The sequence below is a fragment of the Bubalus kerabau genome, chromosome 3 (assembly GCF_029407905.1).
Source record: "Bubalus kerabau isolate K-KA32 ecotype Philippines breed swamp buffalo chromosome 3, PCC_UOA_SB_1v2, whole genome shotgun sequence".
NCBI lineage: Eukaryota > Metazoa > Chordata > Mammalia > Artiodactyla > Bovidae > Bubalus > Bubalus kerabau.
This window is the reverse complement of record NC_073626.1, coordinates 40,855,710-40,999,102: the sequence shown is the minus strand read 5'-3', so window position 1 is coordinate 40,999,102 and position 143,393 is coordinate 40,855,710. Positions and strand designations below refer to the sequence as shown.

Here is a 143,393-nt window from a genome sequence, read left to right as displayed (position 1 = left end):
TGAATCTGGGCAAGTATAGGCTTTGCAGGCCTTTGGGGTGCAGCCCAACAATTGCCCAAGTAGCCAAGAGACCAAGGAAACGCCTGTGAGCCCGAGACGCTGGTAAATAAGGACGGGGAATGGAAAGTTCTGGAGACCATCCAGCAGTGTGTGGAACCCCAGAGTTACAGGTGGAATCCCGGGGTGGCTGTCCACTAGTGTGTGGGGCCCTGTGGTGGTGCCCTTGATGAATGAGGGCTGCCAAGAGAGCACAGAGAACTCGGATACCTCTAAGGCTATTGCAGAGATACTGACCGCCATTAAAGTGGGAAAAAAGAAGTGAAACAATAAGCTAGTGGCCACAGCTGTGGGCTGGCTGTTGCTTTTTATGTTAAGGAAGGCTGCAGGTGCTGAGCTAACAAGTGAGGTAAAGGTGGACTGCACTGCTGATTCTTGTTCCTCTGAAAATGAGGCCTGTGAAATGTGATCGAATGATAATATATATTATTGTCTATTACTGTTATTTGTTTAAACTGAATTGTCTATTTAGAAACTGAAAGAAAAAATATCCCTGAAAATAGCCAAAATGGGAATCTTTTGCTGTTCTAAAACTAGTTTTTGAATATGCCATTAGAGAAAGTTAGCTTTCTAGAAGGAACTGGCATTTCTCTTTCTGTGCCTTTGAGATGTGAACTGTGCTCTCAGAAACTTTAATCATATTCGCTCTCTAACAGTGAAGGGAAAAAAAAAAAAAAGGCCTTTTTACACTCTAGCAGGAAAACTGAGATGCCTGGGTCATTTCAGATAGGAAATGGAACATTTAATAATGGAACATTAATTGCTGATTTGGTCTTTGCCTTTTTACAGGAGGAAAACTAAAGCATACGTTTTCCACTCAGGAAATGCTAGTATGACAGAGTTCACAAAAACTTGTCTGTTGATTTTTGCGAGATTAAGGTTTTTAAGAGTTAAGATTATTATCAGCCATTATTCTAGTTACTATAACCAAGTTCTTCACTGATTACACTGTAAGCAGGTGTTTGTGCCTTTTTAAGCCTTTTGTCATTTATAGACATTTACTGTACTCTGATGACGTTGCAAAGTGCTTAACCTTTTTTAAAATTTAATTATTGTTGAAGTATACTTGATTTACAATCTTATGTCAATTTCTGCTGTACTGCAGTGATTCAGTTATACATATATATGCACACATTCTTTTTTAAATATTCTTTTCCATTATGGTTTATAATAGGATATTGAATATAGTTCTCTGTGCTATACAGTAGGATTTTGTTGTTTATCCATTCCATATATAATAGCTTACATCGGCTAACCCCAACTTTTCACTCCATCCCTCTCCCAACCCTTTCCCCATTGGCCACCACAAGTCTGTTCCCTATGTCTGTGAGTCTGTTTCTGCTTTGTAGTTAGGTTTGTTTGTGTCATATTTTAGATTCTACATATAAGTGGTATCATATGGTATTTGTCTTTCTCTTTCTGACTTCACTAATATGATCATCTCTAGCTGCATTCCTGTTGCTATATATTATTATTTCGATCTTTTTCATGGCCGAGTAGTATTCATTTGTGCCTGGGAAATCCCATGGACGGAGGAGCCTGGTAGGCTACAGTCCATGGGGTTGCAAAGAGTCGGACACGACTGAGCGACTTCACTTTTACTTTTCACTTTCATGCACTGGAGAAGGAAATGGCAACCCACTCCAGTGTTCTTGCCTGGAGAATCCCAGGGACAGGAGCCTGGTGGGCTGCCGTCTACAGGGTCGCACAGAGTCAGACACGACTGACATGACTTAGCAGCAGCAGTATTCCATTGTGTATATGTACCACAATCTGTGAATGGACATTTAGGTTTTTTCCAAGTCTTGGCTATTGCTAATAGCGCTGCTATAAACACAGGAATGTATGCATCTTTTCAAAGTATGCTCTTCTCTGGATATATGCCCAGGAGTGAGATTGCTGGTCATATGGTAATTCTGTTTACAGTTCTCTGAGGAACTTCTGCACTCTTTTCCACAGTGGCTGTACCAACTTACATCCCCACCAACAGTGTAGGAGGGTTCCCTTTCCTCCACATCCTCTCCAGGATTTGTTATTTGTAGAGTTTCTGATGTGCTTCCCTGATGGTTCAGATGGCAAAGAATCTGCCTGCCGTGCAGGAGACCCAGGTTCAATCCCTGGGTCAGGAAGATCCCCTGGAGAAGGGGATGGAGAGTTTTTAATGATGGCCATTCTGACCAGTGTGAGTTGGTACCTCATTCTAGTTTTTGATTTGAAAAGTGCTTCACCTTTAAGAAGATTTATAGGAAAGACCTTTTTACAAGTACAGGTCTCAGATAAATTTCAGATCATTCTGCTGAACTGGGTAAGAAATTAAAGAATCCTGATGGAAGAGCTGAATGCTTCATAAAAAATTACCAAAAAGATTGGTCAGTGAGTGAACTGGTGGATATGGTTATAATTTTTATGGTTTTTATCTGGAATGTTATTGGCTTTTGTTTTGGGGTTTTTATTTTTTGGCTGTGCCAGGTCTTAGTTGTGGCATATGGGATCTTATTTATTTATTTTTCTTTTAAATTATTTTTCTTGGGATTTTTTTTTTTTTAAGTTGTGGCATGGGGGATCTATTTCCCTGACTAGATATTGAATCTGTTGTCGTTCAGTCACTCAGTCGTGTCCAACTGTGACCCCATGGACTGCAGCATGCCAGGCTTCCCTGTCCTTCACCTCCTGGAGCTTGCTCAAACTCATGTCCATTGAGTTGGTGATGCCATCCAATCATCTCATCCTCTGTTGTCCCCTTCTCCTCCCGCCCTCAATCTTTCCCAGCATCAGGGTTTTCCAATGAGTTGGCTCTTTGCATCAGGTGGCCAAAGTATTGGAGCTTCAGCTTCAGCATCAGTCCTTCCAAAGAATATTCGGGGTTGATTTCCTTTAGGATTGACTGGTTGGATCTCCTTGATTGAACCTGGGCCCCCTGCATTGAGATCTCAGAGTCTTAGCCACTGGACCACCAGGGAAGTCTCATGAAATCTTACTGGTTTTGATCTATGTTTCCCAGATATAGGGAAGCCCTTTCCCTCAAGTTAGTTATGACTTAACAGCAATTTTGTAAACTATACTTATGGGTAAAATTGAAACATTTTTATCTTCTCTCTGCCTGGTCCCCCCAGAAATTGGAGACTCTTGGATTCTGAGCAGCCTTGTCAAGCAACTGGGAAAGACTCTTCAGGCAGGTGCAGGAATCTTGATATTCTGAAGACCTCTAGAAGATAGAATGGAGAAGGCAATGGCAACCCACTCCAGTACTCTTGCCTGGGAAATCCCATGGATGGAGGATCCTGGTAGGCTACAGTCCATGGGGTCGCGAAGAGTCGGACACGACTGAGTGACTTCCCTTTCACTTTTCACTTTCATTCACTGGAGAAGGAAATGGCAACCCAGTCTAGTGTTCTTGCCTGGAGAATTCCAGGGACGGGGGAGCCTGGTGGGCTGCCGTCTATGGGGTCACACAGGGTCGGACACGACTGACATGACTTAGCAGCAGCAGCAGAAGATAGAAATCTACCACAGCAATGCCTTATGGCAGGTTTCTGGCCTGATGTGATCATTATTATTAATATTTATTTTCTTTTATTAACTTTGGGTGTTATTTGCTCTTCTTTTTCTAGTTCCTTTAAGTGTGAGATTAGATTGTGTTTGGTTTTTGTTTGGGGTGTGCTTTTTTTTTTTTTTTGAGGTTTATCTTGTTTCCTGAGGTGGACTTGTATTACTATAAACTTCCTTCTTAGAACGGGTTTTGCTGCATCCCATAGGTTTTGGATCATTGTGATTCCATTTTCACTTATCTCTAGGTATTTTTTTGATGTCCTCTTTGATTTCTTCAGTCACCCATTGGTTATTTAGTAACATACTGTTAGCCTCCACATTTGTGTTTTTCAATTTTTTTCTTGTAGTTGATTTCTAGTCTCACATTATTGTGATGGGGAAAGATGCTTGATATGATTTAAATCTTTTTACATTTATTGTGACTTGTTTTGTGGCCCACTGTGTATCAATTCTGTATAGAAGATATATCTATTGATGTAAGTGGGGTGCTAAAGTCCCCTACAATTACCTTACTGTCAATTACCATGTAGCTGTCAATTTCTCCTTTTGTTTATTAATATTTGCTTTACATATTTAGGTATTCCTATGTTTGGTTCATGTATATTTATAATTGTTACATCTTTTTTTGGATTGATCTCTGTCATTATGTAATGTCTTTCTCTGTCTCTTGCTATAGTCTTTTTTTTTAAGTCAACTTTTTCTGATATAAGTATCGCAACCCCAGCTTTCTCTTCATTTCCTTTTGAAAGGAATACCTTTTTCCATGCTCTCACTTTTTTGTTTGCTTGTTTATAATTTATTTGTTTTGTTTTTGTTTGTGCTGGGTCTTCATTGCAGCAGGTGGGCTTTCTCTAGTTGCAGCGAGCAGGACCTACTCTTCGTTGCGGTGCGTGGGCTTCTGAGCGTTGTGCTGGCTTCTCATTGGTTGCAGAGCACAGACTCCAGGCACACAGGCTTCAGGAGTTGCGGCATGTGAGCCCTAGAGCTTGGGCTCAACAGCTGTGGACCACGGGCTTAGTTGTTCCTCGACATGTGGAGTCCTCCCAGACCAAGGATCAACACATGTCCCCGGCCTTGGCAGGCAGGTTCTTATTCATTGTACCACCAGGGAAGTCCCATCCTCTCACTTTTGGCCTGAGTGTCATTAGATCTGAAGTGAGTCTCTTGTAGGCAGCGCATGTATGGGTCTTTTTCTTTTAATCCATTCAGCCACTTTATGTCTTTTGATTGGAGCATTTAGTTGATTTATATTTAAAGTAATTATCGATATGTCTGTGCTTACTGCCATTTTGTGTTTTCTGGTTGTTTTTGTAACTCTTTTTGGTTCCTTTCTTCTTGTTTTGTTCTCTTCCCTTGTGATTTGATGGCTATCTTTAGTGATATGTTTGGTTCCTTTTCTCTTTTTCTATGTGTGTATCTATTCTGGTTTGTGGTTACCACAAGGTTTGTATACAACAACATATATATATATATAAAATATGATTATTTAAAGTTTATGATCTCATAAGTTCAAATGCATTCTAACAATGCTGTATTTTTACTCCTCCTCACTCACTTTTAAACTTTTTGACCTCATATTTTATATCATTTTGTTTCATGTGTTCCTTAACTACTTATTGTGGATAAAGATGATTTTACTACTTTGGTCATTGAGCCTTTCTAGTGCCTTCATAAGTGGTTGATCTACTGCCTTTACTGTATGTTTGCCTTTACCAATAAAACTTTTCCTCCTGTAATTTTCATATTTCTGGTTGTGGTCTTTTCTGCTTAGAGAAGTCTTTTTAACATTTTTTATAAAGTTGGTTTAGTGGTGCTGAACTCTTTTAGCTTTAGCTTGTCTGTAAAACTCTTTTCTCCTTCAAATCCAAATGACAGCCTTGCTGGGTAGAGTATTTTTGGTGGTAGATTTTTTTCCTCTCATTACTTTGAATATATTGTGCCACTTCTTTCTGGCCTGCAAAGTTTCTGCTGAAAAGTTAGCTGATAGTTTTATGAGAGTTCCATTTTATGTAGCTAATTGTTTTTTTCCTTATTGCTGTTAAGGTTCTCTCTTTAATTTTTGCCATTTTATTTTATTTTGCCATTTTAATTACAGTGTGTCTTGGCATGCACATCCTTGGGTTCATCTTGTTTAGGACTCTGTTTGCTGGAATAGGATGCCTGTCTCCTTCCCCAGATTAGGACAGTTTTAGCTATTATCTCTTCAGATTTCTTAGTCCCTCGAACTGAGAGAGTAGCATGGAAACATACACATTACCATATGTGAAATAGACAGCCAGTGGGGATTTGCTGTGTGATACAGGGAGCTCAAACCCATGCTCTGTGATAACCTAGAGGGTGGGATGGAGTGGGAGGTGGGAGGGAGTTTCCTGAGGGAGGGGACATATGTGTACTTATGGCTGATTCATGTTAATATATGGCAGAAACCAATACAATATTGTAAAGCAATTATCCTCCAATCAAAAATAAGTAATCAAAAAAGAAGTTCTCAGTCCCTTTCTCGCTCTCTTTTTCCTCCTGGGATCCCTGTAATTTGAATTTTAGTACGCTTGCTGTTGTCTCAGAAGTCTCTTAAGCAATCTTTGCTCTTTAATTATTATCTTTTTTATTCAGTTTGGGTGATTTCTACTTTGCTGTCTCCCACTTTGCTGATCTATTTCTCTGTATCATCTAATCTACTGTTGATTCCTCCCAGTGTTTGTTTAATTTCAGTTATTGTATTCTTCAGCTCTCTTTGGTTCTTCTTTGTATTTCTAACTCTTTGTTAAAATCCTCACTGTGTTTATCCATTCTTCTTCTAAGTTCGTTGTGCATCTTTATGGTCGTTACTTTGAACTCTGGATCAGGTAGATTGCTTATCTCCACTTTTTTCAGTTCTTTTTTTCCTGAGATTTTTTGTCTTGTTTGAAACATATTTCCTCTGTCTCCTCATTTTGCCTGATTCTCTGTGCCTAATTTCTATGTGTTGGGGCCATTAACATTTCCTGATCTTGGAGAAGTGGCCTTATGTGGGAGATGTCCTGTGGGTCCTGGCTGCACACTCCCCTCTGGTCATCAAATCTATATGCTCTGGGGGTGCCCCTTATGTGGGCGGCATGTGTCCCTCTGCTGTGGTGGGGCTGAGCATTGCTGGCATGCTGGTAGTTGGGGCTGGCTCCTGGCCTGCTTGGCTGCCAGGCCCTGGCTCATGCGGTGGCTGCTGGGCTGCTGGTTGTGGGGGAGGGGGTTGGATCCCAGGGCAGCTGAGTGCATGGCTTGGAGGGTCTCAGAGCTGGTGCTGCCCACCCTCCGCCCCACCGCCTAGTACTAGTAGACTAGAGAGGGGCAAGATGGTGTTTGCCAAGCACGTGTGCTTGTGGTAGAACAATCTCCCCAAAATGACTTCCACCAGGCTCTGTATACCCAAGGGGAGTCCCAGGTGCCTCCCACCTCTCTCAGGGTCTCTCAAGGTCAGCAGGTGGGTCTGACCCAGGCTCCTTTCATATTACTGCCTGTGCCCTGGAATGCACAGTGAGATGTCACACACGACCTGTAAGAGCAGAGGCTCCGTTTCCTACATCCCTCTGGCTCTCCTGAAAGTCAGCCTGGCTATCCTTTAAAGTCACATGTTCTGAAAACAAATACAAATAAATAAATAAAAAGTCAGACATTCTGGTGGCTCCTCTCCCCAGTGCAGGAACTCTGGAGTGGGAACCTCATATGAGGCTTGGACCCTCACCTCTTGGGAAGAACTGCTGTTGCTGTGATTGTCCTCCTGTTTGCGGCTTGCCTACCCGGGGTGCAGGTCCTAACCACGCAGCATCTCTGCCTCCTCTACCCATCTCACCGTGTTTACTGCTCTATGTCTTTATTTGTAAACGATCTTTTCTGTTAGTCTTCAGGTTGTTCTCACACTCTACAGATAATCGCTCTGTAAATAGTTGTGATTTTGGGGTGTGTGTGGGAGGAGGTAAGCTCAGGGTCTTCCTACTCTGTCATCGTGGCCAGATCTACTCACAATTAATGTTCTTAGCTGTTGGCTTCTCCTCCCACCTTGCGAGCCCTCAAGGGCAGGAAAGCAGGTCTCCTTCATCTTTATATCACCAGCACCTTTCTCAAGACCCAGCACAAAGTCCAGGTCCAATGTATGTTTGCTGAACTTGACCATAAATGGGAGATTTCTTTTCAGGGGTGACGAAACCTGCCTGGGTTCCCTTAGACTGAATTATTTTGAACTCTGCTTTCCTCCCCTCCCCTGATGCTTTCCCTGAGCTTCACACAGTAGTTGGAATTAACTGCGGCTGTCTGGAGCCAGGTTAAACTCCCAGCGGTGCCGCTTTGTGTGTGATTCTAGGAGAGTGACATAACCTTCCTGGGCCTCAGTTTCCTCATCTGTAAAATGGGGAAAACAGTACGCTCAGTCCACAGCATTGTTGAGAGTTAAACCAGCATGAGTTATTATGGTCTATCTTATTTCTCTCTGCTAGACTGTCAGCACGTGAAGGGAAGCTCTTTTTCTAAATTTTTATGTCATTTATTTTATTTTTTGGTTGTGCTGGGTCTTTGTTGCTACGCGTGGGCTTTCTCTACTTGCGGTGAGTGGGGGGTGCTCTACGTTGAGGTGCCTGGGCTTCTCATTGCAGTGGCCTCTCCTGTTGTGGAGCACAACTCTAGGGCTCAGGCTTCAGCAGCTGTGGCCTGCTGGGTTCAGTAGTTGCAGCTCAATGGCTCTAGAGCGCAGGGCTCAGTAGTTGTGGCACATGGGCTTAGCTGCTCTGTGGCATGTGGAAGCTTCCCAGGTCAGGAACCGAATGCGTGTCCCCTGCGTTGGCAGGCGAATTCTTAACCCCTGGCCTACCAGGGAAGTCCTAAAGGGAAGCTTCACATCTCCCCTGGTACTTTTTGTATAACACTTGCACAAAGTAGCACTCTGTAAATGTTGACTTTAATTGGCAAGTCACCTGGAAATCCATACCAGTGTCATTTCCATATCTGGCTAACCCGTGGGAACTGTAATAAAGGGCAGGTCAGTGAACACCTAGTCAAGTGTAACCTATTCAGGGAGACAGAACCAAAGGAAACCAAGCCTGCCATGTGTATTTAAATTCTCTGAGCAATTCATCAAGCATGGCAGACAAAGGGAAATTGGTGGAGTTGTTTATTAAGACTGCCAACAATTGTTTGACCAAGTTTAAACTACCCTGAGGTAGTGAGGAAAAATATTTTGTTATGAATATGAAGTTGAATGTGCCCTGGGAAACGGAAAGTAGAGTTCAGTGGGTACTTCTCTGTTTAAATGTGGGGTGAGACTTGCAAAGAGTCGGGCACAGCTGAGTGACTGGACTGAACTGAACTGATCCCAAAGTGGGCTTCCCTGGTGGCTTAGATGGTAAAGAATCTGCCTGCAGTGTGAGAGAACTGGGTTTGATCCCTGGACGAGAAGATCCCGTGGAGAACCCCCTCCAGTATTCTTGCCTAGAGAATTCCACAGACAGAGGAGCCTGGAGGGCTACCATCCATGGGGTCATGAAGAGTTAGACAGGACTGAGTGACTAACACACACACACATCCCAAAGCGGAGAGCCGGGTTTCCTAAACCCCCGTGTATCTCAGGACCAAATGCAGGAAAGCAGAGACCTTTCCAGGTATTTGAGGCAAAAGGGGATTGAATAAGGAACTGGTTTCTTCTAAATCTTTGGAAGAGGACAAGAGGCTCTGTGCTAGGTCTCTGGGATGACCTCTGGAATAGCGTTGCTGAACCTGTCTGCCAGGAGAGCTGCTCCACCACCCTGCTCTGGAAGGTGGCAATCAGGAGGCCACTTTTGGAATTACTGATTTCCAAAAAACTCCACCACAATAGTAATCCAGGGATCTGGAGGTTACAGCTGCCCACAAGCTAGTGACAGATCACTGGAATGTGGCTGCAGAGAAACAGGGTGACTCATGATCTTGTTTGTCAGATGCAAAAGTGGCAAGAAGATGGCCTCTACCTCACTTCTGCCTTCCCAAGTTCACGATCCACATCCAGCCTTCAGGATCACAGCCACAAGGGAGGCACTTAATTATGGCTTTCCCCTCTGATACTCAGGAAGGTACAATGGAGGGCTTGGGAGCAAAGCTGGACCAGTTGATCCATATATCCCCATCCCCTCACTCACTGAGCTCCGGTTACTGGCTTTCTGGCTGTTCCTAAAACATGCTAAGCAGCCATGAAATTAAAAGATGTTTGCTCCTTGGAAGAAAAACCCATGATGAACCTAGACAGCATATTCAAAAGCAAAGACATCACTTTGCCAACAAAGGTCTGTATAGTCAAAGCTATGGTTTTTCTGGTAGTCGTGTACCCATGTGAGAGTTGGGCCGTAAAGAAGGTAGAAAGTGGAAGAATTGATGCTTTTGAACTGTGGTGTTGGAGAAGACTGGGAGTCCCTTGGACTGCAAGGAGATCAAACCAGTCCATCCTAAAGGAAATCAGCCCTGAATATTCACTGGAAGGACTGATGCTGAAGCTGAAGCTCCAATACTTTGGTCACCTGATGGGAAGAGCCAACTCTTCATTGGAAAAGACCCTGATGCTGGGAAAGATTGAGGGCAGGAGGAGAAGGGGACGACAGAGGATGAGATGGTTAGGTGGCATCACCAACTCAATGGACATGAGTTTGACAACAAAACTTGTTCCCTGTGCTTGGATCTTTGCATTTGTCTTCTCTCTGCTTGGAAAGCCCTTCTCATAGATCTTCCCCATCCTGTAAAGCACCACCTCCCCAGAGAGACATTCATCAAAGACCTTCTAGATGCCCCTCTCTACTGGGTCTTGGGCCTGTTTCTAAAACAGTCAATCATAAGAGGATAGAATTACTAAGAATGGCTAAATCTCACTATCTGGGATAAAACTCTATTATATCACCTTGCTTAATTTTATTCCTAGTAGCTATTACTAGCTGAAATTATTATTTATATATATATATTTTTGGCCAGGCCATGTGTAACGTGGGATCCTGGTTCCCCAACCAGGAGTCAGATCCATAGCCCCCACATTGGAAACTTGGAGTCTTAACCACTGAGCCACCAGGGAAGTCCCATGAATTTAATATATATACACTTACCTGTTCACCAGCTTATCACTTGTCTTCCCTCCTCAGAATGCAAGTTTCATGAGAGTAGGAACTTCGTTTTCTTCATTCCTGTACCAACATCTAACATACCTGTGCTCAATAAACATTTGTTGAACTAACCACTGAGAAATAGAGAGGACATAGCACTTTGGACTTACCTCTGTTACTTGATTTATCATATATTGTAATTACTCTGGGCACCCTTCTTGGTTCAGAGCCAAGACTGTATCTTGTTTTTTATTTTTGTTTCACTTCTTAGCACAAAGCCCAGCACATAGTTGACAAGCCCTGCATTTTGATGAATGGATAAATGAGAAAGAAGGCGTGAATGAACATGTTTAGGAAGCAAAAGTATGTTCCGAGTTGTCAGAATGTGGAGAAGGAGGGTGGCTATTGCACAAAAGTGATCCAATGCTAAATAAAATCATCTCAATCAGGCCAGAAAATGCCAGTGATTGTTGGATCAGAGTGAGGGGCAGGTGGGGTCAGGTTGAGTCAAGGTAGCCAGTAGGAGGCTCAGCCTGGGCAGAGGAAAATGCCAGAAGCTGGGAATCCTTGAAAAGAAGCTGCTGAGTGTCTACTAGTGGACTCCATAGGCCCTCTAGTTGCTTGGATACTTTTTACAACTGCTTTCTCCCAATTCTTTTGAATGGGATCCTTTTGTTCCCAATTGTTTGAGAAGCAAGACAGATGGAAGTTCCATTCTCCATATCATTCATAAAATACACGTGAGTCATGCTGTCGGGGTAAGAGGAAAAACAAACATCCCCTTTCATATATTTTATTTTTATTTTGGTTTTGCCACATAGCATGTCAGATCTTAGTTCCCCAACCAGGGATCAAACCTATGCCCCCTGCATTCGAAGCATGGAGTCTTAACCACTGAATCACCAGGGAAATCCCCCTTTTATTTTTTATTTGGCCACACTGCATGACTTGTGGGATCTTAGTTCCCCAACTAGGGACTGAACCCAGGCCATGGCAGTGAAAGCTTGGAGTCCTAACCACTGGACCTTCAGGGAAGTCCCCAGACATCCTCTTTTAAATAGGATGCAACCAGTGTTTCCCCTTGTAGGATGTATTTTGGAAAGGAAAGGAAGCATTGGTAGGAGGCAGAAGATTTTAGAAAAATATAAAGCCTTAATGATTTTTTAAACCTTTTTGTATCTTGAATATGTAAGTTATTTCTGACAATCACCAAATAATTGTTTACCTCAGCCTTTTTGTTTTTTAGTCGCTCAATTGTGTCCGACTCTTTGCCACCCCATGGACTGTAGCCCGCCAGGCTCTTCTGTCCATGGGATTTCCCAGGCAAGAATACTGGAGTGGTTGCCATTTCCTTCTCCATACATAACTGGGCAAACACGCAACATACACAAACACATGCCTTCACAAACACGGATACACAGACACAATCATATACACAAATAGGCACACCTAAGCAAAGCCCTTGTTTATGAAACAAAATTAACACAGTCAGAAGCTTTTTGTAAAACCTGTTTGCCAGGGAAGAAAATCCTAATTTATTTATTTTTAATTTAAACACTTCAATGGTTAAAAAAAAAAATCAGTTTTACTAACAAGTGGTGAGGGGCAGAGAGAAGAGGAAGGAAGCTGAGGAGCGTTTCTCGGGGCAGCTCGCTCAGTGAAAGGCTGTCCCAAGGGTCGGGGGCTCAGCCTTCGTCACCAGGGCAGGCTCACCTGGCGGCTGGCTCTCAGGGGCCCTCGTTAACCACTTGCCGGGGGGCAGGGTAATTGGAACAAGGAAAGTATAGCATCAGCCTGTGCGTCAAGACCCGTGATAGCCAGAAGAGACTGAAGAAAGGGAAAGATGAGGGCTTTAAAGGCCAAGAACAGCAATGCTCAATGTGGGGACTTCTGGGGCGAAAGAAAGCAGGGGAAATGGAGACCAGGGCTGGGAGGAAAAAAGAAGTAAGACCTATGGAAACATTTACACATCTTGAAACCGGTGGGGAGAAGTCAACACAGAATGAAGTCTGTCCTCCTTTGGACATTGGACTTACAGGTGACAGCGGTGAGGTGGGAAAGATGCTCAGAAATATTCCGTGGTTGTTATGCTCAAGAGCAGGCGCCCCTGGGACCGGCCAGCAGAGGCCGTGGGAAAAGGGGAGACCCCCTTTTCTCTGGGGAACTTCCGACCTGCTGGCTTCCTCTTGACACCGTTGTTCCCCTGTGCAGAGCCTTCACCCTGATGTGGAAACCGCGTAAGAGGACACAGCTCTACTGTCCCCGGGGGATTTGCACCTTCTCAGGCTCCCACCTTTCCATTTCCTCCCCTCCCCTCTCAGAGCTAAATCAGACTTTCTTCCAGGGCTCAGCTTAAATGTCTTCTCCTGCAGGAAGACTTCCCTGACTCTCCCACCTCTAAGAGTTTGGACTCCTCTTGTGGCCCCCAGTGCTCTCCCCTCAGTACCGATCATACTGGGGGTCCAAATGGCCCCTCAAGGACCCCCACCACTCAGTAGGTTGGGAGTCCTTTGGAATGTGTCCATAGTCCTTTGGGCTGTGACTTACTTTTTAGGGCATCCCCTGTTCTAGCCTTCTATGCAGTAAATACTCAGCAAACGTGGTGAAGAAAGCGAAGATGGAAAGTCAGAGGTTGTCACTGGGGTGAGGGGCAGAGCTCAGGGCACCTCCCTTCCCAGGGACTCCTGCGTTGTTCGAAAGGCTGGGAGATGAGGGGGTATTTCTAGTGTCAGCAGCTGGTACAGAGAGAGGATTAGGGGAGGAGGAAAGGGACAAGGAAGCTGACCTTCTTGTATCCTTTGTGGGTATTTCCCCACATGTAACTCTGTGACTATCCACAGTCTTCACCATCGTCTCCAGATGTGAGAAGAGAAAAAAAGGAGTAGGAAGAGGAGGTCAAAGGAGCGATCGTAACCCACCCCTCGCCAGCCCAGCTACCATAAGCATCATTTGAAAATCAAGGAACACCCTCTTCTGCTGAGGGGGTGGGTCCATTGACCCCACAGATATTTACCAAGCACCTGCTGTGTGCTGGGTGTTGTTCTAGGTGCTGGGAAAATAGCAATGAAGAAAATATGGCACTTACATTTTGGGGGGAACATAACTATTGGCCTGGCCAAAAAGTTCATTTGGGTTTTTCAGTTACATCGTATGGAAAAACCTGAAAGAACCTTTTGACGAAACCCAATATATACAGTAAGGCAGGTGATAGTATGTGTGAAGGAAAAAGTGAAGCAGGGTAGGGAATTCCCTGGTGGTCCAGTGATAACGACTCTGCGCTTTCACTGCTGAGGGCAAGGGTTCAATCCCTGGTCGGGGAACTAAGATCCATAAGTCATGAGGCAAACAAACAAAAACAATAAAGCAATCTTTTTTTTAAAAAGTAAAGCAGCGTAAGTGGGTTGGAGGGGGTGGGGGAAGGGCTGCTTCACAAGGGTTGGCAGGGAAGACCTTTGTGATGGCTTTTGAGCAGACTCCCGACAGAAACAAGAAAGAAAGCCAGTGGACACCTGGAGTAAGGAAGAGACAGGTGCAAAGGCCCTGGGGCTGGAGTGTGCTGGGTGTTTAAGGGGGACTGCAAGGCAGCCCGGGCAGCCGGAGCAGAGGGAGGGAGAGAAGGGCAGTGAGGAAGGAGGTCAGACAGATGACAGGGAAATGGATCACTCAGCTCTCAACACTCTATGACGATGGCTTAGTTTTCCTTGAGTGTGGCAGGGGGCCCCGGCGGGATATGAATAGCAGAGTAGAGGAGGAACGTGATCTTCCTTGGGTTTCAACAGGATCCCTCTGCCTGCTGGGTGGAGAACTGACTGCAGAGGGAGCAAGAGCTGTGTCAGGGAGACCGGATGCTGCTACTGCAATAACCTGGGCAAAAGATGGTGCCAGCCTGGGCCGGGACGGTGCCAGCGGAGGTGAGGAGCAGCGGTGGGATCTGAGTACACATTGAAGGTGGGGCTGGGAGGGTTTGCTGAGGGGTTGGATAAAGGCTGAGAGAGAGAGAGAGAGAGCCCAAGGATGATTCCTGGGTCCTTGACCTGAGCAACTAGAAGGGTGGAGGTGACAAAGACTGGGAGTTAAGGCAGCTTTCTGGGGGAAAACCACAGTATGGATTGTGACACCTTTTTATTTATTTTTGATTATGCTGGGTCTTCACTGCTGCGTGGGCTTTTCTCTAGTTGTGGTGACTGGGGGCTACTCCCTAGTTGCAGTGCGTGGGCTTCTTGTTGAGTTGGCTTCTCTTGTTGCAGAGCATGGACTCTAGGGTGCAAAGGCTTCATAGTTGCAGCACATGGGCTCAGAGGTTGCAGCTCCCAGGCTCTAGACATAGGCTCAATGGTTAGCTGCTCTGAGGCATGTAGGATCTCCCCACATCAGTGATGGAACCCATGTCTTCCGCATTGGCAGGCAGATTCTTTACCACTGAGATACCAGGGAAGCCCTCAACACGTTTTGAGATATGTGTGCGTGTGTGCTAAGTCACTTTAGTCGTGTCCAACTCTGTATGACTCTATGGATGTAGCCCACCAGGCTCCTCTGTTTTGGGATTCTCCAGGCAAGAATACTGGAGTGGGTCACCATGCCGTCCTCCAGGAAATCTTCCTGACCCAGAGATCGAACCCAAGTCTCTAACGCCCCCTGCATTGGCAGCAGGTTCTTTACCACTAGTGCCACCTGGACGCACGTATTAGTAATCAATTGCTTGGTAACAAATTACCCCCAAATGTAGCAGCTTAAGAGAACACACATTTATGTTACAGTTTCTGTGGATCAGAAACCCAGGGGCAGCTGGCACAGGTCTTCTGACTTGGGGGCTTTCACCTGCAGTGGAGGTGTCTGGCCAGGGCCATGGCCCCCTCAAAACTCAACTAAGGGAGGGTCTGCTGCCAAGCTCACTTAGGAGGTTGTTGCTTGGATTCAGGTCCCTGGGGGCTGTTGGTTAGTGACGTCCTTCCTGACCATGCTGGCCTCTCCAGATGCTCCCAGTGCGGCAGCTGGCTTCCTTCGGAGAGAGTGAACAACCCTGAGGTCATCGCGGTTTTGTAACCTAATCCTAGAGATGACACCCTATCACTTCTGCTGTGTTTGATTGGTTAGAAGAGGGTTGCTAGTCCAGCTCGCACTCAAGGGGAAGTGATGAGTGTGAATATCAGTTGGCAGGGACCTTTGGGAACCACGTAGAGGCACCTGCCACAGCACGGAGGCAGCGGGACCAATGAGTACATGTTTCAGGGAGAGGTCAGACCAGAGATGTCTGTATGGAGGCTACTTATGAGGGGCCTGGACAAGGAGAGCCGGGAATGACTGAGATGGAGGAGAGAAAGGGACCAAGGGCTGAGCCCGGGAGCTTGCCAATGCTTGCAGGTCGGGGAGGTTCAGAGGGGCCAGCAAAGGAGACGGAGAAGAAGGGCCAGTGACGTGGGTGGTGAACAGAGAGGGGTGACCCTGGTGTCTCAAAGGGCAAGAGAGAGATCTGTTTGCAGGTCAGAGAGGGATCAGCTGGTCAAAAGCCATGGAGAGGCCTGGCAAGAGAAGGCTCAGCTCAGGACTGGGTAGTGTGGAGGTCACCTTCACAGGAGTGGTCTCGGAACTTCCCTGGTGGGCCACTGGCTGAGAATCCCTGCAGGGGGCCTGGTCAGGGAACTAGATCCACATGCCTCAACTGAGAGCCCGCATGCCGCAGTGAAGATCGAAGATCCCGCGTGCCGCAACTAAGACCCGGCTCGGGCAAATCAACAGATATAGATTGAAAAACAAGAGCGAGAGTGGTCACGGTGGAGTGGAAGGGATTCAGGAGAGAACAGGAGGCTGGGAAGTGGAGGTCCACTTTCCAAGGACCCTTGGTGTCAAGCAGGAGCACAGCCTTGTAGCTGAGGCAGCAAGTGACTCTTAGTTGAGCTGATTCTTAGAACTCTGCTTCTTGCTCCACCACTTCTACACACACACACATACACACACATCTTGTAGACTAGAGCGTAGACACACACTATGAATCCTTAGTCATCAGCTTGAGGTTCCCTAAGTCCCAGATTAGCCACCCCTAGAGGATCTGGTTTAGAAGGCAAACAGCACTAAGCAAAAGCTTGTTGCTGACTGCCATCTGGTGGTCATTTTGGGACCTGCATGCTAAGTCGCTTCAGTTCAGTTCAGTTCAGTCGCTCAGTCGTGTCTGACTCTTTGCGGCCCAATAAATCGCAGCACGCCGGGCCTCCCTGTCCATCACCAACTCCCGGACTTCACTCAGACTCACGTCCATCGAGTCAGTGATGCCATCCAACCATCTCATCCTCTGTCGTACCCTTTTCCTCCTGCCCCCAATCCCTCCCAGCATCACAGTCTTTTCCAATGAGTCAACTCTTCACATGAGGTGGCCAAAGTACTGGAGTTTCAGCTTTAGGGTCATTCCTTTCAAAGAACACCCAGGACTGATCTCCTTCAGAATGGACTGGTTGGATCTCCTTGCTGTCCAAGGGACTCTCAAGAGTCTTCTCCAACACCACAGTTCAAAAGCATCAATTCTTCGGCACTCAGCTTTCTTCACAGTCCAAATCTCGCATCCATACATGACCACTGGAAAAACCATAACCTTGACTAGACGGACCTTTGTTGGCAAAGTAATGTCTCTGCTTTTGAATATGCTATCTAGGTTGGTCATAACTTTCCTTCCAAGGAGTAAGCGTCTTTTAATTTCATGGCTGCAGTCACCATCTGCAGTGATTTTGGAGCCCCCCAAAATAAACTTGCTTCAGTCATGTCCTATTCTTTGCAACCCCATGGGACTGTAGCCTGCCAAGCTTCTCTGTTCATGGGATTCTCCAGGCAAGAATACTAGAGTGGGTTGCTGTGCCCTCCTGCAGGGGATCTTCCCAACCCAGGGATTGAACCCACATCTCTTGCATCTTCCGCATTAGCAGGTGAGTTCTTTACCACTAATGCCACCTGGGAAACCCTTCTGGGACCTGGCCTAGATCTAAATCTGTGCACAGGGTGGTGGGAAGAGCTGAGCGAATTGTTCAAATACTACCAGGCACAAATTGTGTTCAGTAAAAGTGGGCTGCCATCTGTTTGGAGGAGTGTGGTCAAAACAGTGTCCCCAACTTCACTTCTACCATTTTTGGAAGGAAAAGGAATTATTCTAAAAGGAGAGCCCCCTTCTTAGCTTGGTAAGAAAGAAGAAACAGTTAGAACTGACATGGAACAACATGTTTCCAAACAGCGAAAGGAGTATGTCAAGGCTGTATATTGTCACCCTGCTTATTTAACTTATATGCAGAGTACATCATGAGAAATGCCGGGCTGGATGAAGCACAAGCTGGAATCAAGATTGCCAGGAGAAATATCAATAACCTCAGCTATGCAGATGACACCACCCTTATGGCAGAAAGTAAAGAAGAGCTAAAAAGCCTCTTGATGAAAGCGAAAGAGGAGAGTGAAAAAGTTGGCTTAAAACTCAACATTCAGAAAAGATCATGGCATCTGGTCCCATCACTTCATGGCAAATAGATGGGGAAACAGTGGAAACAGTGACAGACTTTATTTTTCTGGGCTCCAAAATCACTGCAGATGGTGACTGCAGCCATGAAATTAAAAGACACTTGCTCCTTGGAAGAAAAGTTATGACCAACCTAGATAGCATATTCAAAAGCAGAGACATTACTTTGCCAACAAAGGTCCATCTAGTCAAAGCTATGGTTTTTCCAGTAGTCATGTATGGATGTGAGAGATAAAGAAAGCTGAGCACCGAAGAATTGATGCTTTTGAACTGTGGTGTTGGAGAAGACTCTTGAGAGTCCCTTGGACAGCAAGGAGATCCAACCAGTCCATCCAAAAGGAGATCAATCCTGGGTGTTCATTGGAAGGAGTGATGCTGAAGCTGAAACTCCAATACTTTGGCCACCTGATGTGAAGAACTGACTCATTTGAAAAGACCCTGATGCTGGGAAAGATTGAAGGCAGGAGGAGAAGGGGATGACAGAGGATGAGATAGTTGAATGGCATCACCAACTGAATGGACATGAGTTTGGGTAAACTCCAGGAGCTAGTGATGAACAGGGAGGCCTGGCATGCTGCAGTCCATGAGGTCACAAAGAGTCAGACATGACTGAGCGACTGAACTGAAATTGAAGAGTACTTCAGGGAACCAAGTAGGACATTCACGTGAGAAGTTACAAGATCTAGATTCAAATGTTGTTTTTTGATACTGTATGATTTTGATCATATCAGTTAAGTGCTGAGTCTCAAATCTCATCAAGTCATAAAATGGGAACATTGGGGTTAAAATTATACACGGTGGTGAACGTAAAAAGCTCTCAGTAAAAGATGGTCTCCATTAGGGTAGTGGCATAAGCTCTCAGTGGGCTTGGGGTACATTTGTTGAAAACAGTTGTTGTCAACTGGGGGCAGTTTTGCCCCCACCAGAGAATGTTTGGGATTGCCTGGTGATGTTTCTGTTTGCCACAAGGCTGGGGGATGCTTCTGGCATCTAGTGGATGGAGGCTAGGGAGGCTGCTAGACATCCTATGATGCACAGGACAGCCCTTATGAGACAGAATGATCCAGTCCAAGATGTCAAGAGTGCTTAAGTTGAGAAATCATGGAACTTTCTTAAATGGGGATTCTTCTTGCCGTGTTAGGAACCAACATGAGGAACTGCTTTTTGAACACCATGAGGAAAGCAGAGTGATGCATGAAGCTGGAAGGGGGTTTACAGTTATACTCAGGAGTAAAATGAGGCTGAAGATTACTGCAAATGTCTGATATGGTGGCCACAAGCCTGCCACCTGTGGCTCTTGCAATGGAACCCAACTGAAGTGGAATAAAATTTTAAATTTGATTCCTGGATCTTAATAGCCACATCCCAAGTGCTCAACAGCCACATGTGACCAGTGGACAGCACTAACATCCAACAGTCACATCAGCACAGATTTTTCTATCGAGCAGCACTGCTCATAGAGGACTCAGCAGAACTAGGTGTCGGTGGGGCACTCCATCAGAGAAAAGTTAGAAACTGAGGCTGTGCAGAGAGCAGGGTACTAAGAGAGACCACAGCATACACCAAAGAGATGATTAAACAAGCACAGAGGCGGTCTTCAACTAAAGGCTAAAACAAGTCACAAACACACACATGTACAATAATTGATCCACTCAATCCTCCCTTCCCCCACCCGCATCCCCAAGAGCCATTCTTAAGCACTTAAAACTCAAGCACCCTGAAAAGGCAAGCAGAATCGACCCCAGGCAGGCAGGGCAGTAGGAGGCATCGCTGGGGAGTGCTGTTGCCCTCGCTTCCTTCTTCCTGGCACGGTTCAGTTCAGCTTGCAGTACAAGCTTCCCATCCCGACAGGTGGCCACGACTCGACTGTGCTGATGCTAGAGCGTCTGCGTTGGCCAATCTTGCTTACAGCCCTGGGGTCCTTGAAGATGGAGTATCCGTACTTGGTGACGAAGGGCAGGCAGAACAAGTGCAGGAGCATCCGCGAGATCTGGAAGATCAAGTGCAGGTACCTCAGCTCCTTGAACTGCTCTTTGATGGCCGTGTTGGTGAGCAGGATGATGGAGAGGCTGAGCAGCTCATAGATGATAATCCACACGCTGTAGCAGAGCATGCCCATGTAGTTGCTGGTGTGGATGCAGTAGAGGAACAAGGAGCAGACCAGAAGGGTGACGCTGGACAGGCTGATGCCGATGTTCTTCTTGTGGGTCACAACCCAAGAGACCAGCTCAGACTTGGTCTTCTGGTAGACGCTGAACCTCTCTTCATAGCCAAAGAAGGCAAACTCATTCACTTCAAAGATGAGGAACTGGACGGTGTTGAGGAAACAGAAGGTGCCTATCATGATGGAGTACTTCCTGTCATTCATTTTACACTTGTTTTACCAGAGACATTGGCTGCAGGGAAAAAAAAAAATGTGGAGGTACCCGATGAGAGGGCAGAGCTGGCCTGGGGCAAAGCCTCAAGCCACTAGATGTAAATGGAAGAGCTAACAGCAACAGTGATGGATGAACAAGCAACAGGCTGGAAGTCGAGGCACGTGGGCTCTGGCCTCGTTAGCTAAAGGGGAGCACATCCTTGGGAAGTGGGGGTGTCATTGACCTGGGATACTTCTCAGGAAGCTCTGCTGTTCCAGTAGCAGCTGTGCTTTAAGGTGGCATAGAGGGTACTCCTTTTGGTGTCAGGCTTGTGGGAATTAGGAAGCTCCTCTGTGGCTCAGATTGTGAACTCCTTATGGCCAAATCCAGACTTAAATTGAAGGAAGTAGGGAAAACCACTAGACCATTCAGGTGTGACCTAAATCAAATCCCTTATGATTATACAGTGGAAGTGAGAAATAGATTCAAGGGATTAGATCTGATAGAGTGCCTGAAGAACTATGGCTGGAGGTTCATGACATTGTACAGGAGGCAGTGATCAAGACCATCCCCAAGAAAAAGAGATGCAAAGAGGCAAAATGGTTATCTGAGGAGGCCTTACAAATAGCTATGAAAAGAAGAGAAGCAAAAGGAAAAGGAGAAAAGGAAAGAAATACCCATTTGAATGCAAAGTTCCAAAGAATAGCAGAGAGAGATAAGAAAGCCTTTCTCAGTGATTAATGCAAAGAAACAGAGGAAAACAATAGAATGGGAAAGACTAGAGATCTCATCAAGAAAATTAGAAATACCAAGGAAACTTTTCATGCAAAGATGGGCTTGATAAAGGATAGAAATGGTATGGACCTAATAGAAGCAGAAGATACTAAGAAGAGGTGGCAAGAATACACAAAACTGTACAAAAAAGAGCTTCACGACCCAGATTATCATGATGGTGTGATCACTCACCTAGAGCCAGACATCCTGGAATGCAAAGTCAAGTGGGCCTTAGGAAGCATCACTATGAACAAAGCTAGTGGAGGTGATGGAATTCCAGTTGAGCTATTTCATATCCTAAAAGAAGATACTGTGAAAGTGCTGCACTCAATATGCCAGCAAATTTGGAAAATTCAGCAGTGGCCACAGGACTGGAAAAGGTCAGTTTTCATTCCAATCCCAAAGAAAGGCAATGCCAAAGAATGCTCAAACTACCGCACAATTGCACTCATCTCACATGCTAGCAAAGTAAGGCTCAAAATTCTCCAAGCCAGGCTTGGAACCGTGAACCGTGAACTTCCAGATGTTCAAGCTGGATTTAGAAAAGGTAGAGGAACCAGAGATCATATTGCCAACATCCACTGGATCATGGAAAAAGCAAGAGAGTTCCAGAAAAACATCTGCTGCTGCTGCTGCTAAGTCGCTTCAGTTGTGTCTGACTCTGTGCGATCCCATAGACGGCAGCCCACCAGGCTCCCCCGTCCCTGGGATTCTCCAGGCAAGAACCCTGGAGTGGGTTGCCATTTCTTTCTCCAATGCATGAAAGTGAAAAGTGAAAGTGAAGTCACTCAGTCGTGTCCGACTCCTAGCGACTCCATGGACTGCAGCCTACCAGGCCCCTCCGTCCATGGGATTTTCCAGGCAAGAGTACTGGAATGGGTTGCCATTGCCTTCTCCGAGAAAAACATCTACTTCTGCTTTATTGACTATGCCAAAGCCTTTGACTGTGTGGATCACAACTTTGACTGTGGAAAATTCTGAAAAATATGGGAATACCAGACCATCTGACCTGCCTCCTGAGAAATCTGTATGCAAGTCAAGAAGAAACAGTTAGAACTGGACATGGAACAACAGACTGGTTCCAAATCAGGAAAGGAGTACGTCAAGACTGTATACTGTCACCCTGCTTATTTAACTTATATGCAGAGTACATCATGAGAAATGCTGGACTGGATGAAGCACAAGCTGGAATCAAGATTGCCGGGAGAAGTATCAATAACCTCAGATATGCAGATGACATCACCCTTATGGCAGAAAGTGAAGAAGAACTAAAGAGTCTCTTGATGAAAGTGAGAGTGGAAAAGTTGGCTTAAAACTCAACTTTCAGAACACTAAGATCATAGCAGCTAGTCCCATCACTTCATGACAAATAAATTGGGAAACAGTGGAAACAGTGACAGACTTTATTTTTATGAGCTCCAAAATCACTGCAGATGGTGATTGCAGCCATGAAATTAAAAGACACTTGCTCCTTGGAAGAAAAGTTATAACCAACCTAGATAGCATATTCAAAAGCGGAGACATTACTTTGCTGACAAAGGTCCGTCTAGTCAAGGCTATGGTTTTTCCAGTGGTCATGTATGGATGTGAGACTTGGACTGTAAAAAAGCTGAGCACCAAAGAATTGATGCTTTTGAACTGTGGTGTTGGAGAAGACTCTCAAGAGTCCCTTGGACGGCAAGGAGATCCAACCAGTCCATCCTAAAGGAAATCAGTCCTGAATATTCATTGGAAGGAGTGATGCTGAAGCTGAAACTCCAATACTTTGGCCACCTGATGTGAAGAACTGACTAATTTGAAAAGACCCTGATGCTGGGAAAGATTGAAGGCAGGAGCAGAATGGGACGACAGAGGATGAGATGGCTGGATGGCATCACCGACTCGATGGACATGAGTTTGAGTGAACTCCAGGTGTTGGTGATGGACAGGGAGGCCTGCCATGCTGCAGTCCATGAGGTCGCAAAGAGTTGGACACAACTGAGAGACTGAACTGAAGTATCTAGAATAAAGATAGATGGATTTCCCTGCTGGTACAATAGTTAAGAATCTGCCTGCCAATGCAGGGGACACAGGTTCCATCCCTGGTCCAGGAAGGTTCTACATGCTGCAGGGCCACTAAGTCCTCGAGCCACAACTACTGAGCCCACATGCAGCAACTATTGAAGCCCATGCACTCTAGAGCCCATACTCCCCAACAAGAGAAGCCCCTGTAATGAGAAGCCTGTATATCACACCTAGAGGGTAGCCCCTGGTTGCACAGCTAGAGAAAACCCGTGTGCAGCAGCAAAGACGAGGGCAGTCAAAAGTAAATAAATACATAAATTTTAAAAATGGAATATTGGAAGAGTCAGTTCTGGGCTTCTCTCTGGGATATTTGTTTCTCTGAAAATAAATAAAATTTTCTCAGGATGGAACTTCCCTGGTGGTCCAGTGGTTAAGAATCTGCCTGCCAATGCAGGGGATACAGGTTCGATCCTTGGTTCAGGAGGATTCCACATGGTGCAGGGTAACTAAACCCATGCATCCAGAGCCCCATCCTCTGCAACAGGAGAAGCCACGGGCAGCACAGAGAAGAGGAGCCTCTGCTCACCGCAGCTAGAGAAAAGCCCACGTGGAGTTCATGAAGACCCACTGCAGCCAAAAATAAATAGATTAAAAATTTTTTTTTCTCAGGAAACCAGCCTGGCTCTTCAAGAGCCTAGAATCACCCCCTGACCTTCCCCTGGGCGTCCATTTCTTTTTGTCCAAGCCCTTAGAAATGGAATTTCCCAGCTTTACTCCTTGGGTCTGACCCAGAATCGTCCCAAGTCACAGGATTCCTCCAGCAGTGAGTGGAATGGGGAGATGGTTGACGGGTGCAAGGCTGACTCTCTTGTCTGCCCGGGTGGAAGGTGCCACAGCAGTAAGCCAGGCAATGTAAGCAGGCAGACCCCCCGGCCTGTTAGACCTGAACTCTAGGGGCTGCCCCCAGCCAGGGTGGAGGTGACCAGCACCCACACAGACCTGCTGAGGGTGTTTATGGCGGAGGACCCTGGAGCAAACACCCCTCCCTGCTTGAATTGCCTTCTTAGCAGCTTCCAGTTTGGAGAACTCGAGAGCAAAGTTGCCTCTCTTCACTCACCACACTGGTCAGCTACCACTGTGAGGGTAGAAGTCACGGGGATGAGTCACACGTGAGAGGAACACGGGCAGGCCTCTGACTGGTGTGTTGCCAGTGAGGGACAGCCAGGTGGAAGGCGGCAGGGCTTCTTTATAAGATGATTGGACAGGGCTCCTCCTCAGTTCTGTCAGAGCAGAGATGTGCTGCCAGTCACCTCCCTCCAGCCTTCTGCTCCTCACTCACTGCATCAATCCCAAATATTCTTTTTTTGGGTCAGTTCAATTGCTTTATTGCTATGGTAAAATATATATAGGGCTTCCCAGGCGGTGCAGTGGTAAAGACTTCACCTGCCAAGCAGGAGATGTGGGTTTGATCCCTGGGTCAGGAAGATCCCCTGGAGAAGGAAATGGCAACCCACTCCAGGATTCTTGCCTGGAGAATCCCATGGACAGAACAGCCTAGTGGGCTACAGTCCATGGGGTCGCAGAAGAGTTAGGCCTGACTTAGCTGCTAATCAACAACAGCAAAATATACATAACATAAACCCAATGGCATTAAGCCCATTCACACTGCTGTGCAGAGGTCACCACCACCCGCCTCGACCTTTTCATATTCTCCAAGAAAAAACCCTGTACTCATCGAACACTAGTTTTTCCTCCCTCCTCGCTCCCCAGCCCATTAATTCTACTTTCTGTCTCTATAAATTTGACTACCTCCAAGGTCCCTGTATAAATGGAATCATACAGTATTTGTCCTTTGGGGTCTGGCTTACTTCACAGCATAGCATTTTCTTCTTCATTATTATCTTTTTAATTTATTGGAGTATAATGGATAAGAACCTACCTTCCAATGCAGGAGACTTAATAAGAGATGCAGGTTTGATCCCTGGGTTGGGAAGATCCCCTGGAGGAGGGCATGGCAACCTACTCCAGTATTCCTGCCTGAAGAATCCCATGGATAGAGGAGCCTGGCGGGCTACAGTTCATAGGGTCACAAAGAGTCGGACACGAGTGAAGCGACTTAGCACATAGTTGATTTATGATGTTGTGCTAGTTTCTGCTATACAGCAAAGCAAATCAGTATATATATATACATACATCCACTGCTTTTTAACTTCTTTTCCATATAGGTCATTTTGGGTATTGAGTAGAGTTCCCTGTGCTATACAGTAGATTCTTATTAGTTATTTATTTTATATATAGTAGTCTATATAAGTCAATCCTAACTTCTCAATTTATCCCTTCCCTGACCCAGCATAGTATTTTCAAGGTTTAGTCCAAATATTTTTACACCTTATTCCCCCTTAACCTCCCAACTGCTTGTGATTCCATAGTTTAGGTCTTGAAACACAAACTTCTCACTGTACCCCAGGCCCTGAAGGGCTTCAGGTAGGGCGGGGGAGGCAGTATGCTGGGCAGTGGATAGATGCACGGATATTTCCCTATCCCCATCAACCAAGCCTCACCTCGTCCCCACTCACAGAGCACCTTCCAGAGCATTTAAGACAAATCTTTCTTGCTATTATGGGGACCATGAGTCAGAAAGGGGGCACGAATGGATGGAAGCAGAGCAGTTGAGAGGCTGTTGAAAGAAATGGGGTGAAGCAAGGCAACAGAGGGGTGTGGGGCTGCGTGTTTGGGACCTGGGGCTGTGGGAGGAGTCTGGAATGAGCACCAGCTGGAGGGTGGCCCCTGCACTAAGGTGGAGAGCGCCGAGGTGGAGGCAAGGCACGCTGAGTGCAGGGGTGGAGAAGATGAGGAGGAGAACAGCTTGGAAAATGGTGGGTTTCAATCCCCTTGTTTAATCACTAAGTCGTGTCTGACTCTCTGCCACCCCATCAACTACAGCACTCCAGGCTTCCCTGTCCTTCACCATCTCCCAAAGTTTGCTCAAACTCATGTCCATTGAGTCGGTGATACCATCCAACCATCTCATCCTCTGTCGCCCCCTTCTCCTCCTGCCTACAATCTTTCCCAGCATCAGGGTCTTTTTCCAGTGAGTTGCCTCTTCACATCAGGTGGCCAAAGTATTGGAGTTTCAGCTTCAGCATCAGTCCTTCCAATGAATATACAGGGTTGATTTTCTTTAGGATTGACTGGTTTGATCTCCTTGCTGTCCAAGGGACTCCCAAGAGTCTTCTCCAACACCACAGTTCAAAACCATCAATTCTTCAGTGCTCAGCCTTTTTTATGGTCCAGCTCACATCCATACATGACTACTGGAAAAACCATAGCTTTGACTGCCCGGACTTTTGTCAACAAAGTGATATCTCTGCTTTTGAATATGCTGTCTAGATTTGTCATAGCTTTTCTTCCAAGAAGCAAGTGTCTTTTAATTTCATGGCTGCAGTCACTGTCTGCAGTGATTTTGGAGCCCCCCAAAATAAAATCTACCACTGTTTCCATTTTTTTCTCCAGCTCTTTGCCATGAGGTGGTAGGACTGGATGCCATGATCTTAGTTTTTTGAATGTTGAGTTTTAAGCCAGCTTTTTCACTCTCCTCTTTCACCATTATCAAAAGGTTCTTTAGTTTCTCTTCATTTTCTGCCATTAAGAGTGGTGTCATCTGCATATCTGAGGTTGTTGATATTTCTCCCATTAATCTTGATTCCAGCTTGTGCTTCATCCAAACCAGCATTTTACATGATGTACTCTGCATAGAAGTTAAATAAGCCGGGTGATAATATACAGCCTTGACATACTTCTTTCCAAATTTTGGACCAGTCTGTTGTTCCATATCCAGTTCTAACTGTTGCTTCTTGACCTGGACAGGTCTATACAATAGCATCAAAAAGAATAAAACACTTAGGGATAAATTTAACCAAGGATGTGAAAGACTACACTGAAAACTAGAGAACATTGCTGGTAGTTTTTAAAGAAAATACAAAAATAGATGGGAAAACATACTCCTTAATACTGTTAAGATGACAATACTACCTAAAGATATATACAGATTCAATGTAATTCCTGTTAAAGTCCCAACAGACTTTCTTTTAGGAAATAGAAAAATCCTTTCTAAAATTCATATACAATCTCAAGGGACTCCAAATAACCAAAACATCTCAAAAAAGATGAACAAAGTTGAGGGTGCCACACTTCCTGCTTTCAAAGTATATTATTACAAAGCTAAATACACTAATCAAATAGTGTGAATTTCTGGCATAAAGGCAGACATATATACCAATACGACAGTATAGAGAGCCCAGAAATAAATTCTTGCGTATATGGTGTTATGGACAAAATTGTGTCTCCTCCCCTAAATTCACGTGTTTAAGCCCTGACCCCCAATGTGATTGTATTTGAAGACAGGGCCTTCAGGGAGGCTGTAAAACTTAAATGTAGCCATGAGAGTAGGGTTCTAACCCAGTAGGATTGGTGTCCTTATGAAAAGAGGAAGAGACACCAGCCAATGTGCAGAAGGAAAACCATATGATGACAGAGAGCAGGAGGCTGTCTTCAAGCTGGGAAGAGAACTCGCACCAGAAACTGAATTTGCTGGCATCTTGATCACGAATTTCTAGCCTCCAGAATTGTGAGAGTAAAGCTCAGTAAATTGTGAGAGTAAAAGTAAATGTCTGTTGTTTAACCCGTGCAGTCTGTAGTATTCTGTTATGGCAGCTTGAGCAGACTAATACATATGGTCAAATGATTTTCAACAGCATTGCAGGATTATTCAGTGGGGGAAAGGACAGTCCTTTCAACAAATGGTATTGGAAAAATCAGATATCCACACAAAAAAGAAGGAAACTAGACCCTTGCCTTTACTCCATACATAAAAATTAACTCAAAATCAGTCAAAGGCTTAAATGTAAGAGTTAAAACTATGAAACTTGAAAAGCATTAAGGGAAGCTTCATAACATTGGGTATGGCAATAATTTCTTGAATATAATGCCAAAAGTATAGGGGAAAAAAGGAAAAAAAATATGTATATATATTAATGGGACCACACCAAATGAAAAACTTCTATGCATGAAAGAACACATCAATAGAGTGAAAAGGCAACACAAAGAACAGGAGAAAATATTTGCAAATCAAATATATGATAAATAAGAATATATAAAGAACTTCTATAAGCCAACAATGATGTAAATAATAACTAAAAATAGGCAAAGGACTTGAATAGACATTTCTACAAAGATATACAAGGACCAATAAACACATGAAAAAAAATGCTCAACATCCCTAAACATTAGGGAAATGCAAATTAAAAAATACAATGAGACACCACCTCATACCCATTAGAGTAGTTACTATCAAAAACTCAAAATAATAAGTGCTGGGGAAGATTAGGAGAAATTAGAACCTTTGTGCACTATTGGGGGGGGATGCACCACTGTGGTGGAAAACAGGATGGTGGTTCCTCTAAAAATGAAACATAGAATTATCATATGCACTTCTGAGGATATTCCCACCAAAAGCAGAGATTCTAACTGATATTTGTACACCAACATTCATAGAAGCACTAGTCACAATAGCCAAAATGTGGAAACAACCCCAATACCCATCAATGAATGAATGGATAAATAAAATGTGGTGTATACATATAATAATATTGTTGTTTAGTTGCTGCTGCTGCTGCTGCTGCTGCTAAGTCGCTTCAGTCGTGTCCGACTCTGTGTGACCCCATAGATGGCAGCCCACCAGGCTCCCCCGTCCCTGGGATTCTCCAGGCAAGAGTACTGGAGTGGGGTGCCATTGCCTTCTCCGGTTTAGTTGCTAAGTCACGTCTAACTCTTTGCAATCCCATAAACTTTAGCCAGCCAGGCTCCTCTGTCCATGGGATTTCCCAGACAAGAATACTGGAGTGGGTTTCCATTTCCTTCTCCAGGGTATCTTCCCAACCCAGGATCAAACTTGCATCTTCTGCATTGACAAGCGGAATCTTTACCACTGAGCCACCAGGGAAGCCCAATGGAATATTCAGTTCAGTTCAGTTGCTCAGTCGTGTCCGACTCTTTGCGACCCCATGAATCGCAGCACGCCAGGCCTCCCTGTCCATCACCAACTCCCGGAGGTCACTCAGACTCATGTCCATCTAGTCAGTGATGCCATCTAGCCATCTCATCCTCTGTCGTCCCCTTCTCCTCCTGCTCCCAATCCCTCCCAGCATCAGAGTCTCTTTCAAGGAGTCAACTCTTCGCATGAGGTGGCCAAAGTACTGGAGTTTCAGCTTCAGCATCATTCCCTCCAAAGAAATCCCAGGGCTGATCTCCTTCAGAATGGACTGGTTGGATCTCCTTGCAGTCCAAGGGACTCTCAAGAGTCTTCTCCAACACCACAGTTCAAAAGCATCAATTCTTTGGCGCTCAGCCTTCTTCACAGTCCAACTCTCACATCCATACATGACCACAGGAAAAACCATAGCCTTGACTAGATGGACCTTTGTTGGCAAAGTAATGTCTCTGCTTTTGAATATGCTATCTAGGTTGGTCCTAACTTTTCTTCCAAGGAGTAAGTGTCTTTTAATTTCATGGCTGCAATCACCATCTGCAGTGATTTTGGAGCCCAGAAAAATAAAGTCTGACACTGTTTCCATTGTTTCCCCATCTATTTCCCATGAAGTGATGGGACCAGATGCCATGATCTTCGTTTTCTGAATGTTGAGCTTTAAGTCAATTTTTTCACTCTCTACTTTCACTTTCATCAAGAGGCTTTTTAGTTCCTCTTCACTTTCTGCCATAAGGGTGGTGTCATCTGCCTATCTGAGGTTATTGATATTTCTCCTGACAATCTTGATTCCAGCTTGTGTTTCTTCCAGTCCAGCATTTCTCATGATGTACTCTGCATATAAGTTAAATAAGCAGGGTGACAATATACAGCCTTGATGTACTCCTTTCCTGATTTGGAACCAGTCTGTTGTTCCATGTCTAGTTCTAACTGTTGCTTCTTGACCTGCATACAGATTTCTCAGGAGGCAGGCCAGGTAGTCTGATATTCCCATCTTTTTCAGAATTTTCCACAGTCAAAGTTGTGATCCACACAGTCAAAGGCTTTGGCATAGTCAATAAAGCAGAAATAGATGTTTTTCTGGAACTCTCTTGCTTTTTCCATGATCCAGCGGATGTTGGCAATTTGATCTCTGGTTCCTCTGCCTTTTCTAAAACCAGCTTGAACATCAGGAAGTTCATGGTTCACGTATTGCTGAAGCCTGGCTTAGAGAATTTTGAGCATTACTTTACTAGTGTGTGAGATGAGAAGGCAATTCTGACCCTGCTACAACAATGGATGGAATTTGAGGACAACCATAGTCAGAGAAGCACTTTTCACAATAGTCAAAGAGTAGAAGCAATATAAATGTCCATCAACAGAGACATGGATAAAGATGTGGAATATATATAATAATATATACAATAATAATATATATAATAGTATTCCTATATATAGGAATATTATTATGCTCAGCCATTAAAAAATAATGAAATTTTGTCATTTGCAACAACATGGATAGATCTGGAGGGTATTATGCTTAGTGAAATCAGAGAGAGAAAAATACTCCATGTTATCATTTATATGTGGAAAATAAAAAATAAACTAGTGAACATAATTTTAAAAATGAGCAAAAATTTGAACAGACCCTCACCAAAATAGATATAAGGATGTTAAATAAGCACATGAAAAGATGTTCAACATTATTTGTTATTAGAGAGATGCAAGTTAAAACCACAATGAAATTCCTATTAGAATGGCTAAAATGAAAATCTTACTGTCTGTATCAAGTACTGGCAAGGATGTGGAGAAACTGGAATTCTCATACACAACCAATGGAAATTTATTAGTAAAACGGTACAGCCCCTCTGAAAAAAGAGTGCTAGTTTCTTAAAAAGTTAAAATGATATTTGTATGCATGCTAAAAAAAGATGTCCTTTTCAATATACAGGAGTGGAATGCAAAAATAGAAAGTCAAGAAATACCTGGAGTAACAGGCAAATTTGGCCTTGGAGTACAGAATGAAGCAGGGCAAAGGCTAACAGAGTTTTGCCAAGAGAACACACTGGTCATAGCAAACACCCTCTTCCAACAACACAAAAGACTCTACACATGGACATCACCAGATGGTTGACACCGAAATCAGATTGATTATATTCTTTGCACCCAAAGATGGAGAAGTTCTATACAGTCAGCCAAAACAAGACCCGGAGCTGACTGTGGCTCAGATCATGAACTCCTTATTGCCAAATTCAGACTTAAATTGAAGAAAGTGGGGAAACCACTAGACCATTCAGGTATGACCTAAATCAAATCCCTTACGATTATACAGTGGAAGTGAGAAATAGATTCAAGGGATTAGATCTGATAGACAAAGTGCCTGAAGAACTATGGATGGAGGTTTGTGATATTGTACAGGAGGCAATGATCAAGACCATCCCCAAGAAAAAGAAATGCAAAGAGGCAAAATGGTTATCTGAGGAGGCCTTACAAATAGCTGTGAAAAGAAGAGAAGCAAAAGGAAAAGGAGAAAAGGAAAGATATACCTATTTGAATGCAGAGTTCCAAAGAATAGCAAGGAGAGATAAGAAAGCCTTCCTCAGTGATCAATGCAAAGAAATAGAGGAAAACAATAGACTGGGAAGGACTAGAGATCTCCTCAAGAAAATTAGAGACACCAAGGAAACTTTTCATGCAAAAATGGGCACAATAAAGGACAGAAATGGTATGGACCTAACAGAAGCAGAAGACATTAAGAATAGGTGGCAAGAATACACAGAACTATACAAAAAAGATCTTCATGAGCCAGATTATCAGGATGGTGTGATCACTCACCTAGAGCCAGACATCCTGGAATGCAAAGTCAAGTGGGCCTTAGGAAGCATCACTATGAACAAAGCTAGTGGAGGTGATGGAATTCCAGTTGAGCTATTTCATATCCTGAAAGATGATGCTGTGAAAGTGCTGCACTCAATATGCCAGCAAATTTGGAAAATTTAGCAGTGGCCACAGGACTGGAAAAGGTCAGTTTTCATTTGATTCCCAAAGAAAGGCAATGCCAAAGAATGCTCAAACTACCGCACAATTCCACTCATCTCACACGCTAACAGAGTAATGCTCAAAATTCTCCAAGCCAGGCTTCAACAGTACATGAACCGTGAACTTCCAGATGTTCAAGCTGGAGTTAGAAAAGGCAGAGGAACCAGAGATCATATTGCCAACATCCACTGGATCATCGAAAAAGCAAGAGAGTTCCAGAAAAACATCTACTTCTGCTTTATTGACTATGCCAAAGCCTTTGACTGTGTGGATCACAACTTTGACTGTGGAAAATTCTGAAAAAGATGGAATATCAGACTACCTGGCCTGCCTCCTGAGAAATCTATGCAGGTCAAGAAGCAACAGTTAGAACTAGACATGGAACAACAGACTGGTTCCAAATCAGGAAAGGAGTACATCAAGGCTGTATATTGTCACCCTGCTTATTTAACTTATATGCAGAGTACATCATGAGAAATGCTGGACTGGATGAAGCACAGCTGGAATCAAGATTGCCAGGAGAAATATCAATAACCTCAGAGATGCAGATGACACCATCCTTATGGCAGAAAGTGAAGAAGAACTAAAGAGCCTCTTGATGAAAGTGAAAAAGGAGAGTGAAAAAGTTGGCTTAAAGCTCAAAATTCAGAAAACGAAGATCATAGCAGCTGGTCCGATCACTTCATGACAAATAAATGGGGAAACAGTGGAAACAGTGACAGACTTTATTTTTATGAGCTCCAAAATCACTGCAGATGGTGATTGCAGCCATGAAATTAAAAGACACTTGCTTCTTGGAAGAAAAGTTATGACCAACCTAGACAGCATATTAAAAAGCAGAGACATTACTTTGGCGACAAAAGTCCGTCTAGTCAAGGCTATGGTTTTTCCAGCGGTCATGTATGGATGTGACAGTTGGACTGTAAAGAAAGATGAGCACCGAAAATTGATGCTTTTGAACTGTGGTGTTGGAGAAGACTCTTGAGAGTCCCTTGGACTGCAAGGAAATCCAACCAGTCCATCCTAAAGAAGATCAGTCATGAGTGTTCATTGGAAGGACTGATGTTGAAGCTGAAACTCCAATACTTTGGCCACCTGATGGAAAGAACTGGCTCATTTGAAAAGACCCTGATGCTGGGAAAGATTAAAGGTGGGAGAAAGGGGATGACAGAGGATGAGATGGTTGGATGGCATCACCAACTCAATGGACATGAGTCTGAGTAAGCTCTGGGAGTTGGTGATGGATAGGGAGGCCTGGCGTGCTGCAGTCCATGGGGTTGCAAAGAGTCAGACTTGACTGAGCCACTGAACTGAAGTTGCTTCAGTCACATCTGACTCTTTGCTACCCTATGGACTGTAACCTGCCAGGCTCCTCTGTCCATGGGATTCTCCAGGCAAGAATACTGGAGTGAGTTGCCATGCCCTCCTCCAGGGGATCTTTTGGACCCAGGGATTGAACCCTCGTCTCTAATATCTACTGCACTGCCAGAGGGTTCTTTACCACTAGCACCACCTTTACTCAAGATGAACGAAATTTTTAAGTCCACACAAAGTTTTATACACAAGTGTTTATACTGTTCTTATTCTTAATTGCCCCAAATTACAAACCATTCTATGTCCTCCAGTGAGCAAATGGATTAACTGTGGTACATTCTTGGCATGGCACACTTTTCAGCAATAAAGAAAGAGCTATAGGGACTTCTCCAGTGGTGCAGGGGCTAAGACTCCAAGCTCCCAATGCCGGGGGCCTGGGTTCCATCCCTGGTCAGGGAATTAGATCTCATATACAGCATCTAAGAGTTCACATGACATAATTAAAGATCCCACATGCCACAACCAAGACTCAGGGCAGCCAAATAAATATTTAAAAAAATAATGAACTAGCAATACACATAATGACATGAACGAATCTTCAAGGGTTTAGGCTGAGCAAAAGAAGTCAGGCAAAAACGATTATATACTCTATGATTCCATTTATGTAAAGTTCTAGAAAATACAAACTAACATATACAGAAAATCAGCAAATCAGTGCTTTGTGGTGGCAGGGTGGGGGGTGGTAGTACAAGAAGGGACAGGAGATAAGGATAAAGAGGAAACTTTTGGGGGTGATACACATGTTCATGTATTCAATTATGGTGATGGTTTCACTGGGATATACTTATGCCTAAACTTATTAAATTGCATTCTTTAAACATGTATTTGTTGTGGTTGTGGTTTAGTCACTCAGTCGCGTCTGACTCTTTGCGACCCCATGGATTGCAGCCCTCCACGCTCCTCTGTCCATGGGGATTCTCCAGGCAAGAATACTGGAATGGGTTACCACTTCCTTTTCCAGGGGATCTTCCCAAATCAGGGACTGAACCCAGGTCTCCTGCCCTGCAGGCAGATTCTTTAACATCTAAGCCACCAGGGAAGCCTGTGCTATATATTGTATATCAATTATACCTCAAGAAAGCTATTCAGTTCAGTTCAGTTCAGTTGCTCAGTTGTGTCCAACTCTTTGAGACCCCATGAACTGCAGCACGCCAGGCCTCCCTGTCCATCACCAACTCCCAGAGTCTACCCAAACCCATGTCCATTGAGTCGGTGATGCCATCCAACCATCTCATCCTCTGTCGTCCCCTTCTCCTCCTGCTTTCAATCTTTCCCAGCATCAGGGTCTTTTCCAGTGAGTCAGCTCTTTGAATCAGGTGGCCAAAGTATTGGAGTTTCAGCTTCAACATCAGTCCTTCCAAGAAAGCTATTAGTAAACCTCTAACATAATGTCAGAGAAGGCGATGGCACCCCACTCCAGTCCTCTTGCCTGAAAAATCCCATGGACGGAGGAGCCTGGTAGGCTGCAGTCCATGGGGTCGCTAAGAGTCGGACATGACTGAGTGACTTCCCTTTCACTTTTAACTTTCACGCATTGGAGAAGGCAATGGCAACCCACTCCAGTGTTCTTGCGTGGAGAATCCCAGGGATGGGGGAGCCTGGTGGACTGCCGTCTTCGGGGTCGCACAGAGTCAGACATGACTGAAGCGACTTAGCAGCAGCAGCAACATAATGTCTATAATGTTTGAAGTAGAAGTTTCCTCAGTGCGTCTTCCGTTCTGGCTTAAACTGCTTCTGACATTTCCTGACCCCTGAGCTCAAAGTGAAGTTTGTTGATATGTGATCATGTGTAATCTTGTACCATCTTATGTGGTTGGCTAATCAATTCATAAACATAAACATGATTTAATCTCTCCCACTAAACTGAAAAATCCTCAAGGTCAGGAATTATATCCTATACTTTTTTGTATCCTCCTGCAGTGAAGATATACACAGTGTGTCCTGCACAGTTATCCACAGAAGAGTTTAACAAATAGCCTTTGATTAATCACAAGTGCATTTGTGCTCCTTGACAGTTTTTATTGGGGGAGAGGATGGAAGGGTCAAGACAGAAAATGAAGTATGATTTCTCTCTATTTTTATTCTTTTACTTATCTGGAATATAGTATAGATGACACAGGGAGAAAAAGCAGCAAAAAACCACCTCAAGACCCCAATGATATATTTTTTGCTACAACAATCTGAGATATAAATACAGGTTTGCCTATTCTAGGGTTACATCAGAGAGCTGTGAGTTGAAGGCTGATGAAGACACAATAAGATGAAAGGATTGCCAGACAGCAATTCAGCTTCATTTCATCCCTGCCTGTCTTCATTTTGACCAATAAGGTGGTACTGACAAGAAAAGGAAAGAGGAAGTCAAGGAGAGCTTGATAAATAACAATGTCCTCTAATTAAACATCCTCTACGAGCAAGGTGTTCCAGCTGCGATGGTAATCTGTTTTCTCACCGTATCTCTCCCAAAAGGGTGACAGTAGAGTCTCTGCTTGCTGAAAAGTGAATGAGACGGAAAATGAACTACCATGAGACCCTATTGTGGAACAGGGCCGTGTTACTCACTGTAGCGGCGGGAAAAGTTGATTATCTTGGATTTCCGCGGCAGGAAGTCTCCATTGCTGGTAGAAATACGTCTGTTGTAGGAGATGATATTGCCCTGGCTTTTATTTTTGTAGATCATGTAGGCGTAAGTGATGACAAAGAACATCCAGAAAGAGTGCATGCATATACGGGACACCAGACCAAACCAGCGCATGACTCTGACCTCTGCAACGGAAGAATTGTCATTGGTGAGGCATTGTACCACAACGTTTACAGCTTCGTAGAAAAGGATCCAGACGATGTAGATTACCAGGCCCCTGTGCATGTGGGCGTACACTGAGTATAGGAGCAAGCAGCTGATGAGGATGGTGATGAAAGATAGGAGGAAGACGATAGTCAGGCTCCAGCAGATGATGAACACTTTTATCAGGATACTTGTGTTCTTGATCTGTGACATTTGCTCAGTGCAATTGCTTCTCCTTAAGTACTTCTGTTCGAAGATGAGGTACAAGTCCACGGCCGTGATGGTAAAGACCCCTGACAACAGGGAGCCCATTTTGGCGGTCATGCCACACCAGTGCTGCTGTTTCATGCTGAGACTTCCTGTGAAGACAGACAATAGTGGGGCCGGGGATAATTCTGATTCCTGCCAATGTGGTAAATTACCCTGGGCTTCTGCCTCCTTCCCCCAATTCACCTGGAGAAACAATAGGGAGAAATGTGGGCAACCAGGCAGTAACAGCTTAGAGAAGACAGAAGGCTGTTTAAAACTGTTTGGGAGTTTGAGTGGGGAGGAAGGAAGAGGCAGTCCCAGGCTGGTTGAGCAGATAAGTTGGAGGAGTGGTCCTCAACCCCGGCTTCCCATTATAATCATTGACAGTCCCCACGCCACACCAGCTAGAACATTCTCTGGGTATGACCCAGATATCAGTATTTTTAAAAACTTCCTAGTGATTTTCATCTGTAGCCAGAATTGGAAAACACTGAATAAGAAAGAAAGAAAGAGTCAGTCATGTCCAACTCTTTGCAACCCCATGGACTGTACCTGACCAGGCTCCATCCATGGGATTTTCCAGACAAGAATACTGGAGTGGGTTGCCATTTCCTTCTCCAGGGGATCTTCCCGATCCTGGGATCAAACCCGGGTCTCCCGCACTGCAGGCAAACTCTTTACCGTCTGAGCCACCAGGGAAGCCTAAAATACTGAATAAAGAAAGTTAAATTGTGCTCTTTCTCTCTTCCGGTTTTGCCCTGGGTTATCATCGCTGCCCCTGAAGGGGAAAATCGGCTGCATTGTCCAGACCTTCTGTGCAGGTATCTCAGGAGAAAAGTCAGGGTAGCAGCACAATAGCCTTGCTGGGTGAGTGGATGAAAACATTAGGTTTTGAGTAATCACTCCTCCACTATGTATCAAAACTTGAGGAATACAATGAAAGGTGTACTTTAAGGGAAATTTAAAACCTTAAAATAGAATAGCCTTATCATGGAAAAAGAAAAGACAATAATGAGCTAAGCATTCAACTCAGGGAGTTAGGGGGAAAAAAATCCAACCAATGATAAGAATAAAAAAAGATAGGAGGAAGAAAACAAATAAAGGAACAGAAATCAATAAAAAGAAAGAAAAGATAAAGTAGAAGGACTTCTGATTGCTAAGGTTAGTGGAGCCAACTTGCTGATTAAAAAAAAAAAACAACCCTAAAAATTGCTGGATAAAATAGTTTTTAAATATTCTTGAAAGTACAGAAGTGCTGACAAGATAGGAAGTAGGAGGCAAAAGACTATAGGACTTCAGGAACTGGGACAGGTAAGTAAGCATGAAAGTCAAATTTGCTCTGAGGGTATTTGTCAATCTGTGAGTGCGTGCTTAGTCGCCTCAGTCCTGTCTGACTCTTTGTGATCTCAGGCTTCTCTGTCCATGGAATTCTCCAGACAAGAATACTGAAGTGGGTTTTTATGCCCTCCTCCAGGGATCTTCCCCACCCAGGCATCAAACCCACATCTCTTAAGTCTCATGCATTGGCAGGCAGGTTCTTAACCACTTAGCGCCACTTGGGAAGCCCCTTTGCCAATCTGGGCAAACTTGAATTTCATTAGGAGAACTCTGCACGGTAACGTGGAATGAAATTCAAGCTCAGGGTCCACCAAGGTGGGAAGTCTATTAGAAGGCCTTCCCTATATTAGTCATGGCCCCAAAGGGTTATGATTACAATAAAGGGGAATCAGAAGTAAACTTGCCCCCATCTTCTCCCAGGAGACTCCAAGGAAAGTTAACTTAGTACTAACTGAACATTTCAGGAGAAAATGCTCCTTGAGACACTGTCACTATAGCTAACTTTTTACAGATTTGGAGCCCAAATTACATGAAGTACTTAAAAAAATCTTTTAAGTAATAAATCTAGTTTAAAGTAGTCCTAGGACTTCACTGGTGGTCCAGTGGTTAAGAATTTGCCTGCCAATGCAGGGCATACAGTTTCAATCCCTGGTCTGGTAAGATCCACATGCGGCAGGGCAACTAAGCCCTGCACCACGACTACTGAGCCAGGGCTCTATGAACCACAAGCACTGAAGCCTGCGTGTCCCAGAGCCCGTGCTCTGCAACAAGAGAAGCCACCGCAATGAGAAGGCCCCTCTCGCCACAACTAGAGAAAGCCCGTTCACAGCAGCGAAGACCCAGCACAGCCAAAAATAAAATAAAAAATAAAGCAGTCCTAAACTGGAAGTGTCTCTAAGTGCCTGGGAGAAACGAGCTCACATCCTCAATGGAGGGATACATCTTTGTGCTGGTCCTTAAAGAACTACCTTAGTAATTCTCCAGGGACAATGACTAGTACATAGTGAAAAATACCTGAGCATATAAGGAACGAGGCACTGGGAGAACAGGAGGAGCAACAGAACTACAAAAATACCACATTATGAAACAAGCATGGTTATGACATTTTCTGGAATTATTTAATTATTTAAATGTTTAAATTTTATCTGTGGTAAAATACACATAACATAAAACTCACCACCTTAACCATTTTAAAGTATAAGCTGTTGTTTAGTCGCCAAATCCTGTCTGACTCTTTTGACTCCGTGGACTGTAGCCTGCCAGTCTTCTCTGTCTATGGGATTTCCCAGCCAAGAATACTGTTATTTCTGCTTAGCTTCTCCATTTACTGTGTACTTATCCTTGCCAGGCCTCGGCTTCCACATCTATTTTTTTTTTTTTTTTTTGGACTTGCTGCACAACTTGTGGGATCTTAGTTCCCCAACTACAGGGATGGAACCTGTACTCCCTGCAATAGAAGCATGGAGTCCTAACCACTGGACCACCAGGGAATTCCCTCCACATTTTCTTTTTCTTCAGCTGTGGCACACAGCCTGTAGGATCCTAGTTCCCTAACCAGGGATTGAACCCATGCCCCCTGCAGTGGGAGCTCACTTCCCTTGGATCACCAAGGGAAGTCCCCACATCTTTAAAATTGGGTATACTGGTTACTTTTTTCTCTTTCTGTAATTTTACTAGTTATTATAACAAATTATGGTCTGCCCTGGTGGCTCAGCAGTAGAGAACCTGCCTGCCAATGCAGGAGACGAGGGTTGGACCCCTAGATTGGAAAGATCCCCTGGAGAAGGAAATGGCAACCCACTCTAGTATCATTGCTTGGGAAATACCATGGACAGAGGAGTCTTGTGGGCTACAGTCCATGGGGTTGCCAAAGCATCGGACACGACTCAGCAACCAAACAACAACAACATAACAAATTACTCCAAAACTTAGTAGCATAAGACAAATAAGACAACTATTTATTATGCACGTGGATTCTGTGCATGGAGGACTCTGGAGGTTAGCTTAACACTGTACATGATGAGGAATTTGGATGGGACACATCCAGGAGATCTTGTCACCACTCATAATTTGGGGGACCTCTCCTTGAAGACCCATTCACGTACATGTCTGGCAATTGCTGCCAGCTGTCAGTTGGGGGTCTCTCTGTGTGGATTCATTTGGGTTTCTTCACCTCTTGCTGACTGGCTTCTCCACAGTGCATGTCCCCAGAAGAGTGAAGTAGGGGCAGCTGTACCACCTTGTTTCAACTTGGCCTTGGAAGTTGCACAGGGCTGCTTCTATTGGACTCTGTTCTGTTCTCTTTTTTTGAAGTATAGTTAATTTACAATGTTGTGTTAGTTTTTGGTATACAGCAAAGTGATTCAGTTATGTGTGTGTGTGTGTGTGTGTATATACATTCTCTTTCATATTCTTTTCCATTTTGGTTTATTACAGGATATTGAATAGAGTTCCCTGTGCTATACAGTAGGACCTTGTTTATCCATCCTATATAGAATAGTTTATATCTGCTCATCCCAAACTCTCAATCCCACTCTCCTCCTCGGCAACCCTCAAATTCTCTATGTTCGTGAGTTTGTTTCTGTTTTGTGCTGGTTTTGTGTCATATTTTAGATTCCACACGTAAGTGATATCATATGGTATTGTCTTTCTCTGTCTGATAATCTCTAGGTCTATTCATGTAGCTGCAAATGGCATCATTTCATTCTTTTTGATGGCTGAATAGTATTCCATTATATATGCTATATATGCATATATCATATATATATATATATATATATATATATATATATCACATTTTCCTTAGTCAACTGTTGATGGGCATTTAGGTTGTTTCCATGTCTTGGCTATTGTAAATAATGCTGTACTTTATTCTTGTGAATCACCAAGGCTGGGCCATTTTCAGAGGGAGGGGAAATGGATTCTACCTTTTGCGTCAGGAGTGTTAGGGAATTTTCTGAGGTGCAGGGGATTCTTGTTATCTCAGTGGTCAAAATCCAAACTTCCACATTTGCCAGGCTGACCAGGGAAGGAAAAGTGATCATAACAAGGAAATATTCACCAGTGAACTGATGTGCCCCTTTTTCCCTTATCACCACAACATTCCTCTAGGCTGAAACTAAGGGCTCTATGTGTGCACCCAGCCCATCAAATCAAGTCTTTATTGTTCAGCCTCTCTCTGAGAGCCCAGTGTAAATAAGTGATGACACAAAGCAAATAATTTGCAAAGCATCATTGCGAGTCTTGCAAGATCTCATGCAGTGATTAAAAAGGATGAAGAAAACTGCTCAAATTACATGAAGCCTTTAGCAATCCTGGATATGATAGAGTTAGTCCAGTGGATAACCAGAAAAGGAAAAAAATCACTAAGAACATAATAGGTACTTCAGTAAAGAATTGTTTGAAGATGAATAAATTGCTACATATTCACACGATGGCATGTTAAGCAGTCATCAAAATGAATTACTGTAGCAACACAGAACAATTGGAATGAATCTTAGTAATGTAATAGCAAATAAAAGTACCAAAAGAAGATATACAGTTAAAAGCAACTATAGCTATGTTATACACACACATACACAATTTTTGGACTCTATATACAGATGCGATAAAACTACAAAACTATATAAGGAAAATAAAGGAATGATGAACTTAGGATTCTAAATGACCATCACCTCGGGCCAGAGGAGGAAGTGAAACGGGTTGGGGAGATCATATAGTCAGATCTGATTTACTGACAAGATCCTAATTTTACTTTGGGTAGAGGATTTGAGGGTAAATGTTACTTTATTAAAAATAACTAATATTTTTCAAGTAAATAAAGGAGTTATGCATGGATCAGTTAGGGCTATGTCATGCACCAAAGATTATGATAAGTCTAACCGTGAGCATATGAAGTATGATTAAAAAAAACACTAAAATAAAACAAGGATAATAACAGTGTTTACCTCTTAAGGCTGCTGTGAGGCTTAAACAAGTTAATATATTTAAAACATTCAGAACAGTGCTTGGAACGTGGTAAGCATTGTACTATATAAGAGTTTTTGCTATTGTCATTTTTGCTTTATGCCAAGGGGTAACTACTATTTATTATCTATGTAAAACTACTATTTATTAAGTTGTGTTGCAGAAGATATCATCAGCTTCCTTCCCAATACCCATTTCCTCTTCTTTGCTAACAGAAGTCTACTTTAGGTCAACTAAAGCTTGGACCCTGTCAACCTTGGCCCCAATTCTATGCTGAATTCTCCTCTGCTCAAGCCCTGTCATGAATATGCATGTACCTCCGAGCTTAAAACTTCCCCAATCCGCTGTTCAGGGAGATATTGCTTTGGAAAAGATCCCCATTGTTCTTATTTGCTGCCAGTAATAATAAATCCTTTCTTCTCCCTATCTTTGGCTTGGTTGTGTCTATTGGCACCTACCAAGAAGCAAACTCAGTTTTTAGGTAACACTATCTCTACATTTTCTTTCTTCTTAGCTTGAATGTGGTATGATGCCTAGAACCTCAGCAGCTATTTTGTTACCATGAGGCAACAGGCATAGGGACAAAAGCAAATATGCTAAGGATGTCAACACTGAGAGAGCATCTTTTTGTATTTTATTGATTACTTCTAAAGTTGAGTATTTTTATAAATATCAATATGTGATTTAAAAATCTCTGTCTAGGGACTTCCCTGGTGGCTCAGTGGATAAGAATCTACCTGCCAACCCAGGGGACATGGGTTCAATCCCTGGCCCAGGAAGATTCCACATGCCACGGAGCAATTAAGGCTGTGCTCCACAATTACTGAGCCCAAATTCTAGAGCCTGTGAGCCACAGATACTGAAGCCCATGCACCTAGAGCCTGGGCTCTGCATCAAGAGAAACGGTTGCATTGAGAAGCCTGTGTATGACAAAGAAGAGTAGCCCCCACTCGCCAAAACTGGAGAAAGCCCTTGCAAAGCAACAAAGACCCAGTGCAGCCAAAAATAAATAAATAAACAAAAAATCTACATCTAAATAAATCTAAAACTATCTTCCCTGGCAGTCCATTAGTTAAGACTCTGCATTCCCAATATAGGGGGCATGGGTTTGATCCCTGGTCAAGGAACTAAGACCTTTCACGCAGGTCTTTGGTGCAGCCAAAATAAATAAAAGATAAATAAGTCTAGAATCATTTTGATAAGTAGAAAATAAAAAATACAAAGTGGCAAGAAAGCGTGAAGGCATAATTTAATTAATAGTATTTTTCTCTCAGTGATATCTGAAATATTAATGCATCTTGCATTTGATAATATCTTAGACTTACACAATAATGGTAAGAACTTTAGTTCTTAGTGGGGAATCTTAGTTCTTAGTTCCCCAACTAGGGATTGAACGTTTACCCTTAGCAGTGAAAGCGCAGAGTCCTAACCACTGGGTGGCCAAGGAATTCCCTCAATATTTTTAGTTCTTTTCACAATTCGACTTGTGGTTCCAACAGAGGATGTTGCTACCAGCTCCCTTCAGCTGGATCTCTGGCATTATTGAGTTGAGGCAGGGAAATAACTAATAGCAATGAGCACATTATAAAGTGGACTTCCCTGGCAGTGCAGTGGCTAAGACTCCGTGCTCCCAACGCAGGGGGCCCAGGTTTCATCCCTGGTCGGGGAACTAGATCCCACATGCTGCAACTAAGACCCAGTGCAGCCAAATAAATAAAAAAGAAAAAGAAGAGCCTAAGTCACCTACGTCAATTAAAAGGTTTTGTTTTGTTTTTTGATGTGAAGCATTAAAAAATATATTTGTTTATTTATTTAGCTGCATCAGATCTTAGCTGTGGCATCTGGAATCTGCGTTGCGTCTTTCAGGGTCCTTCACTGAGACACACGGCCCCAAGAGTTGTGGTGTTCAGGCTCAGCTGCTCCGAAGCACGTGGGATCCTAGCTCCCTGACCAGGGACTGAACCTGAGTCCCCAGCACTGCAAGGATCACCAGGAAGTCCCAGTGGACCATTTTTTTTTAAGTCTTTATTGAACTTGTTACAATAATGCTTCTGTTTTAGGTTTTGGTTTTTTTGGCATGAGTCATTGGGATCTTAGCTCTCTGACCAGGGCCCAAATCTGCACACTCTGTATAGGAAGGGAAGTCCCAGAGATAGATAGATAGATAGATATATGGGATAATTGTAAAAATACTAGATATAAGCAAAACACTAAATGCTTGTTACAAATTCACTCTCCCACCAGAAGTAAATGTACAGCCCTGGTTTAGAACATATTTGTCATAATTTTTTTTTTTTTTGGCCGTGCCATGCGGCTTGTGGGATCTTAGTTCCCCAGTCAGGGATTGGGGAACTTTTACCCTTAGCAGTGAAAGTGCAGAGTCCTAACCACTGGGCAGCCAAGGAATTCCCTCAAGAATTTTTTTTTTAACACCTCAGTAAAAATGCCTACGCCTTACGTGGGGTTTAAAACAGGGGCTGGTGGGCTTCAAGTCTGTTCTGTGGGCTTCACAAGGCAGCCGTCCACAGCCCCATGATGGCCGTGGGTAAGAGCTTGGCCCCTGTTTCTGGCACCAGGTTCCACCTCTGGATTCTGAGGCATCCCTGAGAGCCAGAGGAGCTCTGGTCATAATGGAGGTTGGATTTCCTCCTAGCCTGGCAGTATCAGGCCAATTTAATTGGATTTTAAAAAATGAAAATGGATAATTTGCATATATAGGAGCCTGAGTTCTTTGAGATACATCTTCTACATTCTCTTTAAAATAAATCTATCAACTTAAAAAAAAAAAAAGAACTGCTGAGATAATTTATGAACCCTTCTCACTCCCTCTCCTTTGGCTTTGTATATATACCACAGAAGGAATTTGTACCATAATCGGACACTCTAGTGCAAGAAAGCAGTTTTATTATTATTATTTTTAAATTATTTACTTGCTTATTTTTGGCTATGCTGGATCTTCATTGCTGTGTGGGCTTTTCTCTAGTTGCTCCAAGCAGGGGCTACTCTCCAGTTGCAGAGCACAGGCTTCTGATCGTGGTGGCTTCTTTTGTTGTAGACGGGCTCTAGGGCTCACAGGCTCAGCAGTTGTCATTCCCAGGCCCTAGAGCACAGGCTCAGTATTTGTGGCACACAGGCTTAGCTGCTCTGCAGCATGTGGGATCCTCCTGGACCAGGGATCGAACTCATGTCTCTTGCATTGGCAGGCAAATTCTTTACCGCTGAACCACCAGGGAAGCCCCCTCTTCTATCTTTTATTTTTTAGGGAGGAGGGTTCAGGATGGGGAGCATGGGTATACCTGTGGTGGATTCATTTCGATGTTTGGCAAAACTAATACAATATTGTAAAGTTTAAAAATAAAATAAAATTAAAAAAAATAAATCACCCCTTAAAAAAAATAATATAAAATCGGACTCAGTCATCTTCCTCAAGGAGTTAGGGGAAAATTCTAACTCCAAGTGTTTTTCTCTCTCCCCTTGATGGAGTCACATTGAATTCCCAGGTTCACCCAATTCTAGAATCTCATGGAAGGGCTCTGGACTTCAGGCCGTGTGGTCAGTCATGTGAGAGTGTGAGAGGCTTGATGTCCTAGCCTCAGTGGTCCCACTGCTCATAGCCCCAAAGGCTGTGGCTCACAGCTCAGTCCCCAGCCTGGGGTCCACGCAGCCAACCCATCAATCATCCTGTTGCTCTGGGTTCAAACACGGGTCCCAAGGTGGGCAGAACTAGGCACTTCTCCATTCCCCGAGGGTAGGGAAACCCCATTCACAGTAGGAGTCGGAAGTGATTCCCTGCTCGCTCATCTTTTCAGATCTATACCCCGACCCACCCGACCACGTAATCAAGATCTTTGCCTTTGAGAGCCTAGATTTTCCAAAACAAAAGTATTTTAACTCTCTAATAGGGGAAGAGATGGGCAGTCCTCTTAAACCTACAAAAGGAAGATGCCTGTCATGCTTTGTGGTAAATCAGTCAACAAACAGGAAACCAGTCCCAGCTATGAATGAGGCGATTCGGACAATAAATCACACTGCTGCTTACAAAGTCCTCACCATCTGACTCCAATCCAATTTTCCAGGAACATCTCTGTGCATTCCTTCTTGTGTACATAATACTCTCATTTCCTCCAATGTCTTTCCTCCCCTTCTCCACCTGGCTCGCTCATGCTCATCTCTCAAGGTCATGTGAATCCTCAAGAAGGTGCCAGGGCTCTAGTTTGGCATTTGTGATTCTCTTGACCTTTCTTTTGTGGTAAGAAGTCTCACATCAGTACCACAAGCAGGAAAGTGCCAAACTCTCCTCTGCATTTGTCTCTTTCCTAGGAAGGAAACCACTTCCCAGAAACCCCCAGCAGCCTTCTTTTCCTGGCTCACTGGCCAGACCTGGGTCACATGGTCACCCAACACTGCAGGGGAGGCTGTGGAAATCAGTTTCTGACAAGCTCAGTAGGATTGCCATAACTGGTTAAGAGATATCATGATTCATGCCAACTGGGAACACAGTTGCCCAACCTTTCCAAAAAAAATGAATCCCCTTCCCAAGGAAGGAGGAAGGAAATGGCTAATAAAGTCAACCACAGAGATCCTGTTCCATTAATTATCCTTTTTTCCTCATTGACATGGGAAGAACTATTATTATTTGTTTTCCCCTTCTTCCACAGAAGCAGGAATTTACACACGGTTGGCCAGAATAAGGTTTGCCTTTCCTGGCCTTCCTGGCAGCTGAGTGTGGCCATATGACCAATTCCTGAGAATAGGCTGAAAGGGGGAGAAATGAATGGGACCAGCTTCCCTGGTGGCTCAGGGGTGAAGAATCCGCCTGCAATGCAGGAGACATGGATTTGATCCCTGGGTCGGCAAGATCCCCTGGAGGAGGGCATGGCAACCCAGGATTCTTGCCTGGAGAATCCCACAGACAGAGGAGCCTGGAGGGCTAAGGTCCATTGAGTGGTAAAGAGTCAAACATAACTAAGCATGCACACACCACGTATTAAGGAGAAAATCTTTCCTTTCCCTCTTTCCAACAGCTGAAATGTGGATGGAGTAGTGGGAGTAGAGGGTGACCTTGGGCCAACTGGACAAGGACGTGATAAACACAGAAGGATCTAGGCCTCTGAAGATTCACAGAGCAGGGCTGCCACTCTTACTCAGGCTCCTACATGACCAAGGGAAACTACAAACTTCTATCACGGTGATGTGTGTGTGTGCACATGTGCACACTCAGTTGTGTCCAACTCTTTGCAACCCCATGGACTGTAGCCTGTCAGGCTCCTCTGTCCATGGAATTCTGCAGGCAAGAATATTGGGGTGGGTAACCATGCCCTCCTCCAGGGGATCTTCCCAACCCAGGGGACGAACCCTTGTCTCTTGCATCTCCTTCATTGGCAGGTAGGTTCTTTACCAGCTGAGCCACCAGGGAAGCCCTCTGTCATGGTTAAAGCACTGTTAATTTTGTACCCAAACTCATGTCCTAACAAACACAACTGCCTCCAATCCTTTGCCTGTAAGCGCGCCAAAGTCTCTTCCAGCTCAAACAATCTCTCCTTTGACCCTGTGTTTCTCTCTCATTTACATTCAGTCTTGGTGTCAGGGCAAGCAACAAATACTGGCTCTTGAGGCTGATTTAAGCAGAAAAGTCATAGATCATAGATGTGTGCAAAGGGTCAGTTATTTATTGCCACAACAATGCTACATAACCTCAAAACCTCAGCGGCATGTTAACAATGAACAATACTTAGTTCACAAGTCTGTGGGGTTCAGCTTCTCTGGGGCTGGGCTGAGCTGGGCTGATTTCAGCTGGACTTACTTGACATCTGGGGTCAACTGTTGGTTGACTAGACAGTTTTGTTGATTTTGGCTGAGTTCATTCATATGCCTGAGGGTCAACTGGCTGTTGGCTGACTTAGGATGGCCTCAGCTGGGATAACTCAGAGAGACTTGGCCTAGGTCCATGTGATTCTCATCATCCAACAGGCTAGCCTAGACATGTTGCAATGGCAGAGGCCAGCAGTGAGAGTGCTACAGACCGAATGCTTTTGTCCTCCCCAAATTCATATGTTGAAAACCTAATGCCCATTGAGATGGTATTAGATGGTAGGGCCTTTGGGAATTCATTAGGTCAGGAGGGTGGAGCCTTCCTGAATGAACAAGTAGCAGAGAGATCCCTTGCTCCTTCCTCTGTGTGAGGACATGGCAAGAAGTTGGCAGTTTGCAACCCAGAAGACAGCCTTTGCCAAAACCAGGACATGCTGGCACTCTGATCTTAGACTTCCAGCCTCCAGAAATGTGAGAAATAAATATCTTTTGTTCACAAGCCACTCAGTCTGGAGAATTTTGTTATATAATCGCACACAGACTAAGACAGACAGCAAGTGCAGCCACATGAATGTTTTCCAAGCTTCTGCTTGTATGCCTGCATGCATGCTAAGTCACTTCAGTCGAGTTCAACTCTTTGCAACCCTATGGACTGTAGCTTGCCAGGCTCTACTGTCCATAGGACTCTCCAAGCAACAATACTGGAATGGATTGCCATTTCCTCCTGCAGGGGATCTTACCGACCCCGGAACTGAACCCAAGTCTCTTATGTCTCCTGCACTGGCCTGCAGGTTCTTTATCACTAGTGCCACATGGGAAGCCCTCTGCTTCTTTAATGCTTGCTAAAAATCCCTTGATCACAGCAAGTCACAAGACTGAGTCAAGAGTTAGAATGAGAAGGTCCCACAAGATAACACAGATGCAGGGAAAGGTGAAGAATTGGGGCATTGATACCATCATCTATCACACCACATTTGGAGGTTTTGCTTACAGGATGGCAGCCAATATCATGCCACAGAGCTGGGCCACTGAAGACTCTGCTGCTGCCAGTGATGAGCATCTGATGCCGAAGTTACACTGAGAGGCCTTCTGGCACAAGACTCGAGGTATTGCCGCTGCCAGAGCTTTTCCCTTAAGTTGGGTGTTGCTGCCACAACTGGTACTGCTCACCAAGAATGAATTCTCTTCTTCTCGTTTTCTTTTGCATCATAAGCTCCTGATGATTCAAAGTACACTTTGGGAAAATTTCATCAGCAGAACCTATGACATGTGCACTTGACTTAGTTCACAAGAAAGGATGGGAAAGTAAGTAGCTGCCATTTTACTGGTAGGTGGGCTCTGCTTCCCACAAGGTTTCATAGAGTGAAAAATTCTCCATACATGGGAAAGGCATTTATATTATAGGCATCTAAAGAACTACAACAGAACAGCAATGATGGCAGGGAGGAAGAGGAGGAAACTAGCCTCTCAATCTCCTCACAGCTAAGCTGTTTTTCATTTGTTTGTTTGTTTTTGCCATACTGCATTGCTTATGGGACCTTAGTTTCTCAACTAGGGACTGAACAAAGTCCCTAGCACTGAGAGTGCTGAGCCCTAACCAGGGGACTGCCAGGGAATTCCCCACAGCTAAGCTTCTTGAAAGGGTACTCCTAGCTCTCTTTCCCCTTCTACTTTTTTTCCATTTCACTCTGTACTAATCAGTTATGGTCACCCTAATGATGCAAAATCCAGTGGTTTACAACCACAAGCATCTATTTTTCTCACTATGCTTCAGGCTGCAGGTCGACCTGGAACAGTTAAATACTCACTGGTAGTAACATAGGTCAGATCAGATCAGTCGCTCAGTCATGTCCGACTCTTTGCGACCCCATGAATCGCAGCACACCAGGCCTCCCTGTCCATCACCAACTCCCGGAGTTCACTCAGACTCACGTCCATCGAGTCTGTGATGCCATCCAGCCATCTCATCCTCTGTCATCCCCTTCTCCTCTTGCCCCCAATCCCTCCCAGCATCAGAGTCTCTTTCAAGGAGTCAACTCTTCGCATGAGGTGGCCAAAGTACTGGAGTTTCAGCTTTAGCATCATTCCTTCCAAAGAAATCCCAGGGCTGATCTCCTTCAGAATGGACTGGTTGGATCTCCTTGCAGTCCAAGGGACTATCAAGAGTCTTCTCCAACACCACAGTTCAAAAGCATCAATTCTTTGGTGCTCAGCCTTCTTCACAGTCCAACTCTCACATCCATACATGACCACAGGAAAAACCATAGCCTTGACTAGATGAACCTTTGTTGGCAAAGTAATGTCTCTGCTTTTGAATATGCTATCTAGGTTGGTCATAACTTTCCTTCCAAGGAGTAAGCGTCTTTTAATTTCATGGCTGCAGTCACCATCTGTAGTGATTTTGGAGCCCAGAAAAATAAAGTCTGACATTGTTTCCACTGTTTCCCCATCTATTTCCCATGAAGCGATGGGACCGGATGCCATGATCTTCGTTTTCTGAATGTTGAGCTTTAAGCCAACGTTTTCACTCTCCACTTTCACTTTCATCAAGAGGCTTTTGAGTTCCTCTTCACTTTCTGCCATAAGGGTGGTGTCATCTGCATAGCCGAGGTTATTGATATTTCTCCCGGCAATCTTGATACCAGCTTGTGTTTCTTCCAGTCCAGCATTTCTCATGATGTACTCTGCATATAAGTTAAATAAACAGGGTGACAATACACAGCCTTGACGAACTCCTTTTCCTATTTGGAACCAGTCTGTTGTTCCATGTCCAGTTCTAACTGTTGCTTCCTGACCTGCATACAAATTTCTCAACAGGCAGATCAGGTGGTCTGGTATTCCCATCTCTTCCAGAATTTTCCACAGTTTAATGTGATCCACACAGTCAAAGGCTTTGGCATAGTCAATAAAGCAGAAATAGATGCTTTTCTGGAACTCTCTTGCTTTTTCAATGATCCAGCGGATGTTGGCAATTTGATTTCTGGTTCCTCTTCCTTTTCTAAAACCAGCTTGAACATCAGGAAGTTCAAGGTTCACATATTGCTGAAGCCTGGCTTAGAGAATTTTGAGCATTACTTTACTAGCGTGTGAGATGAGTGCAATTGTGCAGTAGTTTGAGCATTCTTTGGCATTGCCTTTCTTTGGGATTGGAATGAAAACTGACCTTTTCCAGTCCTGTGGCCACTGCTGAGTTTTCCAAATTTGCTGGCATATTGAGGGCAGCACTTTCACAGCATCATCTTTCAGGATTTGGAATAGCTCAACTGGAATTCCATCACCTCCACTAGCTTTGTTCGTAGTGATGCTTTCTGAGGCCCACTTGACTTCACATTCCAGGATGTCTGGCTCTAGGTCAGTGATCCCACCATCGTGATTATCTGGGTCGTGAAGATCTTTTTTGTACAGTTCTTCTGTGTATTCTTGCCATCTCTTCTTAATATCTTCTGCTTCTGTTAGGTCCATACCATTTCTGTCCTTTATCGAGCCCATCTTTGCATGAAATGTTCCTTTGGTATCTCTGATTTTCTTGAAGAGATCCCTAGTCTTTCCCGTTCTGTTGTTTTCCTCTATTTCTTTGCACTGATCTCTGAAGAAGGCTTTCTTATCTCTTCTTGCTATTCTTTGGAACTCTGCATTCAGATGCTTAGATCTTTCCTTTTCTCCTTTGCTTTTCGCTTCTCTTCTTTTCACAGCGATTTGTAAGGCCTCCCCAGACAGCCATTTTGCTTTTTTGCATTTCTTTTCCATGGGGATGATCTTGATCCCTGTCTCCTGTACAATGTGACGAACCTCATTCCATAGTTCATCAGGCACTGTATCTATCAGATCTAGGCCCTTAAATCTATTTCTCACTTCCACTGTATAATCATAAGGGATTTGATTTAGGTCATACCTGAATGGTCTAGTGGTTTTCCCTACTTTCTTCAATTTAAGTCCGAATTTGGCAATAAGGAGTTCATGGTCTGAGCCACAGTCAGCTCCTGGTCTTGTTTTTGCTGACTGTATAGAGCTTCTCCATCTTTGGCTGCAAAGAATATAATCAATCTGATTTCGGTGTTGACCATCTGGTGATGTGCTGGGAGCCGGCATATTGCATATTGAGTGAGGATCTGTAATAGCTCAACTGGAATTCTATCACTGCCGGGAGCCAGCGTGAGGCACTCCGCCCATGACAAAGGTCATGAGGAAGGAGGCTCGGCATACGCAAAGGCGGGATCGAGCCTCAGGAGTCCCCCTGGAAATTCTCGAGCATCTACCCCCAAAACCAGAGTCTGCCTACTTTCTGCTTTGTGCTTTCACCTACACCTCTGACTTTACGGGGGGCTGTCTCCCACTACCTCTCTCTGGAAAAAGAGTTAGCTTACAGCTCCAGTTAATAATTCCTGGGTGTGACAGTGTTTAACCTACAAACTCCTTTGGAAATCCTCTAGCCTGCCTGAATAGGTTTTTTCCGGCCACATGTGATTGTTCAGAGCCTCCCAACTGTGAGAGGCAGGAGATGTTCTAAACTGCCTAAACACAGATTCCTTTGAGTAGTTAAAAGATTGATTAGAAAATGTATTGGTGAAGGGTTTTTCACTTGTTGGGCCAATGTTTGCTGCTAAGTCTCCATACTCCTTACCTACTGTGTCCTTGGCAGTGTATTGATTGATATAATGGGTGTATAGAAATGTAAAATGCAGCTTTGTCTAATGCTTTTTGGAAGGCTGGTGCCTGACTTTGGAATAATCACCTTTAGAGAAAAATAAGTTTCTTAAAATGTTAACAGGCCTCCGGGCAAGAAGATGATGTCAATCACCTGAACTTTTGCATATGATAAGTTTGAAAGCCTGGCTTCGATTAGGACCAGGAACTGCTGTCCTTGCATGACTCCACCCCTTCCCCCATTATCCTCTATGCACAACTTTAGGTATAAAAACTACTTTGGAAAATAAAGTGCGGGCCTTGTTCACTGAAACTTGGTCTCCCCATGTCACTCTCTCTCCCAAATTCCAGCTGAGTGTCCATCTGGAGCGCGGATGTCCTCTGCGACCATTTATTTGCCTGGGCTTCTAAGACCCACTCGAGAAGGTGTCTAAGGTGGGGCACCTTCCGCTATTCGAGAGGGCGCCTGCGGCCTCCGTGGTCAGAGCTAACCTGGTGTCACGGGTTATATTGATTTTCCGCGTAAACCAAGCCACTCAGCTTCTTTTCTCCACTGAATTTTCCTACTGAGCTATCCTTATTTCAGCCGCTTTTCTCCACTGAATTTCCTCACTGAGCTATCCTTATTCTATTACTCTTTGTATCCTTAATTAAAGTGTAATTAAGCAGTTATTCCCTGACCCTCGCCTAGCCGTCTCTCCTTCGAATACCCTGGATCAGCCGGGGCTGGTCCCCGGCAGTGATGTCCATGTATAGAGTCTTCTCTTGTGTTGTTGGAAGAGGGTGTTTGTTATGACCAGTGCATTTTCTTGGCAAAACTCTATTAGTCTTTGCCCTGCTTCATTCCGTATTCCAAGGCCAAATTTGCCTGTTACTCCAGGTGTTTCTTGACTTCCTACTTTTGCATTCCAGTCCCCTATAATGAAAAGGACATCTTTTTTGGGTGTTAGTTCTAAAAGGCCTTGTAGGTCTTCATAGAACCATTCAACTCAGCTTCTTCAGCGTTACTGGTTGGGGCATAGACTTGGATTAGTGTGATATTGAATGGTTTGCCTTGGAAACGAACAGAGATCATTCTGTCGTTCTTGAGATTGCATCCAAGTACTGCATTTCGGACTCTTTTGTTGACCATGATGGTCATTCCATTTCTTCTGAGGGATTCCTGCCTGCAGTAGTAGATATAATGGTCATCTGAGTTAAATTCACCCATTCCAGTCCATTTCAGTTCGCTGATTCCTAGAATGTTGACATTCACTCTTGCCATCTCTTGTTTGACCACTTTTGATTCATGGACCTGACATAGGTAAGTGGAGCTATTTATAAAATGGAATATTATACAGCATTGAAAATGAGTGAATTACAGCTATTATCTATCAACATGGATAAATCTCAAAACCATCCTGTTGCCTAAAAGAAGCAAGCAACAGGAGAATGAATACCATACAGTATCATTAAATCATTAATATAAACAATACATTATTTAAGGTTACAAAAACAGGTCAAAAATATACATACACAGAGGATGTTTAATACAAAATTCTGCACAGTGGTTACACTTGAAGGCAGGGGAATGCCCAGAGGAAGGGACTCCCAAGAGGTATCTAAGGTACTGGTGATGTTCTGTTGCATAGCGTGGGGAGTGGGGGACGTTCAGGGAAATGTTACTATTATTCATCAAACTATACATATTAGTGTTATACAATCTTTTGTGTATGTGGTATATTTAATATCCCATAAGAAAAACCTACTACTGGTGAGGATGTGAAGCAATGGTAACTCTTACCCATTGCCGTGAGGACCAGTGTAAATTGGAAAAACCATTTTGGAGAGCATTTTTCAGTATCTAGTTAAGTAGAAATTGTGCACATTCTATGATCCAGCATGTTTTTCCTGGGTATCCCTCAGCACCTTAAAGCAGCGGTTTTTCAAACTTTGTGACAACAATCTCTTACTGAGATATATGTTTTACATTACAATCAAGTACACACATACACACATATGTGTAAGTGTGTAAAAAGTGGAAATAAAATTTTTGCACAATAATGCCTTTTCCTATTACATGCAACACTCTGATCTTTTCTAATCCTGTCTATTCTTTTTCTTTTTTTCATTGAGATATAATTGACACAACATTGTCAATTTTGTGTATCAGGTATAAATGTCCCCATTTTTTCTATTTCATTAAAAGTTCCAACTTCTAAATGTATTTCAACTCACTATAACAGTTGACAAACTGTCCTTTGAAAAACACCACACGAGAGAAAATTGTGCGCATGGTAATGTGTAGAAGAATGTTAATTGAGCACAGCTCAAAATAGAAATAACTGGTGATGGCAATCGAGGAATATTTACATTATGGAACACAATAGGGCAGTTAAGATGAGCAAACTAGAGCTTCTTGTATCAACAGAATGCACAGTGAAAAAAGCCAGTTGCTGAAGCATATGTACAGTGTGTTGCTATTTATAAAGTTTCAAAACATGAAAAACATGTTGTTTATAGACAGGCTCATATATAGTGAAAGTGTATAACATGGAAGAGAGCGGATTGTGGTTCCCACTGGAGAGAGGGAGGGGGATGGGATCGAGGAGGGGCAAAATGGGGACTTGGAAGGTTTTTTTGTTTCTTAATCTTATTCTCAAATGCTACTTATTCTTTATTCTTTACTGCAGGGTTGGCCAACTGCATCCATAGCCAAATCTGGTACAGTATTTTTGCATGGTCTGTGAACTAAGAATGGTTTTTACAGATTTTAATATTTGGAAAAAATTGAAAGAAGAATATTTTTTAACTTGGGAAAATCACATAGAATTCCAATTTTTGTAATTACAAATGAAGTTTTATTGGAACACAGCCTTGATAATTTTGCAAAGCTGAAACTGTTTACAGCCTGGCCCTTTATAGAAAAAGTCTGCTACCCTCTAACGTATCTATTTACTTACTTATATTTTTTGGCCCACTATGTGGGGTGTGGGATCTTAGTTCCTTGACCAGGGATCAAACCCATACCCACTGCAGTGGAAGCACAGAGCCTTAACCACTGGACTTGACCACTGCCAAGGAAGTCTCAACACCCCCTAATTTATTATATGACATATATTTTATAATGATAAAAATATGGTAGCATTAGAGAAGAATTCTAGAAAGAAAAAGATGTATAATTCTACTAACAAAAGTTGCTAAAATTTTCCATGTTTTCTTCTACTCTTTGATAAGAGTCAAATGTATTTTTATTGAAATCAGGCAAAGATTTTTTGCATTCTGCCTCTTCCCTGCTGGACATCACTTCATAAACTTTTCCGACGCGCTATGTAGCATGCAAATTTGCATGATTTAATGACATAGCCTGGTTCAAGTCTACAAACCACATGCCATAATTTGTATAACCATCTTCTCATGTTTAAACCTTTGTAATCTTTTGATTTGCCCCGTTTGTTATTGGTTACAAGGCAAATAACACCTTTGTATACAGAGCTTTTCCCCTCCCTCTTTTTAACTGACTTTCTTAGAATAAATTCCTAGGAAAGAAAAGCTTTATCTTCCTTCCACCCCTTCAAAGTCTACTCTCTCTTTCTTTACTCCTACAACCTCTTGCTTCTTCAGTCTTGTTGCTTAGCCTTTTGCCTTCCCTGACATAACTGATCTCTCCCAGTTGACTCTCTCAGTGGTTGTTTAGGTGCTGAAAAAGCCCTTTAGCTGTTGGATCCCAGTCTGACCTCACCATTCCTTTGGTGGTCCAACTTTCTGCAGTACCTTGTGAAGTCTGCTTCTTGCTCTCATTTCTTAATTCTCTCAGCACAGGGTCCACTCCACTCCTATGCCAAGATTAAAGTCTGCTAGTGATCTCTGGGATTCCCTGGTGGCTCAGATGGTGAAGAGTCTGCCTGCAATGTGTGAGACCTGAGTTCGATCCCTGGGTTGGGAAGATCCCTTGGAGAAGGAAATGGCAACCCACTCCAGCATTCTTGCCTGGAAAATCCCATGGACGGAGGAGCCTGGCGGGCTATTCCATGGGGGTCACAAGAGTCAGACCCTTCACTTTCACTTTAAGTGATCTTTTTGGAACTTAGTCCAAAGGCTTTTTTTTTACTTGATTTTTATCTCCCTCTGTAGCTGTTACTCTGAAAGGTCCTTCGGGTCTTTTTCTTTCCCTGCATATCTCCATTCTTGGTTTAACTCTTCCATGGAACTTTCTCTAAGAAATGAGATAGAATCACCTCTTTTGAGTCCACACGCAACCCAGACATAGCTCATTCCCTTTGCTCCAAACTCTTCTTTGCTCCAATCTAAGTTGTTTTAGTCTCTTCTGAATGAAGATGAAGTTAGAGAGGGAACAGTTAAAAACTTGCAGCCAAACAACATTGAGAGTTTTCTACTTACAGTTTCAAAATAATAAATAAATTTTGAAATAAATTTAAGGATCATAGGTCACTCTGTTCCACGAACAAAAGGTTTCCAAAGTGAGGTCTACAAGCATCAGGGTCACCTGGAGGTGGCTGTTGTTGTTGTTCAGCCGCTCAGTCATATTCGACTCTGCAACCCCATGCACTGCAGCACGCCAGGCTTCCCTGTCCGTCACCATTTCCCAGAGTTTGCTCAAACTCATGTCCATTTAGACAATGATGCCATTCAACCATCTCATCCTCTATCACGTAAGTTCCACCCTAGACCTACTAAATCAGAATCTAGACTTATAACATGATCTCCAGGTGACTCACATGTATATTAAAGTATGAGAGGGACTTCCCTGGTGGTCCAGTGGTTAAGAACCCACCCGCTAATGCAGGGGACACAGGTCTGGGAGGATCTTACATGCCATGGGACGGCCAAGCCCTTGGGCCACATCTACTGAGCCCGGGCACTCCGGAGCCTGTGCTCTGTAGCAAGAGAAACTACTGCAATGAGAAGCATGCACACCGCAACAAAGAGTAGCCCCTGCTGTGCAGCAACGAAGACTCAGCACAACCAAAAATAAATAAATTTTTAAAAGTATAAGAAGCACCAGTATACTGGACCAGTCAGTGCGTATCACTAAGGGTCTCTACCAAGTGCTCCATGCACCCCTTGGGAACCTCAAACCAATGATTTTCACCTTAAGTTTGGTGTGAGGGTGGTCTTGCCGCCACAGCTATCACCTTTTGATGGACAGGTGGCTAGGCAGGTGACCTCCGTCCCTCATCATTTTAGGTACAAGTTCATCCCTCTGAAGCTGCAAAAGGGTTTGAAGAGGACATTCTTTCCCAGGAAAGGAAGGCTGTTTTTCAACAAAGAGCATAAATAAGCTTATAGGCTCTTTGGTAAGGTGGACACACCTGCCAGGGATTGGAAAAATGGTTTCTATCATCTTTTCCAACAAAAAACGCACGTGAACAACATAGAACCAAAAGACAAGAATAGTTTATACTCTTCATTCTCTCATTCAGCAAATAGTATGCACCTACTGTGTGCCAAGCACTATTCTAGGCGAGAAGAGCAGAGACAGAACTGACAAAATCCTTGCCTTACATTTACATTCTGGAAATGTGGAATTTACATTCTAGGGGATGGAGATGGACAAGAAACAGGTATAAAATATGGCAGGTAGGGGTAACACTTTAAAGAAAAATAGATATTTGAGGGGAAAGAATCCCAAGCAGAGGCAGTGGCTAATGCAAAAGTCTTGAGGTAGGAACATGCTTGGAGTGTTCAAGGATCAGCAAAAAGCCAGTAAGTGTGGTTGGAGCAGATTAAGCGAGGAAGAGAGTGGAACCAAATCACAGAGAGTCTTTAAGGAGCTGGAATGTTACGCCAAGTGAGAAAGAGCCATTGCAGGGTATTCAGCAGAGGAGTGACATAACCTGACTGACCTAACAGGCTCTCTCTCTCCCCCTCTGCTGTGTGGGGAATAGACTCTAAGGGGACAAGAGTGGAAGAGGTCTCCTAGCAGGCTGCTGTAAGGATGTGGTTGGTTTAGATTTCGTTGGTCACAGTGGTGGTGGTGGTGAAAAAAGGCTCAAGGATTTCAACTTCTTTAACAAAAACAATTTTAAAAGTTATCACTAGACAACTTTTTTTTTTTTAATCTTGGATGGGAAACTGGCTTAGAAGTAGAAAATAAAAAGTAGGAATATTAATGGCTTCTCAGGGTTGAACAATGTTAATAGCATCCTCTGGGAATCAGTGTTATTTAACATTTCATAAATGATTAAGAAAAAGGAATACTTTGAGACTTTTCTAGGTACACAAATTATACTCTGCTTTCCACATAGTGAAATGTCAAGTCAATTGGGAGTGCCTCTTGGAACGTTTCTAAAGCTATATGAGCAGGCTGGAAAGTGGTAGATGACTTGCCATGTGGACAAGTCTAAGGCAGTTCACACAGGAGACAATTCAGGTGACATCTTTAAGACAATGAACTCTGAACTGCCAGTTGCCCCCAAGGAAAGGGATCAGAAGCTGCTGTAGGTTATTCCTTCAAGACATCAGTTCTTATAAAACCCAAAATGCCAGTAAAAGTTCTGGTGGTTTCAGAATAATGACAAAAACATCAGCTTCAACAAAAACCTCAGGAACTCCCTTATGGATCTCAGTATGCAGTGCTAGTCACTGCATCCTGTGAAAAATAACAGCCAAGGAAAAGCCACTAAAATGATTAAAAGGGTAGAGGGACTTATTGTTTGATGGAAGATACGTCTATAAATATGAATATATAAGACAAAATAAGATGAATGTCTACATAAACATGAGACGTTCAGAGAAAATTAAAATAGTCCTTTTCATGTAATTTCATGATTGTGAAATTAGGGGACAAAAACAACTTAAAAACGGGGGTAATGTCTATGTAGGAAGAGGCCATTAGTGGGCTTATTTAAAAAGGTCCTTTAGAGGGAGGTGGGAGGGGGGTTTAGGATGGGGAACACATGTACAACTGTTGGGGATCCATGTCAATTATGGAAAAACCACTACAATATTGTAAAGTAATTAGCCTCCAATTAAAATAAATAAATTTATTTTTTTTTTTAAAAAAAAGGTCCTTTAGACCTTCCAGTATGTGGAAGGACTGTGCTAGCAATAACCAGGAGCGAGGGGTGAGGAACAATCAGCCCACTTCAAGAGTCCTTTGATGGGACAGAAATTATGTGGACTAGGGTGTGTTTCCTGCCCTCCCCAGCCCCCCATCACTGTGGTATACAAGCACAGAAACTCAAAAAGGGCAAAAAACACTGACAAGACTTTCAAAGGATTCAAAATGCTAATATTAAATCTCATTCTGAGTCAAAACTGGATCGAAAATAAAATCAAGGGTGAAGATTTATAGTAGATTAATAAAGGATTAAAGATGTCCATTGGCGGTCTGAATTGGATAGATAAAAGAAGAATATTTCCTGAACAGTTTGTCTACATCTCTTGGTCAGAAAGTGACGGTTATTGCTTGAAACAGAGATTTGATCATCTGAATTTCAGGCACGGCACAAGTCCTTTCACAGGGATCAATTATCTCAGGAGAGAGAGGCTCTTATGAACCAACCGTTAGTCACGTGTTGTGTTGAACAGTTAGCAACTCTGCACCGTCGGGTCAGTTACTGATTTTCCTCCACCGATTGAAAAAATGGGAGTCCGAACGGAACGAGGGGAGTGGGAAGGATAATAACCAGAGTGTCATTGAATTGGGAGATGTTAAAAACGGGCAGCAACCAATACATGGGCCCTATTTATATTTAGGTCAAAGATTTATATACATAAATATATATATATAAATACATAAAAAATATTTGACTCAAGAACCTCTTTACCCCCAAAGAAAACAGCACCTTCTCCTTCTTCCCATAGGTCCCTTTCTTTACCTGCTTCTTCCCCGGCCCAGGAGAAGGAACTTTCAGCCCCGCCTCCCAGCTCGTCCAAACTCCGCCTTCTCGGTTCACCTGTGTGCCCAGCCCCTGACGTCACCGTTCGGCTTCAGCGGCCTGCAGGATTCTGGCTCCCGATTGGTCCGTCTCCCACAGCCTGCGCAGCCCACCAATGGCAGCGGCGCTGGGTTGGGGGGTGCCCACATCCAAGATGGCGCCCCCGGGAGCTGGGAGCGGGTGACCGGCAGCAGGGAAGCGGCCTGAGCTGGCCCTGCGATTGCGGGGTCCTGGGGGCATTTCTCTGGGTAGACCCTGGCCCGCCTACAAGGCCTTCCCCGGGCCGGAGCAATGGCCGCCGAGAATAGCAAGCAGTTTTGGAAGAGGAGCGCCAAGCTGCCGGGGAGGTGAGCCCAGGACGCTGAGAGGAAGAGGAGATTGGACCAAACCCTTCTAAATCCTAAACCCTAAATCCCACGGGCCTGGGGCGCCAGCGATCCAAGAATGCTGGTTTGGAGAACCTGGGCTTGGGGCGGGGGGGAGCTGGGACTGCCTGGTGGCGGCAGGACGGCTGTCAGGCAAAGGAGTGGGCGGCGAGCTTTGGAGATGGTTGGGTGTGGGAGCAGACCCGGGTCCGGGGCCGTCGGGCCCTTGAGGGGCTTCCCTCAGCCGGGAGGTGGCCGGAGTTCGCGCATAGGGGACAGTGGAGTTGGGTGAGTAATCAGCGTCGGTTCTGGGTTTGGAAGGCTATCCTCAGAGCTGCTTCTCACTTTACGAAGAACTCCTTCTTGAGGGGGCGGGGGTCTTCACCAAGCACAGGTGGTTGTTTGCACGAGGATGGCCCCTTCACTTGACCCCCCCCACCCCCAACCTCGTACGAATATTCCTCCTGGACTCCTAGAAGGGTTCTGGTGGGAGCTTGAGACCGTCTGCGTGGCGGGGGTGGGGACAAGAAAAGTGAGGGAAATTCTTCAACTCGACCTCACTTTAAGATATCTTGAGTTGGTCCTTTCCCATTAGGAATTATTACAGGGTAACTTAGAATCGAGATGATTTCTTTAGCATCTTCTAAAGATTTGTCATACCCCAGTGGCCTCTTCTCCTCTGCCTGGTAATGTACTTCTTGTGCAAATGCATTAAATTCTTTCATTCTAGAGTTGTTTAGGTGGAGAACAGATTATTTCTAAGATAATCTCCACTCTTGCCCCACCCCTTTTTGGTATAGGTTGAGACTCTTAACAATTGTCCATTCATCAGTCTAATGTTGGTTTATAGTTTCAATTTGTTTGGGGGTAGTGCTGAGAAGTAAAAGGAGGAGTGTATGTTTCAATCTTAAATTTAAGATTTCGGCCAGCCACAGTCTCTTTGACGATGAAATTCATGATTGATTGTACCCCATGTGCTACCCTTCCTAGCTGATTGATAAGGGAAATAATCCTTTAAACCTGTAGCTTTTTTTGTTTGTTTTATCAATAGCAAGAGAGAAATCAGGGACAGTGGTGGCTATATAGTGGACTTACTTATTGATAGGATCCTGTTAGACAGTTGGGGATCAGTTTTTCTTAATATAGTAAAAAGTAGGTTAAGGGAATTCAGAAATAACTTCAGATTGAAATGTTGTGGAATAACTGTTAATGCTAAAGACTTCTGTGTTTTTAGATAGGCACCACTTCCTGCCTACTGATTCCTTTTCCTTCCTGGTCTAGGGAGCTCTCCAGTCTCGCTAACTGCTGTTCTCTGGGGTTTTCCATGGTGAGATCATTAAATTTTGACATCAAAAGTTATAATCAGAATCTATAGGAAAACTGTTAAATCAGGAAGCAGTATTTGATATGTGGGATATGGCATAATCTTTTTGTGCCTACCAACTGCTGGTTGTTACTAACAGTTTTTATTTTCTATATTTCCTCTTTTGGAATGTAGAAGCAGTCATCTTTTTTGCAGAGCACTATTTTTTGTGAGATAGGAAGAGAAATCTTTTCAGTTTCTTTAAGTTTGTGGCTTCCTTTTTCATTTTGAAGAGAAATACAAAAGGATAGAGGAAAGAACTTTTGAATTCTGAAAGCTTTGGATTATTATTGGAGTGTTATCTGTGTGATCAAGGACAATTAATCTCTTTAAGCCTCAGTTTCCTTATCTGTGAAAAGAGGATAAAAATACTTTCTTCAAGATTCCAGTGTGGATTGAATTAAACATCTATTTGTAAAGAACCTGAAACAATGTTTATTTATAGTTGCTCAATACTAATTATTAATATTTCTGTTATTATTAGGGGAAGTATACATTTAAAAGAATATTTCTCTGATCCTTATTCCAGTAAGAGGTATTTATGTTCATTGTTTATATTAAGACATTAAAATGTTGCCATGATTCATAATGGTGTTTAGTACCTTGCTTGTTGAAGAGAAATATTGTTCAACTATGCGCTTTTAGCAAGGAAGCCCTAGGAGCCCTTGGTTATGGGAGAAAATAAAAATTCTTTTAGAGAGAAAGTGCTTTGATGTAAGGAAAATATTAGTACATTTTTCTCAAGAATAGAACTTTTGCATTTGTACTCTTTCGGTCATAGTGAAGAAAAAAACTTTGGGTGGAGAAATGACACAGATAACTGTCTAGGTCCATGGCAACTTAGAAGTGAGACTAGCTTCCTCTTTGCAAATTGAAAGGTAAAAATTCAAAACGGTAGCAGATGACTTTCAGTTTCTTTGATCATGATCCAGCAACCTTAATTACAGCAAATAGGAATTTTATGTAGTAAAATAGCCTCAAGTTCAAAACGAATTAAACATCCTTTTGTAAAATAACAGCTTTATTGAGATAATTCACATATCATAAAAATTCACCCTTTTGAAGTGTATAATTTGGTGGTATTTAGTACATTCATCTAGAGTATAAATGGTTTTGTGCAACCATCAACATTAATTTCAGAGTATTTTCATCACCCCGAAAAGAAACCTCATATCCATTAGTAGTCACTCCCCCTCCCCCCTGCTCTCTGGCCCTTGGCAACCACTGATCTTTTTGTTTATATGGATTTACCTATTCTGAACATTTTGTATAAATGGAATAATGTAGTAAGAGGCCTTTTGTGACTGGTTTTCTTTTAGATGTAGTGTTTTCAAGGCTTATTCTTGTGGCATGTATCAGTATTTCATTCCTTTTACAGCTGAATAATAGTCCTTGTATGTATGTACCTCACTTTGTTTATCCATTCATTAGGTGATGGACGTTAGAGTTGTTTCCACTTTTGGGCTCTTATGAATAAAACTGTGAAATCCGTGTGTAGGTTTTTTGTGTGAAAGTATGTTTTCCACTCCTTTGATTATATGTAGAAGTGGAATTGCTTCATATAGTAATTTGATGGAATTAAACATCTTTATAAGTGCTCTCAGTTATTCATAAGAGCCCCATGTGCTTAATATTTCAAATGGTCCTTATGTGGATGCCTAGGAAGACAGGAGGCAGTAAGTACCATGTGGTTAAAAATACAGGCTCTGGAAACTTGAAACTAGTAGATAAATAAGTTCTGGAGAGATAATGGACAGCATAGTGATTATAGTCAACAACACTGTATTATAATCTTCAAAGTTGCTAGGATACTGGATCTTAATTGTTCTTACCACAAAGAAGAAATGTTAATTATGTGACATGATAGAAGTGTTAGCCAATGCGACAGTAGTAATCATGTTGCAGTAGAGTTGTCCCTCAGTGTCTGGGGGGAATTGGTTCCAGGACCTCCTTGGATACCAAGATCTGCAGATGTTCATGTCCTTTATATGAGGTGGTGGTACAGTTGGCCCTCCATATCTATGGATTTTGTATCCATCCACAAATTCAACGAACTGTGGACCAAACTTCAGAGAGAGACTATAAGTGTACTGAACCAACAGAATGTACATCTTAAACTTACACAAGATTATGTGTCAATGATATCTCCAAAAAGGGAGAAAAAATGGAAAAGAATGCAAGCTCTGCAACCTGGTTTCAAGTCTCAGCTCTGCCACTTTCTGTGTGACCTTGGGCAAGCTACTTAACCTCTTGGTGCCTTAGTTTCCTCCTGTAAAGTGAGGACAGAGTGTCTACCTTATAAGGCTGTTAATGAGAATTAAATGAGGTAATGCATGGCTTCCCTGGTGGCTCAGACGGTAAAGCATCTGCCTGCAATGTGGAAGACCCGGGTTCGATCCCTGGGTTGGGAAGATCCTCTGGAGAAGGAAACGGCAACCCACTCCAGTATTCTTGCCTGGAAAAATCTCATGGATGGAGCCTGGTAGGCTACAGTCCATGGAGTCGCAAAGAGTCGGACACGACTGAGCGACTTCACTTCACTTCACTTCAATGCATGGAAAGTACATAGAATGTACTCAATAACATTAGCCATTATGAAAATGCTAGTTGTGATTACAGTAGCTTCTATTTTTATTTGTTTCTTCTCCTTGCTCTAGTTTCAGAAACTCGAAGAACTCTGATCAGTGGTATGTCTGGAGCCCCACAGTGAGTCCTGGGTGGAAAAAATACTGCCTGTTGTTGATTAGGCAGACAGTTTATGGGAGCATGAAAGAGCCTAATGCAGGATCACTGTGACTGTCAGGGGTTCATTAGCAATGAGGAGTATGGTTTGAGCAGTGCTTCTCAAACTTTAATGAATCACCTGGAAGGGCTTGTTAAAACATAGATTGCCAAGCCCCACTTCCGAGTTTCTAATTCTGTCCATTACAATTGCACTCATCTCACACGCTAGTAAAGTCATGCTCAGAATTCTCCAAGCCAGGCTTCAGCAATACATGAACCATGAACTTCCTGATGTTCAAGCTGGTTTTAGAAAAGGCAGAGGAACCAGAGATCAAATTGCCAACATCCGCTGGATCATGGAAAAAGCAAGAGAGTTCCAGAAAAACATCCATTTCTACTTTATTGACTATGCCAAAGCCTTTGACTGTGTAGATCACAATAAACTGTGGAAAATTCTGAAAGAGATGGGAATACCAGACCACCTGACCTGCCTCTTGAGAAATCTGTATGCAGGTCAGGAAGCAACAGTTAGAACTGGACATGGAACAACAGACTGGTTCCAAATAGGAAAGGGAGTACGTCAAGGCTATATATTGTCCCCCTGCTTATTTAACTTATATGCAGAGTACATTATGAGAGACGCTGGACTGGAAGAAGCACAAGCTGGAATCAAGATTGCTGGGAGAAATATCAATAACCTCAGATATGCAGATGACTCCACCCTTATGGCAGAAAGTGAAGGGGAACTCAAAAGCCTCTTGATGAAAGTGAAAGTGGAGAGTGAAAAAGTTGGCTTAAACTTCAACATTCAGAAAAAGAAGATCATGGCATCTGGTCCCATCACTTCATGGCAAATAGATGGGGAAACAGTGGAAACAGTGTCAGACTTTTATTTTTTTGGGCTCCAGAATCACTGCAGATGGTGACAGCAGCCATGAAATTAAAAGACGCTTACTCCTTGGAAGGAAAGTTATGACCAACCTAGATGGCATATTCAAAAGCAGAGACATTACTTTGCCAACAAAGGTTCATCTAGTCAAGGCTATGGTTTTTCCTGTGGTCATGTATGGATGTGAGAGTTGGACTGTGAAGAAGGCTGAGTGCCGAAGAATTGATGCTTTTGAACTGTGGTGTTGGAGAAGACTCTTGAGAGTCCCTTGGACTGCAAGGAGATCCAACCAGTCCATTCTGAAGGAGATCAGCCCTGGGATTTCTTTGGAAGGACTGATGCTAAAGCTGAAACTCCAGTACTTTGGCCACCTCATGCGAAGAGTTGACTCATTGGAAAAGACTCTGATGCTGGGAGGGATTGGGGGCAAGAGGAGAAGGGGACGCCAGAGGATGAGATGGCTGGATGGCATCACTGACTCGATGGACGTGAGTCTGGGTGAACTCCGGGAGTTGGTGATGGACAGGGAGGCCTGGCATGCTGCGATTCATGGGGTCGCAAAGAGTCGGACACAGCTGAGCGACTGAACTGAACTGAGGTGGAGCACCAGAAGTGGAGTTTCTGAGGAGTTCCTAAAGGGTACCACTCCTGCTAAGCTGGGAGCTGCACTTTGAGAACCACTGAGTAGAGAGCCTTGAATTAGATTGAAAGAAATCCGATTTCTGATGCTGGATGCTTTTCCCCAGTGGATACTGAAAATTTTTTTTTGGCCATACTGTGTGGCCTGTGGGATCTTAGTTCCTGGATCAGGGATCAAACTTGTGCCCTCTGCAGTGGAAGCACGGAGTCTTAACCACTGGACTGCCAGGGAAGTCCCTGGATACTGAACAATTAATGCATCTCTGTTTTGCTAATAGCATCTCTCACGTAACACATCCAAGCAGAACTCTTGATTTCCACATTTGCCCACTCCTGCAAATCTACTCTGTCCAGTCTCACGTAAATAGTCCAGCCATTCACCAAGTCCCTCAGACCAAAAATCCTAATGTCTTTCATTCTCTTTCTGTTCCTGCTACATCCAGTTCATTAGCAGGTTCTGTGTTGGCTTGTCAGAATATATCCTGAATATGAGCAGTTCTCATCACTTCTACTCCCTACTTTCAGGATCAAACGGAGTCCTCTCTTTCCTGGGCCACTGCTGTACCTTCCTCATTGGTCTCCGTGCTGTGAGTGGGGGCTTCCCTTGTGGCTCAGCTGGCAAAGAATCCACCTGCAATGTGGGAGACCTGGGTTCCATCCCTGGGTTGGGCTGTGAGTGGAGTCAATGCCCCTTACCCCCATTGTTCAAATCAGCTGTAGCTAAGAGTCTGCTGCAGTTAGTACAGGGACAGGCCATGAGGTCTTCGACTAGGGTAATGACAGTAAAGGACAAGTTTGGGAATATCTATAGGACTTGGTAGATCACTGGATTTGGGAAGTAAGGGAGAAAGGGGGGCTGAAGGGATGTCACCCTCAGGTTTCTGGCTTAGGTGGTCAGGTAAGATTGTGGTATCCTATCCTCAGAAAGAGCCACAGTTTAGGACAACATGCTAACTACTCCACGCTCAATTTCCTTATCTATGAAATGAAATCTGGATTAAATGAGCTCTGAGGCTTTTACTGGTTCTGAGATTGAGTGTTAAACTTGGCAACTCCAACTCATGTCACTGGATGTTTCTCTTCTGCTCTGTCAGTCACAGAGGTATGATTGATAGGTAAGAATAGCTCAGGGGTGGGCAGGGAGCGCTGAAGGTAAGTTTTTCTGTCTTGTGCTTTGGAAAGTGGTGAATTTCTGGCCCCACCGCACATCTGAGTGTCACCAAATTATAGAATGTTATAATTCGACCCTGAGAGCACTGCCGATTGAGGAAACTGAGGCCAGAGAGGGAAAGTAGCCCCAAATCACACTGCAAATTTCTTGACGCCTGGTCCGCACTCTGCTGCTGCCTCCCCCTTCCCTCAGTCTCTGCTAAGATTGAAATAACCCTCTGTCCAAGCACCTCATCTGCTTCAAGGATGTAGATGCTTCCAGTGAAAGTATGGATGAGACTTGGAATAGGAGAGACAAATGTGAGCCAAAGCCTGGCTAATTCCCCACAATCTCATCCCCAATCTTTCTGGGAAGGGCTTCTCCCTCTGTTTAAGGAAAAGTGGGCTTCCCAGGTGGTACTAGTGGTAAAGAACCTGCCTGCCAATGCAGGAGACATAACATGGGTGCTCAATCCCTGGGTCAGAAGATCCCCTGGAGGAGGGCATGGCAACCGACTCTAGTATTCTTGCCTGGAGAATCCCATGGACAGAGGAGCCTGATGGGCCACGGTCCATAGGGTTGTAAAGAGTCAGGTACAACTGAAGTGACTTAGCACACACGCACGTGTGTTATTAAAGTCAAGGAGCTCTTTTAGTATTCAGTGACTCTGAGAAGTGTCTGATTCCTTGAATTACTTAGGAGCCCGTAGATTTTTAACTGAAACCTTCTCTGTCATTTGGTTGTTTTTTGTAACTTTAAAGAATCTGATAGTAGACACAGTATAATGGTCCCAGCCTGTCTGGGCAGGTACACTACAACCTATTCTTAGCTTGGAAATGCTTTACTGATTAAGTCAGTGACTAGGAGATAGTAAATTATCACTGCAGCAGCATGGATCCCCAGTTCTGGAAGACTTCCATTGAGTGAGCGTGTGACCCTGCGTTGATTGCCAGCGTGTTTGGCTTCAAAGTGGATAGCTCTGTTCCCATGTTTGCTTTAGCTCCTCTGCCAGCGCTGAACAAACACCTGTTGATCTTTTTTCCTATCAAGCTTTTTGCTCTGTTCCAACTACCCAGCTCTGCCAACACGTTCTGCGGTGTTGTTTTATTGAAGGGAACAATGGAGGTTGACCGAGACTTTTGCTTCATTTTTTCCTTTGTTGTGGCACAGCGCGTGGCCTTCTTTTCTCTGTATATGCGGTTTGGTTTCTCTGAGACACAGTGTGACTGCCTCTTCATTTTTAGGTGTAGCTAGACAGGAGTCAGCTTAAACAGAGGCCTGGGTTCTTCATCGTTCCAGGCTTGACTCACTGAGTGTTGTTAAGCGCCTGCTGGTGTGTGTCATGCTCTGCCAGGTGGTGAGGGGACTACAGAAAAAGACATGGCCCCACCACTGCTCTGGAGAATCTGAAGGTACTCGGCAGCTCAGCTTCCCCATGGAGAGGATGCTCAGTGTTATTGTCTTTCTGGTTTTGCCACTTAAGCATATGTTACTTTTGTAATCAGAAAAACCGAAAAGCGGAGCTGGGTGAAAACACACTGTTGAGTGAGAAAAGCAAGATGTAGACCGATATGTACAGTGTGCAGTCTTTCATGTAGAAGTTTTAAAACATAAAAAAAGATATTGCATGTTTATGGATACATGAATATATGTAAAAGTATAAAAACAGATGGGAAGGATTTTGTATCCACTTCAGGATAGTGGTTATCTCTTGGGGAGGCGGGGGAACGGGGCTGGGGACTGCAACTGGAACTTCAGAAGTCTCTTTAACACTTTATTTTCTTAAAAAAAGAAAAAGAAATGTGACAGGTGTTAATTATTTGTTAAGTCAGAGTGATGGGTTCGTGGGTGTTTGTTGTATCTTTATACTTTTCTTTGTTTCTGAAAATGTGAGTTAAATGCCTTTTGCTCTTGTGGTAAAGCAAATGTTTTTTAAATGTGTGTTGGAGAAATCAGCCAGCCAGCCATGAAATTAAATAAGATTTAAAGTAGCATGTATAATTTAGCATCAAAGTAAGTTGTGAATATGGTGTGATGCCATTTATATGAAGTTTTTCAAACATGCAGAACAATACTCTATATTGTTTCAGGATACATGCATAGGAAATATAAAAACAAAAATGAGGATGAAAAACACCAGACTCAGTGGTTTCCTGAGAAGGGTTGTGCTGGGGTTTCGACTCCATAATGTATTATTTCTTACGTAGGTGTTGAGCACCTACCTGGGTATACTGTATATTATGCTCTAAATCTAGTCTGTTTTAAAAAATAGTTTATTCTTTAAAAGCAGTGTAAGCCTCAATTTCTGTGTTTTAGGGAATCAGCAAAGGCATGGGTTAGTGGATGCTGGGGATAGGCTCAGAGAAAGTCTCATGGGGCAGAGGGTGTAGAGTTTGAAGGAATGTTTCAGGATGGATAAGATTTTTTAAATGAGATGGGGAGAAGAGCCCAGCTTAGCGTTTGAGGTTAGGGTGTGTGGAGACCAGCCTCCTCTAGAGTTGAGTTTGGGTCTAGTGGAAGTGTACTGCACAGGTCGATAGGTGAATTATACATGCCCGGAAATTGAGCACCTTAATCACCAGGCTCTTTCAGTTTGTCTTCATTTAGTCATCTGGGCTTCTCTTCCTTTTCTAACTTCTTGCCTCTCCTATTCACATGCCAGTAAGGTAATGCTCAAAATTCTCCAAGCCAGGCTTCAGTAATACGTGAACCATGAATTTCCTGATGTTCAAGCTGGTTTTAGAAAAGGCAGAGGAACCAGAGATCAAATGCCAACATCTGCTGGATCATCAAAAAAGCAAGAGAGTTCCAGAAAAGCATCTATTTCTGTTTTATTGACTATGCCAAAGCCTTTGACTGTGTGGATCACAATAAACTTTGGAAAATTCTGAAAGAGATGGGAATACCAGACCACCTGACCTGCCTCTTGAGAAATCTGTATGCAGGTCAGGAAGCAATAGTTAGAACTGGACATGGAACAACAGACTGGTTCCAAATAGGAAAGGGAGTACGTCAAGTCTGTATATTGTCACCGTGCTTATTTAACTTATATGCAGAGTACATTATGAGAGACGCTGGACTGGAAGAAGCACAAGCTGGAATCAAGATTGCTGGGAGAAATATCAATAACCTCAGATACGCAGATGACACCACCCTTATGGCAGAAAGTGAAGAGGAACTCAAAAGCCTCTTGATGAAAGTGAAAGTGGAGAGTGAAAAAGTTGGCTTAAAGCTCAACGTTCAGAAAACGAAGATCATGGCATCTGGTCCCATCACTTCATGGCAAATAGATGGGGAAACAGTGGAAACAGTGTCAGACTTTATTTTTTTGGGCTCCAAAATCACTACAGATGGTGACTGCAGCCATGAAATTAAAAGATGCTTACTCCTTGGAAGGAAAGTTATGACCAACCTAGATAGCATATTCAAAAGCAGAGACATTACTTTGCCAGCAAAGGTTCGTCTAGTCAAGGCTATGGTTTTTCCAGTGGTCATGTATGGATGTGACAATGAGACTGTGAAGAAGGCTGAGCGCCCAAGAATTGATGCTTTTGAACTGTGGTGTTGGAGAAGACTCTTGAGAGTCCCTTGGACTGCAAGGAGATCCAACCAGTCCATTCTGAAGGAGATCAGCCCTGGGATTTCTTTGGAAGGAATGAGGCTAAAGCTGAAACTCCAGTACTTTGGCCACCTCATGTGAAGAGTGGACTCATTGGAAAAGACTCTGATGCTGGGAGGGATTGGGGGCAGGAGGAGAAGGGGACGCCAGAGGATGAGATGGCTGGATGGCATCACTGACTCGATGGACGTGAGTCTGAGTGAACTCCGGGAGTTGGTGATGGACAGGGAGGCCTGGTGTGCTGTGATTCATGGGGTCGCGAAGAGTCGGACACGACTGAGTGACTGAACTGAACTGAACTGAAACTGATAAATTACCCAGGTGTTCCAGGTACAGACACATTATGGTTTAGTTCAGGAATATGTTAATTAAAAATGTTAACAGATACATTATGGTTTCAGTTCAGAAATAAGTTCAGTTTAGGTTCTGATACCTTTGCTGATAAAGTCCATCGTTTATCTTGGCCTTTCTGGCTATGCCAGCACTCGGGGCTGATGTCTTTAAAAAATAGTCTACAGTGGTGTTAAGTTCCTTTTCCTAGGTGATTATTAATGGCCTTTAGCTCCTAAACCTGCACCATTAGAATTGCTTTTTTTCTTGCTGTATTACTGGCAGGTGGTAATACTCTTTTATGGAGAGAATCTAAGGATTCTTTCTTATTCTGCTACTCAGTCACCCAGCCCAACTTTCCCATTAATATCTTCCTGCAGAGTTTATTCTCTGATCTTTATATTTTGCTAACATAGAAGCTTATTTACTTAGAGAGTTCAAGTGTACTCATCTTAAGAGTATTTGCAAATGCTGAAATACAGATGGCCCTTTGGGTTTTCTAGTTTGTGCTTTTTGTTTTGTCTAAGCTTTCTCTCTCTAAGCCAAACTTTCCTGTATTCTTTAATCCTTCTTTTCTCTCTTCTTTTCCTCTGCCTGGGAAACTGTAAACACATTCAAGTAGCATTGTTTGTATTTCTGTGGTAGTACATGTGATGGCTTGTTTAAAATTACTTAATAACCTTCCATAGATGTTCAGAAATCTTACTACTAAAAGGGTCAGGGCCCTACTCATAGCTAAAAATTGGTACACAAATATTCCCTTTGGAATCTTAGTAGAAATCAATGTGAAAATGATCAGATTGACTCCATTTTCATTTAAAAGCAACTTTAGGATCACATCTTTATGTCAAAGTACTTTATGTCAAAGGTACTTGGTAAACCTACTTGTTCTGTTTTCTAAATGTTAGTAAGAAATAAATTACAAAAATCGGGGGGAGGAAGAAAACCAACATTTCTTAAGCACTGAGTGTGTGCCGGGCAGCATTTACCTCACCACCTGCTATTATTGCTTAACTACCTGTAGGAATTGTGCTGAAGGACCTTTTACACATTATCCCATTTAAACTTCCCAGTGCTCTTAAGATTGCTTAATTTATTTCTTAGAAAGGTGATCATGTATACAGTACTAATTGAGAAAGGTGTAAGAAGGTTTGCACTGAAAACTTAGTCTCCGCCACAGGGCCCTCCCATCATCAGTCCTACTTCCATACCACTGCTTCTGAGTCTTATGTGTTCTTTCAGAAGTGGACTGTAAATACATAAACGCAATCATATGTCAGTATGTGGATATATTTTATTTTAAAGATTTTTACATAAAATGGAATTATTACTATGCATATAATTCTGCATCTTTTTTTCAATGCGTGTTTCATGTCAGTGGATATAGAATTACCTCATTCTTTTTAACAGATGTACTGTAGTTGATTTTACCAGTCCCATTGGTAATAATCCCTTTTCTTTTAATAGGTAAGTTCAACCCATATATATTTATTGGAGTGACTGATATATTTGGTTTTAGTTCTATTTTTAATATTTTCTTTTAAAAAGCTTTCACTATCAGGACTGTACTTGCTTTGGGAGGTGGGCATATCCTGGTGTAGGTTCTGATGATTTGAAAGAGTTATCTTTTTATTCTAGTGATTGTGTGTAACTTTATACCATGTTTCTTCCGATAGTATCTGTTGACTCCCTACCATGAGTAATGATGAAATTAGTACTATTTCCTGCCTCCTTTCCACCTGCTTTTAGTTGATTATAGTTATTTTTCTTAGTTTTATTTTATATCTTTAAACATACCTGTATATTAGGGCATCAAAGAATGAGATGGCTGAATGGCATCACCAATGCAGTGGACATGAACTTGGGCAAACTTCAGGAGATGATGAGGGACAGGGGGGCCTGGCATGCTGCAGTCCCTGGGGTCACAAAGAGTCAAACACGACTGGGAGACTCAACGACAACAACAACATACCTATATATTACTTGAACTACCGGTTATAAGTGTCTTTTTGAGCCTTGTCAGTAAAAGATGAGGAAATCAGTCTACTTATTTCAGTCCACTTCTCCTCCATCCCACTTTAACATTTGCCAGTTACATTATTTTTGCATTCTCTTCTGCAACCAGAAAGCCTCAAATTTAAGGCTCAATCTTTACAAAGCTTTAAAAATTTACGTACTTATTTACTTTTGTCCACCCCGGGTCTTGGTTCTACATGGGGGGCTACTCTTTAGCTGTGGTGCAGGGGCTTCCTTTGTTGCAGAGTCCAGGTTCTAGGTGGGCGGGCGGGCTCCAGTAGTTGCAGCACGTGGGCTCAGTAGTTGCGATTCGCCAGCTCTGGAGCTTGGGCTCAGTGGTTGTGGCACACGGGCTTAGTGGCGCCGGGGCAAGGGGAAGCATGTGGAGTCTTTTCAGAACAGGGATCGAACCCATGTCCCCTACCTTGGCAGGTGGATTCTTGTCCACGACCAGCCTTTTGCCATAGTGTCTCCATTTATTATATTATCAGTTGAAGTTTTTCCTCTAGTAGTTTCTTCAGGAAGGAGTAAAGGAAACCAGATTCCCTGAGTTCTTACATGCTGAAGCATGCTTTTCTGTTGCCTTTGTACTTAAACCACAGTTTGGCTTAGTATACAATTATTTCAGGTCACTCTCTTTTTTCATTTTTTTTAAACTAAACTACTGTAGAAAAGTACATAAAACAAGTGTGTGGTATGGTAACTTGATAAACTTGATAAATAATCAGAAAGTGAACGCCCCGGAAGCCCCCGTGTCTGTCTTTGATCACACCTCCTTCCTTCTCCCCAAGAGATAACCACATCCTTTCATGCTAATCACTCTGTGCTTCCTTTATTGTGTTACTATATGGATGATCCCCAAGCAATAGAAATCATTTTGCCAGTTTGTGATGTATGTGTAAATAGAATCATACACTATTTACTGTTTCATCCTTTGCTTGTTTTTTTTGTTCGACATGACATTTGTAAGATCCATTCACATTACTTGCAACCTTACTCCATTTATTTACATTGCTGTAAAGTGTTTTATTATATGAACACATGAAAGTTAATTTCTCTATTGATAGACAGTAGGGTTATTTCTAGTTTGGAGCTAAAAGGATCCATAATGCTATCAGTTCAGTTCAGTCACTCAGTCGTGTCCAACTCTGTGACCCCATGAACTGCAGCGCATCAGGACTCCCTGTCCATCACCAGCTCTCCAAGTTTACTCAGACTCATGCCCATTGAGTCGGTGATGCCATCCAGCCATCTCATCCTCTGTCGTCCCCTTCTCTTTCCACCTTCAATCTTTCCCAGCATCAGGGTCTTTTCAAATGAGGCAGGTCTTCACATCAGGTGGCCAATGTATTGGATTCAGCTTCAACATCAAAGTTTCAGCTTCAACATCAGTCCCTCCAATGAACACCCAGGACTGATTTCCTTTAGGATGGACTGGTTGGATCTCCTTGCAGTCCAAGGGACTCTCGAGAGTCTTCTCCATCACCACAGTTCAAAAGCATCAATTCTTCAGTGCTCAGCTTTCTTTATAGTCAACTCTCACATCCATACATGACTACTGGAAAAACCATAGCCTTGACTAGACTGATCTTTGTTGGCAAAGTAATGTCTCTGCTTTTTAATATGCTGTCTAGGTTTGTCATAGCTTTTCTTCCAAGGAGTAAGCGTCTTTTAATTTCATGGCTGCAGTCACCATCTGCAGTGATTTGGAGCCTCAAAAAATAAAGTCTCTCACTGTTTCCATGGTTTCTCCATCTATTTGCCATGAAGTGATGGAACTGGATACCATGATCTTATTTTTCTGAATGTTGGGTTTTAAGCCAGTTTTTTCACTCTCTTTCACTTTCATTAAGAGGCTCTTTAGTTCTTTGTTTTCTGCCATAAGGGTGGTGTCATCTGCATATCTGAGATTATGAACACTTTTATATATGTTTCCTGATACACATATCTTTGTTTTTCTAAAGACATATGTATATATATGTATATGTATGTATCTTTAGTCTTAGGGTATGCATACTTTGTTCTTCCTCAATATAGCCAAACTTTTTCAAAGTGGTTGTATCAGTTTTTACCCCCGTCAGCAGTTGTGAGAACCCCTTGGGTCACTCCTCCCCTGATCTGTGGGGCTGCTTCACTGTCGTGTAGTCCAAGTGGTCCTCTGGGGTAGGCGATATTCCAGTTTTACAGATAAGAAAGCATGTTCAAAGTGGTCAGGCCATTTAGTGAAAGTTTATAGTGGATGCCACAACCTACATATGAACTGTATTCTGTCCAACTGTAAGCCTTCCCATGCTGCCTGTACAGATAGAACTTTCTGATAATTGCGTAGGGTGCTGAAACCTCACCAGGGAAGAAGATGAACTTTTTTTTTTTTAAAGAGTAGGTTGCTGTCCTTTGGCTTGGGCATAGTTGTTCTTGGAGGTCACCTGTTTCTCTCAGTCCCTTCCAACGTTGTGATGCAGGTGGTACTCACCCAATATATCTACCTTCCTGACAACTCGTGTCTTCCTTTTTTTTCTCGCTTTTAGCATCCAGCCCGTGTATGGAGCACAGCACCCTCCTCTGGACCCTCGGCTCACCAAAAAGTAAGTCAAGATATTTTTCCTCTCATGCATGTACTTCTTCTTAAACCCGTGGAACCCTTCCCTACTTTGTAGAAGTGACAGTTTCTGCTTTGACCTTTTCTAGCTTCTCCCCTGTTCTGTTTTGGATCAGAAGATGAACAGTCTTGTTACTTTTAAGCAGTCTGTTACTAAGTATAAAATTAAGTTACATCAGAGAGCTTTTTCTTACGTTGGAAGGTGGTTTATATAGGGTTTGTCTCTGTTCTATGAGAAGGTCTTTATTTGGTAAATATTGTCCTAAAATTGGTTGATTGATGATCTTCTGGCTTCTGGAGACCATGCTTCTGAAGATATAGATAGATAGATAGGTAGACCGCCCCTCTTCCTTACTTACTTTCTGAGAACCGGGGCAAACAGAACTTAACTATGGAGCTGGCATTCTTCAGGTCCTTTTTCTCTTTGACACACTCAACGAAACCCAGCCAGACGGTGGAGTTAAAAGATCCCTGGAGGCTATTTCTTCTAGTAAAATTCTAATTATTTTCAAACACAGAAGAGCCCTAGTTAAATCCCAGATGTGTGGGTGTGTATTCATACCCCCAATTATCACTTTATCCCACCTTTCTCTCATAGGCCATCGTTCAATCACAATAAGTTTAAATGATGGGTCATCTTCTCACGTGTTCTAAGAACTTTGGCCTCTCTCTTTTTGCAGGTTTAATCTTAGAGACTTACCTCTAGGAAAGCTGTTGTTCATAGTGAGAGCTGAATGATTTAAGAGGTACAAGAGACCTCGATTTCATCCTTCGGGGGCCTGTGTCATAATAGCCACCCTGTCTTCCTTCATAGTCAGTGGGGAAGTAAAGAGAATATACATTAAAGTATTTTGAATACCTAGAAAAATACCTTACAAATATGCATTGTCAATATTTTAATATTCTTTTAATAACTTAACTGAATGTGTGCTGAACTTTTCTCTAATTCCACCAACCCATTCTTTTTTCAATTTGGCTAATATGTAGAAGGTATAGTCTTCTGAAATACTGTGAAGCATGACTGCTGTTCATTTCTGTAAAATGCAGTTTTGTTTTGTCTTTTTAATCAGAAATTGCCAGTGTAAGCTCTCTGAGGGCTGGGACTTTGTTTTGTTCACCAGTGTGCCTTAACACCTGCTTTTGTTCACCAATGTGCCTTAACACCCAGACAAGCAGAAAAGAAAATTCAGTAAATGTTACTATAAAATGTTTATTGCCCTTATTTTAGGTCCTAAGTTACTAAGTAAATATTTTTGGAAAGAAGGAATGAAATCCCTCCATTTACTTAGTAGATTCTTCTTTAATGTTTCTTAGTATGTATCTTGTATTAGATCTTCTCAAGGGGATACATGTTTTCTGTGCTATTTGCATAATATTTCCATTAAGTATGATGGGTTCTATTTCCCAGTTTTACTCACAGTGGACTGTCTGGTTTGTTGGCCAGTGGGGCAGGCATTGTTAATTACCTACCCAGCCGCCTTCCCGGCCCCTGCTTCTTCCTTGCTCAAGACCATAGATTCATTCAGCTCTTGAACAGGCAACGGTGTACTTAGAGTAGGCATCTGGGTTAGTTTAAGCCTTTTATAATAATTCCTTGGTAATACCAGTGACTAATCTGTGATGGGCTCATCTCATTGGTTCTGGCCAGTGAGCTGTAAAAGAAAAGTCTGAAGGAGGGTTTTTAGCAGGATTTTCTTTTCCAATCAGTAAGAGATGATTTTGTGAAGAAAGCTACTTTCTGCCTCCACTCACATTTCCTACTTTTGCATGTGTTAATGTGAAAATAAGGTGCCAAAAACTGTTAACAGTTAACTTGTAACCTGAGGGAAAGACAAGAGAATTGCAGAGACACCAGCTCAGTACCCTGATGTCACAGTCTTTACAATTTAAGTGTCAGAGTTGAGTATTCTGTTCCTTTTAGCCAATTCTGTTCACAGCCAGGATTTGTCCGTGTTTGTAAGGCAGTGGGATGTACTATCCTGTTTTATGTTTGGTTCAGAGTCACCATACCTTGCCTGCCCCTGTCATCAGCTGAGTTTTCCTTGAATCTGTATTTAGGATGGGTCTTAAAATATCACCATATCCCAAACTGCAAAGGCAAACTTTATACACTCTTGTTTTGCACCTGTTAACAATATAAAACCATGAGTGTTTCCATGGGTCATTCAGCAGAATTGCATTCATGTAACCAGTAGAAGTAGTTATTTAGCTCTGTGATTTGGGAGGAATATAATTGTCACCGAATACACTGCGTCCCCTTTTTTGTGTGCGCACACGGTGGTTTGGTGTTAGCACTCTGCAGTAAGGGACAACACGTAGGTCTGCACTGGACCATTTTACAATTCCAGATTGTTACTATAAAACATTTATTGCCCTTATTTTAGTACCTTTGTTGGGACATTTTTATTACTTTCTCTGATACATGATTATCGTTCCACTTTAGGCCATTAATTACTGAGTGGTTAATCCTCATCACAGCAGAAGCCTTTACGTTGGATCTTCAATCATCTAAACTGCACAAGCACAACCAGTTATTCCCCGTCTGTGTATATTGACTTCCATTTGCCAAATTATTGCCATTAGTGATAATACTGCCTGCAATAATTTTTATTGCTCAGATAAAACTAGTCTTACCGCAGAGTGGCCCCATTGGCCACCTGGTGGTATGACAGGCTTCTAAATTTATTGTTTTCTGAATTGATATCCTAGTTCTGAGTTAGAATCCTAGTTCACGCGAAGCCCCTCTAGTTATTGAAATGACTGGGTTTACCGAATTCCCCACTTGCTTACATCCCTTACCAGTGTCAAATAAATTTTTGTCATATTTCTGCTAAGTGAACAGCCATATCAGTAAAAACAGTATAGCATTAATGCAATCACAGAGTGAGTGACCTTTTGTTTCTTAACCCCTATAACCTGTAGCCACTCTTCTCCAAAATATCCTGTGGTTTATGTTACCATTTAACAAGCTATTAATCATCAAACAACAGAGTTTCTCTTAGTGGGTCAGTCATTATGTATTTGTGAGTTTTGAGTGTCACTTGCACTTCTTGAATCTCTTTTTATGCATCACTTACTAACTCCATGATCTTGGGCAAATTACTCAACCTTTCTGACCCTTAGATTCCTCATCCATGAAGTAGAAATGATAAGACTCCCCTCACAAAGTTGCTGTGAGGATTAAATGAGGTATCTGTGAAAGTGCTTTTTAAACTATACTGTGGCATACAGCTGTAAGGATGTGTTTGTATGAGGCCAGTTTGGTTGTAACTTTGGTGTACTTCTGTTTAAATAATTTTGGTTAAACTTGAAGCCACACTGTGGCATTATTGTGCCTTGGGTTAGTTATAGGTTAAGTTGGGACCATGTTAAAATGAGGCAGCCTGTATGCCAGAGGCATCCCCAGTTTGAATCACCTGGATTCACTTTTTACTGTGACTGCTGGGGTCAAAGGGGAAGAGAGACATTTCTCCTCCAAGAGCCACATCCCCAGATGTGGCTTCTTCCCTTTCTGGCTACCAGCACACACAGCCTGTTGGATGTAGAGGAGAGTCTCCCTACAGAGTTGGGGCTGCCAGCACGGGCACGTGGAGATTATAGCTGTGGTGCAGTGTGCTCAGTTTGCTGGTGACTCCTCTTCCCAGATCCTAGTCGTCCTCATCTCGATTCATCTTTTTAACCAGTTCTTCCAGGCAGGGTGGTTAGAAAGTACAGGTAGACCTGGATTTGGGCCCAGAGTTCCCTGCTTGCTCATGACCACAGGAAGCCTCAGTTTCCTCATCTGTCTATAGGAATAATAATAATAGTACCTCCATAGGCTAATGAATGAGCATTAGTAAGAAAAATGGGTATATATAAACAGTAGTACAGAGCCTGGCACCTGGTGAACAGCCAACAAATGTTAACTACCATATATTAAGGGCTTCCCTGGTGGCTCAGTGGTAAAGAATCTGCCTGCTACACGGGTTTGATTCCTGGGTCAGGAAGATCCCCTGGAGAAGGAAATGGCAGCCCACTCCAGTATGCTAGCCTGGGAAATCCCACAGACAGAGGAGCCTGGCGGGCTACAGTCCACGGGGTCGCAAAAAGAGTTGGATACAACTTAGAGGCTAAACAACAACAGAGGAACCACGTATGTGTGAATTTACATGATTCCCTGTGGAGAACAATGTTAATAAACATAGGAAAGCGTCGAAGCCTTTAAACCTTGCCATCGTTGTTGCAGGGCTGTGCTCTTTCTGCTCCTCTGAGAGGTATCTCTTCACTGTCACGCTCCTCTCTTTTTGTTTGTTTTTGGCTGTGCCATGTGACTGGCAGGATCTTACTTCCCCAACTGGGAGTGAACCCGAGCCCCTGTAGTGGAAGCACAGCGTCCTAGCCCCTGGACCACCGAGGAATTCGCTCCTCTTTCATTCTTGAGAGCGGTCCTTACAACCTTATTCTGTCCTCAGACTCCTTCCCCTATAGGTGATGCCAACCCCTTCCTCCATGAAGGTCTCTTTCCTAAGGACAGAGCTGACTTCTTTAACTGGCTGATGACTGAGTTTGGGCTTTTGTGAGGTAGGTATCTCTAATTTCTAGCAGACTGTAAATGGGCAGCTTGGACTCTCTCGTGTCTTCTTACCACAGGGAAAGGCAGCCTTTCCTCCCTCTCTCCTCTCCATTGTGTTGGAATATTTCCTTCCAATGTCTATTTGCAAAGTGTTCATCTGAGTAATTCCAATTCTTATTCTAGTTTACTTACTTTGAACCTTCATCTGCTTCAAAAATATAATGAAATACTTTAAATGCATAAAACGGTTAAAGGAAAAAGATAACAAACACTCATGTACCCACCACTCAGCTAATTTACCTTCTTCACTTGTATAGAAAGCTCAGCATCTGTCAGAACCCAGTGCTCAGCGTGACCCATCTCTTGGTGCCGTGTTTTAATCCATTCCAGGGTCTCCCTATTGCTTTACCTAGTGTTAGACTAACCGTATCCAGTCAGTTCTTTGACTTGAATCAAAATCCAGCTTGATTTTGAGTCTCTTGATTCATGGTTTATTTAAAGGATTCTTTTTGGCCCATGAAGAGCAGCTTTTGGGATCTTAGTTCCCTAACAGAGATTAGACCTGGGCCCACAGCAGTGAACACGCCAAGTCCTAACCACTGGACCGCCAGGGAATTCCCTACAGAATTCTTTTTTTTTTTTTCAGATTTTATTCATTTATTTATTTATTAAATAACACCAAAACCTTTTGTATTGGGTATAGCCAGTTAACAATGCTGTGTTAGTTTCAGGTGAACAATGCAGGGACTCAGCCGTACATCCCTAAAGAATCCTTACGACTTCAAGAGGGTATTTAGGAAACATCAACCGGGAGAAAAACAAATAATAACCTTGGGCTCCCAAGCAGTTCACATCACTGTTGAATTTGTCATGCGCAGTTTTGAGGTTCACGTGGTCTCCAAGGAGGAAGACAACAGCCTCCTGTGCTTTTTTCCATTCTTTTTTGATGGCAGCTCTTTCTGACACATCTGCCTGTTTGTTCTTGACAGCGGACCCTCTGAGGTGAGTACTGCAGGCTGTGGATCTGGGTTCCCTTTCACAGAGGAGAAGCCGTCATAATGACAAGTCCAGAACATACAGCCTCAGTGGGTCTACAGAGGAGTAATTTGCCTCTGGGTGGATTTCTTGACGAGCAGATTTTTGTGCTGCATTTCCTCAGTTTTATTTTTATTTTCAGTAGGTTTAGAAGTACTCTTTCTTTGGGGATTGACGAGAGCCAACAAAACCACCTTTTCCAGTGATTAATAAAAATAATATGCTCATTGTAGAAAACATGAATAATTCAGAGAAGTATAAAAATTAAGTGTCAGCTATCATTCCAGAGCCCAGAGATAAGCAGTGTTAACATTTTTGATGTGTTTTCTTCCTGGTCTTTTCTGTGCACATACTTTTTAAGAAATATAGAGATCATAAAAAATACATAATTTTGGTTCAATTTTCACTTTATTGAGATGACTTTCTAGCGTTATTAAATAGCCTTCACGACATGATTTTCAGTGGCATCTGGTGGCTGAACAGTAGTATATTTTATCATTTGTAATTTCTAGATGTTTATGTTTGCAGTTTTTAACCAAAATGCATAATACCATTATAGACTGTTTCAGATCACCTTTGTTTGACTCTCTGATTCTTTTCCTTTTTTTTCAGACTTTAAACTTTTTATTTTGTATCGGAGTATAGCTGATTAACAATGTTGAGATAGTTTCAGGTGAACAGCAGAGGGACTCAGCCATTATATACATCTATCCATTCTCCTGCAAACCCCCGCTCCCATCCAGGCTGACGCGTAACTCTGAGCAGAGTTCCATGTGCTACACGATAGGTCCTCGTCTGATTATTTTCTTATGGTCAGAGATTATGAGTCATTTTAAGGCTGATGGGATGTGTATTGCTAGATTGTTTTCCGAAAAGTGGAACAATATACACCCTACCTGTGCTATTAGAGAGCTGGTCTCACTACACCTGGGTCAGCACGGAGAGGATACGTCTTTGAATCTTTGCTAATTTAGTGGGTGGAAAATGGTTTCTCGTTTCCATCACGTTTGAGCTGTTACATCGTGTAATCTCATGTTATCTCTTGCATCTCGTGTGATGCGTTTTCCTTTTCTCTGTGAGGCCAGTGTTTGAAAATATGCCTGTCATATCTTACTCCTTTTTTGGTGTTAATAATAGGGTCATTCTGATGAGCTGTGTGAGTTACCAGTCTTTCTTTATCAATGCTAACAATGGTTATCTTTCAGAATGACTGTTGGACATATCTTGGGAGGTGTCATAGGTATTAGACCAGCCCCTAAAGGGAAGAATATCTCTTGGAAATTGGGGACTTCAGCTTTTCTGGCAGAGCCTCGTTTTTAGACTAGAGTTGCCCTACCTTGCTGAGGGAAATAGTGAGGCATTTTAATGATGTCACATTCCAGTCCTCAGGTGTAAATTTACTTGAGGCTGTATTCTTTGATTCCCTACTTGGGGTATGAAGGATGTTAGATAAGACTCAGTTATAGAAACATCCCAACCACATAGTCCCCTGGAACCAGAATAAGGGCCACCAGACCTTAAGGGATTCACAGAAAGAAGAAAACTTCAGGGGGACTTCCTGGCTGCTCAGTGGTTAAGACTCCATGCTTCCAGTGCAGGGGGTGTGGGTTCAGTCCCTGGTTGGGAAACTAAGATCCTGCATGCCGCATGGTACAGCCAAAAAAAGAGGAAACGTTCAGGAAAGTTGGAATGGTCTACCTGACTCTTAGGACTAGGCTGTCTTTCCTCAACAAGTTAACTGAGTATTTCCCAAACTCAAGTCATGTACCGTCTTCACGACTTTTTTGCAATATTTTATACTATTATTTATTAAATGCACTTGAAAAAATAAACTTATGTACTCAATTAGATTTACTTTTAAAATAAATCTTACTAGTTCTGTAAGTGGAAAACCAGTATCATTTGCCCAAAATAGAAAATAACCTTAGAAATACAGTGAAACACAAAACAGTCTCATTAATTAAATTCTAAGCCAGATCCTCTTGCTTACAAAATGTTGAACCTGAAGCTGCCCTCACTTTGTTAAAAAATAATCCTAAAGACAGAGTGGCGTCAAACTCAGATCCCTCCTCAAGGGCAGCAGGACTTTAACAGAATAAAAAGAGAACAACTTGTTCATTTTGAAACTCAGTGTTTAATAATAATACACCTGGGCTACCTAAAATCATCTCCTGTTCTACCAGTAGTTAATGTCCTGCTCTAGAAGATATTTTAGGGTATGTTGCTGTAACAGATTAACTCTGAAATCTCAGTGGATTGACACAACAGATGCTTATTTCTCACTCGTGCTTCCAGACCAAGTGAGGGTAAAGTGGGTGTGGAAGGCAGGCTCTGCTCCACATAGTCACTCTGTCATCCAGGCTGAAGGAGGTGCCACCGCCTGGAGCCTCACCAGTTATCACAGCAGAACAAGGCTTACAGAGAACTCACACGTAGGACTTCCCTGATGGTTCATTGCACTTCCATTGCACGAGGCACAGGTTCGATCCTTGGCAGGGGAAGTTCTGCATGCCACATTGTTTGGCAAAAAAAAAAAAAAAAAAGGGAGAACTCACACTTGTTCCTTACACTTTGGCTCAGAAGGGATGGCCTCACTTCTCTCCTCAGCTCATTGGTCAGAACCAGTAGCCTCACCTAAGTGCAGGGGCTGGGACGTACAGAGGAGCATGTGGAATGTTTGGAGAGTGATGGTGTCTTTGTTTCATCTGGTACTGCAGCATAATGCTGGTCTAGACGCTTCTAGATAAGGAATGGATGTGGATATTTTTTATTTGAAGAGGGTAATGATTGTGTATGAGATAATTTGTAATACTGTTAATAATCTGTTAAGAGAAAGTGGTCGGATATGTCAGACTGTTCCTTGGTTAACAGTGTCTCCTTTCTTAAAGCTTCATTAAAGAACGGTCAAAAGTCAGCACGGTTCCTCTGAAAAATAAGAAGGCCTCCAGTTTCCACGAGTTTGCCCGGAACACCAGTGATGCTTGGGACATTGGTGATGACGAGGAAGAGGACTTTTCATCCCCTGCTTTCCAAACTCTGAACTCAAAAGTTGCTTTGGCAACCGCTGCCCAAGTGCTAGAAAACCACAGCAAGCTGAGGGTGAAACCAGAACGGTCCCAGTCAACGACATCTGATGTACCTGCCAGCTACAAGGTCATAAAGTCCAGCAGTGATGCCCAGCTGTCCAGAAATTCCAGTAAGTCCATCCAGCTCCCCGCCATAGGCTCAGCCTTTTCAGCAGAGCGCACTTTAAATAAAAACAGGTTCTGGGGGAGCATCCCTTGGATCGTCCACTGGATAATAAATAAGTGAGCTGGAGCCTGAGGGTCCTCAGAGGGCCTCACTGGTCAGGAGCTATGCTCGATCCTCCCGCCTGGATGGCTGCCTGGCCCTGGGACCCGGGGCTTCACTTCTGATACCCCCGTGTTGCTTGCCCTTCTCTCCTTCCTTTCCCTGTGCTGGGGTCCAGAACGCTTATGGTGTGGTTGCTTCACATTTCTTTGGACCTGGTCAGGTTGAAGTGTGTTGACGAAATGTAGTTGAAGTTGTTAGTGGCTGAATTTCAAGCATGTTTGGTATCGTTCCTCCGTTCTGGGGAAGAGCCCCTAGCAGCAAGTCGTCTCTCTGCTGTTCCTCAGGAGCAGAGTCCCTGTGTCACAGCTCCCTGCCTGCCAGGTTTGGGTGGGGCGGGAGGAGATCCCACCTTCTTTTCAGGAAACTGGCACCAGTAACCGGTTGAGATGATGGTGGTTTTATGAGATGCTTGGAGACACCTCAGTGTACTCTTTTTAGTATCCATTGCTATGTCTAATGTTGTCCTAAAGCGTTTTATGGGAGTCAGTCGTTCTGAGCTGGAGGGGGAAGTGCCCTTGTGCTGGTGAGAGTTAAAACAGCTGACTGTGGTAAAGGGTGAAAAGGAAGTGGAATGTCAGAGCCCTGGTGCGTGTCCTGGCTCCTGTTCTCGGAGAACAACTTTTACAGTTTCAGACAAGGATGTGCTCCGGAAATGAGGCTGTAAGGCCTGGAAAATCATTCCACCGTCACTTTACATCTCTGATTTGGGCCCCAGTGATGCGCCCAGACAGGCATTCAGTGCCAAGTGACCACAGCTCCTGGCTGAGGAAAGTGTCTTCACATGAGACCGAGGGTCTCCAGAGGGTCCCACTGTGAGGGAAGGCCCCACCACGATCCTTGACTAGCTACCCTTGTGCAGCCAGGACCACCCAGAGCACTCCCGTTACGGGGTTCCCTCCTGTGAATGTCGGTCAGCCAGTCACTGATAACCGGAAGTGGCCTTCAGTCTCAGCTCTGTAGCGTGTGGTCTGCATTTTCTCAGCCCTATGTCGCACTAGGCATCCAGACCAAGCACCCTATGGCCGTTGAATCTGTAAACCTCCTAGTGCTGGTTGATGAGGATTCCCTGTTTAATTCTTGTTGTGCTGACTACTTGTTAAGGCCCAAAATATGTAAAGAATGTGAAACAGTCATGAAAGGATGGTCAGAATTTAAAACTGAGTTTTGTTTGGGGGAGTAAAATAAATAAGGGTTTTGGCGTCAGACAGACCCAAGATAACTCAGCTCTCCCTTGCAAATTACTTAACCTCTCTGAGCTATAGTTCCCTCAAAATTGTGATAGATTCCTGCCGTAGTATGTTGTAAGGGTCAAATGAGAGGACGTAGGTAACTGTGACCAGCTCAGTGCCTTAGTGAGCAGTCAGTGAATGTTAGCGCTCTCCTGCTCACTTCTCCTAGCCACCATCTTGTTCAGAAGTGTCTAGAACCAGACATAGAGTTCAGCTTGAGTCCATGTGCCTGTTATTTCAGTCATATCCTGGCAGAACTAAAAGCGAGTTCATTTTGGTGAGAAATGTCGAAGCACAGACGACCCGCCTTAGGTCAGAGCCTCTCACGTGTGAGCCAAAAACAGGTGAGAGTTGTGCGAGGGGTGCTGACCCTCTTAGCCCTCGGGGCAGCCGGCTGGGGCCTGGGGCTTTGGGAGAGCAGCCATCACCTTTTTTTTCGTGATGTGCTTTTACAGTGTCATTTTGCATGTGCTCTGAGATGAGGAAAGGGAAGGCAAATACTGCCTTTGACTACGTTGCCCCACCCCCCCTTCCCAAACTCACTATTAGACACCCAAGAAAAGTTCCAGGTTGGGATAAAAAGAAAACAATAGATTTTTCCCATGAAGTCACAAAAAATTTGTCAGATTTGCTGCAATAGCTGGAGTCTGCGCAGAAGGTGCCTTGGTATGTATGATAAACATGCAGCCCTTCCCTGGAGCGAACGGAGGGCGGCTGGGTTTCCACCCACTGGCTGGTGGCCCTGCCCTGGGCGACCTGGCAGCCGAAGCTCTGTAGGAGCCCCGTGCCCAGCAGTCAGGTCTAAGGTGTCTCTGGATCTGTGCTTGTCACACAGCCTGTCCTCTTTCTCTTTCAAACGACCCCTCAGGTGACTCATGCCTGAGGAACCCGCTCCACAAACAGCAGTCACTCCCTCTCCGACCCGTCATCCCGCTCGTCGCCCGCATCTCAGACCAGAACGCTTCTGGGGCGCCCCCGATGACTGTCCGGGAGAAAACCCGCCTGGAAAAGTTCCGTCAGCTTCTCTCCAGCCACAACACCGACCTGGGTGAGTCACCCCCGCCCCGCCCCTGTGAGCCCCGGGCAAACTCGGACCTCTCGGTGACTGGAATTCTCAGAGACCCGGAAGCTATTGCTCTTTATTCTTCCTTCTTTTACTTTTCCAGCATCTCCTGATCTGGTGCCCATTGAAGTGACACGCAGGTATCGCAGTCAGAAATACGTTAACTAGAAATCAGGGGCCAAACTAGACGGGACTGGACTCCGTGGCCTGTAGAGCCTAGCGCACCCATTCTGGCTTGGTCTCCTCTGCCTCCAGGCGATTCCTCCTGAAATCCACACTTCTGGTCTTCCTCCTCCCTCTAACTCTAATCTCTGAGCTGACTGGATCACTGCTGCAGAGCTCTGACCTTGGCTGCTCAGGGCTGTTGTTTTGGGCTTTTCACCCGCGCTTGTCGGTAGCTGGCGGCGGTGGTGGCAGTGGCGATGGCGGTCATCCTCCTGAAACGCCGGGGGGGCACCAGGCAGCGCTGGCTGAGGCTTGTTTCAGGGCACCCACGGGAAAGGCTAAGTCCAACCACACCTTCATCTCTTTGCAGATGAACTGAGGAAGTGTAGCTGGCCGGGGGTTCCCAGGGAGGTTCGGCCTGTAACCTGGAGACTCCTGTCGGTGAGTTCTGCGCGCTGGGTAGAGAAGTGCAAGCCTTACAAGGCGCCCCCCGCCTGCGGTGGCTGGTCTGGGCGCCTCAGTCCTGCCCCGTAGACTTCTCTGGTCCTACCCGATATGGGACTGAAGTCCTGTCTCTGCATAAAGAATCACATCCTCGAGAGTTTGTTCCCACTCGTGTGGAAGAGCTTAGGTTTGTGTGGATAGTCCCGATCGCACCTTCTCAGCACTGAGGCGGAGTACAGTGAGGCTGGGTGAGCCAGCTGTCCTGTGGGCAGGTCCCACTTTCCCTGTGCTTCCCTCCTTTCTCAGTGGGAATGACTAAGGGGGTTGAAACCCACTTCCCAACCGTGAAGAGTTGATAAATGGGCCTCCTTCAGAAGCCTGCACTCATCCCACGCTCACTAAGTCATGGAGCCCTGTGCCAGCCGCTGTGGTAGGAACACTTTGATCTCCTGAGCCCATAAAATCCATTCATTCATAAGGATTTATTGAGGGCAAGCTGTTTACCGGGCACGATGCCAGGTGCTGTGAGGATGCACAGAGGTGGGCCCGGCACAGCTCCGGCTCACCAGGCACTTGCTCGCTCTGTGGACGTGTCCCTTCCCTGCCTGCGAGAGGACAACTCTTGCTCCTAATCGGCCCCCACCCCCGACTCTCGTAGCCGTGGAGTCACTGCCCCTGCTCCTTCTAAGAAGTCCAAATGCTATTAGAAGTAGCTGCAGTGAGAATGGAAGGGGAACAAGAGATGTCAGAATTGAGAGTGGGATCTAGATCAGGGGTGGCCCGGAGCTGGGGCCAGGAGCGAGGGGCTGCTGCCAGAAGTTCTATGTCTGGACTTTGCAGCTGCTGGGTCACAGATTCCATTCAGCCTCCTAAGCTGGTAATTCTCAACATTACTGCGGGAAAGAATTATGTAACTAGCACAGGCTCACACGGCTCGCCACTGAGATGCGCCGTGGAGGCGGCCACCTCTCCGTGACCCTGGGAAGGATTGCCTTGCACACACGCAGCCCCAGGAGTCCTGACTTGGGTCCAGTTCCCTCCCACTGACCTACATCCGCTGCTCTACTGTGCCAAGCCCAGAGCTCTGCAGTGCTCCCCAGCAGGACCCACGCCCAGCATTGCAGGAGTACATAACCCCAAGAAACCTGGCTGGGCTTCATCTGCCCACATGTGCATCTCATTGAATGAGGACAGGGCAAACCCTGGGTGGCCAAAACCAAAAAGGGATTTACCCTTGTCCTCTTGGCAGCTTTCTTTCCCTTCCTTTGAAAGTTTCAAAGCCACTGTTCAGGCTAAAATAAAAGTTAAGGATGCATCCAGCCAGTGCCTGTCCCCATCTGACAAGCGGTCCTGTCTACAGGGTTATCTCCCAGCAAACACTGAGAGGAGGAAGTTGACCTTGCAGCGGAAGCGGGAGGAGTATTTTGGCTTCATTGAACAGTATTATGACTCTCGAAATGAGGAACATCACCAGGATACCTACAGACAGGTACGTCATCACCTGCTGCCCTTTTGCCCACTAGTCATAATCTTCAGGTGCAGCTCCTAAAAGTGCTCTCGGGGTACAGGTTTGCCAAGTCTTCAGGCTACAGTGGTTAGGAATTAAATTTATTCCCAGAACTACATCCTCTCTTTCTAATTCAGTAGCTCTGATTTTAGCCTGTTTTTTTTTTTTTTTTTTGGACTGTGCTATACGGCATGTGAGATCTTAGTCCCCCAACCAGGGATCAAACCCATGCAGCAGAAGCATGGCGTCTTAACCATTGGACCACCACAGAAGTCCCTAGACATTTTCAATAGATAGATTTTGGGGAGTCCCTGGTCAGTAGCAGTGCTTCTTGGACTTGAATATGCATAGAAACGGCCTACGATTTTGATAAAATTCTGACTCGGGGTTATGGTAAAATGCAGATTCTTGTTCGGGAGATCTGGGGTGAGCCCTTGGCTTCCAGTGAGCTCCCAGGCGATGCCAGCCGTGCTGGTCCACAGACGCCCTTGCGAATAGTCGGGTGGTGGGACACAAGGTGAAGCATGAGTCCGCTCAGTGAGTCCACCCCTCTGGCCTGTGACATCAGTGTGTCCTTCTGAGAGCTGCAGTGTCTCTTTGGCTTGTGTGTCTGTCTGTTGGAGCCATAGCCATCAGCAGCCTTAGCCGGGAGAGCCCTACCACCGCCCATAGCAGTCCACACCACCTGTGGAAAGGTGGAAGGTGTGAAAAGGAGCCTGATGGTTGCAGAGGGGAAGATACTGGGCGCGTGCAGCTGTCTACAACATGCCCCAAGAGCAGAAGTAGCCTCAGCTGCTGCTGAGACAGTCCTTAGGGCTGTTGCTGTCGTTTAGTCCCTCAGTCACGTCCCCGACTCTTCACGACCCCATGGACTGTAGCCCAACTGGCTCCTCTGTCCATGGGATTTTCTAGGCGAGGATACTGGAGTGAGTTGCCATCTCCTTCTCCAGGAGATCTTCCCAACCTAGGAATTGAATTCACGTCTCCTGCATTGGCAGGCAGGTTCTTTAGCCACTGAGCCACCAGGGAAGCCTTGTGGGTTATTAGACATCGGTAAATCCCAAGGCCAAAACCAGTCATTGTGACATCTTTGGTAACAGAAACCAGAACTCTCAGTGCCAGGCATTCAACACCAGCTCCCTCTGGTTCCCTCTCCTGGTACAGTTTTGGAGCTTTCCAAGCTCTTTTAGTTCTTACGGACTGTTGAGGATTAAGAATCTGAAAGAGGCATACACATTTTGATCCTACCTGTTAAATTTAAGTACAGGCCCAGAGTAAAACAGATGGCAGACAATAGGGAAAAGCAGCTGGTTCTGCTAAGTTGTGAAGCCTGTTGCTGTTTGGTGTTAAGTGGTTTGTTCGGGGAGGTTTCATTACTGTTCAGTTAGCTGTTGCTGTCATGGGAATGTATTCCACATGGACAGGTAGGTTTCTAAAGCCTTCTAAAGTTCTTTCTAAAGAAAATTTGACTCTCATTCTTACTCCCTTTGATTCCCAGATCCTAAGAAAATAACTTCTCAAAAGAACAAACTGGCATTTGTGTTTTTGGATAATGGCTTCTCTTTTTCAGATTCACATTGACATTCCAAGGACAAATCCTCTCATTCCATTGTTCCAGCAGCCTCTTGTACAGGAGGTGAGAGAATTGCTTAACACTGTCGGCCCTCCCCCAACCCCCACACACCTCTGCAGCACTGTCCGTGTGGGTGAGTGCTTGCCCCCGCCTCCAACCTCGGGCAGGTTTATGGCTAATCATGATGGTACCTTGGGTTCACAGATGGAGCTTTGGTTTTTCAGAGCACTTTCTTGTGGGTTCTCATTCGATCCTCGTAACAAACCTGTGGGTTGAGTAGCGCTTTGAGAGGTTAAGGGACTTGCCCAGACTCAGAGTCCACCTGGTGACCGAATGAAGACTGGAAGCTGCTAGAATTCCTAGTCCTGTGTTTGCTGTACTTGATAAAGCTGGGAGTAGTGATTTGTGTGTGTGTGTGGTAACAATACATAACATAAAATTTACTGTTGTAACCATTTATAAGCATATAGTTCAGTGGCATTAAGTACATTCATATTGTTGTTCAGTCATCACCATCATTAATCTCTACAACACTTTTTCATTTTCCCAAACTGAAGCTATGTACCCATGATGCAATAATTTTCCATTCCCAGCAGCTGCCATTCTACTTCCTGTGTCTATGAGTTTGAACATTCTCAGTTCAGTTCAGTTCAGTCGCTCAGTCGTGTCCAACTCTTTGTGACCCCATGAATCGCAGCATGCCAGGCCTCCCTGTCCATCACCATCTCCCAGAGTTCACTCAAACTCATGTCCATCGAGTCGGTGATGCCATCCAGCCATCTCATCCTCTGTCGTCCCCTTCTCCTCCTGCCCCCAATCCCTCCCAGCATCACAGTCTTTTCCAATGAGTCAACTCTTCACATGAGGTGGCCAAAGTACTGGAGTTTCAGCTTTAGCATCATTCCTTCCAAAGAACACCCAGGGCTGATCTCCTTTAGAATGGACTGGTTGGATCTCCTTGCAGTCCAAGGGATTCTCAAGAGTCTTCTCCAACACTGCAGTTCAAAAGCATCAATTCTTCGGCACTCAGCTTTCTTCACAGTTCAACTCTCACATCCATACATGACCACTGGAAAAACCATAGCCTTGACTAGACGGACCTTTGTTGGCAAAGTAATGTCTCTGCTTTTGAATATGCTATCTAGGTTGGTCCTAATTTTTCTCCCAAGGAGTAAGCGTCTTTTAATTTCATGGCTGCAGTCACCATCTGTAGTGATTTTGGAGCCCAAAAAAATAAAGTCTGACAGTGTTTCCACTGTTTCCCCATCTGTTTCCCATGAAGTGATGGGACCATATGCCATGATCTTCATTTTCTGAATGTTGAGCTTTAAGCCAACTTTTTCCACTCTCCTCTTTAACTTTCATCAAGAGGCTCTTTAGTTCCTCTTCACTTTCTGCCATAAAGGTGGTGTCATCTGCGTATCTGAGGTTATTGATATTTCTCCCGGCAATCTTGATTCCAGCTTGTGCTTCTTCCAGCCCAGCATTTCTCATGATGTACTCTGCATAGAAGTTAAATAAGCAGGGTGACAATATATAGCCTTGACGTACTCCTTTTCCTATTTGGAACCAGTCTGTTGTTCCATGTCTAGTTCTAACTGTTGCTTCCTGACCTGCATATAGGTTTCTCAAGAGGCAGGTCAGGTGGTCTGGTATTCCCATCTCTTTCAGAATTTTCCACAGTTTATTGTGATCCACACAGTCAAAGGCTTTGGCATAGTCAATAAAGCAGAAATAGATGTTTTTCTGACTATTCTAGGTATGTCAAATAAATGGCATCACACAGTAATTGTCCCTTTGTGACTGGCTTATTTCACTTAGCATAATACCTTCGAGGTTCGTTCATGTTGTCATAATTTCCTTCCTTTTGAAAACGAACTTCTATTCCATTATGTGTGTGTGAGACACTGTTGGTCTGCTGTTTGTCAGCAGCCACTGGGGTTGCTTCCACCTTTTGGGTATAGTGAGCCGTGCTGCTGTGAATGCGGGTGTGCAAGTATCTGAGTCCCTATTTTAAGTTCTTTTCAGGTACATACCCAGAAGTCAAATTAGTAGTGATACGTTGAGACCTAACAGTTTAGCAGTTAGCAAAGCACTTGAAAGGTTTCAGTGGGACTATTATGTTTTGACCAAGCAAGAAGTATAAACTCCTCAAGATGAAGGATTTCCTTTACAACTTAATAGTAGCTAGGACTCTGGGTGGAAGTGCTTTTCGAATTATGTTTTCACTCATCCTCATAGTAAAGAATGTGATTTTAAATGCTCAAAATAATTTCTTTTTGACTTTATATTCACAGTTCTGTTTAAATATAGATGTATCTAATGACGGGATCCCTCATAACTTAGCAGTAGCGTAAAGAAGGTTTTGAGGGTCATGCTGTTGTTTTGCCTGTAAAAATCAGCTTAAAGGGAGGTAAAAACCCACTCAGAGTATCTTTGTGTCTCCCTTTCAGTTTCCCTTGGCTCAGCCCTACTTATTCCTCATTTTAACTTGAAGATGTTCAGATCTTTCACCTGTGCATGCTTCCTTTAAATTCAGAGATAGGGCAAAGTACTTCGTTTAAAAGGATTCTCCAGGCAGTGGAACCGGCATACAGAGAAAGAAACTCAAACTGCGATCTTTCCAGTTTTCCTTGAATCACCTTTCCATCTAGGAGATTATAGTCATCATAAACAGAATAAATTGCCAACCAGGGAGCAGAGAATTAAGTAACACTGAATATTGAGAGACTTGCTTTACAAACCTGAAAGATACTTGAGAAGAGTGAGAATTACCCACACTAGTAGCAGAGGCATCTCAGAGGTAGAGAGGCTTGTCCCAGACTTTTTCTGTAGTGAAGACTCCATGGTCTCCCCAGATCACCGGGCGTGGTGCTCTTCCATTTCCATCTCTTTGGCATTTCCACTTGCATGGCGTGAGTATGTCTGCTTGTCCCATCCTTACTAGAGAGGGATTACTGCAGGTCTCCTGCTTCTGAATGGCTAGCTTCCCTGCCCTTACTCACCAGGGATGTGTGTATTTACGAGGAACTGATAGTTTGAAATAGAAGCGCTGATAAGTCCTTCAGAAGGGCTGACCTGGAGGAGCTTCTGATAGAGACGTCCAGTCAGACACAGGCCACTGGAGGTGTGAGGAGACAGAGTGGGCAGGGAACTCTTGAGAGCTTCCTGAACATGGTGGGTCTAGCTTGAGCCCTAGTTTCAAGGGAGGGAGGAGGGCGTTTAGCAGCAGAGGAAAGAATGTCAGAGGGGCCCCACTGGAATGTTGGGCCTGACTCAGATGAGGATGCCACGCCCTTCCCCTCAGCCCCAGGGAGCAAGCAGGCCCCTCTAGGGGAGGCAGAGAGGCCAGCTCCTTCCAGACAGGGCCGTGCTCACACTGCCTGCTAGCACAGGGGTGTTGATGATGGGAGTCTTTGTCGGCTGGCTTGGCCAGCTAGAAGGCAGACTCAGCACGGGATTTGGGCTGGGAAACATCCTTTGTTGTGTCGCTAGATTCTCCACGTTTCTCCTACACTAGCTAATCAACTCCAAAACCATACAACCATCTCTTTTTCACTTTTCTCCTTGGGAAGTTTTTGCTCCCTCGCTCCTGACCTCCGGGAGGCCTCTTCAGTCTGCCCGTAGAGCTGACTGATGGGGCTCCGCAGAGTACAGGTGTGGTGGAGGCCCCCGCATTTCCTGTCCCCGCTGCACATGGTCATTGTCACCTCTGTCATCCCTCTGGTGTGCTCCAGAGACAGGAGACAGTCCAGTTAGAGCCAGTCTGAGGGATGTGTTGGGCCCAGGAGCTGTGGTCAGCAGGCTGAAGCCAGGACGGGTGCCAGCAGGCTGAGAGGAAACAGGAAGCCCTTAGCGTCTAGTGAAAGCGGACAGGAGGGTAAGAGAAAGGAACGGTCGGGACTCTGTAAAGGGATCCTAAGGGTCTTTTCTTTCTCTCCAGACTAAGCCTCTGGCCTCTTGTGGCTAATATCCTTAACCCCAGAGGCTTTCCCAGCTGTAGGATTTGGTTCATTTGACTTCCTATCCCCAGCGAACGTCCAGGTTGCATCCTGATATGTGAGACGACCTCCTGCATGTATTATTGTCTGTCACTGGTTCCTAGTCAGGCTGGGTTAGAAGTAAATCCAGATCTAGATTTCTTTCCGTCTCAGCAGGGAGAAAGAAGAGTGTGGTAGAGAAGAGATTTCCTCTCTATGTACTGTAATGAGCAAAAGAGATTTGGAAAATGTATCAGAACTTAGATATTCCAATATCTTGCTCCTGGAAATAGAGAAACAGCATCTACAAATGAGCACGGTGGCCTGAATTAATGACATCCATAGCAACCCTTTCCCTAAGCCACCCATGTCACTCTCCTTTCTGTTTCCCAAATTTATATCACGATGACTAAATACTATAAAGAGAAGTAAAGGGCAAGAAGTACCTGTTGTTGTTTTTTAGTTGCTAAGTCATATCTGACTCTTTAGCAACCCCATGGACTATAGCCTCGCAGGCTCCTCTGCCCATGGGATTTCCCAGGCAAGAATACTGGAGTGGGTTGCCATTCCCTTCTCCAGGGGATCTTCCCGACCCAGGGATCAAACCTGGATTTCCTGCATTGGTGGATGGATTCTTTACCAATCCTTGTTTAAAAGCAATTTGTATCTTCAAAACTTTCTGTATTTACAGACTTCCTTTGTCCCACAGTAATTTTTAAATTTTTCCTACAAATTCTGCGGCAGTGCTGAGTTAAATTGTGAGGGCGGTAAACGGAGGGAGGGAGAGTATCCCCGTGATTTAATGTCCTGACATCTTTCTTTCTCATTTTCCTAGATCTTCGAAAGAATTCTATTTATTTGGGCCATCCGACACCCTGCCAGTGGGTATGTCCAGGGAATTAATGACCTGGTCACTCCGTTCTTTGTCGTCTTCCTCTCAGAATATGTGGGTAAGAAGCATGAGTACCAAGTTGAGCAAGCTATTGCTCTTTTTTTATCCGTGGTCTATTTGTTTTTCCCAAGAGTGCAGCCAGTGGGCACATCTTGCTAAAAAAAGAGATAGTGGCTTTAAAATACACAGCTGAACCTGTTTTAACAGCAACAGCAGCCTGGAATTTCTCTCTCGAGATGGTCACAGATCTCACCTAAAAGACCTGCTTTGCCACAAGAATGGCCAAGTTGACATATTTATGTTCCACCATAAACAGATGGTTTGATGCTTTATCTGAGGTTCTTTTAGGATTATTTTGAACTTGGCTGTAACACAGGCCCTCATCTGTGAAAGCTGGAATTTCAGATTATACATCAGGCCTCCGTGCTTTAGTTCTCATGCTGTATCTTAGAGCAGGGTATGGGCCTGCAGAGGAGGCAGGGTGGTGCCAGGTTCCAGCTCACGTGGGAGGTGATGAAATGGGCCAAGGAGAGCTCCAGGACCTTGGTTTCTCCCACTTCCTTCTTCACCCCTTACCTCACTGGGTTCTTGTCACTTTTTTTTTTTTTTTAAGGAAGATGGTTCTTTTTAAAAAGTTCATTAATTTATGGCTGCACCGGGCCTGCATTGCTGCTTGTGAGCTTTCTCTCATTGCAGCGAGTGGGGGCTACTGTCCAGTTGCGCTGCAGAGGCTTCTCACTTCAGAAGCTTGTGTTGTTGCAGAGCATGGGCTCTCGAGCGCGAGGGGCTTCAGTAGTTGTGGCGTGTGGACTCAGCATGCGGCTCGTGGGCTCTAGAGCGCAGGCTCAGCAGTTGTGGCTCATGGGCTGAGTTGCCCCACGGCACGTGGAATCTTCCTGGACCAGGAATCAAATGCACGTCCCCTCCAGTGGCAGGCAGATTCTTAACCGCTGGACCATCAAGGAAGTCCCTGGCAGTTAGGTTTTCTTACAGTGCCAGCCACACTACTCAGGCCAGGCCTGAATCAGGCAGTCTCAAAAAGCATTGAGGATTCTCTGCTTCTCCTGTTGGTTCCCTTAATCTCTTGTTGTTTTGAAGAAAGTTTTCAATTTTGTCTCAGGTTCAAAGGATTTGTTAACAAAAGAAGCCACTCGTTATATTCAAATAAACAATATCAGTATTTATTAGGCTTCCCTGGTAGCTCAGCTGGTAAAGAATCCGCCTGCAATGCAGGAGACCCTGGTTTGATTCCTGGGTTGGGAAGATCCCCTGGAGAAGGGTTAGGCTACCTACACCAGTATTCTTGGGCTTCCCTGGTGTTTCAGCTGGTCAAGAATCCGCCTGCAATGAGGGAGGCCTGGGTTCAATCCCTGGGTTGGGAAGATCCCCTAGAGAAGGGAACGGTTACCCACTCCAGTATTCTGGCCTGGAGAATTCCATGAACTGTATAGTCCATGAGGTTGCAAAGAGTCGGACATGACTGAGTGCCTTTCACTTTCAATATTTATTAGAGAATTATGTCACTTACTTTCAATATTCTAACATTAAAAGAAAAGAGAAATAGAAACAGCAGAGGATACATCATCAAATTGGGTTTTGACCAACATCCATAAACTCAAACAGCCCTGGAAGTCCTGTGTCACAGCACATCTGCAGTCCCAGTTGGGCAAAGGTCCAGGCAGCATATCCCCTCCATGGTGAGACTTCAAAAATTGCAGTTCTGGGTTCCGCTTATAATCCCAGGATGCAAACTGATATCATCAATCTGTGAACAAATTGCAGCTCTTATTTTATTTTAATGCTGTTTGTTTTGTCATGTAAAACTTGGAATGTCATTAAACCTGGGGCTTGGTTGGCCAGACCCCTTCCATGGGCTCAACAGTCTCAAGATTCAGCCCCTATCTTATCTCTGGTGCTGCCAGGCTTGCACTCACAGCAAGCAGTCAGGGCTGTGTCCAGGCAGGATAGACACAAGGTCAGAGGCCTGCTCTGCTTTGTCTCTGAAGCCAAACAGGACTGTTTAACTTCCCTAACACTTGTGCTTCGAGAGTCACAGGAAAACCCATCTGTCATATGGCCTGATGTTTTTGTTCTCTTAGTCGGTCAAAGAGAAGTTCATGTGGGAATCAGAACGTGGGAAAGGATGTTAGGAAACTATCTGTCTCCTCTGCCCCTTTTCTTGCCTCATTAGTGGCAGGGCTGGGACTAGAACCCTTCTCTTCAGGCCCTGGGGGTGGTAGGTAATGAGATGATGCCATCGCAGAGGGTAGGTCAGTCATGAGAAGGGGGCTGGCGTGGAGCCCCTTGGAGTGGGGGGCATGAGAGATGTCTCACTTGATCCTTCCCTGGCAGGTTTTCCGGTGGGACCAAAGGGATGGTGTTTTGGTCTTTCATGAGGCAGCTTTTTTTTTTTTTTTTTAATGACTCGAAAAGGAAGGCAACCAAATGATGTCATTCCTTGTTTCCCTTAAGTGACAGCAACCAGGGCAGAACTGGGAGTAAGGGTGGAAAGTCACACTCTTGTCCACACTGTTAAGTGACCCTAAGCAAAAGCATATAAATAAAGCTTTTGCTGGAGAACTTTTATTTTCCCCTCTTATCAATTGATCAGTTTTTGCAAGTGCCTTCATTCTGTGTGTTTAACTTAATTATAAAGAGCAGTGCAGCTGATGCTTTGGGATTTGATTCTTGCAGGAGTTCTTTTCTGAAATGGTATTAAAGGATGAGCCTTGTCGTCATTGTTTAGTTGCCAAGTCATGTCCGGACTCCTTTGTGACCCCATGGATTGTACCTCACCAGTCTCTTCTGTCCATGGGATTTTCTACTGGAGTGGGTTGCCATTTCCTTCTCCAGGGGATCTTCCCGACCCAGCAATTGAACCCAGGTCTCCTGCATTGGCGGGTGGAGTCTTTACCACTGAACCAGCAGGGGAGCCCAAGGTTGAGCTCAGGAAGATATTATTAATCCATTCATTAATCTGCATTTGAGGTCTAAGTGCTGGCATGCAGCCAGGTATTATGCCAGTTTAGGAAATCCTCAGCAGCTGCGGTTCTAGTTGGCTGTTAATTGTCTTGTGAGCTGTCATTTGTTCTTTTCGTCCCCGATTCTCCTCCACCTTCTATAGGCACCCATCCCATTACTACCCTAACGCCGTCAGCCCCACCGTGCACTGCGCCTTTCTCTGATCGATATGACTGCATTCTGATCTGGGTGTTTGCTTTGTCAGCCCCACCTGCTGACTATTGCTCGCCCACAGCATTTACACAGCACAGTGTGGGCTTCTCTGCCCCTCCTCAGCAAGGAGGCCTTTCTGAGTAAGGCTGCAGTCAGCCTCACCTCTGCAGCAGCCTTCAGATGGGTCTTTAGTACCTCCTCCCAGAGCTAGGAAAGCATTTCCTAGCTAGGCCCATTCATGTTTTACGAAAGTTTTAATTATGTTACCTTTCTAAACATATGTAAAAGTAGAAAAAAATAATACCATAAATCCTCATACACTTGCCACCCAACTTCACACCTCTGTCAATTCTTCACTCGCTTATCTTTGTGAGTAAGCAGACGTCAATGTAAAGCAATGTATAATTTCATCCATAAATATTTCCATATGTGTCACTTGAAGATCATGATTAAAGAAACTCACAGCCACAATGTAATTATTATATCTAAGAAGTTATAATAGTTCCTTAATATCGTCGGATATACAGCAGTATTCAAATTTTCTTGATTCCCATAAATGTATTTAACATTTTGTTTGAATCAAGGTTCAGATCAGGTCCACACATTCTACTGGTTTGTTGATATGTCTCTTAAGTCTCAATCTATCAATTCCCATCCATCTTTCTTATTTTCCCAGTTTTCAGACTGGGACTTTGCCATGCCAACCAGTAATATTACCATAATTTTTAAAACACTTGACCATTTGCAAAGTACTTTGACCTGATTTCCTTTAGTAACCCCCAGTATCTCTTTAAAGTAGATATATGAACCCATTTTACAAGTGAGAAATCGAAGACTCAGAGATTTAATGAGCTTCCCGAACTCAAACCTCCATCTTTTGACCTGAATGCTTGTGCTCTTTGGGCTTCCCTTGAGGCTCAGCAGTAAAGAATCCACCTGCATTCCTGGAGACGTGGGTTCCATCCCTGGGTTGTGAAGATCTCCTGGAGAAGGGAAAGGTGACCCACTCAAGTATTCTGGCCTGGAGAATCCCATGGGCTCTATAGTCCATGGGGTCGCAGAGTCAGACACGACTGAGCGACTTTCACTTTCACTTGTGCTCTTTATATGACTTGGTGGTATCGTAGTTTAGATGTATCTTCTCCATTCTCTGCTGCAAAGCATATGGCACATTTCTTGTTACTCCTTGCCTCAAACAAAAAACCAAAATAAGCAAAAAATTACAGTAGAAGTACTTGCTTGTTTAAAAAACAAGATCAAAACAATAAAGAAGTGTTATTACCTCACCCCTACCCTCCACCACAAGAGATAACACCCTTTGATGTGTATTTTTCCAACCCTTTTCCTGTGTGAGAACAGACCTGCATATGTTATTTTTCTTTGTTTTGCCCAGAAAAATAGAATCGGACTATCCATACTCTTCTCAATCTTTCTTACTTTCACTCACAAGTATCTGGCCAGCTTTCCAGGTTCAGACATACAGGTCTGCGTCGTCATTTTCAGCAATTCCATCTATTTTCATTTAGCTTTACTATAGTGTAGTGAACAGTTCTTTTATAGTAGGGCATTTAAATGATCTATAATTTTTAGCCATTATAGATAACATTTTAATGAATATCCTTATGCATATTTTCTTATTCTTTGTCTTGAAATACATGATTTTCTGAAAGAGCATCCATAGAAGTGAAACTGCTAGTCCTAAAAGCAGGCCAAATAGATACCACTGCCTTACACTGCAGAGAGGCTTATGGCAGCTTGTGCTCCAGCCACTGATGCTTAGGTATGCTTTTCTTCATATCCTTGTTAGCAAGTCTAATTGTGTTTCACCAGTCTGGCAGACAAACCGCGGTTTGTGTTTCAGTTTTATTGCCACTTACTCGTCAGCGAGGTGGTTTATCTTTTATTTTGTGTATTAGCATTTGTTTCTTTTGTCATCTGCTTGTTCAGATATTTACACTTTTTTTTTCTTCTGTTTTTCTGTTGGTCTCGTTTTTTAAGAGCTGTATGTGGATTAGATATACTCATTTTTCATCTGCTGTGTGTTGCTAGTATTCAACCTTTTTTGACACACCCACTCCATGGGAATTCTTTATGGTTCAACCTAGTATTTTTTTCTCTCCCAGACCATCATCTATCTTTTCAACTTTTATTATGTCTCCTTATATAGCTCTTCCTAATTTTTATGTAGTCAAATCTGTCCATTCAACAGGTGTTTATTGAGCTCCTACTCTATGCCAGAGGATAGAGTGAATAAGATAACAGGTGTGCTCCCCCTTGTGGAGCATCCCATCTAGTGGGGACTTGAGGGGCTCACAAAGAAGTAAGTCATTGCAAAGCAGGACACAAAGGAAATACCTCCTCCTCTGTGGTTTCTAGATTTGGTATATTGCTTAGGAAGTTTTACCTTCCCCACCTCAATGTTATAAAGATACTCTTCCATGTTTTCTTTTAGTACTCTTGTGGCTCTGATTTTACATTTAGATTTTTAAATTCTATTTGTAAAATTTATTTTCTTTTACAGTGGGGTTGATATTTAAAGTTATTATTCCAACTGGATACTTCATTATTTATCACTGTTTATATGTAGTACATACTTTCTTCACTGGTGTGAAATCTCTGTTCATAATATAGTATAAATTCCTTTATTTACATGGTTTTGCTTATTTCTATTCCATTTATCTCCATTTCTATGCATCTTCCCAGGTGGCTCAGTGGTAAAGAATCTGCCTGCCAAAGCAGGAGACTCAAGAGATTCAGGTTCAATCCCTGAGTAAGGAAGACCCCCTGGAGTAGGAAATTGCAACCCACTCCGATATTCTTGCCTGAAAAATTCCATGGACAGCTGACGGGCTGCAGTCCATGGGGTCACAAAGAGTCAGACATGAATAAGCGCGTGCGCACGTGCACACACACACACAGAGACACACACGTACTATGCATGTACCACACAACTTGGATATTTGAGCTTTAGAGGGTGTTTTATTATTATTTCAGGGCTGGTCTCTTTCATCATCCTTTTTAAAAAATTGTCTTGACTCTTCTTCCGGATAAACTTGCCAAGTTCCGGAAATAGGGAACCTACCTACTTCGGGAAGTAAGAAGAATTTTTATTGGAGGTGCAGTAATTTTACAAATTAGTTTTGTGGGGTTTCTTTGATAGCAGCTTACTGAGATGTCATTCATATATAATTCACCCATTTAACATGTACAATTCAGTAATTTTTAATATATTTATAGAGTTTATAACCATCACCACAGTCAATTTTAGAACATTTTCATCAACCCCAAAAGAAACTCTGTTCCCTATATCCATCAGTACCAAGCCCCCCCACCCCCTCTATTCCTACCTGCTCTTACTTTCTGTCTCTATGGATTTGCCTTTTCTGGACATTTCATAAAAATGGAATCCTGTGATATGTGGTCTTTTATATCTAGTTTCTCTCATTTAGCTTGCTCTTGAGATTCATCCAGGTTGTAGCCTGTGTCAGTGCTTCGCTCCTTTTTATGGTCAAATAAGTATTCTATTGTATGAACATACCACATTTTATTTATCGGTTCATCAGTTGCTGGATATAAATTAAGCTTCAAAGAAACAAGGCATATACAGACTTCTCTCCAGCCTCAAGGCCTTTCCTGAACACAGACTCAACATTGTTTGTGGCCTCCAAGAACAGTTCTCTTGTCTGAGTAACAATGCTGCTTTCCTCCCTTTGTCTAATAGTGCTGTATCCTAGGAAGGCAGCTGCTGTGAAAGGAGTTTTGTTATGACTGTCCCTGCTACAGGAGGCCTCTGGGATCCTTCACCCAGGGAACAGGCCAGGCCGGTGGCCTTGTCATCCCAGGCAGGTGTCCCCAGGCAGCCTCACCCACCGCCTCATCTCCCTGAGCTGTAGCACGGAGGATGTCCCCTAGTAGAGCTGTGGGACCCACAGGATCTTGTTTGGCCTCTCTCCTATCTCCTCTGCTATCTGTTCTCTATTACTTTTAAAAAACATTTTTTAAAATATGTATTTATTTATTTTTTGCTGCATCGGGCTCTAGAGCACACAGGCTCCATAGTTGAGGTGCATGGGGGTTAGTTGCCCACGACACATGGACTCTTAGTTCCCTGACCAGGGATCATCCTCATCCCCTGCGTTGAAAGGCAAATTTTTAACCACTGGACCACAAGGGAAGTCCCTATTCTCCATTACTTTTATAAAGTAGCACCTGAGTTTGCTTCATGCTTCGTATCATGTTTGTTGTAAAATAGCTGAAAATGGGGAGCTGAAACCCGCAGCTCACATTGAAGTGGGTCCTCTGCGGATAAGCCAGCATGTCTGGGTCCAGCCGTGACAGTGCTGGATTCAGCCCTGGGGAAACACAGTCTCCGGACTGTGACCCCTGAGACAGTGAAACACCTCCGGACTCTCTCAGATCCTTTCGGACTTAGATGGCACCATTGATCTAATTTAGAATATAATGTAGTTGATAATATAGTCATCACCAAAATAAGCTGCATAACAGCAACTGTGTTGTGAATGAGGAGTTGTCTGGAAGAGAGGGACCCATGACATGTCCTATTTTCAAAAGAAGAGCAATGCCTGGTGATTTCTTTCATTGCAAAATGAAGCACTAACGAATAACTCTCCCCCTTCTCCTCTGCATGAAATAGTACAGCAGGATTTTCATTTCAGGTTTTACTAAGAAGCACAGTAGCAATTGAAGTCCCAGAAGGGAAGTCTTAAAATTTCTGACTCATGTTCCCTGCATGACATTTATGCTCAGATATGTCACAGGTAATGCTCAAAACCCTTCAAGCTAGTCTTCAACAGTACGTGAACCGAGGACTTCCAGATGTACAAGCTGGATTTAGAAAACGCAGAGGAACCAGAGATCACATTGCCAGCATCTATTGGAACATAGAAAAAACAAGGGGATTCCAAATAAACATCTGCTTCATTGACTATACTAAACCCTTTGACTATGTGGATCACAACAAACTGTGGAAAATTCTTAAAGAGATGGAAATACCAGACCACCTTACCTGTCTCCTGAGAAACTTGTATTCAGGTCAAGAAGCAGCAGTTAGAACCAGACGTGGATCAGCGGACTGGTTCAAAATTGAGAAAGGGGTACAACTAAGCTGTATATTATCACTCTGCTTATTTAACTTCTATGTAGAACATATCATGCAAAATGCTGGGCTAGAAGACTCACAGCTGGAATCAGGATTACTGGGAGAAATATCAATAACCTCATATGTGCAGATAATACCACCCTAATGGCAGAAAGCAAAGAGGAGAACTAAAGAGCTTCTTGATGAGGGTGGAACAGGAGAGTGAAAAAAACTGGTTTAAAATTCAGCATTCAAAAAACTAAGATCATGGCATCCAGTCCCATCACTTCATGACAAATAGATGGAGATAAAGTGGAAAAAGTAACAGATTTTATTTTCTTGGGGTCCAAAATCACTGTGGATGGTGACTGCAGCCACAAAATTGAAAGATCCTTGCTCCTTGGAAGAAAAGCCATGACAAACCTGGACAGCGTATTAAAAAGTAGAGACATCACTTTGTCCACAGAGCTCAAAGCTATGGTTAATCAAAGCTATGGTTTTTCTAGGAGTTATGTACTGATGTTAAGTATTGGACCATAAAGAATGCCGAAGTGTGGTGTTGGAGGAGACTCGTGAGAGTCCCTTGGATGGCAATGAGATCCAACCAGTCCATCCTAGAGGAAATCAGTCCTGAATAAGCATTGGAAGGACTGATGCTGAAGCTGAAGCTCCAGTACTTTGGCCACCTGATGCGAAGAGCCATCTCATTGGAAAAGACCCTGAGGCTGGGAAAGGTTGAGGGCCAGAGAAGGGGGCGGCAGAAGATGAGAAAGTTGGATGGCATCACTCACTCAATGGACATGAGTTTGAGCAAACTCTGGGAAATAAGGAAGCCTGGTGTGCCATATAGTTCATGTGGTCACAAAGAGACATGACTTAGTGACTGAACAACAATGACATGTCATAAATGACCGATTAGGATTAGCTTGGCTACTTTATTATACTTTAGTACAGGTACCAGTACTGTAAGCAAGAGAGAAAAGTTTATTTCTCCCGCATTAAAAGTCAGGAGGTAAGCAGTCCAAGGCTCCATGAGATCAGGGATTCAGCCTCTCTCTGTTGTCCTGCCATTCTCAGCGTGTGTTTTCCTACTCATGATCCAAGATAGCTGCTTGTTCTCTAGCCATCACATCTATATGCAAGCCAATATGGAGAGGGAACAGAAGAAAGACATACTCTTTCCATTGGAAGACACTTCCCAAGTACATAACACTTGGTTTTGAATCTCTCATCTGAATTTAGACTTAGCGGCGTTTCCCATTGGCAAGTGAGCCTGGAAAACACAGTCTGTATCCCAGGTGACCAGTACCCTTAAGGGTTATTTCATTGAGGAGGAAGTGGTAGTAGCTATTTATGGACAACAACATCTTTGCTATCCTTTGGCTCCTCACACTCAGTGTTTGACTAATTCCTCTTCTCCCTGTGCCCAGCCACCCTTTTCTCTCAGTCACCAACGTTTCCTGTCTCTTAAGTCAGAAATGCTACGTGTGTGCGTACATAGTCAGTCGTGTCCGACTCTGCAACCCCATGGACTGTAGCCTGCCAAACTCAATCCTTGGAATTTTCCAGGCAAGAATACTGGAGTGGGTTGCCATTTCCTACTCCAGGGGATCTTCCACACCCAGGGACCAAACACGCATTTCTCATGTCTCCTGAATTGGCAGACAGGTTCTTCACTGCTAGCACTGCCTGGGAAGCCCAGAAATGCTAAGACTTGTTTGTATTAATAATTCTTTTTTCTCATTCTTTCATATCTGATCAGTTACAAGCTCTAATGGTTTCGTGTTCTAACTATTTCTTGAATCACTTTCTCTCTCCATTCCTCCTATGACTACTCTAGCTCAGGCCTGGATTGCTGAAATGGCCAAGTATGTTTTCCCATCTCTGGTTTTTATCCCCTTCAAAACCATCTTTCACACCATTTAAACACAGACCTGCCTGTTCAGCCCCCCTGCTTAAATCCCTTCACTAGCATCTCATCACCTACAGTTTAAAATGTCCAGATTCCCGGGAGTTCCCTGGTTGCCTAGTGGTTAGGACTCTAGGCTTTAACTGCCATGGCCTGGGTTCAGTCCCTGGTCAGGGAACCAAGATCCCCACAAGCCACACAGCACAGACAAAAAAAGTCCACATTCTGTAGCTTGTTGTGCAAGGCCCTGTGTCCTCTGCTTCTGCCTCACCTCTTAAAGGCAGAAATCCAAAACTGAAGTCTTTAACCTAAAGCCTGGTCCTGTACCACTTCTTTATCCCTGGGCTAATCCATGTGCATTCCTTACGGCTCCCCTTCCTCCTGGAAGCCTGCCCTGAGACCTCCTCCCTCCCTCCTCCCACCACCACCCAGTGGCACTCTTTCCATAACTATGCATTTCCCCTTTGACGGACCAACTACTGTATGTTTCCGTCCTGCCATCTGCCACTGGTTTTATGATTCTTTGAGGCCAGAGACTATTTGAAACATCTTAACATTCCCAGTGCTTTCATTTTGGTGTCCATAAATTCCACATGTGTCTAGATGAAGAGTGAGTGCTGACTCTCTGCAGCCCAATGGACTACAACCTGCCAGGCTTCTCTGTCCATGGAATTTCCAGGGAGGAATACTGGAGCGAGTTGCTATTGCCTACTCCAGGGGATCTTCCCAACCCGGGGATCAAACCCGCATCTCTAGTGTCTCCTGCATTGGCAGGCAGATGCTTTAGCACTGATTGAATGAGAGAATGAAAATATTCAGGAAATAGTACAGCTTTGCTGGCCTTGGCCACTGGAGGGCAGTGAATCACAGCATTTTGATACTGTGTTGATTTAGCCAAAAGTTCTTCCTTGTCTCTTTTTCGGAAGGGATAGAGATGGAGCACCATCACTTATTCAGCAGTTACTTTCTGATTCTTACACCGTACCAGGCACTGCTCTAGTCACAGGGGATACGACCATAAACAAAGTGGACAGAAATCCCTGCCTATCACTTCTAGATGTTTATTCACAGAAAATAAAAGCATATAGTCCTTCTCACCCACACAAGGGTAACTATGGATGTTTTACTGACTTCTGACACCTCAGTTAGTTTGCCTGTCTCTAAACTTTATATAAATTGAGTCATTAGAATAAGAATATTCCACCTTTCATTCTCCTGCTCTGGGTTTGGAGGAAACTGGGGAGTGGGGCTAATGCTGAATTTTTAGCCCTCACCCTGTCTGGCACTTTACCCCTTTCCTCAAGGTGCCTCCTGGCCCCGTCTTCATAGAAAAGGAGCCTCGTACATGCTAGGAAATTTGAGGAATATTTGAGGCTCTTTCCAGCAACAGACATATGTGGAGACGCCTAGTCAGAGTGCTGAGCAGGGTTACTTTCAGTGGGCAGTTGAGAGCAGTGTGAGCGTTTGGTGGGATGTCCAGGGCTGGATTTCCTCCCATGTAGAGGTAAGCTCTCCAAGGGCAAGCTGTGGCTTGCCATCTCCCTGGCGGTGAGCCAGTGACATGTGCACTTGCTGTCTCTCTTATCTGACCGAAGCATAAATGAGACACTGTGACAGGAGAAATTGAGGTAGCCAACATAGTCAAGATGTTTGAGCCTAGATGAGGAACCTGTGGGCAGCTCACCACCAGTCCAAGCCCTGGACTTCCCAGGGCCTGTTGGCATACAAGAGTGTCGGGGACGTGCTGCTGGCTCTGTGGGTGGTCTTTGGGCAGGTCCTAGAAGATGAAGGCGAAGTGTGTGCTGGACCTGCCCCCTCCCTTGCCCCTCTAACACAAATACTCATACAGTTTGGGTTCCTGTAATCCAGGCACCAAGAGGCTGATTTAACCAGCAGCCATTCAATTCAATTCAGTTCAGTTCAGTTTAGTCGCTTAGTCGTATCCGACTCTTTGCGACCCTATGAATCACAGCACGCCAGGCCTCCTGTCCATCACCATCTCCCGGAGTTCACTCAAACTCACGTCCATCGAGTCGGTGATGCCATCCAGCCATCTCATCCTCTGTCGTCCCCTTTTCCTCCTGCCCCTAATCCCTCCCAGCATCAGAGTCTTTTCCAGAGTCAGCTCTTCACATGAGGTGGCCAAAGTACTGGAGTTTCAGCTTTAGCATCATTCCTTCCAAAGAACACCCAGGGCTGATCTCCTTTAGAATGGACTGGTTGGATCTCCTTGCAGTCCAAGGGATTCTCAAGAGTCTTCTCCAACACCACAGTTCAAAAGCATCAATTCTTCGGCACTCAGCTTTCTTCACAGTCCAACTCTCACATCCATACATGACTACTGGAAAAACCATAGCCTTGACTAGACGGACCTTTGTTGGCAAAGTAATGTCTCTGCTTTTGAATATGCTGTCTAGGTTGGTCATAACTTTCCTTCCAAGGAATAAGCGTCTTTTAATTTCATGGCTACAGTCACCATCTGCAGTGATTTTGGAGCCCCAAAAAATAAAGTCTGACAGTGTTTCCACTGTTTCCCCATCTGTTTCCCATGAAGTGATGGGACCAGATGCCATGATCTTCATTTTCTGAATGTTGAGCTTTAAGCCAACTTTTTCACTCTCCTCTTCTCTTCACTTTCTGCCATAAGGGTGGAGTCATCTGCATATCTGAGGTTATTGATATTTCTCCCGGCAATCTTGATTCCAGCTTGTGCTTCTTCCAGCCCAGCGTTTCTCATAATGTACTCTGCATATAAGTTAAATAAGCAGCAGCCATTAGTGTTCATTAAATAAAAGTAGAAGTAATACAAGAACCTCAGAAAAGTAGAGTCGGTTTGGTGGTGTGTTGGTTTTTAAAGTTCGTTTTAGCCAGGTGCCCCATGCTGAGCAGTGGATGGCCAGAGATGGTTCTGCGTTGATTGACCGGCACTGTGTTGGGGAGGGCTCTGTCGTCAGCTGCTTCTCTGTCTTGGAAATAGCGTTTCTCCTCTCACAGTCTGGAACAGGGTTCTCCTGAAACAGACCCACCCGCTCCTGTGGGTTTCTGCTCTGTAGAAACCTCTTCCCTCTCCTCACTGTCCTTTCTTTGTCAAGTGGTTTGACTTTGCTGGGTTTAACCAAGGGGTCCCTCCGCCTTGTCCATACTTGGCTCTGGTGGCCTTGTCACAGATACTTGCCTGGAAAATGCCAGATGAGTAATACCCAACAAGTTTCTATAGCACTGAACCCCTTTAAAATTATTACATTCAGGTGATCGGATGAATTCCTTGGAACTCTTCTTAAAACTGTGTTTTTCTGGATGAAAGATTTAATTCCTGTTTTATGAGGTTCTTTAGATGTATGGCTGAAAAGATTTATTTTTTTCCTTTTCTCAAGCAGTTTACTTTTGTGGTCAGAAAATATTATGTAAGCTCTTCTCATGAGTCCAGTTAAAAAAAACAGACAGGAATCAGGTAAGCCAGAGGCTTTGGAAAATAGAAAGGCTGTCTGTAGTCTGATGCCTTGAATCTTCTTGTGTCTGCGGGTTGGGCTGGTTGATTCCTACCCAACAGATCACAAAATCTAGCAGTTGCCCTGCGATCACAGATGCTTTCTGGGAAATGCCTCGAGCACTGAGTAGACAAGTTACTCTTTCCAGTTTTAGTAAAACCAGTTCTTCCCGAAGCTGTTGGGGAGTGTTTGAGGCACAGGAGAGGCTAGTTTTAGGCCCGAGATCTGGAGTTCTGAGAAAAATGAACACTTGACTGGGGCCACCACTCGGGTACATTTATCGGGTAATAACGCTAGGCTTGACAGCATGTTCTTGTCAAGCCTAGAGTGGGCAATTCGATTTTTATAAAGAGCTGTTGGGTTTCCTCTTTTTGGATGCTTTGCCTCTTAAAACAGCCATAAAATATCCCTTAAAAATATCATTCCCTCCAGTCCGAGTCCTGGCTGCTGAATGCTCCATAATGACAACCAGAGATGCTGCCCTCATCTGAGACGGCATTGCTGGCATGGCTTCCCATTCCAGCTTCAATTATATGTTGAATTTTCTCAAGTGGGATGTTTAATGATCCTTCTGAACAGACTGTTGATGCTGAATGAAGCCCTTCCCGAGAGCATGTGGGCCTCCCTTTCTCTGCTGCTTTTTGCTGGTGCACTTAGCTCACAGTTTTTGACTGAATGTGTGAATTTTATCATCCCAGCAGGCAGAGCACTAGAACTAAACCCTCCTCCCACTCTCTGAAGTGCTGGTGAGCTCCCCTACTGTCTGTGAAAGCCAAGAGCTAACAGGCAGGCGGGGCATGAGGGCAGAACGTGGGCAAAGGACAGCTCCCAATTCGCGAGGCCCCAAGAGAGGGTTCAGCGTCCTCTGTTGACCCCCCTTCTCCCGAGGACAGCTAAGGTTGGGAACTGGCACAGTTACTGAGAGCAGGTTCTTATCAACTTGAACCTCATGTTGTTCGATTTTCTTCCTTAAGAGCCAGAGGTAGAAATGGAAAGCTTTGAAATTTGTCTTTTATTTTTAAGGTACGTTTGGAATTAGGTTAGGTTTGGCTGCAAATAGTAGAGATCTAAAATAACAGAGGCTTTAATAACAGTAATACTTAACATTTGTGTAATGCTTATTTTATCCCAGGCACTGTTCGTACTTTTCATGTATTGACTTGTTTAATCCTTACAGTGTGCCCCACTGGTGGTAGGATGTTACCTCCTTCAGAGAGGAGGCGTTGAGGCTCAGGAAGTAAAGTCATTTGCCCAGAGTCACAGAGCTTGTAACAGGGCCAGGATTTTAGCCTCACAATCCGGCTTCAGAGGCTGTGCTCCTGACCGCTGACTGTTCTGTCTGACAAAAAGGCCACAGGTCACCAGGGCTCATGTGGCAGCCTGCTCCCCATCGTACTCAGGGAGCCTGGCGCTCTCTCCCAGTTACTCTGGTGTATGTGGTTCCCATTCCCAGTGACATTTCTGCTGCAGTGTTCCGAAATGCTCAGGTAGGACAAGACCCTTCAGATTATTGTGGAGCTCAGGATCTTCATTTGTGAAACACGTACAAATAGTGGGAGAGCTTTTATCTCGAGCCTTCCTTATGGGCTTCATTTTTTTTTTTCTTTCAGAGGAAGGGAAGCTACTGCCCAGGCTGGTTAGTGTGATCCGCCACACTCACTAAAGGGGAGAGTCCACGTGGTTCCCTAGCGCACTGCTGGGAGTCTGCTCCTGGAGAGTGGTCTGCTGGTACCCGTGATTAGGTCCTTTGGCCCACAGCAGTTCTCGTGTGGTTCCTCCAGCCATTATTTGTGGTAGTGGGTGTTGGGGGCCCCTGGGTATCCATCCTTGGTGGGGAACAGATAGGTAAAGAGGTGATGGCCTGTGTGGGTCAGTGAACTGGAGGTCTGAACAGCAACACAGAAGGATCTTAGAAATGTAAGATGAAGCAAAAAGAAAAAGGAAGATTCTGAGCTGGGTCTTGGAGCCCAGTATCACTTGATTAAATTAATAGTATACATCTGGCCACCCCCCACTCTGGCAAAACACCCACTACATAAATGGTTAAGTTAGAAAAAAAAGAAAGATGGTATTTCGTGGAAGGATTTTTTTGTGTGGTTTCTCAAGTAGACCTTTATATATTATCTGAAGTCTTCATTTCTGCAGGCTTAGTGTTTTACAAAATCTTGTTCTCTTTCTGGTAGTAAAAGGCAGGTGTAGTCCATGGTAGCTCCTTTTTGCTAGAATCATGTGCATTTTTTCTTGACTAAAAGTTATACTTACTGTAGAAATTTTGAATAGTAAGGCTTAAAGAAAATAAAAATTCTTTATCCCTACTACCTTGGGAATAAGCACTGTAAACCCTTGTGATATATTTTGTTTTTCCTCTGTGCTTATACAAACACATAAATATTGTATGTACAGTAGTTGATAGTAAACCATAAATAACTTTGTACTTTACTCCTCTCCCTCAACGCTGTGACATGCTTCCCCATGTCATTACAAATTCCTAATAAACCTCACCTAAAATTAACTGTATCATGCCTACCGTGTGCCAGGGTCTGTTGTCGACGCTTTACTTGTATTAACTGTGGGGTTTTTACACTGTTGCCAGTTCATAGCTCTTCTGACAAAGCACCCCGCCCTCCCCAAAAGGGTTTTTACAGCCCTTGAGGTCCATTAGAAAAACACTGTTATATAGGATGAGAATCGGAGAGTTGTTCCACAACATCCTGAGAAGGTCCAGTTGTAAGTCTCGAAAGAGTGATAATTCTCATAAAGGAAAGGTCTGGATTCTGAATACATTCTGTCATATACCTGTGTCTCTGCGGCACCAGGGTCTGCAGTGAACATGCTGTTTTCAAACAGGGCTCCAAGGAGAGAAGCTGCCTTTGACACAGAGCGCAAGGGCCCGAACATCTCTGTGTGTGGCCTCTCATGGGCATGCAAGGGGCCTGTGGCTTGAGGTGGCCTGTCTTGTCCACCTTGTCTCCCGCAGGAAGGAAACATCATACATTCCTTCTTCTAGAAGACTCCTGTGTTCTTCCTTCTTGCACCTCAGACCAGTTGGACAACCTCTCACTCTTGTCACTTAGTGTGGGGTTTCCAAGACTCGCTCATAGGCAGGCCTCTTTAAAAGAGGTGCCAAGGCTAAAGCAACTGGGGAAGTGCTGAGTAAGCCAGATGAAGGAGATTTTCTTAATGCAGAATTCCTAATAACTTCTCGACTCCTTTTATGAATCTCCAAGATGAGGATATATAATTCAGCGTTTCTCTGCTGTGTTTGTCCATGGAACCTTTTTTACTTGAATATCCTATAGGATGGAGGTTTTTGCAGAACCCAGCTTGATAACTGCCAGCTTGGTTGAGATGAAATCCTGGAAGCTTTCATGGGTTTGGGCCATCTTCCTTCACACAACTCATCCTCACTTCTGAGGCGTGAGGCCCTGGGTCTGCCTGGTCAGAACAGGGGGATTCTGTCTTTAAAAGGACCTGTGGGGGCTCCCTGATCCCAGCTGTTCTCACTGCCTGTAAGAGTGAGTGTGTTAGTTTACTGAATTTCTGAAATGAAAGAATTTTTCCAGACTGTCTCCAGGGGGCTGGATATAGCTCATTGAACATGAAGCCTGAAGTTTTTTTGTTTTTTTTCCTCAAACTAAATGAAAAATGCAGTGGAAGAGAAAGATGTGTTGGACCCAGCTCACCCGGTGTGAGGAATGGCCTGTGCAGTGTTGTCATGAGATTCTCGAGCGCCTTCCTGGGACACGCCTGCCTACCTGGCAAGGGGACGGTGGCGGGCAGGCCCCTGCTCCTTGGCCTCACATGAGCCTGGCTCCCTCTGGGCCTTAAGGACCCCATTGAAGATACTAGACTCTGTCTTTCTCTATCCATTTTTTTAGAGAAAACCTCTGGACTTTCTTCACCTTTTGTTTTACAGAAGAGGATGTGGAGAACTTTGATGTGACCAATTTGTCTCAGGACATGCTGCGAAGCATAGAAGCCGACAGCTTTTGGTGCATGAGCAAACTGCTGGATGGGATCCAGGTGAGCGACTCTGCCCTTTCGGGATGCCCTGCTTGGGGCTCCCTTTGGGTTCCTTGTTGCTCTTCTGGATCAGACAGCCTCCCGACTCCGGCCCCAGCATGGCTCCTCCCCTTTTGGTCCATCCATCTTTACTTCGTTCGTTAGTTTTACAGCTTTCAAAAGGCAGTGATCCTAGACGACGTCCCTGGCAGCGCAGTGGTTAGGACTCTGTGTTTTCACTCGTGAGGACACGGGTTTGATCCCTAGTTGGGGAACTAAATCCTGCAAGTTGTGCTGTGCAGCAAAAAAAAAAAAAACCGGCAATGGTCTAATGTCCCCTGGAGTCTAGGGGAGTCCCCATGTTGCTCTGCCTTTCTCATTAGGCCCTGTCCCCCCATTCTGCTGTGCTCCCAGCCATGCAGTTTGCCTCCAAAGCACATGCCTTTCCCCCACACTCTGCTGTTCTGTGAGATTCCTTTGTTCCCCACAATACTGGCAGCAGCTTTGGAGAAACACCTTCTGCTTTGAAACATGTTTCAGTGACCATGGGGGAGGGGTGGCCCGATGGTGTGACATTCCCTGCTCGGCCTGAGTTCTGTGTCATTTGCAGGATAACTACACCTTTGCGCAACCAGGGATCCAGAAGAAGGTCAAGGCGCTGGAAGAGCTTGTCAGTCGGATCGATGGTAGGTTCAGAGGAAGAACACTCTAGCAGTGGGATTCTGACACAAGTGTGAATCACACAGAGTGTGATTATGCTGGTGTGGGGTGGGTGGGGGGTGTCTCCTCGGCCCCTGTCCTGGCCATGACCCCTTCCAGTTCATTCGGTGCTGTTGGCAATGCTGACATCCTTCCACATCTCATCAGGAAGGTGAGGCGAGAACTCTGCTGTTAGGTCACATTCTTTTCTCGCCTTTGTTTCCGGTCACCAGGTTCTGCCAATCCTCCTTCAGCATCTCTCCTCAAATTCACCCTTTTGTTCTTCATGGCCCTAGCCACAGCTCTGGTCCAGCCATGCTTGAGTTTCTGCAGCTTCCTCCTAGAAGCACTCGCCCCCTCCATCCTCGTCTCTCTTGCACACATCTGTCACACACCTCCGTCTTTCCAGAGCTCTGTTCTGGTCACATCCCGCTTCTGCCCCAAACCCACCTGTGTTCTCCGTTGCTTTTAGCATCAAGTCTGTAGTCTGACTGTGTCCTTCCCGCTGTGATGTGACTCAGGATTTCTGGGCTCGATGCAGGGTCCTCAGGTGTGCCTGATAGCCCAGCAGGACATCCCATAGCTCCCTGTGACCCATCTAGGTGGGGAACAGGAGTCGTGGCCTCCTGAAGCAGAATGTCTTTGAGGAACAGGAGCCCTGCAGTAAGTCTTTGGCCCCACCGTGGGATCCTGGAGTGTTAGAACTGAAGGCAAGTCAGGAAGCCCTGCTGTTGACTAATGAGGAACCTGAGGCCCGGGGAGAGAAGTTGAGATTAAGTTTCATGAAGATCGCACACAGGTCTAACAGCAAGGTCTTCTGTTAAGTGGAATGTCCAGCACCAGTTAATTCTATCAGTTGCGACACAACTAATAAGTCCCATTAACTGTTTTTCCATCATGGATTTAACTGCTTTACCAGCGCATTCCTCGTCCCTCCCTCCCCCCACCCCTCATATGGAGATTGCATATCTTTCTCCTTTCGCAGATTCTCTTCCCTTGAAAACCTTCCCTAATTTGTTCCACTCACTCCAGCTCCCTTTTACAACTTAGGGTTTCAGTCCCTGGAGTTTATTTGATTATTTGCTGCTTTTTCCCCATGCATTGCATGGGGAATGCTTTTAGCTCTCTGCCTCATTGCCTGGCCCAGCGGTCAGCGCCGTGCCGAGCCCACACCCCGCGCTCCTGCCTCCCTCACTTGGCTCCTGGCACGGGGCGAGTGCTGAGCTGTCTGACGGGGGCTGGCTCCCCGAGGGCCCGTGCTGTAGTTGCTGCCACTGTCTGGTCCGGCCTTTTTTCCCCCTCTTCTGCCATCAAAATTATCTGATAAAAAAAAGGCATAGTATGTTAGGATATAGTGTATTTTTAAATGTATATGTCTTAGTGCTTTGAATTATAGAAGTAATACTCACTACAAAAATTTAGACAATTCCAAAAAAACCCCAAAAGTAAAAATCCTTCCCCTTCTTTAAGTTCTGCTCCCTAGATAGAACCATTATTGATAGTTACTGTCTCAAAAGCTGTAATATTTTCCACATGAGGGTGCTGTTGTAGACATTTTTATTTTCTCATTTTATTCGCCCCCAGACTGACTGAGGTTTGAATAAGTATCCCCATTTATAGATTAGGAAACTGAGGAGGATAGTGATTTAAAAAAAAACAAAACATATCTTATCAAGCAGTATCTGAAGGGCTGCCGTATGGAACAGGGGGCAGGTGTGTTTGGGTTGCTCCAGAACACCACGCCCACGCCACGGGTGGGAGTTGTGGGGGGAGCTGGTGTCTGTTGAATGTGGTGAAGCACTTTCCGGTGAATCACTTAATCAGTGGGAGAGGCTGCCCTTGAGTGGAGTCGGTGAACCTCTTTCCCCGGCTGTTTAAGTCCCTGCTGGCTGCCATCTGTCAGAGATGCTGAAGAGGAATCCTCACCGGTGGGAGGATGGCCAAGGTGACCCACACAGTTCTTTTCCATCGCGTCTCCTTCTGTGATGCGTAACAAGGTCAGGCAGCCAAGTGAGCCTTATGTGTCCCTCGCTTGATGGCTCGAGCAGCCCTGCAAAGGAAGAAAGGCCCCCAGAACGTCACTGTGGGATGTTCAAATAGTTCTCCTACGTGCAGGGCTGAGCTAACGAAGCAGCGGTGCTATGAGGTGGTAGGATCCAACACCGGACAGTCAGGTGCAGGTTTGGCTTCCCCAGGGGGAGGAGCTGAAAAGAAATGGAAACTGGGACTCCCCTGGTGGTCCAATGGTTAAGAATCCACCTTGGAATGCAAGGGACATGGGTTCAATCCCTGGTCAGGGAACTAAGATCCCTCATGCCACAGAGCAACCAAGCCTAAGCGCCACGACGAAAGATCCCATATGACGCAGTGAAGATCCAACACAGCTATATAAACAAATTAAAAAAGGAAACAGAAACTGCCTTTTTGGTTTATGTGAGTCAGGGTCCGATCCCCTAGGTTGCGCTCAGGGGGCCAATGACCCTTTCTGTTTTAGAGCAGGTACATAATCACTTCAGGAGGTACGAGGTGGAATACCTACAGTTTGCCTTCCGTTGGATGAACAACCTGCTGATGCGGGAGCTTCCCCTGCGCTGCACCATCCGCCTGTGGGACACGTACCAGGTATGGGAAGACCTCCCCCCCAACAAACACACACGCCAGGCTGTCCCTGAGGCACCCGGCTCCCTGCCTGCTGCACCCGGCTCCCTGCCTGCCGCACCCGGCTCCCTGCCTGCCGCACCCGCTCGGAAGCCCTCCCCACCTCCTTTCTGCCTCTGTGTCTGCCTTGTCCTTGAGGGCAGGGCCTCAGTGCACCCAGCCATGGAGGGGGTGCTGCTCTGCTTGCCCCCCGCACAGAAGGATGGGTCTGAGAGGGCTGGAGCCAGCTTCTCATCAGGGCTTGGAGACCTAACTCTTTCTGGTTTTTTACCCCCTTCCCAGTCTGAACCAGAAGGGTTCTCCCACTTTCATCTCTACGTGTGTGCAGCTTTCTTGATCAAGTGGAGGAAAGAGATCCTGGATGAGGAGGACTTTCAGGTGAGAGGCCTGAGCTCAGCCTGTGCTGGGGATGAGGGTCAAAGTGGGCGTTATCCCGCTCGTGGGGCTGTGCAAGGAGAAGGTGCCCCAGCAGGTACCTGGCTGGGAAGAGCAAAGGTGAGGGGATGTTCAGAAGAGGGTGCCCCTCCCAGGTAGCAGGAAGCTCTGGGGGCCCAGAGTTCTTCAGTGTGAAAGGGTCTTAGCACCAGAAGGGCTGCAGAGCACCTGGGCAGGTCTAAGAGGCCTTCCTGTCATTCGCTGACAAGCATTTATTGAATGCCTGCAGTGGGCTCAGCGCCACTGAGGGAGTAAGACATATAGAAAGTAGAACAGAGAGCTCTATTCTTGTAGAGCTTAAGTTCTAGTTGGGGAGAGACATAGTAAACAAAACCAGTGTAAATTAAAAAGAATATTAGAGGATGATAAATTTTTTTTTAAGGTGGATACTTTTTTTTTTTTTTTAAAGGAAAAAAGGATTACTAGGTGGTAGGGAAGGGACAGGTTGCAGTTTCAAATAAAGTAGTCAGGATAGGCTCACTGAGAAGGTCACATGAGCAAAGGCTGGGAGAAGGTGAGGGAGCCACGTGGACATCTGGGGATCCGCGGGGAGAGCATCCAGGCAGCAGGAGCAGCCATGCAGAGGCAGTAAGGTTGCAGTGTGCCTGAGCTGTCTGTGGAACCATGATGGTGGTCAGTGTTACCTGGAGCAGAGTGGCCCAAGGAAAGAGTTAGAAAGAGGCCCGAGAAGTCACAGGGCACTCAGGTCATGGCCCCTTGTAGCCAGAGTCAGGACTTTGGCTTTTACTCCGAGTGGAAGAGGATCCAGGAGAGGGTCTTGTGCAGAAGAGGGGCATCATCTGACTTACAGTTTCAGGGGACCCCACTAGTGTGGACTTGAGGTAGGGCCAGCGGATGCTGGGGCCCACCCCGGAGGCTACACAAGGGTGGCCTGGCCCTGGATGGGGGAGTGGAGATGTGACAAGTGGCCAGGTCTTGGATGCACTTTGTAAGCAGAGCCAACAGGAATTTCTGAGAAATCAGATATAGAGTATACCAAAGGGATGAGTCAGGGTGATTCCACAGTTTGCAAGAAGGCTATAGGATGAACCGGTTTGTGGAGGAAGATCAGGAGTTCGTTTTGGGGCATGATGAATTTTAAACACCGTTAGACATCCAAATGGAGAGATAGAGTAGGGAGATAAATCCTGTGAGTCTGGGCTTGAAAGAGACAGGAATCCGGACTGGACATGTATGTTTAGGAGCCTCTGGCTAGATGGTCCTTGAAGCCGGGCCCCTGGATGAAATCCAAAGGAGGCGGGAGTGAACAGAGGAGACACGAGAGCCGGGCCTGAGCCCCGGCGCACCCCCCCCATGGGAGGTCAAGGAGGAGAGGTGGTCGGGCAAGGAGAGAGAGGGGGTGATCAGTGGGAGTGTAGTGTCCTGGAGCCCGAGGCAGGGATGCGAGGAAGACCGAAGAGGTGGTGGAAGCCCGCCAGCTGCTACGGGGGCCCAGGAGCGGGGGACGGGGCGTGGGGACTGAGGGGAGAGGCTGCAGGGCTCTGCCGTCTGCGGAGAGGAGGGCCAGGGGGCACTTGACAGTCATAATCTCTCGGGGTGGCGGCAGTGGGCTTTTGTTTTTCTGCTTTGTACGTTGCTGAACTGAGGGGTTTGGGGGTGTTTTTGTTTTAATGGGCATATATTCCTTTTAAAAATGCGAGGGGGCGGGGAAGCCAGAGAAGGTTGGGTATTTTTCTAAGTTCTAACTAATACGTGGGCGTTCTCAGGAACAGCAGCCTCTCCACGTGACCCCCAGGCAAGCCCACTCTGTAATTGGTGTTAGGTGGTTAAAGCACAAGAAACTTGCCCCGCAAATAGGTAGAAAGACAGGACCCGACTTGCCCAAGGAAGGGCTTTGGGAGAGAAAGGGAGGAGTGGGCCTCTGCGGGTAGGTGCCAGGGTGGCGGGCAAAGCGCTGAGCCTTTTGCCAGCTAGAAGCATGTGTGGCCGCCGGGATGAACGGGCTGGGCTGGGCACCCGCTGGGTGAGCTGTCAGCTTCAGTACTGTGGCTGAAGTGCCGCAGCTATGGGAGCCCGCAGTCTAATTTGGTTTATCATGAGCCAGACTCAGAGGGCCTTGTCACATGCGATAGAAGCACTTCCCAGATTAGCTCAGGGGGAGTGGAGGTGACTCCTGGAATGGTGCGTAGCAATTCACAGCATCGACAGTATAGGACCATAGTCTGAGACTTTAAAACTATGTTAGACATGGAGATGTTCTGTGCTGGGCAGCACATTCGATTATCTGATGGATCTGAGGCCTTTCTGCAGTAACCCACAGAATGACAATGGGCTTTTTGTTGACTCATTAACACCTCAGCTGGTCCTCCTCAGTAGAGGAATCTCCCCTCTTTCCTTGAGACAAAATGGAGTGGTGATTAAACAATAATCTGCAGAGTTCCCCGCAACTCCACAGATCTATAATTCTATGAATAATGAAAGAAGAAGGGCGCCTGGCTGTGCTTGGGTAGGCCAGTGGCGTCCCTTAGGAGACACAGTAAGGGCAGGAGAACATCGTGTGGTGTTGCGAGATATGGGCCCATGACCTCTGCAGAGAAAGACGGCCCACACTGCCCAAAGAAGAATCAGGTGAAGTAGCTGCAGAAATAAATGAGTTTGTGGCAGTTTCAGCAGACCAGGCATTTATCACCCTTAAAGAGCAGGGAAGGGGAGCCAGCTGTAAAGGGAGCCAGTGGAGCATATATCAGGGGAACCAGCGACCCCCACGCCTTTCTAAAGTTGGGGACTATGCAGAATAGTCCAGTGGTTAAGCCCAGTCTCTGGGACGTCTGCCTGGGGTCAAATCCTAGCTCTGCCATTTTTCTAGGTCTGCAACCTTCATCTGACTAACTTGGCCCTGTAAGTTTTCTTACCTGTAAAATGGGATGAGAGTACTTACCTTCTAGAGCTGTTAATGAGGATTATACAAATTGCTGCACTTGAAGCTGTCAGAATAGTATACTTAGCCTGTGGCCTTCAAAGCAGTGAGCTTATTAACCCTAATATTATTAGTTCCTGCAGTGTACTCTGAGTCTGGGAAGTGGTGAAATGAAGATAGCTTCAGGAACCCAAGTCTTTTAGTGACTTTTAACTTACCTGAGTAAACCCTGATAGGCTAATCCTGGGTAAGACCAAGCTGGATGACCAAATGGGGCTGGAGAGGAGGTGTTCAGAGGGTGCAGGGGCAAAGGGCGCCACTGGCCTACCCAGCCATGGTGAGCCCCCAGAGGGAAGGACACCCGCTTCTCCCTGGCCGAGCAGTAGTCTGGGGTCACGCTGCCTGGGGTGGAGGACTGAAAATGGACACAGGAGGACACTCCAAGAGGCTTCCTTGCAGAGACCTTTGAGCAAGGGAACCTCAGGCGTGTCCGTGCACAGGGGCCGTAGGGGCAGAACGGCCCGGTCCTCTGGGCTGTGGGCCGCTTGAAACTGGGGCTTCCGGCAGAGCTGGGCCAAGGCCCTTTCCTGGTAGAAGGGCCTTCAGCGATTCTGGCCCTCAGCCTGGGCTGGCTGAATAGAATAATGATGATAATGTCCAGTTGCATTTTATGAAATTGTCTATAGGTCACACAGTCAAGTATTGGCGGTTTAATAAGGTTCAATCTAATAATAGAGACTTCACAGCACTTTTAATGTAGCAGGCAGTATCCTGAGTGCTTCTCTGTGTTAGCTCATTGCAACCATCCCACAAGAAAAGTTGTAATAACTACCCCTATTTCACAAATGGGGAAACTGAGTCATGGTGAGTATGACTTCAGTGTGTGCCTAGTCACACCTGAGATGAAGTGACTAAGCCAAGGTCACCTGGGGGAGTCAAGTACGGGGTTGACTCTAATGGTGGAGACCCAGAAGCTGGGCTCTGGGCATGGACTGTGCGTCCTGCTGCTCCCTCAGGGCCTGGCCAGGGACCTCCTGGGCCACTGGAGCTGTTTACATCCTCCTCCCCCTCCTCCGTTATTATGGAGGTAGTGATTTCCTAGATACATTATTTAATGCAAGTCAGAGAGTAACCTAAAAATTCCCCTTGGGGAAAAGCAGCATCTCTGGGAGTCCAGGAGAGCACGGGACCCCACAGAGATGTCAGGGCAGGTGCCAACAAGGCCTCAGATGGCTCAGAAGTGATCTTCAGAAGCCCCGTGCAGGGAGCTCCAAGACTAATAACCAGAATTCCTTTAAATACATAAAAAGGGAACTGGCAGAGGAGTTGATGGGACCTGCTGATGACTCTTAAACCAGAGGAGCAGCTGGTCTCAATCCTTTGCTTTCATCTTATAGAAGAAAACCTTGGAGAGATTCCCACCCTGAAAGTGACTTTTGCAGGAGACAGGTCAGAGTTGTTAAATGAAATAGTGCTAAGCCCGTGAGCTGTTCCAGGCCTGGATACCCCAACTAAGAGTAAATAAACCAGGTTCGATGCACGATACTGGATGCTTGGGGCTGGTGCACTGGGACGACCCAGAGGGATGGTATGGGGAGGGAGGAGGGAGGAGGGTTCAGGATGGGGAACACATGTATACCTGTGGTGGATTCTTTTTGATATTTGGCAAAACTAATACAATTATGTAAAGTTTAAAAATAAAAAAAATAAAAAAAAAAGAGTAAATAAAGCCCTTGAACCAGATGGCATCCACCCATCACTTCTGTGGGAATTCAAGGGTGGGATTGTGGAACATTGCCCAAACATAGGCCCCACTTTCAGAGACATCCAATAAATTGCCAGTTTGAATCATCCCCAGAAAGTGCCCAGATTTTAGTACCCTGGCAACTAAAGATGTTCCCCCCAGAGCAGGCGGGTGTGAGAAAGGACACGATTCCTCGACATGGAAACAAAGCAAACATCGGAGCAGGACTTGACTTTCTCTAGGGGGAGTCTTGTACTAAACGTCCTATGGGGGGGGTCTTCTACTAAACGTCCTTTAGGCGGAGTCCTGTACTAAACGTCCGATAGGGGGAGTCTTGTACTAAATGTCCTAGGTACTTTTGACGCCGGGAAACCTATGAATAAGTGTGACGCTGAAAAAGTTTACATAACAAGGACATGTCTTTGGAAGTTTTTATTGAGACCAAGGGAATTGTTTCACTGGTTCTCAAAACAAGAGGGATTTGTTTCAGAACACTTACTTAGGGAGCCGCATGAGTGTGGGTGGCTGCAGCATTCCTAGGGACCTCGATACAGCAGTGCGGCCTCGGCAGAACCACAGCCTGCATCTGGCAGCCTCACCGATATGGCCACCCTCAGCTGCTACTGTGACCCAGATCCCAGCAGGGAGGATTTCCTGCGAATTAGGGATCCTACGGAGAAGGCAGTGGCACCCCACTCCAGTACTCTTGCCTGGAGAATCCCATGGACGGAGGAGCCTGGTGGGCTGCAGTCCATGGGGTTGCTACGAGTTGGACACGACTGAGCAACTTCACTTTCACTTTTCACTTTCATGCATTGGAGAAGGAGATGGCAACCCACTCCAGTGTTCTTGCCTGGAGAATCCCAGGGACAGAGGAGCCTGGTGGGCTGCAGTCTCTGGGGTCGCACAGAGTCAGACACGACTAAAGCGACTTGGCAGCAGCAGCAGGGATCCTAAGAAGTCATTAGATTTTTGTGCTAGAATTCTTAGAATGAGACTACTCCCAGAATTAGGTTTTCCCACTAGGAAATGTTCACTGCTTTGGCTTAGGAAGGTAAAAACGACACCCAGAAGATAAGGGAAAGGACTTCCTTGGTGGTCCAGTGGTAAAGATTCCACGCTTCCACTGCTGGAGGCATGGGTTTGATCCCTGGTTGGGGAAGATCCACATGCTACATGGTGTGGCCAAAAATAAAAGCTGCATCATGGGCCATCTCTGGAAAAGCTGCCCTTGAACTGACACACAATTGGAGCGCTGAAGACACTGGGACCAGAGTTACCATAGTGGTGATTCAGACCCTCAGGGATTTGGTCACATTGAAATTGCTGTTCCTGACGTTCATGGGGCTTGTAAAATGTTTGAAAAACTGGGAGTCAAGTGTGTAGAGAAACCTGATGATGGTAAAATGAAAGGCCTGGCATTTATTCACAATCCTGATGGCTTCTGGAATGAAATTTTGAATCCTAACAAAATGATAGCTGTTACTTCTGTAAGAATGCTGATTTGAGATTTCAGCAAAGGCATTGTGGAAGGTAAAACAGGAAACCCTGTGATTCAAGATATTCAGGTAACAGACGCATCCAGGACTGATGGATCCTTGTCCCAACTCAGATTATTCTTAAGTCCGTTTCCCTTTTCTGTTTGACCTGTTTTTCACCCAACTGTTCAGTCATCCTAGTTTTAAAGTAGCGCTTTGTCTTATGTCCTTGACAATAGTTGTATACTTTTTTAGGCAATAATTATAACAATTCCCTTCAGAGGCTGCATGTTGCTTCTGTCTCCTTACGAGCTTCAAGTCTACAAGTCTGCCTTTGAGTCACCATTTTCAGAAAAAGGAAAAAAAAAAGCACCTAATATGTTTTTGTCATGGTTACCTTCTGGGGTTTCAGTTCCTCAGATGTGGTTTTTCACAGTGAGAAGTAAAGAACCCTGAGCACGTGCACACACACAGAAAACTTGTGTGACTAGGAGAGTATTTTTCAGTTCAGATCAGTTGCTCAGTCGTGTCCGACTCTTTGTGACCCTGTGAATCGCAGCACTCCAGGCCTCCCTGTCCATCACCAATTCCCGGAGTTCACTCAGACTCATTTCCATCGAGTCGGTGATGCCATCCAGCCATCTCATCCTCTGTCGTCCCCTCCTTCTCCTGCCCCCAATCCCTCCCAGCATCAGAGTCTTTTCCAATGAGTCAACTCTTCACATGAGGTGGCCAAAGTACTGGAGTTTCAGCTTTAGCATCATTCCTTCCAAAGAAATCCCAGGGCTGATCTCCTTCAGAATGGACTGGTTGGATCTCCTTGCAGTCCAAGGGACTCTCAAGAGTCTTCTCCAGCACCACAGTTCAAAAGCATCAATTCTTCGGCACTCAGCTTTCTTCACAGTCCAACTCTCACATCCGTACATGACCACTGGAAAAACCATAGCCTTGACTAGATGGACCTTTGTTGGCAAAGTAATGTCTCTGCTTTTGAATATGCTATCTAGGTTGGTCATAACTTTCCTTCCAAGGAGTAAGCGTCTTTTATTTTCATGGCTGCAGTCACCATCTGCAGTGATTTTGGAGCCCAAAAAAATAAAGTCTGACACTGTTTCCCCATCTGTTTCCCATGAAGTGATGGGACCAGATGCCATGATCTTCGTTTTCTGAATGTTGAGCTTTAAGCCAACTTTTTCACTCTCCACTTTCACTTTCATCAAGAGGCTTTTGAGTTCCTCTTCACTTTCTGCCGTAAGGGTGGTGTCATCTGCATATCTGAGGTTATTGATATTTCTCCCGGCAATCTTGATTGCAGCTTGTGCTTCTTCCAGCCCAGCGTTTCTCATGATGTACTCTGCATAGAAGTTAAATAAGCAGGGTGACAATATACAGCCTTGACGTACTCCTTTTCCTATTTGGAACCAGTCAGTTGTTCCATGTCCAGTTCTAACCGTTGCTTCCTGACCTGCATATCCCAGGTTCAAATCCTAGCCCAGCACTACTCTGTGATCCTATGCAAGTTCCTTAACTCCTCACCCTTACTTTTTTCCGTATGTGAAGTGGGCATAAGAAGATGTGCCTCGTAGAGTTGATATGGGGCTTAAATGTGCTAGAGTACATGTGAAGACCCCCATTTGGTGAGTAGCAAGTGCTCAATAAATGGTAATTACCACCACGATGGTGATTATCCTTGATGGTCACCCTCTTGTTCTTCAATTCTTCCATCTGTTGAACATTCTCTAATGAGTTTCCCTGCCAAGGACTTTGCTTATTACCCGCTACCCCTTCTCCTTCGGCCCCCTTGTCTAATTGTTGTCTTCCCCCGACCCCCTCACACATGACTCATTCTTCCTCTTCTTTTTCCTTTGGAATCTGGATTCTCAATATTTTTCAGCCATTTCGAGCTTGTCTTCTCTGAGAGCCATTGCCTCTTCTCGTTCACTTGGAATCACTCTCAGCTGCTTGCCCCATAAGCTATCTTCTCACACCTGCAGTGTTTCACCTGACTGTGTATTAATGCTTAGTACTCCCATGAGCTGGCTTTGTAACACATATTCAGTTGTTTCCCACCTCACCAGTGTATCTTCTATATCCCCTTGATTGACGTACCTGATTTGTAATTGACAGCATCTTTTCCCACCCGTAATAATTCAGTTTCTACTTCTTTATCCCTGATTTGCCAAAGCATGGACAGGGTTCCCATTTTTACAGCGCTGTGTGTGGGAGGTGCAGTTCCTGGGTACGGCCACCAGGTGGCAGAATGGTTCCTCCCACCTAAGCCTCAACTGTTGGTGGGAGAGGTAGTAGGAAGCTGACATGTTCAAGGGTAGAATTATTTCAGGTTTCTAGCAAGGAAGGTTTCTAGCAAGACTAGAAAAACTGGAAATTACAGGTAGATTCTCTCCTAGGAAAAAATATTCTCTTCTAGACACATCAACTGTTGGTTGTTTTTGCTTATGAGTTTTTCAAGTGTATGTAACCATTATAGAATCTGCCTGCAGTGCGGGAGACCCAAGTTTGATCCTGGGGTCAGGAAGATCCCCTGGAGAAGGGCATGGATACCCACTCCATTGTTCTCACTTGGAGAATTCCATGGACAAAGCGTGGTGGGGTCCTCCTGGTGGAATCCACAGGGTCGCAAAGAGTCAGACATGACTGAGCGACTAACAGAAACCGTTATAGAAAAATTAGAAAATACCAATAAGAAAAAAGAAGGTACTTGAAATCTTACCATACTGATATATCTCCTTCCAGACATTTTGCCATGCACATTTATGTGAATAAATACATATTGTCTGTACGTAACCCTTAATGGAAATATTCCATATATTGGGTTGGCCATAAAGTTTGTTTGGATTTTCCTTCCTTTTTTTTTTAAGGTTTTTATTTATTTACTTATTTGACACATACACACCACTGTATTTCATTTATTCATTTTTGGCTATGCTGGGTCTTCGTTGCCACACTCGCGGCTCTAGTTGTGGAGAGCGGGGGCAGCTCTCTAGTTGCTGTGCGTAGGCTTCTGATTGTGGTGTCTTCTCTTGCTGCAGAGCGCAGGCTCTAGGCGCAGGGCTTCAGCAGTTGCAGCTCAGGGGCCCATCACTTGTGGCTCGCGGGTCCTAGAGCGTGCAGCCTTCAGTACTTGTGGCGTTCAGGTTTAGTTGGCTCCACAGCATGTGGAATCTCTTTCTGGAACAGGGATCAAACCCATGTCCCCGGCACTGGCAGGCAGATTCTCATCATCCACTGCACCACCAGGGAAGTCCTGTTCAGGTTTTTCATATGATGTTGTGAAATATGTTGTTTTTGTGACCTCTTTTTATCATTGGTACAAAATATAGTAGATGTTCCATAATGTCAGAATGCGTAGATGTGTATAATTTTTCCCATTTTTGTATTTTTCACACATTACATGAATACATGCTCATACAAAAACTGAAAGCCTTAATAACTTGAGTGCAAGGTATTCCATTTTACAGATTTATCTTTGTTTTTTGTTGTTTTTTTTTTTTGGTCACACTGTGCAGCTTGCTCTATCTGATCAGGTCTCTGATTAGGGATCGAACTGTGCACTCAACAGCTAAAGCATAAAGTCCTCACCACTGGACTGCCAGGGAATTCCCTTGACTTGTGGCTTTCAGTTTGATTCTCGGGCTTGGAAATCCAGGGACAGTGTTTACAATTAGCCAAGTTTGTTGAATGAGAGTATTAAGCCCTGGTAGAGATCCAGGGACATGAGCATTTTTTTCTGGATGAGTCTTAGGTACCTTTAAAGTGTTCATGCCCTTTGACACAGTAATTTCATTCCTAGGAATTTAGCCCAAGGAAATAATCTAAAATACGGCTTTATGCACAAGGCTGTTCATTATAATTTTATTATAGTGAAAAACCAGAAATGATTAAATGCTCAAAACAGGAAGATACTGAGTAAATTAGGATACTTCTGCATCATAGAAAATTCTTTGACCATTGAAAATGTCTAAAAGGAGTTTTTAATATTAGACGAAATGCTTATGTTAAGTGCTAAACAGTTTCAAAAGTATTTAGAGAAAATGTTTCATCTTTGTAAAAACGTGCAGAAAAAGGGCTTGAAGGAAATATGCCAAAATGTTTAAAAGTAGCTTCCTCTTGATTATGAAGTTAAGGGTGGTTTACTTTGTGCTCTATTACTTTCAACAGAGTAAACAAATGTCCAGGAAAATGTGTATTACTAGGGGGAAAATGTTCTGTAACATAAGTAATATACAAAGACTTTATTGTAATAATTGAAAATGAAGAGAAATATTATGAGAGAAAGCAAAAGTTCTCGAATCCCCAAAGGTAACCAGTGTTAACAGTTTCACCACCTAGCCTTTTAAAAATTTTACATACATACATGCATATACAAACATATAGTTGTGTTTTCTCTTTTACCTAAGTGGGATCATAACTTTTTCTGTAACTTGCTTAGTTTCGCCCCTAAAAATGTCTTTGATATCTTTGTACCTTGACACATGTAGTCCTGCTTCTTTTTATAGGTGGCTGCTTGTATTTCATAATTTGGACAGTTGTTTTCTCTAAGTTCCGGGTACTGACAGGCACCTCCTTCATGTCCTTTTCCCCATTTTTGAAGCAGTGGTGCGGTGCTGACCCTTGTACAGGAGTGCAAATGTTTCCCAAGAAGTACTAAGAAGTTAAGTTGCTGGATCAGTGACCATGTGTGCTTATTTTTTTCCCCTTTGTTTTTTTGTTCTGTTTTGTGGGAGAGGGGTATTGTTTGGGTGTTGTTTTTTTTTTTTTTTTGCCACACTGTGCAGCTTACAGGATCTTAGTTCCCCAACCAGGGCTGGAACCCAGGCCCTGGAAGTGTAAGCACTGAGTCTAACCACTGGGCTGCCAGGGAAGTCCCTGCATCTCTGGTTTTGACAGATGTGGCCTGAGTTTGTTAAGATGATATAAACTTGTCTCCTGAAACCAAGGCCAGAAAATAACAGTGGCTTAAAACAAAGTAGTTGTTTGCTTCTCTTCCATTAAGAGGCTGAGTGTAAGAGTCCAGAGCTAACATGGCTCCAGGGTGGCAAGGACTCGGATTTCTTCTCTCTTGTTGCTCTGCCATCTTCAACACACAGCTTTATTCTTAGGGTCTAAGAGGACTGCTTCAAACTCCTCTATTCATCACCATTTTCTAGGAAGGGGAGGAGTAGTTTAGGGCAGAACCCAGGAGTTACACTGCCCCCCCCCAGATTGGCCAGAACTTATCATACTGGCCATACACAGCAGTGATGTTCCCAAGTATCTCTGTGCCCAGCTAAACTTCTGTTACTAAAGGAAGAAATGTAAAAGATACGCAAGATCTCTTCACTAAGAACTATGAAACATTGCTAGAGGGCACGCATTGGCCAGTGGCAGGGTTACAGCATGTTGATGGGCCTTTGGCATCTTGTACATTACCTGTTTGCACCTGTTTTTTTTTTTTTTTTCCATTTAGTGGTTTTCCTTTTCTTCTTACTGATTTTTAGGTACTTCCTTTTTATTGTAAATGTTAACCTTTTGTCTTTTACAAGTGTTATCAATATTTTCCTGTAGTCAGTTTTCTTGTATTTTAGCCTTGTTTTTGTGCCTTGATATAATGAGGTTTCAAAACTGTATCAAATCTGTCAGTCTCTTTCTGGGTTTTGTCTTGCCACTGTTTCTTTTATAATCAGAAAAATAAGATCCAGTTCAGAAAGAGGCGGAGAAAGAACACAAAGTGGCAGCAGAGGCAAGGGCAACTAAATTATAGAGATAACCTAAGATTTCACATTCATTCTTTATTCTAATATCCTCTGTAATAGGCCATCTCTGTGGAGCTGATTGAGGGAGCTGGGCTTTGAGAACTCAATAGGATTTAGATAGGTAGAGGAGCAAAAGAGGAGGTGTTCCAAGCAAGAAGAACCACCTAAATTAAACCCTGGAGGCACAGGTAAATGTGGCTGAAGTGGACCTGGCTGGATGAGGCTCATACCTTGGGAGTAGTGGGAAATAAGCTGGATAGGTTGGTTGAGGACAGTCTTTGGGGAACAGAGCAGAGGATAAATACAGTGATTAACAAGCAAACATTGGGATTAGGAGAAAGACTGTCCAATGCAAAAAGGTTCGTAGCAGTCTTCCCCATGAAGGTTTTTTTTTTCTTCTTAAAGGAAATAAATGAAGTATCTAATAAAAGGGAACTGTTTTAGTAAATTAGAGTATAGCCACAGGATGGAGTACTAACATTGAGAATAATCATTTTTTGAAGGCTGTGCGTAAAAACACAAAAATTACAGTAAAAAAGGATGATTAAAAAGCATGTAAAATCATAATTATGATTACAGCTATTTAAGAAATGTGCATATGAAAAAAAGACAGGAATACTTTGAAATTAAGAGAGGTATATTTGGATGAGTGATTATTTTTCTCCTTTAAAGATGCTTATTTATTGTTGTCATCCTCTATTTATAATATTTCTGAAGAGGCAGGTGTTAGTGGATCAGAGACTCAGCAGAGGCTTTTCAAGGCTTCCTGAAGGAGAACTAGGGCCAAGGGCAGTGTGCCGCATGGGAGGAGGGAGGCCAGGCCCTGGGGATGTGTGACCCAGGAGGGGCTCCATTCCACGGCCTGCGGGTCCCTTGGTCAGTAGTCCCACAGTGATCAAATGATAAAAGTCCTTTCTTGCATTCCAGGGTCTCCTCATGCTGCTGCAAAACCTACCTACGATACACTGGGGCAACGAAGAGATTGGTCTGCTCCTCGCCGAGGCCTATAGACTCAAGTACATGTTCGCCGACGCCCCCAATCACTACCGCCGATAGGTGCTGTCTCCCCAGGGGGACCCAGACCGCCCCCCATCTCTGATGGCAATCTGATCACTGTGGCCACTGTGCGAGCCGTGGACTCTGGCCAGGAACCACTCCTGCTGTAAAAAGCTCACATCCGCCGCCCAGGTCTTAACTTTCTGGCGTGCCTGTCCACCACTCCATGTCTCTGGACGGGTCTCCTGGACCGCTATCAGTATTCCATGACACGTGGATGGGCTCAGCTCTGGGAGAGGACAGAAAAGGAGGTACAGGGTTGTCTGCCCCTTTAAGAGAAACCAGAGGGAAGAAGGGGAAGGCTCAGGGTCTCAACTCACATTGCCCTACGTGGACTGGCTGTCTCTTGCCTCCCAGCCCCAACTGACACCGTTGCTTTTTTTGTGACATAGTTTGATTTGATCATAGGTCAAAAATGCCTTATGTTTGCAAAAGACTCCTGTCCCCTCCCCTCTACCCCTAACTCCTAGCCCTTCCCCTTCTGCCCAAGTCTGAGCCAGTGAGGGGCAACTTCCTAGGAGCTTTGTTCTCAGTCAGAGGAGGCACTGATGCTTATAACTCTGGGGAGAGACCGACACCCAAGGGCTAGGAATTTTATTTTTCCTTTTCTCACACAGATGTCTGTACATGTGCCGGCGTCTGTGTGTGTATGTGGGTGTACACACCCATCAGCATTTAGTTACACGTCCGAATGTCCAAATGTGTCTGGACCAGCCCCGTCAAACAGCCATCTGGGAAGGGCCCCAGTGACCAAGTATACACGCATCCCTTAAGAAGGATCAGGTCAGGGGAGGGAAAAGGGGCTTATCACCTCTCCGAACCCCCCAACTTTTTCCATGATGACCCACTCCAAGATATTATTATGTGTAAATTGTGTTATTATGTATATGGGTAAAGATGTATAAATATGTCTTCTTTGTAGCAGATATGATTTTTATATTTATAACGTGCATCAACATGTGAAAGCAATCTAGGTCACTAGCACAGATGAAGTTGCCAGGCAGGTGGCACCTCCAGGTTGGTTCCTAGGCGCACCTCCTGTGAGGGAAGTGAACGGAGTTGGCCAGAGTGAGCACAGCCGACAGCTGGAGCTGCTCTGATGAGCATCAGTGTCTCCGAGTTTTTCCTCCCCGCCTCCCGCCCCCCAGGCCCAGGCCCCCGTGGCGCATTTGCCCTGTTCCTTCCCCGTCTTCAGCAGTCAGAGCTCCCCTCTCTTCACCGCAGCTGCTCCCCCGGCCCCCAGGGACAGGGCTGCAGAGGCAGAAGCCCCTCTGCAGGTTTCTGGCCCCCTGCCTTTCCCCTGGAATTGGGGGAGGGCTTTGGTTTTCACGTTTTTTACAAGGCAGCATGGTATTCAAGATAAGCTGTGACTGACTGTCAGTGCCAAGGGAGAGGGGTTTCCTGTGTGTTCCTGGGCCCTGGGGCTCTTCCCAGAGAGAGGCATTTGTTGTCCCCTCCACTGTCACCATCACGCCCCACGCAGCTCACCAGACGGCTGACCTGTGTTGGATGCTGGGTGTTCAGCAGCGAAGAGGTGGAGGGGGAGGCGGCAGGCAGCCGGCACCCTCTGGGGAAGCCGGGCTCTGTCCCCTGTCGGGGAGGCCCTGAGTCTCCCAGTGGCGCCCACGGCGCCGGCATCTTACATTTCTCACCGGGAGCCGTTTCTCAGGCATTCTTTCCAGCCCTCTCCTGCTCCCTGTCCGTGTGCCTCAGTAGCCTCCTTCACAGAGTGAGAGGGCTGTGGTCCTCCCTCGACCGGACTAATTAAAGAAAGACACTTGTGTTCCCAAGTGGTGGTTTTATTTTTTTAGTTTTTATGTTTGTATGGGAAATTGTGGATAAAGTGAAAGAACTGTAAATAAATAGTGTATTTCCTCCTCCACTGCTGATTTTTCTGCCATGGATTTGCGTAACCCCGAACCTAAAGTCTCCTTTTCTCGGGCTGTTCGTGCTGATGCCTGTAAGCATGGGGGACGAGCTTTCTGTAGGGCAGGCACAGGATCAACAGGAGGACGGAAGGCAGCCTCAGAGAATGTTGGTAAACACTTGCGAGCACCTCCTCTGTGCAGATACTGTGGACACAAACAAGTCACGTGATTCGTGATTCTTCATTGCTCATGTGTATAGGGCACCTTGCCGTGTGCAAAGCACTGTGAAAAGCACTTGAGGTTTATTTCATTTATGCAAAAAGGAGTATATAGTCTAATGGAGGTTAGAAAATGGATGGGAAGTTCAGCACTAGATGAAAGCCTGGAGACATCTAGTTCAACACCCTCATTGTTCACAGAGGAAAACCCACCCAGGCCAAGGCCAAGGCCAAGGAGGGGTCATCAAGAGCAAGAAGTAGAGGACAGGCCTTCCACAGCCTGGCCCTTCACTTAGGTTTTGGTTTGGGGTCATTTTGTTTCGGTTGGGTTTTTTTGAGGTTTTGGTGGTGGTAGTTAGTTTTTCTCTTGGTAACCTTACTGTGAAATGTCTTAAGAAAGGCAGCTGACTGCATTTTTCTTCTACAAAGAATGGACTGGAATGGTAATTTCTCCACCAAGAACATCTCCCTAAGATTCGTTGGAGAGTGTTTCTTGGTTTCAGTCATTAGGAGCTATATTAGGATCAAATTCAGCTACACGTAACAGAAACCAAAAACAACAGCTGGGTTCACACAGCATGGGGATTTACTTCTCGCTACCATGAGTGTCCAAAAGAAGGCAACTCAGGGCTGGTATGATGAGTCTGTTTCACAAAGTCTTTAGGAACCTGGACTCCTCCAGGTCTTCTTGGCCAAGGTGGTAGCTCGCACTCCAGCTACTACATCCATTTTCCAAGCAACAAGATGGATTAAAGAAAGGAGACAAGAAAAAGTGCAGGGAAATGTGTGAGCAGTATTTTATATAAGGTTCCTGAAGGCCACACCGTAATACCTCCTCTTGCAACTCACAGGCTAGGACTTAGTCCTGAGGTTGGGGGATTAGTCTATTCCAGGACACTGTATGCCTGGCTCAGAATCAGGATTCGAAACCATGGAGGAAGGGAAGAACAGATGGCATTATTTACAATAAGAACTTGTGAAAATGGAGACCAGACTTTCTGATAAGCATATGGGTATAGGGGATGGATCTGACTGAATCTCAAGTGATTGTTCATGCTCAGACTTAGAATTTAACTTTTTTCATAAAATGTGGACAGTATTTCTATATATTATTTGGACTGAGGTCATTCATTGTTCCTGAGGCTGGTAGAGAAAATAACTGACCTAGACTTGGCTTCATTCAAAAATTCTGTTTTTCATTGATATAGAAAGTTAAGCATTTTCTGAAATATGTTTAATCATGGTTAGGAAATTGGTGAAAACTTTTCAGACGAATCTTGGCATACTCTGACCTGCAGTTTATCTGTTCTTTCTGCAATCAGAACCTCTACCGTTCCACTTAACCAGGCCCTATTTCTGTTTTTATTCATCCATGAGGGGAGGAAAGTGGCACAGATTCCTCAGCTAGTCACCTTGTTGCTCCTAGAGGCGTGAATCTCATGTTGAGAGTTTGGCTTGTCTTGGATTGGACTTTGCACGTCAGATACAGCTTTGTAAAGCTTCAAGGATTGGAGTCAGAACCTAAGGCCCAGTAACTGAGCCCTTCATACCTCTCCTCAGGACTTCCAGTTCTCCCTTCCTGGTTGGAGATCATTTGAAAGCTGCTGCAGACGCCAAGAAGTCAATTTATTAGACTCACGATGAAAAAGGTGAGTTTCACACAGGATCAGAGAACATCCAGCATGTTGTAAGTGACCACACTCTTCCGAGCCTGTGCCAACTTGCCAGGATAGCTGCAGCTAGAGCCTATCAGAGCATCTCCTTATTTTGGCAAAGGCTGAATTAGAATTCTTAGAAGCAAGGAGAATCCATGTTGATTTTGATTCAGCAGGTGATCTGTGAGCTGTGGCTTCTGAGTGATGAATGTGAAAGTCCCCTCTTGAACTGATAGCTGGAGGTGGGGAATCTGGAAGCCAGACCCCGAGACCCCGCTACTTGCTCTGAGGATACCAAGCCTGTCTCTATAATGACCTTAACACACCTGTCCTACCCCACCCAGCTGTCCGAGAGAGGAGAACCCAGACCTTCTTTTCAAGCCACTGGTCTCCATCCTTCTCCATCCCTTTAACCTGTATTTAATGTGGGATTCTTAGAGACAGGATATAGCTGGGCCTTGATCTCCAGTGCACTCTGAAAGTCTCTTAATTTGATGCATTTGGGCCATTTACAAATGATATCGATGCGGTTGGCTTTAAGATCTATCATTTTATTGTTTTCTGTTTGTTCTCTTTGTTTTTTGTTTCTGTCTCTCCCCTTTCCTGCCACTTTTGGGTTATTTGAATATTTTTTAGTATTTCACTGTAATATGTCTATTCACTTTTGGTTATAACTCTGTTTTTTAAGACATTGCACTCAGGATTATAATACACAAATCTAACTCCCTACAGTTAATATTTTATCACTTCGAGTAAAATGTAGATGCCTCTCAACCATATATTCTTCCCCTTTTATGTAAGAGTTGTTATGTAAATTATGTCAGGATACATTGAAAACCTTACCAGACACTGTTACAATTTTTGCTTTTAATAGTTACACATATTTTAAAGAACTTAAGAGGAGACATTTACATTTATGTTCTTCCTTGATTGCTTCTGTTTCAAGTTTCCCTCTGCTATTATTTCCCTTCAGCCTGAAAAACTCCCTTGAGCACTTCTCTTAGAGGAAGTGTGTAGTCCTCTTAGTTTTCCTTCATCTGAAAATTGACTTTATTTTGCTTTCATTCCTGAATTTGTTCTCTCTAGATATAGTTATTTTCTTTTCAGCATTTTAACAATGTCCCACTGTCTTCTCACTTCCACGGTTTCTGATGAGAGATCCATAGCAATTGAAATCATTGTTCTATATCTAAATAACTTTTTATCAGACTGTTTTTTTTTTTTTTAAATTGTAGTAAAAGGTGCATACACATATTATAAAATTTGCCATCTTAATCATTTCCGGGGAATGAGCTGGCAGTCTAGCAGTTAAAACTGCCAGGACCCAGGTTCAATCCCTGGTCAGGGAACTAAGATCCTACAAACCACACAGCATGGCTATATATATATAGTATTGTTGTTGTTTAGTCACTAAGTCTTGTCTAACTCTTTGCAACCCCATGGACTGTAACCCACTAGGCTCCTCTGCCCATGGGATTTCCCAGGCAAGAACACTGGAGTGGGTTGCCATTTCCTTCTCTAGGGGTGTGTGTGTATGTATGTGTGTGTATTGTAGTGTTAAGTACATTCACACTGTTGTACAATCATCACCACCATCCATCTCCAGAACACTTTTCATCGTGACCTGAAACTTATTAATAGCTCCATATTTCCCTCTCTGCCCAGCCCCTAGAAACCACCATTCTACTTTCTGTCTCTATGAATTTGACCACTTTAGGTGCATCATATAAGTAGAATCATACGGTACTTGTCTCTTTGTGACTGGCTTATTTCACTTAACATAAGGTCCTCAAGGTTCATTCATGTTGTAGCATATGTTGCTGCTGCTGCTGCTGCTACTAAGCCACTTCAGTTGTATCCGACTCTGTGAGACCCCATAGATGGCAGCCCACCAGGCTCCCCCGTGTCTGGGATTCTCCAGGCAAGAACACAGGAGTGGGTTGCCATTTCCTTCTCCAGTGCATGGAAGTGAAAAGTGAAAGTGAAGTCGCTCAGGCATGTCTGAATCTTAGTGACCCCATGGACTGCAGCCCACCAGGCTCCTCCGTCCATGGGATTTTCCAGGCAAGAGTACTGGAGTGAGGTGCCATTGCCTTCTCCGAGCATATGTTAGACTTCCCTTTTTAAGGCTGAGTAGTCCATTATATGCATATATTTTGTTTTTCCATTCATCACCAGTTGGCTTCCTTTTTTGTGTGTGTGGCTATTGTGAATATTCTGCTATGAATATGAGTATATAAATATCTCTTTGATACCCTGCTTTCAATTATTTGGGGTATATACCCAGAAGTAGAATTGACAGATCATATAGTAATTCTGTTTTTAATTATCTGAGGAACCACCATATTGTTTTGTTTCTGAGAGTGCTTTTAAGATATTTTTTCTTTCCTTTGGGTTTAATTATGTGTCTGACTGGGTCATTTTGTTTCTTTGGTTTTTGGAGGGTTTATTTGTTTGGTTGGCATTTATCCTGTTTGGGATTCACTGAATTTCTTGAATCTGTACTTTTTTTTTTTTTTTTTTTCTAATTTTTGCCACACCATATAGCATGCAAGATCTTAGTTCCCTGACCAGGGATTGAACCTGTGCCCCCTGTAGTGGAAGCACAGAGTCTTAACCACTGGACCTCCAAGGAAGTCCCAAGAATCTGTAATCTTGTCTTTCACCAAAATTGAGAATCTTTCAGCTACATCTTCAATTTTTTTTTTTCCTGCACCAATCTCTTACTCATCCCCTGGGATTCTAAAAAATGTTGGACCCACAGTCCCTAACGCTCTTATTCATTCAGTTCAGTTCAGTTCAGTTGCTCAGTTGTGTCCGACTCTGCGACCCCATGAATCGCAGCACACCAGGCCTCCCTCTTAATCTTTTTTTCCGCCTTTCTGTTCTTCAGACTGGATAGTTTCTCTTCTTCAAGTTCATTGACTCCTCTTATGTCACCTCCATTCTGCTATTACACCTATACAGTGAATATTAATTTCAGATATTGTGGTTTTGGGTTCTAAAACCCAAATTCATGAACCCAATTCATTTCATAATTCATTTCATTTCATAATTCAATTCATTTCTTAATTTTTTTTTATGTTGAGCAATGTTGGATTGTATCCTGGACATTTTGAGTACCGTGTATGAGACTCTCTTATTGTCATTAGTCACTAAGTCGTGTCCAATTCCTTGCCCGCCAGACTCTTTGTCCATGGGATTTCCCAGGCAAGAATACTGAAGTGGTTGCCATTTCCTTCTCCAGGGGATCTTCCCAACCCAGAGACTGAACCCACGTCTCCTGCATTGCAGGCGGATTCTTTACTGCTGATCTACTGAATGAGACTCTGGGTCTTATTAAAAATCCAGCTCTCCTCCTGTTTTGTTCTTTATTGTTTTTGGCTGCACTGCGAGGCTTTTGAAATCTTAGTTCTCAGACCAGGGATTAAACCTGGTGAAAAATGCAGAGTCCTAATCACTGGACCACAAGGGAGTTCCATCCTCCTGTTTTTATAAGTAAAGTTTTGTTGGAACACAACCCTGCCTGTTTGTTTACATTACCTATGGCTGCTTTGGCATAGCAACAGCAGAGTTGAGTAGTTGCGATAGACTGTATGATTCACAAAGCCTAAACTATGTAATATCTGTCCCTTTATGGAAACCGTGTGCTGACCCCTGCTCTGGAAAACGTTGATTTGGTTTTGTTTTAGCAGGCAATCAATCCAGGTAGGTTCAAACTGCAAGTTCTGTCTCTGTTTCTGTGGGCTGTCGTTCCAGTGTCATTTCAGTTTTTCAGAAGCTTTGCTCGGCTGTTTAGGATTTCTTCTGATGATGCAAAAGTTGTGCCAGTTCACACACAGAATTAGGGGAGCCCCCTTCTCTAGCCGGCCCCTCTCTGGGACTCTCCCTGTCCTCTTCGGCTCACCAAGGCTTCGTTTCCCAGTCAGTTAACCAGAAGGACAGTGTTTCTCTGTAAATGTCAGCTGCCCATACTGCTGCCACCGCTGCTGCAGAATTGAGGGCTGCCCTTGGGGCTGGTCCAGGAGAGAGAGAAAAAAGTTTTAATGAGAATTCTGACTTGGAACGACCCTTTTCCCAAGTCTGGTCAGAGAGACAGGGTTTGTGAAAGAAATACGTATTTGGTCTCTGCCTCCGGTTCCTGCCACAGAGCTTCTAAGTCATTTAATTTTTTGAGAGATAGGGGTGCGTATAGTCAAGGCTATGGTTTTTCCACTAGTCGTTTATGGATGTGAGAGTTGGACCATAAAGAAGACTGAACCCAAAGAATTGATGCTTTCAAACTGTGTTGCTGGAGAAGACTCTTGAGAGTCCCTTAGACAGCAAGAAGATCAAACCAGTCAATCCTAAAGGAAATCAACCCTGAATATTCATTGGAAGGACTGATGCTGAAGCTGAATCTCCAATACTTTGGCTACCTGATGAGCTGACTCATTGGAAAATACCCTGATGCTGGGAAAGATTGAAGGCAAAAGGAGAAGGGGATGACAGAGGATGAGATGGTTATTGGATAGCATCACTGACTCAATGGACGTGAATTTGAGCAAACTCTGTGAGATAGTAGAGGACTGAGGAGTCTAGAAGGCTATAGTCCATTGGGTCTCAATGAATCAGACATGACTTAGCAACCCAAAAACAACAAGGGGTGTTAGGATTATCTTTTTTCCTGACATTTGATCTTGACCTCCTAGTTTCTGATGCAGATCTCCTAAATCCCTTGGGATTTCCTGAGTGGTAAGAGCATCTTTTGTTCTAATGAGGTGACTCTTGGTGGGCTTCGGAATAGATTCAGGATGGGGGCCTGGTCACAAGAAAGGTTATATCATGGTTAGAAGCTTGGAAACTTTCAGCCTCACCACCCATCCTCTGGGGAAGAGAAGAAGATTGGGGATTGAATTAATGGTCAATTATGATGGCTCAGAGGTTAAAGCAACCGCCTGCAATGTGGGAGACCTGGGTTCGATCCCTGGTCAGGAAGATCCCCTGGAGAAGGCAATGGCAACCCACTCCAGTATTCTTGCCTGGAAAATCCCATGGACAGAGGAGCCTGGTAGGCTGCAGTCCATGGGGTTACAAACAGCCAGACACTACTGAGCGACTTCACTTTCACTTTCACTATGCCTGTGTGATAAAGCCTTCATAAAAAATCCTTACCAAAGAGGATCAGAGAAATCCCAGTTGAACACATCCATGTGCTGGTAGAGTGGTGCTCCCCAACTTCACAGGAACAGAAATTGCTCCATTCAGCTCCCTTCTTTCCAGACTTCCATTTATGTACCTCTTCATCTGGCTGTTACTTTATAATAAACCAGTAAAGGTAAGTAAGTGTTTCCTTGAGTTCTGTTTTCTTGAATTTCTGATATAGCAAATTATCAAACCTGAGGAAGAGGTGGGTTATGGGAACCCCTGATTGGTAGCTAGTTATTCAGAAGTAAAGATGGTATCCTGAGACGTGTGACTGGCATCTGAAATGGACAACCTTGTGGGAATAAGCTCTGAATCTTTGAGGTCTGCATTAACTCCAGGTAGTTAGTGTCAGAACTGAACTGCAGGACACCCAGTTGGTGTCTGGACAGTTAAGAGAAATGGTTGGTGTGGAAAAAAAACCCACACACGTCTGGTGTCAGAAGTAAAGCTGTGAGAAGAGTAGAAGACACAAGAGTTGTTTTCTTGTAGGTTTCTCTTGAAGTTTTTGCTGACTCTGCTACTGTTAACTCCCCTATAGAGGGCCTACTCTCTGGTCCAAGCTGTGAAAGAAAAAAGGAAAAAAATTTTGAGACACCCAATACAGACAGCTTCTCCAAGCTCCCTGATTTGCTTGCTTGTTTACTTTGCACAGTTATCAGGTAGTTGTACTTTGTCCAGAATATTTAGTTGTAACTGTTGGCAGAGAGACTACAGTGGGCTTATTCCATCTTGTCCAGAACCAAAAACCCTTCCAACCTTCAGTGAAAAAAAAAAAACACACCGACAACACATTTTACCTTAAGACCCATATAGATACATACACAAATATGAGCAACATCTCACAAACAGCACCTGCCCTCACTATTTGTGATGGCCTCTGACCTGTTCTATTGTATTCCATTTTTCAAAAATAGTGGTCAAGAGTCTTTGTTGTTTAGTCACCTAGTCCGGTCCGACTCTTTGAAACCCCATGGACTGCAGCACACCAGGCCTCCCTGTCTCTCACCATCTCCTGAAGTTTGCCCAAGTTCATGTCCATTCATGTGATGCCATCCAGCCATCTCATCCTCTGATGCCCTTTTCTCCTTCTGCCCTCAATCTTTCCCAGCCTCAAGGACTTTTCCAGTGAGTCAGCTGTTCACATCAGATGACCAAAATACTGGAACTTCAGCATCAGTCCTTCCAATGAGTATCCAGAGTTGATTTCCCTCAAGATTGACTGGTTTGATCTTGCTGTCCAAGGGACAGGAGTCTTCTCCAGCACCACAGTTCAAAGGCATGAGTTCTTTGGCGCTCTGCCTTCTTTGCGGTCCAGCTCTCACAGCCACACATGACCACTGGGAAGACCACAGCCTTGACTGTATGGATCTTTGTCGGCAGACTAATGTCTTTACTTTTCAACACACTGTCTAGGTTTGTCATCGCTTTCCTGCCAAGCAATCATCTTCTGATTTCATGGCTGCAGTCACCATCCACAGTGATTTTAGAGTCCAAAAAGAGGAAATCTGTCACTATGTCCATCTTTCCCCCCTATACTTGCCATGAAGTAATGGGGCTGGATGCCATGATCTTTAGTTTTTTTTAATACTTAGTTTTAAAAGATTCATTACTGAGTGTTAACCTGTTTGAAAAACACAACTCCAAATATTATGGAAATAGAGAAGGCTGCTACTAGCTGTGATAAGTGTCACCACATTTCAATAAGTCCTGAATAATAAATGCTAGAGCTGATAGTGCAATAAATTTATGAGTCCAAAACCGTGATGAAAATTGCATTATTACCTTGGTTTGTAGAACTCAAGCTTCTGCAAATGATGAACAGCCCCACTCTCACCCCTTTCCTCAACCCTGGGCAAAGGTGCACTAAGTTACGAGTCTTGGTGATTTTTGTAGTCCCAGAGTAGCCAACTTACAGTGATCTGATTCAACGGTAAGTCACCCCAGGCCTGATTTTATATTAGATGCTTGATACCATGTATTACTTCCAAAAATAAACAGTCTGAAGCCAACTCTGCAATGAGAGGAAAACAAGGCAGTAATTATTGATACCTGATTCTCACTGCCTTCTTTCCTTCTCTCTTTCCTACCTCCATGCTCCCCTTTAATAGAATCAGATGGGTAATAAATATTTGAACCAGGTTGTAGATGCTTAAAGAAACAGCCAGGGCCCAAACAAAAAAGGAAGAAGTTCGTTTCCTACAGTACTAATTTCAAGTACCTCCAAATCATCCACCCTAATTACTGATTACAGATAACTGCAGAATATAATAAATTCAATGACTCCTGAGTACTTCCAAAATATAATAAACTTGATTAAAGGTTTCAGACATGTAACTCTATACTTGAAACCCCATGTTTACATAAAGTAGCACTTAATAAACAAGCCATCCAAAGCAGATGGTGCCTTTCCCCCTCCTCGCCTACTTCGGGTTTTCTAAAAAGTTCCCTTTCAAAAATAAAAGACATCTTCCCTTGATTCTTTCAGCATTGAGTCTTCCATTTTGGAGATGGGCAGAGAAGAGATGATGGGAGGATAAATGAATAAGAAAAAAGTAGAATGAAAGAGAATGTAGAGCTGTCAGCCCCACCTCTCCACCCCTGCCCCTCCACCCCCAGAGACAAAGGCTGGATCTCCCCATCTGGGGCCTTAACTCTCCAACAGTCACACCCTGAATTCCTCCAAGTCTAGGAGAACCAGTTGTGCATTCACTGTTCACCCCATCCCCAAGGTGACTAAATGTAGCAGTCTATTGAAAAATTGACCTGTGATCTCAAGGTTAGAGAATCCTTAAAGAGAAACACAGGACCTCACTTTAGATGCTACATCAAGACACCTTTCTTCTCCGCTCTATCTTTTGAAAACGCAATGAAAAAGTCCCACCTCGCCCTTACTGAACCTCTCAAAGGCGAACCATGCTTCAAATCAGTTGGCAGAGCTATGCCCCCAGAATGGATCAACCCTTGCTCCCAGAGGGAACTCTGGTTTAGACATTTAAAAAACCCATCATGCTGGAGATGGGTAATAAAAGAACCTAAAATTGATTGGATTTCTACGTTATAACTTGCCAATTAAAAGAGAAGAAAACATCTTGTTTTCATGTCTGGACAAGGGAGCATAGAAAAGGTGTAGGGAGATAAAATTTTTACCTGCAGGGGTTGGGTTCTGCAGAAACTGACCATTCTTCTATGGCTCAATCATGTCCAACTCTTTGTGACCCCAAAGACGGCAGCCCACCAGGCTTCTCTGTCCATGGGATTTTCCAGGCAACAGTACCGGAGTGGGCTGCCATTTCCTTCTCCAGGGGATCTTCCCAACCCAGGAATCAAACCTGAATCTCTTGCATCTCCAGCATTGTCAGGCAGATTCTTTACCACTGAGTCACCTGGGAAGCCCATCTTCTATAGCAACAGCTAACAATTATTGGTACTTTCTATGTACCAAGCATAATTATCTTATGGGAATTAACCAAATCAAATCTGGGACTTCCCTGGTGGTCCAAGGGTTAAGACTCCACACTTCCACTGCAAGAGGCACAGCCAAAAACAATTCAATTCTCACAACAACCCTGTAAGTTTAATGCTATTATTTTCATAACCCTCATCTTATAAATGGGGAAAGTGAGGGTTGGAGAGGTCAGGTAACTTGCTCATGGTCTCACATCTAATAAGTAGCAGAACTGGGATTTGAACTCGGGCAACTTGGCTCCAGACTCCACACACCTCACTACCATGCTGTAGTAGCCTTTGGTTTACCAAGGAATTGGAGCAGGAAATGGCAATCCACTCCAGTACTCTTGCCTGGAGAATCCCATGGACGGAGGAGCTTGGTGGGCTACAGTCCATGGGGTCACAAAGAGTCGGACACGACTGAGCGACTTCACTTTCACTTTGGCCTCACAAAAAAACACAGAACAAAAGGCAATCACTTACACTCCATTCTTTTACGCTACCTCTGTTCCAGGGAGGTGTCTGGACTCTTTGCGACCCTGTGGACTATAGCCTACCAGGCTCTTCTTTTTTTTTTTTTTTTTCAGACTCTTCTGTCCATGGGATTTTCCAGGCAAGAGTACTAGAGTGGGTTGCCATTGCCTTCTCCAGGAGATCTTCCTGACCCAGGGATTGAACCTGGGTCTCCCGCATTGTAGGCAGACGCTTTACCATCTGAGCCACCAGGGGAGTCCCTAA

The 143,393-nt window shown here is 44.4% G+C and overlaps 3 protein-coding genes and 1 long non-coding RNA gene across 10 annotated transcripts in view; 2 read left to right on the top strand and 2 right to left on the bottom strand.

Moving 5' to 3' along the window:
- Positions 1–19,809, top strand: part of LOC129647632 (uncharacterized) — a 20,167-nt gene extending 358 nt beyond the window's left edge. The window contains exons 1-3 of the long non-coding RNA XR_008712398.1: positions 1–102; positions 14,468–14,599; positions 19,319–19,809. The exon at positions 1–102 is cut by the window's left edge and continues 358 nt beyond it. This is a non-coding gene — a long non-coding RNA (uncharacterized LOC129647632). The remainder of the gene's footprint in view (positions 103–14,467; positions 14,600–19,318) is intronic.
- Positions 19,810–19,952: 143 nt separating this feature from the next.
- Positions 19,953–21,141, bottom strand: TMEM217B (transmembrane protein 217B). The gene has a single exon (XM_055574690.1). The coding sequence runs from the start codon at positions 20,543–20,545 to the stop codon at positions 19,991–19,993; it is 555 nt and encodes a 184-aa protein (XP_055430665.1). The 5' UTR covers positions 20,546–21,141; the 3' UTR covers positions 19,953–19,990.
- Positions 21,142–35,767: 14,626 nt separating this feature from the next.
- TMEM217 (transmembrane protein 217) lies at positions 35,768–60,495 on the bottom strand. Of its 2 annotated transcripts, none has more exons than XM_055571546.1 (2): positions 60,361–60,495; positions 35,768–36,888 (listed from the first exon to the last, which is right to left on the bottom strand). In XM_055571546.1, the coding sequence occupies exon 2, from the start codon at positions 36,875–36,877 to the stop codon at positions 36,299–36,301; it is 579 nt and encodes a 192-aa protein (XP_055427521.1). In that variant the 5' UTR covers positions 36,878–36,888; positions 60,361–60,495; the 3' UTR covers positions 35,768–36,298. The 2 variants fall into 2 exon arrangements, with proteins under 2 accessions (XP_055427521.1, XP_055427522.1); XM_055571547.1 differs by having other exon boundaries at positions 35,768–36,982; positions 60,361–60,460.
- Positions 60,496–60,547: 52 nt separating this feature from the next.
- On the top strand, positions 60,548–137,546 carry TBC1D22B (TBC1 domain family member 22B). 6 transcript variants are annotated; one of them, XM_055571544.1, is made up of 15 exons: positions 60,548–60,767; positions 76,044–76,100; positions 84,590–84,897; positions 87,153–87,332; positions 87,883–87,953; positions 89,317–89,445; positions 91,034–91,099; positions 95,852–95,966; positions 113,494–113,600; positions 114,190–114,265; positions 116,773–116,900; positions 117,219–117,314; positions 130,152–130,240; positions 133,927–134,015; positions 137,269–137,532. In XM_055571544.1, the coding sequence occupies exons 1-14, from the start codon at positions 60,712–60,714 to the stop codon at positions 133,997–133,999; spliced, it is 1,551 nt and encodes a 516-aa protein (XP_055427519.1). In that variant the 5' UTR covers positions 60,548–60,711; the 3' UTR covers positions 134,000–134,015; positions 137,269–137,532. The 6 variants fall into 6 exon arrangements, 5 of the variants coding, with proteins under 5 accessions (XP_055427519.1, XP_055427520.1, XP_055427515.1 ...); XM_055571540.1 differs by lacking the exon at positions 60,548–60,767 and adding an exon at positions 60,781–61,073 and having other exon boundaries at positions 137,269–137,546; XR_008711606.1 differs by lacking the exon at positions 60,548–60,767 and adding an exon at positions 60,782–61,073 and having other exon boundaries at positions 130,152–130,531; positions 137,269–137,546.
- Positions 137,547–143,393: the final 5,847 nt, after the last annotated feature.

What these genes read in the sequence shown, in the direction of transcription:
- TMEM217B (XM_055574690.1), bottom strand. Translation starts at nt 20,545, where the DNA reads ATGAATGACAGGAAGTACTCCATCATGATAGGCACCTTCTGTTTCCTC.
- TMEM217 (XM_055571546.1), bottom strand. Translation starts at nt 36,877, where the DNA reads ATGAAACAGCAGCACTGGTGTGGCATGACCGCCAAAATGGGCTCCCTG.
- TBC1D22B (XM_055571540.1), top strand. Translation starts at nt 60,865, where the DNA reads ATGCTGGTTTGGAGAACCTGGGCTTGGGGCGGGGGGGAGCTGGGACTG. An exon ending in CAGCCACAACACCGACCTGG is followed by an intron (nt 87,333 to 87,882) that starts GTGAGTCACCCC and finishes ATCTCTTTGCAG; the next exon opens with ATGAACTGAGGAAGTGTAGC. An exon ending in GCCGAGGCCTATAGACTCAA is followed by an intron (nt 130,241 to 133,926) that starts GTACATGTTCGC and finishes ACCTCTCCTCAG; the next exon opens with GACTTCCAGTTCTCCCTTCC.